The 139,886-nt window shown below is 49.6% G+C and overlaps 5 protein-coding genes across 15 annotated transcripts in view; all 5 read left to right on the plus strand.

The window, feature by feature from the left end:
* The first annotated feature begins 3,341 nt into the window (after positions 1–3,341).
* Positions 3,342–46,934, plus strand: LOC133766793 (kinesin-like protein KIF9). Of its 2 annotated transcripts, XM_062200532.1 has the most exons (21): positions 4,101–4,137; positions 9,907–10,004; positions 11,642–11,807; positions 13,515–13,621; positions 16,120–16,344; positions 26,635–26,718; positions 26,816–26,908; positions 28,024–28,171; positions 29,107–29,171; positions 30,957–31,034; positions 33,767–33,835; positions 34,259–34,363; positions 35,327–35,382; positions 36,012–36,102; positions 36,524–36,657; positions 37,164–37,346; positions 40,085–40,299; positions 43,201–43,377; positions 43,605–43,720; positions 44,002–44,106; positions 46,875–46,934. In XM_062200532.1, the coding sequence occupies exons 1-21, from the start codon at positions 4,101–4,103 to the stop codon at positions 46,923–46,925; spliced, it is 2,403 nt and encodes an 800-aa protein (XP_062056516.1). In that variant the 3' UTR covers positions 46,926–46,934. The 2 variants fall into 2 exon arrangements, with proteins under 2 accessions (XP_062056517.1, XP_062056516.1); XM_062200533.1 differs by lacking the exons at positions 4,101–4,137; positions 13,515–13,621; positions 16,120–16,344; ... (14 more) ...; positions 44,002–44,106; positions 46,875–46,934 and adding an exon at positions 3,342–3,425 and having other exon boundaries at positions 11,642–11,878.
* A 5,891-nt stretch (positions 46,935–52,825) lies between these two features.
* ZNF660 (zinc finger protein 660) lies at positions 52,826–67,068 on the plus strand. Of its 4 annotated transcripts, none has more exons than XM_062200537.1 (4): positions 52,826–52,883; positions 53,846–53,933; positions 54,852–54,965; positions 61,725–67,068. In XM_062200537.1, exon 4 carries the CDS (start codon positions 61,902–61,904, stop codon positions 62,895–62,897), a length of 996 nt encoding a protein of 331 aa, XP_062056521.1. In that variant the 5' UTR covers positions 52,826–52,883; positions 53,846–53,933; positions 54,852–54,965; positions 61,725–61,901; the 3' UTR covers positions 62,898–67,068. The 4 variants fall into 4 exon arrangements, with proteins under 4 accessions (XP_062056521.1, XP_062056520.1, XP_062056519.1 ...); XM_062200536.1 differs by having other exon boundaries at positions 52,872–52,955; XM_062200535.1 differs by lacking the exon at positions 52,826–52,883 and adding an exon at positions 53,105–53,539.
* A 13,426-nt stretch (positions 67,069–80,494) lies between these two features.
* Positions 80,495–100,826, plus strand: ZNF197 (zinc finger protein 197). Of its 6 annotated transcripts, none has more exons than XM_062200541.1 (6): positions 80,495–80,602; positions 83,176–83,648; positions 84,780–84,939; positions 85,243–85,334; positions 85,599–85,725; positions 95,676–100,826. In XM_062200541.1, exons 2-6 carry the CDS (start codon positions 83,259–83,261, stop codon positions 97,991–97,993), a joined length of 3,087 nt encoding a protein of 1,028 aa, XP_062056525.1. In that variant the 5' UTR covers positions 80,495–80,602; positions 83,176–83,258; the 3' UTR covers positions 97,994–100,826. The 6 variants fall into 6 exon arrangements, with proteins under 6 accessions (XP_062056525.1, XP_062056526.1, XP_062056523.1 ...); XM_062200542.1 differs by having other exon boundaries at positions 83,185–83,648; XM_062200539.1 differs by having other exon boundaries at positions 80,495–80,593.
* A 2,617-nt stretch (positions 100,827–103,443) lies between these two features.
* On the plus strand, positions 103,444–113,775 carry ZNF35 (zinc finger protein 35). Of its 2 annotated transcripts, none has more exons than XM_062200545.1 (4): positions 103,444–103,531; positions 105,369–105,674; positions 106,534–106,678; positions 110,563–113,775. In XM_062200545.1, exons 2-4 carry the CDS (start codon positions 105,486–105,488, stop codon positions 111,807–111,809), a joined length of 1,581 nt encoding a protein of 526 aa, XP_062056529.1. In that variant the 5' UTR covers positions 103,444–103,531; positions 105,369–105,485; the 3' UTR covers positions 111,810–113,775. The 2 variants fall into 2 exon arrangements, with proteins under 2 accessions (XP_062056529.1, XP_062056530.1); XM_062200546.1 differs by lacking the exon at positions 103,444–103,531 and adding an exon at positions 104,809–104,827.
* Positions 113,776–134,591: 20,816 nt separating this feature from the next.
* LOC133766798 (complex I assembly factor ACAD9, mitochondrial) overlaps positions 134,592–139,886 on the plus strand; it is a 33,095-nt gene continuing 27,800 nt past the window's right edge. The window contains exons 1-2 of the mRNA XM_062200547.1: positions 134,592–134,761; positions 138,081–138,174. Coding sequence (XP_062056531.1) covers positions 134,612–134,761; positions 138,081–138,174 — 244 coding nt within the window. The 5' untranslated portion in view covers positions 134,592–134,611. The remainder of the gene's footprint in view (positions 134,762–138,080; positions 138,175–139,886) is intronic.

A 139,886-nucleotide genomic window follows, 5' to 3' on the forward strand; every position in this document is an offset into this window, starting at 1 on the left:
GGGCTGCACCCATTGCCATTACACCCACTGATTTCTTTTTTGATATTTCTGCAGGTGATAACGCCTTATCACCCCCTTGTACAATCCTGAAAAACAATTCCTGAGACCATGATTTTAATTGGACCAACTGCTGCAGGAACAAGCCTCTCCGAGGGGTCACAGTGACCACCAGTGGCAGGGGAACTTTAGGTCTTAGTCCCTGGAGCACTGTTTTCTAGAAGCAGGAGGAGCACCTGACTGTGAAGCAGGAGTCAGGGAGCCAGACTCAGGAGCAGGGTTGCAGTCTCCAGAAGAACCACCCTCCTGTCTGTGAAATTTTCTGGCTGCACTTCAGACAGTTACGTTACCACGAGATGTCTGGGCCACAGGAGGCGCTGAACTGGCCCCGGAAGCTCTGCCACTGGTGGCTGATGCCAGAGGTACATCCCAAGGAACAGATCCTGGAGCTGCTGTTGTTGGAGCAGTTCCTGAGCATCCTTCCTGGGGAGCTGCAGACCTGGGTGCAGCTGTATAGCCCCGAGAGTGGTGAGGCTGTGGCTGTCGTTGAAGATTTCCAGATCCATTTCAGTGGACCAAGAGAGGTGAGAAGTTAAGTCTAGAACACTATCTGGAACTATTTTCTGGTGTTTGGATTAGCCTGGAAACAGGCATTTTCCATTCCCCAGATTCTAGGACAGTCTGTAGGATTTCTTAACCTGCTTTATGGATGGAGGGGAAATAGTTTTGTGCTCCAGGGCATTAGAAAAAAAAGACAACTCAGCTAAGCTCTGTGAATCATCACTCTGTGAAATACTATGTGTGAACCTACCTGTAGCCTACAGATCCACAAAGCATTCCAGGTAGGCAGGACATCTGCATGGTAGTTAGAATGGAAGGGAGGGAGAGGAGAGTCTTGGGGCCTGCTCATAACACGGGTGCTCATTTAGGAAGCTCTCATGACTCCTTCTGTGGATTCTCTCCCTTCCTGCCTCTTAGGTTCCTTTTGAGAGGTGACATTTTTGGGCCTTGTATGCATCTATTTCTTTTGCTAGCTCTCCAAGTCCAACTTCTGTCTCTCTAATTTCAATTTCCCTATTTCCTGGGTTAATTTCACTAGGCCAATCCTCTGCCTGTGGCGCCAGCACCCTGGGTTCTAGTCCTGGTTGGGGCACCGGATTCTGTCCTGGTTGCTCCTCTTCCAGGCCAGCTCTCTGCTGTGGCCCGGGAAGGCAGTGGAGGATGGCCCAAGTGCTTGGGCCCTGCACCCGCATGGGAGACCAGGAGAAGCACCTGGCTCCTGGCTTCGGATCAGCGTGATGAGCCAGCCGCAGCGGCCATTGGAGGGTGAACCAATGGCAAAAAGGAAGACCTTTCTCTCTGTCTCTCTCTCTCACTATCCACTCTGCCTGTCAAAAAAAGAAAAAAGAAAAAGAAAACAAATGGGATTAAGATCCTGAAGAGTTTCTTCCAAAAAACGTAGCAGGAGATGAAACATGGCCTTACCACTAGGATCCTGAAGACAAAGCATAATCAAAGGTATAGGTTCCCAAGACGTGGAAGACGTCCAGTGAGAGCAAAAGTGCACTGGTTAAGAGTAGAGGTCACGGCAGCGGCGTTGGGGACGTTCAAGGCATTCTGTCTGTTGACTTCTGGAGGGCCAAAGAACATCATCTGCTCATTAGAGTGTTTTGATAAAGTTAGCCAAAGCTTTATGAAACCATGACGGAACTCCCTCCTGCTCACTCCCCTTACCAAACAAGGGCAGTTTCCTGAGAGTTTCTATGGGAAATCATTAGACATCCATCTTACTGTCCTGACTTGGCTCCTTTGGCTTGTTTTTATTTCCTAATCTGGAAAAAAAAAAAAAATCCAAGTTCTTTCATTATCATCACTTAGGAAAGCGTCGTGAACTGGATGGAGCTTATGTTGAGAAGTAAGATTTATAGTCTTTAAACTCCATTTTTCACTAGCTTGTTGACATCCCCTCGTATATGGAAGAAAAGTTTCCTTAACCATGTGGAAAATAAGGAAGACAGGAACATGCCTGCATAATTGTTTATTTTGAACCGTTTCATCCACAGATCCTGAGAGCCTTCCAAGCCGAAGCCCAACAAGCAGCGAGCTCGGAGCAGCCTGGCCTCACTGTAGGCCCCCAGCACGGCGCCATGCTTCGTGCTGGTGAGAAGCAGGTGGGTAAGAGTTCCATCTCCCTGCAGCCTGTGTGAGCCGCTTTGAGGTGGTGGAGGCCGTGTGCCTCCCATTCCCAGATCTTAGGAGGTGGCCGGGTAGCGGTCAAGGGCAGGCGCTGACTCCTAACGTGAACTTTCCACCTCTACACCAGCACAGGCAACTTGGAGGCGCACGGACGAATGTCTCCAGTGCTTCGGGAAAGCGCTTCCGTGGCGCGGACTGTGAGAAGTCAGTACCTTTTCTCCACTGAGGGACCGCAAGTCCATTTTCCGGTATCTGTGATGGGAGGGAGGCGAGCGCCCTGCCCTCTGTGTCCGAAGCCCTCAGCAGCGCGCCTCAGCCTTTCCTTCCAAGGCCTGAAGGGCTGCGCTCTTCTCCGTCCGGCAACTTCGTCCCGACTGCTTGGCCCCTCGCCCCTCACCCGCAGCGCCCAGCCCGGGGACCTAGAGCTTCACGTCGCACCGCTCGTCAGGACGCCGCAGGCGCGACCCCGCAGGTGCGCGGACACCGGACACCGACAGGTGCGCGGGGTCCTCCGGCTTCTCGGCGCCGACCGCCACCTCCCCGCCCTGACCGTGGCGCGGCGGCGTAGGGCTAGGAGCTGGGAGCGAGCCGGCTGGCGCGGCCACCGTAGCTGCAAACTAGCGAAAGCCCCGCTTCCTGGCTTGCCTGCCGCCTTCAGCCCGGGTAGACTGGTTTCGGATGCCCTGCTGCGCCGCCCTGAGCCGCGTCCTCGGCGCGCAGGCTCACCGCCACGCCTCCCCGGAGCTCCCGGACGCGGCTCGTTGCCGTGGCGACCGTGTACACAGCTGGGCTGCCGCACCTGCTGACTGCGGGTCGCGTGCGGAGTTAGGTGCCTGCGGTGGCGGCCGCGCGCCAGAGGGAGGAGTGGAAGGGACTAGGCTGGACGATGTCGCCCGGGCGGTGCCAACGGCCGGAGCTCGAAAACCGCTGCCTCCGGGGGTCCCCGACTTGGGTCGCTCGTTTGCAAAGCCCGGCGCGGAAGCGCACAGCACCGCGGGGCCTGTTTCAGTCTTGACTGCAGCTAGGGGTCCTCGGAGCTAGTAGTATCCCCGGGTCCCACGGAGCTGCCGAGGCGTGAGGCGGCGACCAGGAGTCTCGGGATTCTTCTGTACCCGTGGGCTTTCTCACTGGGTCACAGGGCCAGGCCCTTCGCCCTCCGGGTGAGAAAACCCTTACAGAAAGAAGACAGCACTGGGCACAGGGACCCTTGCCACCCGGGCTCCCTACGAAGGGTAAGAAAAAAGACAAACGCTGGTTTTGTGTGGATCGCAGTTTTGTGCTCAGCCGAGGGCTGGGTGCGGTTGGGCCCTGAGTTTTGGGTCCAGGTGCTTGGGGGGTACTGTGGCTATGAGGGTTCCCCATGAGAACCCCCGTCTGGGCAGGAGCGCTGAAGGACAGGAACCTGCCTGGTGCCTTTTCTCCCATCAGTCAGGGATGCTGAGTGGCAAATCTGTTCGTTCTCAAATGAGGAAGCCACGAGCCTCTCAACTCGGGGGTGTCCTGGCTCACTTTGCTGCACCAGAACCCCCCGAAGGTGGTGTCCAGAAGAGAGGGGTATTTCCCAGGAGGACCACCAAAAGGGAAAATTTGATGAGGGGCTTCTGGCACCCGGAAACCCAAGTCTCCTGCAGGGCTGTGGGCTCAGAACTGGAGACGGTATGGGAGGGAGTGACATCCTATGTCCCTGGGGCTCTCAGTAGTGACCGAAGATGGACACACATAGGGAGATTCAGCTGTCTTCTGACTTCCAGCCACGCCCTTCGTCACCACCAGCCACCATTTCTTATGCACCTGCTGTGTGCTGGGCACTGTTCTGGGCCTGGTGGGGGGATTCAAAAGAGAGAAAAGGCCTAGTCCTTGCCTTCAAGCACCTTGTAGTTTAATCTGGAAGCTTGAAGCTCGCTCAAATGAAGCGGCGTAAGAACAATAACCAGCAGTATTTCAGTAAGTGCAGGTGTCAGTGTTGAGCAGCTGCCGGGTAGCAGGCTCCTGGGAGGGTGTGGTTCATGCAGAAGGGTTTCTGCAGGTGGGTGTGGCTCCCGGCATGCTTGGAGCTGGGGCATGAGCATACCGGGGCTGTGGGCAGCGGAAAGGTGACTGCATGTGCATGTTGGCCAGTTGTCCGCAGGGCAGGGTCAGGCCTGGGGGCAGGGCTGTGCTCCACTCCTGCTGTGGTCGTTTGAGGCCTGGGCACCTGCTCTCAGAGCGCCCCTGCTTCTTCATGGACCCTTTCAAAGGATACCATGGATGACATCTGAACTTCCCAGGGCAGGAGGATGGGCCCCGGGAGTGACAGCAGAAGTGTTTTTCAGAACTTTAAAAATAGAGGCCGGGGCCGCAGCTCAACCGGCTAATCCTCCACCTAGCGGCGCCAGCACAGCGGGTTCTAGTCCCTGTCGGGGTGCCGGATTCTGTCCCAGTTGTCCCTCTTCCAGGCCAGTTCTCTGCTATGGCCCGGGAGTGCAGTGGAGGATGGCCCAAATGCTTGGGCCCTGCACCCCATGAGAGACCAGGAGAAGCACCTGGCTCCTGCCTTCGGATTAGCGCCATGTGCCGGCCGTGGCAGCCATTGGAGGGTGAACCAGCGGCAAAGGAAGACCTTTCTCTCTGTCTCTCTCTCTCACTGTCCACTCTGCCTGTCAAAAAAAAAAAAAAATAGAGCTTAAGTGTTTGCGTCAAAACTCACTCTCTCCTAACTCCCCAACAGCAAAGATCAAAGGGAACCTACAGGTGAGATGTTCTCCCTTTGGAATTTATGAGGGGACTATCTGTGGCTTTTTATCTCTGGAGTTCAAATTTGCAGACAAAAATATGGGGACTTAAAGTGGACAAGCCATTATCTTTGTTCACCCTAGATATCTTTCAGAATCATTGTTTTAAAGATTTATTTATTTTATTTGAAATTCAGAGTTACAGAGAGAGAAGAAGAGGCAGAGAGAGAGAGAGGTCTTCCATCCACTGGTTCGCTGCCCAATGGCCACAATGGCCAGGGCTGGGCCAGGCCCAAGCCAGGAGACAGGAGTTTCATACAGGTCTCCCACATGGGTGTAGGGACTCAAGGACTTGGGCCATCCTCTGCTGCTTTCCCAGGCACATTAGCAGGGAGCTGGAATGGAAGTGGAGCACCCAAATGGGATGCCAGCACTGCAGGTGGCGGCTTTACCTGCTATGCCACAGCACCAGCCCCAAGATTCTAAAATATAAAATACATTCTAAAAATACAAAACTGTTGGCTCCTGGCTTCAGATTGGTGCAGCTCCAGCCATTGTGGCCAGTTGGGGAGTGAACCAGCAGATGGAAGACCTCTCTCTCTCTCTCTGCCTCTCCTTCTCTCTCTGTAACTCTGACTTTCAAATAAATAATAAATAAATCTTTTTTAAAAATAAAATAAAACACAAAGGTCTAATTAGTCACAGAGTGGCTAGGGGAAGACTTCCTAATAACATGAGAAATATAGGAAATACATGCATGCTCTAGGGAGATATAATTGGAAGAGGAAATCAAGTGTAATAAATTATGTCTGGACATGTTGAAAGACATATTTTTAATATCTGAAGTAATTTTTGTGAGGTAACAATAACCCCTTCTAGATAATTAACATGTAAAGTGTTATCATTTTTTAATGTATTTTTCTTAAGATTTATTTATTTTATTTGAAAGAGAGAAAATCTGTCATCTGCTGGTTCACTCCCCAAATGGCCACAATGGTCGGGATTGGGCTGACCTGAAGCCAAGAGCCAGGAGCTTCCTCCAGGTCTCCCACTTGGGTGCAGGGGCCTTCCTCTGCTTTCCCAGGAGCATTAGCAGAGAGCCGGAATAGAAGTGGAGTAGCCAGGACTCAGACTGATGCCCATATAGGATGCCGGCACTGCAGGCAGTGGCTTTACCTTCTACACTACAGCATCAGCCTCTAATGTATTTTTTTAAAAGCACAATACTAACTACACAAAGGAAGAAATATCTGTAATATGTGATTATCTCTTCATTTATTTACACTAACGGTGTTAAAATTACTTTAGAGTATATTAAGTAACTTTTCAGTTTATTTGCCAGAGTCCCCGGCAGTGGTGTCAGCAAGCAATTTTTTTCCAATTTGAAGCTGGAAATTGACAGCTCCTGATGCCTCGTTTCCCTAACCTTACACAAATGCTACAGCAAATGCCTTTGTTGATTGTCATTTTCAAAAGTGTTTCCAGAAGTTTTCTTTAGCCTTACCTCTATCCTTTCTCTTTATTTTAGGGGCAAATGCATCATTTGTTGTTGAACTGATCTGACGCTGATGGAAGGTCAAAAGAGAAGTGTATAACATAGCAACCATTGTGCCTGCACATCCCTTCTCCATCCACAATATGGAGCAGTAGTTCCTAGTGGATTTTTAATATTTATATTTATAGTACCATGAATATAAATATTTTTTAAAAAGTTTGACAGCCTAATTTTAGGACTGCTATGTGATGATATTCTTCAAATTATTAAGAAAAAGGAAAAAATATGAAACTTGTATTATTTCAGATAAAATAATACAAAGTTTATAAGTAAAATTAGAAATGTTCCATCTTGACCGGTGCCGCGGCTTACTAGGCTAATCCTCCACCTGCGGCACCAGCACCCTGGGTTCTAGTCCTGGTTGGGGCGCTGGATTCTGTCCCAGTTGCCCCTCTTCCAGTCCAGCTCTCTGCTGTGGCCTGGGAAGGCAGTGGAGGATGGCCCAAGTGCTTGGGCCCTGCACCCGCATGGGAGACCAGGAGGAAGCACCTGGCTCCTGGCTTCGGAACGGCGAGGCGCGCCGGCAGCAACACGCCGGCCATAGCGGCCACTTGGGGGGTGAACCAATGGAATGAAGACCTTTCTCTCTCTCTCTCTCTCTCTCTCTCTCTCTCTTTCTCTCGTTGTCTAACTCTGCCTGTCCAAAAAAAAAAAAAAAAAAGTTTCATCTTAGGACAATTTAAAATTATTCTATTGATTTTTCCAGTCATTTTGAGTAATAAAGTTAGAGATTTTTATCTTATTTTTAGTATTATTTAACCATATTTAATACAATGATGATTACAGATGGTTTTCACTTAGCTTTCCTTGGAAATCTTGCAAGTTTCTCTTGATATATAATCCTTTGTCATCAGTGTGTATAATGAAAAGTTGATTAAGTTTTAAGTCTCCCTTAAAGCAGTAAAAGTTAGTGTCATTATCACCTCTGTTTATTTTTTAGGATATTTATGTACTTGAGAGTTGTAGTAATAGAAAGAGAGAGAGACAGAGAGAAAGGTCTTCCATCTGCTGGTTCACTCCCCAAATCCCTGCGACAGCCTGAGCTAGGCTGATCCAAAGCCAGGAGCCAGGAGCTTCTTCTGACTCTCCCACATGGGTGCAGGAGCCCAGGCCAAGTACTTGGGCCATCTTGTATTGATTTCCCAGGCCATTAATTGGGAGCTGGACTGGAAGAGGAGCAGCCAGGATCCAAACTGGTGCCCATATGAGATGCTGGCACTGCAGGCAGAGGCTTAGCCCAATATGCTGCAGTACCATACCCTATCACCTCTGTTTAATAACCCTGTTTGTTTCTTCACATATATCAGTGTTAGAAACAAAACTGACCATCTGATTAATATTGAATATTTTTACACAAGCATTCCTAAGAGGGGGTTCAGTGTAATTTGGCCAGTGATACTAATATCCTAGAAAATATGATATTAATTATTTAGAGGGTTGTGCAATTCGATTTTTAAATCTTTATAAGTTATTTTTATTGGACAGGGTCTCAGGAATCAGTCCTCCATTCAGTGCAGCAGTCACCTTTGTAGCATCCCTGTTGACCTAACTGTTGACAGTGTTTGTCAACGCGCTACCTTGAGAAGGTCTTTTCCATCCTAACATCTAGAAAAGTCATTTACCCAAATCTGCCTCCCTCTCACTTGTATTCCGTCATAGTCCAGGAAATAACACTAGAAACTGATTTTAATTTTAACATTTTACTGAGCTTGCACATGGTATTCATGATAGCACAGATGAGGGAAGACACATGTATTTGTGGCTACCTGAAAGGAAATGATGAGGCTATACTTAGGTTTTAGGAGAAGAGGGTAAGATAGGGGACTTTTTGATTTTTCTTTCAATGGAGTGAGAAGAGAAAGAATAGTTGATTCTAGACTATACTAAATATACCGTCAGGGTATGTTTCCGATTCAGTTGATCTAAGTAGAAGAGGAGATCTTGTATCTAAAGCAAGCCATGTTAAAGAAGAAAAAATGAGTATTAATGTATTTTTTTAAGATTTTTAAATTTATTGGCCGGTGCCACGGCTCAATAGGCTAATCCTCCGCCTTGCGGCGCCGGCACACCGGGTTCTAGTCCCGGTCAGGGCACCGGTCCTGTCCCGGTTGCCCCTCTTCCAGGCCAGCTCTCTGCTGTGGCCAAGGAGTGCAGTGGAGGATGGCCCAAGTACTTGGGCCCTGCACCCCATGGGAGACCAGGAGAAGCACCTGGCTCCTGCCATCAGATCAGCGCGTTGCGCCGGCCGCAGCGCGCCTACCGCGGCGGCCATTGGAGGGTGAACCAACGGCAAAAAGGAAGACCTTTCTTTCTGTCTCTCTCTCTCACTGTCCACTCTGCCTGTAAAAAATAAAAAAATAAAAATTTAAAAAAAAAAGATTTTTTAATTTATTTTGAAAGAGTTAGAGAGAGAGGGAGAGGCAGAAAGAGAGGTCTTTGATCCTCTGGTTCATTCCCCCAAATGGCTGCAATGGCTGGGGCTGGGCTAGGCTAAAGCCAAAAAGCAGGAGCTTCTCTGGGTCTCCCATGTGGGTGCAGGGGCCCAAAGACTTGGGCCATCTTCCACTGCTTTCCCAGGCCATAGCAGAGAGGAGCAGCCTGGACACAAACCAGCACCTGTATGGGATGCCGGCACTGCAGGTAGCAGCTTAACCCGCTGCACCACAGCGCCAGCCCCAAAATGAATGTCGTCTATAGTGTTTTTGAAGAAGATAGAACCAGTGAGGCAAAACATAAGTGGACCCATCTTAGATGCAGAACATTTCTAGAAACAATATCTAAGATGAGGCAAATAAAGGAAGTGCTATGGCTTGGTTATTTGTTCCCCTCAAACAAGAGTTTAGTCTGCAGAGTCTTACATTAATGATTCTAAGGGTAATAATTCAATCCAACGAAGTCTAGAAGTGGGGCATTCGATAGAGGTTAGGTTAGATTGTTAGGTGAGGCCCTGTGATTGAATCCTGGTGGCTTGACGAGAGATCACGTTGTGTAGACAGACACACACGCTCCTTGCCTCTTGCCAGGTGATGCCCTGGGCTACCTCGGGAGTCTACCAACAAGAAAATCACCAGAGGCTGAACCAATGGGCAGATCTCCAGAACCACAAACCAAAACAAACCTTCCCTCTCCATAAAGTTAAGCTGCCTCAGGTATTTCCTTATAGTAATGCAAAGCTGACTAAGATAGGGAGCCTCCAAAAAGAGTTTTGGTCTTACAGAGTCTCTGGTAACAAATGGTGAGGCAGGGAGTACACATGCTTGCTGAACAGTGTCTTAGGCAGAGCACTGCCCTGCTGAGGGGCCAAGAGGAAGCCTGGCCCTCCGAGGGGCAGGAGGAAATGGTGCTCTTTCTGATCTCTTAATGAATTCCTGATCTTCTGATCTTCATGAATAACTCGTCGTTATTTTACAATGGCTGCTGAAAATCTTGTCTTTCTCTTCTCCTTAGCTAGAATGGATACTAGGAAAAAAGTTCATGCGTTTGTGCGTGTCAAACCCACTGATGACTTTGCTCATGAAATGATCACCTATGGAGATGACAACAAAGTAAGTGCCCTGTGTTTGCCTTCCCCTGCCTGGGCCTCTCCCTGTCCTACCTCAGTAGTGTGACCCTCTATCTGAGCAGCTGCCTCAGGACCAAGACAGAACTGGTCAGAGTTCCAGTGGATTCTAGAGTCTGTCAAGTCCAAACCACTCCCTCACAACACTGTTATTTGGGAAGTTTTTGGGCCTCCCATCTTTGTCTTTTAATAGTTTAATCTTTAGTAAGTTAATAGGTTTACCTTTACCCTGTATCAGACACAAGAAAATGGACATTTTCCCACACTCAACACTTTCTGGTGATTAGGTCTGGCATTATGTAATCTTTGAGGGAATATAGTAAAAATGTCTTTTTTAAAAAAGACTTATTTGTTTATTTGAAAGGGAGGGAGGAGAGAGAGACAGAGAAACAGAGAGAGAGAGAGAGAGAGAGAGAGAGAGAGAGAGAGAATCTTCTGTCTTTTGATTCAAATGCTCACAACAGGCAGGCCTGGAGCAGCCCAAAGCCAGGAGCCTAGACCTGTGAGTGGCAGGGACCCAAATACTTGGACCATCATCCGCTGCTTTTGCTGGCACATTAGCCAGAAGCTGGATCAGAAGTGGAGGAGCTGGGTCTTGAACCAGCACTCTGATGTGGTGTACGGGCATCCCAAGTGTCAGCTTATCCCAGGGCACCATAGCCTCTGCGCCTAAGAATGTCTTGAGTTTATTACTGCTAAATTTATCAAGGCAGTGTGAGAAGCCAATCACAAGAACTGGAACGATTTATCTGGCCTGTGTCCTGAGAACCCTTCTGAAGCCTGTGCAGGTTTAGGTCAGCAGCCGAGTGTTGATTGTTTTCGTTCAGCAAACGTCTGTGGGCCTACTGCAGCCCGTGTTCTTGGTGTTAGTGTCGTTCTGCGTGGCCATGTCTTGGCTCCCAGCCAGTGCAAGATTTCATCAAGAGTCTGTTCACATCAGAAGTCTGCATCAAGAAGGTGGGGATCCTATGGGAATTGACCTTACCCGATGGTGCCCTTGAACCAGCTGCAGCCACAGCTGCCCAGCTGCCAAGGAGCGTGCACCTAAATATCTGCTGACCACAGCAAGCTGGACTCCCCCACTTCACTATGATCCCTGCGAGTGAGCGTATCCGGGAAGGCCAGGGTGTTTTCTGTGGCTGTTCTTTCCTAGTTACACTGGCCCACACCAGGTGTAGAGGTAGTAGCTCACCACAATGCAGAGCTGAGGGAGGCCTCACAGCAGGGAGCAGCGAAGCAGGGAGGTGGGGCTGGCACCCAGGCTTGTCACCAAGCTCAGTACCTAATTCAGTACCTCCACGTACTTGCTGAATCTCACCTTGCTTAATCAGAACGTTTGCCCGACCCTGTGACATAGATGGGGGAAGCACGACAGACAGCACCTTCTAAACTGTGCTGAAACTGGGGGGTGCTCCAGGCTCTAGACCCTTCCACTACTGATGTCTTGTGGCCTCTGTGCATGAGCTTCCCTCTCCCATCCAAAAGCATTCGTGCCTATTATCAGTGCATATGAGGGAGTTCCTATGGATTCTCAAGTTCACTGCTATTTTCTCAAGGTCAATGATTTTTTTTTTTGCACCAGTTTCCTGACAAATAACCTTCTCTACCTATTTTTTTTCCCAGAGCATTGATATCCACTTTAAAAAGGACACAAGGAGAGGAATTGTCAATAACCAGCAGACAGATTGGTCATTCAAGCTGGATGGAGTCCTCCATGACGCATCCCAGGACTTGGTTTATGAGACAGTGGCACAAGATGTGGTTTCTCAGGCCCTTGATGGCTACAATGGTAATTTAATTAACTATTGTCTTACCAGGAGCCCCTCCTGAAGCAAGAGGTGTGACGGTTCTGTAGTGAATGAAATAAAAGGCTCACATATTTCCTAGCATTTGTATGCTTATTTTTCTGTCTGCATGTTCTTGTGGTGATAAACTTACTGTTTGCTTGGTGACACTGTCGCCATGGTTTGATCCCATGTTCTGGGATCCTACCCTCCTAGGAAGATTAAAAGCCCCTGGCTTTTTTACATGTCATAGAGGTCCAACTATTATCTGTCTCAGATCCCTCAAATATTAGTTTTGAAGATACGCTTTTATGATGAATTTGACAGGGTTCAAACATTTTTCTCTTGCTGCCTGCTAGGAGCTATTTCTGTTCTATAATATTATCAATGTACTGTTCATATTCTGTTATAGGATTAATTACATTCCACCAAAAACTTGATTAGAATTTGATCTTCTTAAAAGCAGCTTTATTAGGGAATTTTACAACCTTGTTCAGTTTAAGATTGCTTTAAAATATTAAAAGGATTAAAATCCTTGAAAAGAATACATCATAGATTTTTGCAATGTTGATTTTTGCCATGTGGTGGTTGCTAACTAGAATGTTCCGGTTTTGCATATTTTAGGTTTTCTATGTAAGTCTGTTGAGTATGGATGCTCAAATATTGCAGTTTTTCATGCATGCTATCCATATGGTCCCACTGACCAAGGAAACTCTCATTGGTTTTCATGATGCCCTGAGAGAATGTGGCCCTGAGGAGGTGGAGACAGGAAGGAAGGCCCAGGGAGGTTGAGTGTCTTGGGCACTGGGTGCTGTAGAAGCACAAATGGGCTGTGAGTCAACTGATGTGACTCCTTCCTGCTCAGTTTGTTGGGATAATAGACCCTGTTTCTGACTCTAATTCAAATGCTGAATTAGGGCCCCTCTTTTCAAACCTGCCACCAATCCCTGGAACTAGAGCAAAAGTAATTTCCACAGCCCACTGTGGCCCCAGCTGGTCTGCTATGTGAACGCCCAGAGGCAGCCTCTGGGATGGGGTCTAGCTCAGACTGGCCAAGCCAGGAAGAAGAGCAGGTAGACCCCAGGGTGACTGCCTGGTGGGGGTAGAGACCTAAAGGACATGACAGGTGCACGTGAAATTCTGCCCAGGAAGGCCAGTGGGACCAGATCTTGGCCTGCTCGTAGTGGCCCATTTCTGGACCAGGGGCCTTGTTTGATGTTTTGGGAATTTGCAGTCAGCAGAGAATTCTCAGCATTGGCAGGAAATGCCCACCCTACTGTGTCTCTTCATGGAGATTTTTAAAGGTTTCGTCTCTGTAGCTAAGTTGATGTCTCCTGTGGATAGACTTCATAAACATGGGCTGAAGCTCCTGTCTTCTTCCTCGTCTTTTTGGGAAGCATTCCAGTTCCTCTGTTCCCTGCACTTCCATGTTCTGGGAAGCCTCAAGACCAGAACATCTCTTGGTGAAAGGGGCAGAGGAATACTGTGTGACCCCAGATTCAGGGCAGATGTCTGTGTCTTGGTTGTTAATGTCACAGTTCCCCTGTCTATCCACCACCTCCATGGGGGGATTCCTGGCGTGTTTGACTGATCCCATTGCCCACCTTCATCCCAAGGTCCTTGCTGACCTGAGACTTGCCAGGGGAGTGGGAGAATTGTCTTTGGAGTTATTTTCCTGAATGTCACCAAGACATGTTTTGAAATGTTTGCAGGCACCATCATTTGTTATGGGCAGACAGGAGCTGGCAAGACATACACCATGACGGGGGCAACTGAGAATTACAAGCACCGGGGGATCCTCCCTCGTGCCCTGCAGCAGGTAGAGATTGGGCCCTTGGGAGGGGTGCCACACGGGTCCCCTCTTTCTGCCACAGACACTGCCCAGCCCCGGCCAGCTACTGAAGTCATGGGATCCAGCCCTCAGAGGAATTGGAGCCAATGCTGGTATCAGATGGGATACACATGGCCAGAGGTGGGGTTTGATGTATCTGGAAACCAGGTTTCAGACTCTGCTCCATACCCGCCCTGAGCTGAGCCCTCATTTATGAAGAGCTCTGATGGCCCATGATCCTGTAATTAAGAATTCAAAGGTCCTAAGGATTCAAAGTTCCTAATCATGCTCCTGGGTTGTTTAAAAAAAAAAAAAAAACAGTTTTTAAAGTTTTATTTACTTTTATTAAGAGAGACAGAGAGGAGAGAGAGAAACAGAGAGAAAATGAATATGAATGAATGATCTTCTGTTAGTTGGTTCACTCCCCCAAATGCTCGCAACAGCTGGTAGTGGGTCAGGCCAAAGCCAGGAGCCTATAACTCCATGCACATCTCTCACATGTTGGCAAGGACCCAAGTACTTTATCCGTTGTCTGCTGCCTCCCAGGCTGCACAGTAATAGGAATTTGGATTGGAAGTGGAGCCAGAACTTGACCCCAAGCAGTTCAATATGGGATGTAAGTATCCCAAGGGATGGCTTCACAGCTATGCCAAATACCCCCCTCCCCAATGTTCCTGGCCTTAATGAGGGGAAGCTGAACCCCTGCAGAGCTTTCCTGATGGCCTGCTCTGGTCTCTTTCACCACTACATCCCCTGAAAGAGCCAAGACAAGAGGCAGGATGGGACTTGACCTTGCAGGGCTGGAGTTCTGGAAGTATGACTAAAGACAGGCAGAGGGCCGGCGCTGTGGCTCAACAGGCTAATCCTCCGCCTGGTGGCACCGGCACACCGGGTTCTAGTCCAGGTTGGGGCGCCGGATTCTGTCCCGGTTGCCACTCTTCCAGGCCAGCTCTCTACTGTGGCCCAGGAGTGCAGTGGAGGATGGCCCAAGTGGTTGGGTCCTGAACCCCATGGGAGACCAGGATAAGCACCTGGCTCCTGCCTTCGGAACAGCGCAGTGCACTGGCCGCAGCGTGCCAACCGCGGCGGCCATTGGAGGGTGAACCAATGGCAAAAGGAAGACCTTTCTCTCTGCCTCTCTCTCTCACTAGCCACTCTGCCTGTCAAAAAGTAAAAAAAAAAAAAAAAGACAGGCAGAGGGGCCCTCCTTTGGGGCCCACTAGCTTACAGGGTTCTTGGAGGACCCTCTGGTTGGAGGTAGGAGATGAAAGATCTTTCTCCAAGGACATGTTTGATTTTACGGTCCTGCCCTATAAGAAGTGTACACACTCCTCCAGTCTGTATGCTGTCCATGCTCTTGTTTTTGAAGCAATGCCCTTCATACCCCACTGCCAAAGTTTCATTCAGTAGCTCAGCAGCTTAGATTTTAGTAGTATGCCTCAGTGTCGTCCAACAGAAATATGATGCAAGTCAGGTATGCAATTTTGAGTTTTCCAGGACCCATAGAAAAGTAAAATTGGTGAAAATTTTAACAATGTGTTTCATTTAACTCAACAAACCCCAAGTATCATTTCCACATATAACCAATATAAAAGTTATCTAGATATTTTAAATTCTTTTTCTCATACTAAGTTTTTTAAATTCAATGTGTGTTTTACACCTAAAGCGCATTTCAGTTTAGGCAGTGTTAGTCAGAAATATTGGGTCTGTATTTAGATTTCACAGAAGTTAGCATTGAGGAAAGATTTATGTACCCAAGTTGCTCCAAATATACTTAGGAAGCTTACCAATAACTGAATTACTAGTTTGTAATTAAAGTTTAACTGAAGTTAAATGAAATTTAAGCTTCAGTTCATTGCCACTGGCAACTGCTCGGCAGTCATCTGTGGCTGGTGTCTACCATTTTAGACAGCACAGGTCTGTACTGTCAAGAGAAAGTGGGACCTCAGGGATTGTACTGGCTGGCTCCCCATTTGACAGATAAGAAAATTAAGGCCCCAGTGAGGGGGAAAGACCAGTTTAAAGTCACTTATATGATTAATACTGGGGATGGGATAAGGAGTTGAGAAACACAGACTCTGGGTTTGCTTCTACCCCTACCAGCAGGGGGACCCTAGATGAATGGTCTATCAAGCCTGCAAGTGGATATTGCCCTGCCCTGCTTCAGAGGGGATTAAACAGCAGACATGAAAGAGGCACGTATATGATGACATTCCACAAATTAAGAGATCTTTACATTCATCATGTCTCTACTACTTGGGACTTTACACGTGTTAGGCAGATTGTAAATCAAGCCTCCAAAGGCTATAAGATGAAAACAAATGTCACCTGCTGGCTAATAATAACCGCTGCTGTTGGCTGATCACCTAGTCTGCAAATGCCATTAGGGCAAGAATTATCTCACACTTCCCAGTGCTCGCTCCTGAGGTAAGAGTTCCCCCAGCACCGGCCAGCTCGGAGTGACTGCTGCGCAACCTTTCATCCAGGTTTTTAGGATGATCAAAGAACGCCCCACACATGCCATCACGGTGCGTGTTTCCTACCTGGAAATCTACAACGAGAACCTGTTTGATCTCCTGTCCACTCTGCCCTACGTTGGACCTTCCGTCACACCAATGACCATCGTGGAAAACCTGCAAGGAGTCTTTGTTAAGGGCTTGTCGGTCCACCTCACCAGTCAGGAGGAGGACGCCTTCGTCCTTCTTTTTGAGGTGAGATGACCAAGTCTGTGGGACCCTTTCCTTCCTCTCCCTCCCTCCTGCCTTCTCAGCTTCCTACTTCCTTCGATGGTCCAGGTGAAAATGCCAACAGACGCTCATTTAGCACGCTTAGATGGTACTGAAAAAAGCTATAGGACCAAAAATTAATTCATTCAATCTCTTATTTTTTTTTTACATAAGGCCACAATAATGTATATTTTAGCTTATTTCCTTCCAGTCTTCTTTCCTATGCAATTTTTTCTGTATATGGTTGGAATTATTCTTTTGCTCCCACTATCAGTTAACATTAAATCATGAGAACTTGTTGTAAAGAAAAAATAAGGATGAACAGCCTTGGAGCATAAAAGCTCTTACAAATCAATCAAGTGTGTTTTGTACTTTTAAAAATCATACAGGCTGAAACTCAGATGTTACTGGTTGGAATGTAAAATGGTGTAGCCACTTGGGCAGTTTCCTAAAACATTAAGAATAATTTTGTGGTAGGACCTAGGCGTTCTCCTCTTAGGTTGCCCAAGAAACGTGAAGACATATTTGCATACAAAGACTTGTATGCCGGTGTTCAGAACAGCGTCATTCAGAATAGCCAAAGACTGGAAATGCCCCAAATACCTGTCAGCTGATAAATGGATAGACAAAATGTGATCCATCCATACAATGAAAAACTCTACCAATAAAAGGGGGAAGGTAGATAGCTTGAGAACATGCCAAGGGAAAGAATTCAGCCCTAGAAGAGCACATAGCATATGAGTCCATTCAAGTAGATTCTGAAAGTAGATCATGGGCCAGGGATACTTTTGGAGCTGATGCAGTTCTAAAGCACGGACATGCTAATGGCTACACAGCTCTGCAAATCTATTAAAAATCATTGAACTATATATATATATTTTTTTAAAAAAGATTTACTTATTTTGCAGAGTTACACAGAGAGAGAAGGAGATGGAGAGAGAGAGAGAGAGAGAGAGAGAGAGGTCTTCCATCTGCTGGTTCACTCCCCAACTGGCCACAACGGCCGGAGCTGTGCCAGTCCGAAGCCAGGAGCCAGAAGCTTCTTCTGGGTCTCCCATGTGGGTGCAGGGGCCAAAGAACTTGGGCCATCTTCTACTGCTTCCCAGGCTAGAGCAGAGAGCTGGATCAGAAGTGGAGCAGCCAGGACTTGAACTGGCATCCATATAGATGCCAGCACTGCAGGGGGTGGCTTTATCCACTATGTCACAGTGCCGGCCCCTGAACTGTATATTTAAAACAGGGGTTTTACGGTGTTTGAATTATGCATCAATGAAACTGTATATTTTAAAGTTGAATATGAAAGGACAGAAGAGCATGGAAAATGGAATTATAGTTTATTTTGGTGTAAAAAAATCTTGAAAACCATTATAGCTTTTTCGTAACATATGTATTCCATGAACTTTTTTGAAGACCCCACATGGGTCCTCAGGGTAATTTGTGCCTGATCCTTGTGTCTACAGGGAAGAAAGAGCTCCCCTCCCCCAACCTGTTGGCCACAGTGGAACCTTCTTGTCTTGTTACTCCTAACAGTTCATCATGAAGAATGATGTTTGCTGTAGGTTTTCTATAACCTAAATGGTTAAAGAAGGCCCAAGTTTGTGATGTGCTTTTATTATAAATACTTTATTTATCCTGTTAGAATCAGCTACTGTCCTGACTTGTATGGTAATAATTTCTTTGGCTTTTACAGGTTTATCACATATGCTTCCCAAAACAGTTAAACTATTTAAATAAGCATCTTTTGGTTCCATTTTCCATGAACTTTTTAAAAAAAATAGATTTATTTATTTCCATTTACTTGAGAAGCAGAGTTATAGAGAGAGGGAGAGACAGAGAGAGAAGCCTTCCATCTGCTGGTCCACTCCCCAGATGGTCTCAATGGCCAGAGCTGGGCCTAGCCAAAGCCAGCAGCCAGTAGTCAGGAGCTTCCTCCAGATCTCCCACATGAGTGTGGGGTCTCAAGCGATTGGGTCATCTTCTACTGTTTTCCCAGGCCACAGCAGGGAGCTGGGTCAGAAGCGGATGAGCCGGGCCTCAGATTGGCACCCATATGGAATGGCAGCACCACAGATAGATACTTAACCTGTTATGCCACAGTGCCAGCTCCACGGTTTAATTCTTAAAAATGTTATTTAAAAGGAATCATGAAGGATGAATTCTATTGTCATTTTTTGCCTACTTTTTATGTGAATTTCATCCATGTTCATTCTATAGTTTTTGTTTTTTTTTTTTTTCATTTTCATCATTGTGTTCCATTGTGTGATTATGTCACAATGTGGGTTTCTGTTTTATTTCTGGTGACATTTGGGTTTTCCCAGTTTGGGGATACTGCAGACCTTGCCACTAGGAACCTTCTTGTATGTGTACATTGGTGGACATAAGCATGAATTTACCCAGGCTGCAGTTGCTGGATCATAGACTATGTGTCTGAAGCTTTTTAAGATAGCATCAACTGGGGGCCTGTGCTGTGGCACAGCAGGTAAAGCCTCCACCTGCAGTGCCAGCATCCTATATGGGTGCCAGTTCAAGTCCTGGCTACTCCACTTCTGATCCAGCTCTCTTCTATGGCCTGGGAAAGCAGTGGAAGATGGGCCAAGTCCTTCGACCCCTGCACCCATGTGGGAGACCTGAAAGAAACTCCTGGCTTCTGGCTTCAGATCGGCGTAGCTCCAGCAATTGTGGCCAACTGGGGAGCAAACCAGCAGATGGAAGACCTCTCTCTCTCTCTCTCTCTCTCTCTCTGCCTCTCCTTCTCTCTCTGTGTCACTCTGATTTTCAAACAAATAAGTAAATCTTTAAAAATAAAAAGGCAAAGACATAGAAGGAGACAGAGAGAGAAAGAGGTCTTTGATCCACAGGTTCACTCTACAAATGGCTGCAATGGCCTGACCGAAACCTAGGAGCCAAGAACTCATCTGGGTCTCCCATGTGGGTGACAGGGTTCCAAACACTTGGACCATCATCCACTGCCTTTCCAGGCGCATTAGCAGGGAGCTGGATCAGAAGTGGGTCAGCACTCTTACGAGATGCTGGTGCAGGCAGTGGCTTAACCCAATGTACAACAATACCATCCCCTTAGTTCTTTTTCAAAAGTGCTATATTTTGTGATTTTCTGTTAAATGAAGATAATTTCAAGCTTCTTATTTATTTTTAAAGACATGTTAAGTATAGTTATATAATCTTCGGTACTTCTAGTGACCGAAGTGTCTGGGAGTTTCAGTCCATTTACTTTCACAATTCCTTACTGGCTTCTGCGCCTATTTATATTTGACTGTGTGCTGGTCATTGCCATTGAAAATGGAGGGGATTCCTGAAGGCCTATGAAGAATGTGCTTTTACTCTAACCAGAACATTTGGGAAGATATCGATCAGGTACCACCTTAAAGCAAAACCGCAGCTTTCCAGGCTGTGCCACAGCTTCTCTGGGGATGGTTTTGCTTTGTTTTGCTTTGCTTTGCTTTCCTGTTTCTGTCCTGTCCAGTGCTGAAGCAGCCTTCTCTACAATCCTCTAGGGTTGAGGTTGAGGGTTTAGTTTTGGTTTGTGCCACACCTGCTGGGTGCAGTCTTTGGGGTCTCAGCTTCATGTGTGTGTTTGGGTGGAGAGGAATCTCCTCTTCCATTGCTCACCTTGGGCCCTCCCGAAAGTTTGACTGCTGTCTCCCTTCTCCGTGAAGCTGTTGTTAAAACCCCAGTTTTCCAGGTTAAGAAGTACCCTCGGACGAGGCAGTCTTAGTGTGCTAGGCCTGTTGTTACTTCTCCGGGCGCAGGGCTCTGCCAGCATTGAGCTGGGAATTTTCTACCATCTTTCCCATTTTTCAGCATTATAAGGTGATCTTAAGGGTATTCTATGAAGTACTTTTATGTTTCTTTCAACAGGAGGATTTTTTCACATAATCCAGTCTATTTGAAAGACTCTGTCACTGGGCAAAGAATGAAACTTGAAGGTCATTTTTTCTCACGACGCCAAGGGCAGCATCTCACTGCATTCAGCTTCCATCATGGTCGTTGAGAAGGCAGCTCTCCATCTGCCTCCCCGATCGCCTTTCTCACTGGCCACATCTAGGTCTTTTCTGCACCTCTGGCACTGTGTGGTTTCTCTTTATGCATGTACCAAGCATATGGTTTAAAATTATCTTTCTTGTGATTTACTATATTTTGTGGATCTATGAGTTCATGTTTTGCATTTGAACTGGGACTAATCACAGCCATAATTTTTCTTTTTTTAATCTCAGTTATCTCCTTCTGGAATTCCGAACAAGTGTCCTTCTGTCTTCTCCCGCGCCCTCTACATCTCTCAACCCTCTTTTATGTTCCCCATCCTTTTACCTGCCTGTGTTCTGTGCTTGGTAATCTCATAGATGGACTTTCTAGTCTCCTAATCCTCTCTTCAACAGATTAGTATCTACTCTTCTCTTTAAACTCAAGCATTATATTTTTTTTTTCATTTTTAAAAGTTCTATTTTGGGCCGGCGCCGTGGCTTAACAGGCTAATCCTCCGCCTTGCGGCGCCAGCACACCGGGTTCTAGTCCAGATTCTATCCCAGTTGCCCCTCTTCCAGGCCAGCTCTCTGCTATGGCCCAGGAAGGCAGTGGAGGATGGCCCAAGTCCTTGGGCCCTGCACCCGCATGGGAGACCAGGAGAAGCACCTGGCTCCTGGCTTCGGATCAGCGTGATGAGCCAGCCGCAGCGGCCATTGGAGGGTGAACCAACGGCAAAAAGGAAGACCTTTCTCTCTGTCTCTCTCTCTCACTATCCACTCTGCCTATCAAAAAAAAAAAAAAAAGTTCTATTTTGTTCTTTAATCCTACTAGTTACTTTTGAAAGAACCTTATTATTAATTTCTCGTGTTTTCAGTTTCATTCTTTAAACACATCAGACATATTACTTGATATTCTTTTTTCCCCAGAAACCTTTTATTTAAGGAACACAAACTCCATGCATTTCATACATACAACTTTAGGAATATAGTGATTCTTCCCACTGGACCCACCCTCCCTCCTACGCTCTCACCCCTTGATATTCTTTCTCTAATAACCCCACCATCTTAGATTTTGCAGGTCAGCCCTGCAGGGACTCTTGCCGCGGACTCTTGTGTAGGGCACCTTGTTCCATGAGCCTTCCGTGATTTGATCGCATGCTGTACTTCCTTAGAGTTGTATCAGTTGCTGTCCTTTTTTTTTTTTTTTTAAGATTTATTTGAGAGGCAGAGTTACAGATAGACAAAGGGAGAGACAGAGAGACCTTCCATCCACTGGGTCACTCTTCAAATGCCCACAGTGGTGGGAGCTGGGCTGATCCAAAGCCAGGAGCCAGGAGCTTCTTCCAGGTCTCCTACACGGTACAGGGGCCCAAGGACTTGGGCCATCTTCCACTGCTTTCCCAGGCCATAGCAGAGAGCTGGACTAAAAGAGGAGCAGCTGGGACTTGAACTGGCACCCATAAGGGATGCTGGCGCCACAGGCAGAAGCTTAATCTATGCCACAATGTGGGCCCCGTCAGCAGATGTTCATTAAGCCTAGGGAACATTATTAGCTAACCCAGGGCCCCTTCAAATGAAATGTTTAATATTGTCAGAACTTATAAGTAGCACATACTTGTGCCCCAAACTCATGTTGGGTTGAGGTTGTGATTGTGAATTTTTGGACACATTTTTCATACCCCTCCCATCCAGACAGAAGGCCAGTGCGGAAATAGCTTTCTTGTGCTCCATTTTCTGCATCAGACTTTGTTCTTTTTTATTTATTTATTTATTTTTTATTTTTGACAGGCAGAGTGGACAGTGAGAGAGAGACAGAGAGAAAGTTCTTCCTTTTGCCGTTGGTTCACCCTCCAATGGCCGCCGCAGTAGCGCGCTGCCGCCAGCGCCCCGCGCTGATCCGATGGCAGGAGCCAGGTGCTTCTCCTGGTCTCCCATGGGGTGCAGGGCCCAAGGACTTGGGCCATCCTCCACTGCACTCCCTGGCCACAGCAGAGAGCTGGCCTGGAAGAGGGGCAACCGGGACAGGATCGGTGCCCCGACCGGGACTAGAACCCGGTGTGCCGGCGCCGCAAGGCGGAGGATTAGCCTAGTGAGCTGCAGCGCCGGCCCAGACTTTGTTCTTTTCCTCCTTTGCCAAAGGGGTTAGGGATAGCCTGCACATGTGGCTTATTAGACACCTCCCTTGGTAGAAACCAAGTTTTCTCTGCCTTTGCTTGCAGGTTGGATTACCGTACACACACACGGACATGTCTGAATCAGAACTAAGAACCTTCGCCCAGCCTCACAGCAGTAGTGGTTGCATCTGTACTGTAACGCTTGACCCCTATACCCAGTCCCCCATGGGGCAGCACAGGGAGGGTGGAGATCTGTGTTATTGGAGAGAAACTTCAAAGTTACGAATCTCAGAGTTTATGTAATAGCTGCCACATCTACCCCTCTTTCCCTCTGTGGGAGGAAAGAAAATTATTAAGGTGTTGGGGGAAAGAGAAGGAAGGAAAGAGAATGAGAGAAAGCAGGCTTTGATTTGGGAGGGTTTGCACATTCTCTGTGGGGAAATCAGAGGGCAGTCTCCACCCTGGAATGTAAACTTTCCAGGCTCTGAGGGAGAGAGAGATTTTATCACCCTTTAATTGGGAACAGATGGCTTGGGCAAGCAGGGAGTCTGCACCTGGACAGATCTGGGCTTGGAGACCAGTGGCTCCCAATTATCCCCCCCGTAGAATATGGAGAGCAAATGGCCTGAGGGGGCTTGGTGGAAGACATTCTATGGGGGATGACAGGGAGAGCCTTGGTTCTGGCTTACAGTCCCTGGATTCCTGCCTCCACTTTGCTTCTGGCCCCTGCATGCTTTTCTGTACTTTTTTCGCAGTCTCAGACATTCATTCAAAAGGAAGCTTTAAATATTCTGCCCATCAGCTGTAGGTGTTTTTGCAGTAGCAGGTATCAGGAGAGAAGAGACGGAGTATGAAGCGACAGCCAGACCAGGTTTCTTCAGAAGAATGAAGCCTGCGAGGGGCTCAGCCCAGGTGAATGCACAGCCAAGAGTTGCCAGCAAACACAGAGCAGAGAGCCCCCTTCCCATACAGACTAGCGGTTTATATGGTACAAAGTGGCAGAAAGGGGCTTGGGGTCTGAGCTAAAGCTGGGCTGCTCCGATAGAGGGAGGGCTAGGACTTGTTGTAAAGGTCCTGCGAGATTACAGTGTGAGCTGGGAGGCATTTGGGCGGAGGCTGAGGCTGGACTGGGACTGAGCTTCTGAGTTGGGGGAGAGAGCTTGGGAAGAGTGGGTGTAGGGGAAATAAGCCTGCAAGCAGAGACAAAGGAAGGAAAGCAGACTCTCCAGCAAAAGCGGCTGCTCCCAATTATCTGGTGAAGCCGCTATGCGTGGTTATCTTATCTAGGGAGGAAAGATGTCCTAAGCTCAGCTTTCTGTAGCTCTAGACATAAAATCTGCCCCAGGTATCTCCTTTACAAACATAGCAGACGCGCCGGCCTTTGGAAGTGTGGTCCCAAGTCACGCAGGCTGCAATTTAAACTCAGCAGTGCTGTGAACGGTTCAGGTATGATGCTGACGAACTTATCAGTATGGTAAGAAACCTAGGCTCGGGGCTCAGTTCTCAGGAAATGATTCCCACTGAGCCTGCTGGTGTTCATAAACTGCTTTATATCCTTTGCTGTCTGATGCTTATTTGAACAAAGGGAATTTTCCCATTCCAGGTTTCCGTAACATGGGGAGAGCTCAGGTTGCTGGTTGGACTCTTCAGATAGGTGTGTGTCCAGCAGTCCAGACTAGGCAGGGCTGGTCAAGGCAGGGCAGAGAAGTGGGGGCCTGGCTGTTATGTAGGTCAGAGGTCAACACGAAGCTAAGGCTTTCTGTCGATGCTCCATCAGCAGGGTTTCTGAATACTTAGTCCGTTGTACTGGTGTTGCTGAAAACGGAAGCCTGCTTCATGTTCTGGGCTGAGATGCAGTACAAAAGGTACAGCATTTGGAACCTGGGCTCTGGGGCTCAAGTCCAGGCTTCTTTAAATCTATGAAGCTTTAGTTTTGAGCAAATAATTTATCTTTCCTGGGGCCGGCGCTGTGGCGCAGCGGGTTAATGCCCTGGCCTGAAGTGCCAGCATCCCATATGGGTGCCGGTTCTAGTCTCGGCTGCTCTTCTTCCAATCCAGCTCTCTGCTATGGCCTGGGATAGCAGTGGAAAATGGCCCAAGTCCTTGGACCCTTGCACACACATGGGAGACCAGGAAGAAGCTCCTGGCTCCTGGCCCCAGATGGGCACAGCTCCGGCCATTGCGGCCATCTGGGGAGTGAACCAGCAGATGGGAGACCTCTCTCTCTCTCTCTGTCTCTACCTCTCTCTGTAACCCTGTCTTTCAAATAAACAAAATAAATATTTTTTAAAAATTAAAAAAATAATTTCTTTCCTAGTCCCAGTTTGGTCATCTGTAAAAGTGGAGACACTTATGGTCCGTATGCCAAAAGGTTGTTCTGGAAATGAGATAGGATCAGGCATTTTGAGCCCCTGAGCCTTGCACAGGGTATGTGCTCTGTGGATGCTGTTCAGAAGCATGACCAGTATTGCTTGAGGACTCATTGATGAGAACTGAACCAGGCACTTAGCAGCAATGATTCCTCCAACCTGAGGCATTCCTGTCCCGTGTCCTTGCTGAGCTCTGATGGTGAGAGGACTAACCTGAGGTCTAAGGAAGCCCTATGGAGGGCTGATGCTGTGGCACAGCAGGTTAAACCGCTCTTTGCATTGCCAGTGTCCCAAATGGGTGCTGGTTCGAGTCCCAGCAGCTCCACTTCTGACCCAGGTCCCTGCTAATGCACCTGGGAAAGTGGAAGATAGCCAGAGTACTTGGGCACCTGCCACCTACAGGTGAGACCTGGATGAAACTCCTGGCCGTTACACCCATTTGGGGAGTGAACCAGTGGATGGAAGATCTATCTGTCTGTCTCTATCGCTCTCTTTCCCTCTCTCTCTATAACTCTCCCTTTCAAATAAACAAATCCTAATAAATCAAGAATCTGCGATGATAGTGGCCCAGTGTGGCCATGGTCAGGGAGTGGCAGGCAACCCCTGGACGTGGGCCAGAGCACAGTCAACACAGGACTCTGCCCGAGGAAAGGGCACTTCCTGTGGCCTGCAGAGGTTGCTGGTAAGAGACAAAGGCAAAGGCAGAAGGTACTTCTGAAAGAGGAGACTGGGAAACACAGGAGCAGTAACCCCTGATGCGCTCAGTCAGTGGTGCTGGATTTGTGGAAGCCGTGGAGAGGGAGAAGCTGTCAAGATGGAACCATGGGGCCGACCAGCCTTGCTTCCCAGGCCCGGGCTCCACCCCTCAGCAGGTGTTCCCCCCTCCCCAGGAGCCGTGACGTTCTCAGCTTCTCTCAGGGGACTTCAAGGAAACAGATGTCCATCCTACCAGGACTTCTTCTCTAAGGACAGCCATTTCCACCATATTCCCTTTTAAGTGCATGCTGCTTGGAGGGCAGGGTCTTATTGTCCCTTTAAAAATACAAATTTCTTACTTTTTCCTCATTTTTTTAAAGTAATACATACAATTGCACTTCAAAAGTTTGTAGGAAAATGGAATTAAAAGATGAGTTCATTTTGGTGCACAAAAATTTTAATCCATGCATTTTTTCATCATACACATTTTCATCAACTTTTTGAAGACCCCTTGTATGCAAGAATTTAAAATTTTTGTACCAGAATAAATGTATCTTTTAATTCTACTTTCTATTAATTTTGTGAAGCATCTCATATTCACTGTAAAAAAAAAAAGTCTAAAAAAACCAAACAGTATGAAAAAGAAACACTAGCACATACCCACTAATCCAGAAATGACTGTCATTGATATCCATGTAGCAATATTCTGCTGTATCCTGTATGGTTGCTTTTACCTTCCTAAAATCACAGTACAAAGTGATTCTGGACTCTGCCTTTCTCTGTCATTTAGAACTATCTGTCAGTATTCTCCTGGCTGCCTGATATTCCATTGCACACATGGATCATTCTCTGATTTTGGTGTGCAGGTTGATTCCCACGCACGATTCCTGAACGGTTCTAGGGCTCTAGAGCCTTATTGGCACCTTGCTTTTCCAGAAGCTGTGCCAGTTCACACCTCTTCTCCAGCAGGTGGAAGCAGCGATCCAGACTCTGATGCATCTCCCTTTCCAGGGTTTGTAACGGAGGAGAGCCTCGAAGGCCCAGCTGCTGGCAGCGATATGAGATTCCCTTGTCATTTTGATTTTTCCAACTGTTGTCCGCGTTTCCCTTCTTCAGGGAGAGACCAACAGGATCGTAGCCTCACACACGATGAACAAAAACTCGTCCAGGTCACACTGCATCTTCACCATCTACGTGGAGGTAGGCACGCGCCCTCTGATGAGACTGGAGGAGGCAGTCGACTCCCACAGAGCCCGGGCCATCAGAAAGCCTAACATCTGCTTGGGGTGTTTCATAGGCTCACTCTCGGACCTTATCAGACGAAAAGTATATCACTTCAAAAATTAACCTGGTGGATCTGGCAGGCTCCGAGAGGCTGGGCAGGTCTGGGGTAAGTGAGGGGCGCCAGAGATCCCTTCTCAGCGAGCCCTGAGACGGTTTCCCACCTAGTGACCATAGAGCCTGGGCACAGGGGCCATCCCTCTTTGGGTGTCTGTGGGCAAGGTGAAGTGGAGCCCATAGAGTAGCTGGAGGGCCAGAATTAGCAGAAGCAGGCCCTGCCTCTCTGGGTTTTTATAGGCAGTGAGAGAGATGATGCCCCCTAAATTCTCAGCGAGGTGCCTGGCTAGTGTGTGAGCATGAGCAGTGCATTTCAAAGAGCAATTTGCATGCAAGCACGGGCAGTCTCAGGAGTGTTCAGATGAGCCCTGGTGCCAGGAAAGAAGAGGCAGAGTATGAAGCCACAGCCTGACCAGGCTTCTTCAGAAAAGTAAAACCTGGGAGGGCTTCGCTGCCGGGTGAACACACGGCAGAGAGCGAGCCCCCTCCCTTACTATTGGCTTGTGTAGCGCAACGTGGTGAGGAGGGGCTTGGGGGTCTGAGCTAAAGCTGGGCTGCCAAGATAGAGGGATAGCTTGGGCTGGTTTTTCGGTGTTTTGTTGTTGTTGTTAAGATTTATTTATCTACTTGAAAGACAGAGCTACAGAGAGGCAGAAGCAGAGAGATCTTCCATACTCTGGATCACTCCCCAGATATGGCCACAACAGCCGGAGCTGGGCCCATCCAAAACCAGGACCCAAGAACTTCTTCTGGGTCTCCCACATGGGTGCAGGGGCCAGAGCTGAGCTGATCCAAAGCCGGGAGCCTCTTCTGGGTCTCCTGCATGGGTGCTATCTTCTACTGCTTTCCCAGGCCGTAGCAGAGAGCTGGATCAGAAATGGAGCAGCCGGGTCTCAAATCAGCACCCATATGGGATGCCAGCACTGCAGGTGGCAGCTTTACCTGCTATGCCGTGGAACCAGCCCCAGGGCTTGGGCTCGTTCTACAGGTCTTGCAAGATCACAGTGCGAGCTGGGAGGGGTTTGGGCCGAGGCTGAAGCTGCGCTCTGGGGCTGAGCTGCTGAGATGGGAAGGAGAGAGCTTGGGAGGAGTGGGGAGAGCTCAGGCTGATGGCAGCCTGAGCATGAGGGCAGTTTGGAGTGAGCGAAGCTGGCCTTTGGTTTGCAGTCGGATGGCCGCGTTCTGAAGGAAGCCACCTACATCAACAAGTCCCTGTCGTTCCTGGAGCAGGCCATCATCGCCCTGGGCGACCAGAGGCGAGACCACATCCCCTTCCGGCAGTGCAAGCTCACCCACGCCCTGAAGGACTCTCTAGGTGAGAGTGTGGATGGAGCCGGGTAGGGACATCTCCCCTGGGGCCCACAGGACCGCCCCCTCCCAGCGCTGTGGACCCGCCTGCGGCCACTCCCGGAGAGACAGAAGCCAGCCCAGGGCCCTCTTCTCACACTTGGCACTGGTCACTCCTCCCAGCCTTCACTGCTGGAAACGCCGTCCCTTTCCCTCATCTGGAAATAGCAGGCAGAACTTGCATGGCCTTGAAGGCCCAGCAGGAGGGCGTCTCCCACGCTGCCCTCCCTTGCCCCACAGTCTCCCGCAGGAGCAACAAGGACTGTGCCTTGTCGTCCCCGTGTCCCAGGCCCCTGTGCTGGGCCTGCCCACACGGTCACTGGTGTCTGCTAGCAGAGTGCCAGCCAGGAAAGCCCTGGCTCAGCAGGTTCCCGACCCTGCCCCACGCACCTCTCCTCTGCTGTCCTCTCTGACTCCTCTTTTAGGAACCTCCATTGGCCTCGGCCCCTCCCCTCTGTCTCACCGGCCTCCGCATGCTTGCTGTGTTCTTGCCAACCCTGTCCTACTTAGCATGAGCCAACATCACAAACTACCGTCAACTGGCAGCTTCAACAGCAGATGTTTCACAGCATTCTGGAGGCTGGCAAGTGCAAGGGGAGGTGCCGGCAGGTGCTCTTTTCTTGCAGATGGCCTCCCTGGGAAGAGAGAGAGGCTCTGGTCTCTCTCTTCTCACAAGCACGTGGAGCCCCTCATTGGGACTGACCCTCAGGACCTCATCCAGACCTCCTTAGTTCCCAGAGCCCCCCACCCCCAAACACCATCCCCCCCTGGGAAGTAGGACTTCCATGTGCAGATTCCTATGGGGAGAAATGTTCAGACGGTAACAGACCCCAGCAGCCCCATGGGAGGCCCTTGGCAGAAAAGCCACGTGGCTCACGGCCCCTCCGTGTCCACTCCCTGCAGGAGGAAACTGTAACATGGTCCTGGTGACAAACATCCACGGTGAAGCCGCCCACTTGGAAGAAACGGTGAGGCCATTGCAGAAGGCTGGCAGGGATCCCTCCAGGGGCCCCGGGGCTGGCCTAGGCCGGCTGCAGGCTACAGGAGCTGCACAGCAGCCACAGGCACTGTCTGGATTGGAGGCATCCAGGGGATGGGTCTGAGCCAGAGTTGCTGGGGGACCTGGAGCCAGGAGGTGAACCCCAAACCTGGGCTGTGCAGAGGCAGTGAGCCAGGCAGGAGGCAGGTGCGGGAGGCGAGCTGGGAGTCAGCCTCGTGGGGGCAGAATCGCGCCTCCTAGGGGGCCATTCCCAGGACTCAGGATGGAGAGGTACTCATTCTTCTGCCCACACGTATTTAGACATCTCGAGAACACCACGGTGTACAGGGCATGGCTGTGGCCTGTAGGAGGAGACAGGTGTTAGGCACCCGCCAGGTGGCAGGTGGTAAGGGAGGGAGCACAGCTCAGGAGACCTGAGAAGCACATGGCCATGGGCCCCAGAGTCCCCAGCCCAGGAAGAGAGAGAAGCTGCGGCCCCAAGTGTGAGTCTCAGATGGAAGCCACCTTCAGAGGAGGCTGGAGGTGGTGGGCTTCCTGAAGCTGGGTGGGGAAGGGGACATTGGACCAGCTGGGGCGAGAGGACTGGTGGTGGGGCCAGCAGGGCTGTTCCTGTCAGAGGTAACGTGGGACAAGGTGTGACCCCGCTGGGAACATCTGGCTGCCTCTCAGAGGGCTTCAGAAAGGAGAGAAAGGAAGGAGATAGCAGGGCCTGGATGGGCCCTGGAGGCCTTGGCTGGCCTGCTGCAGGTGGCTGGGACCATTGCAGTGACTGAGGGAGGGAGAGCTGTGGCCAGAGGTGTAGCGGTGTGACTCCTGCAGACGAGCTTCGCCCCAGGGCAGGACACAGGCGGCCTGGGGAAGGAGGAACTCCTGAGAGCCAGAGGCAGGAGGAAGCCTCCGTTGCAGTAATGCATCCCACACGGGGCTCCCCTGCCATCGTGCGACATGGTGATGCAGCCCACATGGGAGCTCCCCTGCCATCGGGCGATGTGGTGGCGCACCCCACATGGGAGCTCCCCTCCCATCCTCGTGCACAAGAAAGGCATGAAAAGCGGCCATGAGACTGTCTGCTTCTTGTGTGCGGTTGTTGAAGGCACACGAGGCCTTCAGGGAACTGCGTCCTTTCCAGGGACAGTGCTGCAAGACGGCCTGCAGGGCCTCCCAGCTGTGTGCCCGAGGGACCGTGCCAGCCTCCAGGGCCCTGAAACTCAGGAGCGCTTGCCGCCACCCCAGAGGAGGCTTTTGGGAACTTCGAGCAAAGTAGGGCTGGACCCCAAGGAGCCATAAAAAACCAGCACCACCCCCCTTCTTGTTAAGAAGGATGCCCGCCCTCCCTTTGTTTCCACCCCCAAGAGGGATTTCTTGCAAGCATTGGAGAGACGGAGGAAGGCTGTCAGGATGCAGGGAGAGAAAGGGACCTCCTGGGTGAGGCAGCCCTGGAACAAAGGCCTAGAGGTGGGTGATGATCAGGTTCGGCTGGAGAACTGGACATCGTGTGTCCTCGTAGTGTCCAAGGCGGGGAGCGGGCTGCCGTGTGTGTGCTTGTCAGCTTCCTGCCTTTCTGCTCCACTCACCTGGGGGCTGCAGTGCCAAGAGCCCTTCTGAGCAGTGTCCCCGCAGGGAAGTGAACCCACCTGGCTTGGCAAGACCGTGTGAAGAGCACCGAGAGGGAGGCAGGAGTCTGAGAAGGTGGCCCCCCCAGGGTCTGCCCGCAGCAGGGCGCTGTGTGACAGTGGCCTGGTCTGTGTTTCAGCTGTCCTCGCTACGGTTTGCCAGCAGGATGAAGCTGGTCACCACGGAGCCCGCCGTCAACGAAAAGTATGACGCTGAGGTACTGAGGGGCTGTGGGCAGGTGCCTGGTGGTGGGGGTTTGCTCCTTGGGGCACACAAGCCTGGCTTTCCTTCCTGCCTCAACCCTGGATCAGTCTGCTTCCACCCTGGGACATGGCAGAGTCTTCAGGGCCCCTGGAGACCCTAAGAGGCTCCCACAGAGGTGAAAGGGGCTAGCGCAGGCCTCCATCATGGTCGCGTGTGGGGCACCAAGGCTTCTCCACAAGATATCCTTGGAGCTAAGTGTGCCAGAACTGAATCAGTGTGTGTATCTCTGGGCCACCTCACTGCTAAGTCTCCTTCCTTGCAGCCTGGGTGGGCCCGGTGGGCAGAGCTAGCCAATCAGAATGAATTCTCAGCATCACCATTAGCCAGGGAAATGCAAATTCTAACTTGAGTGGAATTGAGCTCCTGAATCCCAAGCATCAGAACTTGGTCCTAAACAGAGCACCAGACGTTAGAGAGTTTTAATGAGGAATGATGTGGAGAAACAGAAACTTACATTTCTAAGTGGCGCATAATTGACACACCCACCTTGGGGAGCCTTTTGGTAACACCTGCTGAACTTAAAGCACATTTGTGCTCATCTGGCTTTGCCTAAAGGTGCTTCTGGACCATGTAACTAGAGGCGGGAGCGTGTGCATTCCCTGAGCTCACGGAGTTCCAGTTAAACTTCCCAGATTCTAAATCCTGAAGGAGAATGACAGGATTTGGCTCTGTGGCACTAACACATTGTGGGTTGGGGCAGGAAGATAGCTTGGGGCATCAGAGTCACCGGCTGGCTTGCTGATCCACAGGTCACTGGGCCCGCTCCCATGATATCTCTTCCAGAGTTGAGGAGAAGGGAGAGGGATGGTTGAGGCTGGCCATCCGGCTGCTCCCCTTGACCCCATAGGAAGACCACACCTAAAGGAGACCTTCTTTGGACACCCAGAGAAGTAGAGCCAGGATTTGGACCCTAGTCAGGTGCCTTGGGTTCCAGTCTTTGTACCTGAATTGTCACAGAGCCACTAAAATGCTAGCAAGCTGTCACCCCCTGATAGGTGAGGACCAGGTGGCAGGTGAGCCTCCATTTCCATGGACCTGGCTGGAGGAGGGCTACAGTGAAGCAGGCCTTTGTCCTGGGAAAGGGAAGGTGGGGACGGGGCTGTGGACTGGTTGCAGCTTTGGTCATTAGTCCTGAGATCTAGGATCTGTTTTTGGTTATGTTTTTCATTTTATTTATTAGAAGGAGTGATGTCGAGGGTGGGAGGACAGAAAAAGACAAAGATCTTCCATCTGTTGGTTCATTCTCCAAATGCCCACAACAGCTTGGACTGGACCAAGCCAAAACCAAGAGCCAGCAATTCAGAACTCCATCTGGGTCTCCCACATGGGCGGTAGGAGCCCAAGTACTTGGGCTGTTGTCTGCTGCCTCTCAAGTGCGTTAACAGGAGGCTGAACCAGAAGCCAAGTAGCTGGGACTTGAACTGGCATTCCCATACAGAGTGTAAGTGTCCCAAAGGGCAGCTTAACCAGCTGCACCAGTGACAACACAGGAAGCCCTGTTGTTCACAGCATGAAGTCCTCTGTGCTGTTTTATGGGAGACAGACAGTCTCTACTAAAGACGAAGTGACTTAGCAGGCTGCCTCCAGAACTGTTATCCTTTATGCCTCCTGGAGTTAGATCTGAGCAGTGCTGACCCTGTGCAGGGCACATATTGAAGCACTTGGGAGTCCTGGCTCTGTGAACAGAAATACACATCTCTGAGCTTCCAACTCCCTGGGGCAGGGAAGAGCAATGATAGCAAACACAATGGCTGGGCAAGTCCAGTACAGGGACCACTCCTCACACGTGGCTACTTAATCCACTCAAATTACAGCCCACTTCCTCAGTCACATTAGCCATATCACAAGGGTTCAGTAGCTCTAAGCTGAACCTCTGTGTCCATGGTTCCAAATGCATGGATTCAGCTAACTGTAGATAGGAAACACAAGGGCATTTCAACAAGTTCATGGAAAATGAAATAAAAAGTGAAGTTTATTTTGGTGCAAAAATGTTTCGAAATCCACACATAGAAGGTTTTGAACAAAGATTTTAGGAAGTTTGGGCATGAGCTGTGAGAGTGCCTGGGAGAAGAGCACTGGGGCACAGGACCGGCAGGAAGAGGCAGGGATGTGCCAACCTTGTGGGATTCATGTAACCTGATTCGGGGGGGCGGGGTGGAGAGAGCAGTAGGAGAGAGGTGGCGGGGCAGATCCAGCGACGTTCTTCTACAAAGCCTGTGAGGGTGCCATGACCCATGTGCATGGCTGTGCTTGCTGCGCTGTGGGACTCCAAGGGATGTGAGCTGTCCACACTGTGGTTGTCCACAGGCAGCACCCTGGAGCCCACAGGCTGCGTGGAAGGGGCCACTGTCCTGGCAGAATGGGCTGAGCCTGGAGCCCTGGAGTCAGAGTTGGGGTGGCCAAGGGGCCAGTGTTCTCCCCATTCCCAGTCTCCCTGCTGGAAGAGACTAAGGCCGAGAGACTGCTAAGGCCCCCTCAGAGCCTGCATTCACTGCAGTTGGGGAAGGGTCACCAGCGGGAGGGGAGGGGATGGACCGGAAGCTGAGGACACAGCCCGTGAGGCCCCAGGAACAGCCAGACGTCAGGGCACAGACAAGAAGTCCGGTGCTTGATGTGGCAGAGGCAGGTGGCTTCTCTGACGATGCTTCCCATCACCCCTGCCCTGTCTCCACTCTTTCCTGCTAGCGAATGGTCAAGAACCTGGAGAAGGAGGTGGCACTGCTGAAGCAAGAGCTGGCCATCCACGACAGCCTGGTGAGATGCTCGCGGCAGAGGGAGGGTGGAGGGTCTGGGGCCAGGGCACTGGGACAGGCTGGGTAGGCTGGGAGGGGGCAGCAGCAGGGGGCCGTGAGGGCAGAGGTGGGAGAGAGTCCCCTGGTGGCCCACCTGGGCTGATGGTCAGAGTTCCAGGACCTCAAGACAGAGGCAGCACTGCCCCCCCCACATACACACCCAGCATCACCCTGCAGTCTGCTGAGACAGGACCAGTGGGCTTCCTCTTCAGCTGGCCCCATGTCCAGTGGCTTCCTCCTCTTGCCTACTGTCCCCTCTGACCCAGGCCCTTTCTTGCACAATGAGGACAGTGAAGGACAGAGCCTCGTAGGCCTGTGCCAGCCTCCTCACTGCGGCTCCCAGAAGGGCCCCTGCTGATCCATATGTTCTTCATCCTCCTTCAAGGCCAACCGCACCCTCGTGACCTACGACCCCATGGATGAAATCCAGATTGCCGAGATCAACTCCCAGGTGCGGAGGTACCTGGAAGGGACGCTGGACGAGATTGATGTAAGGAACCCTCTGCAGGACTGCTGTGTTCAGCTGGCTTGGGCTTCCCTGTCCTGGGCACACTTCCTGTATGTACATACAGTGTCTGTGGGGGGCGGGGTAACACTGGACCCCTGGGGATCGGGTTCCTTTAGCCCACCATGGCCTCAGCTTCCCTGGTTAGGGTTACAAGGTCATGGGGCTGCACAGAGTGGCCAGTGGCCTTGAACACATGCAATACAGGAGTGGACCCAGTGGGGGTACAAACATGGGCCCTGGAGCCAGGCTGCCTGAATTCAGTTCCTCCCCAGCTGCCTGCTCGCAGAGTGACCTGGGCAGTGTGCCCACCTCAGCTGTGCACAGGGAGAGACAGCGAGCAGGGGTTACTGAGCTGCTGCCCTCCAGGGGCTTGACTGTGTCCCGATGAAGCCACATAAGCACGGTGGGGTGCTGGTTGTCTAGCGGGCAGTTCTCGGGAGTGGGCCAAGGAGGGAGAGACACCCCTTGTTCTTGCAGTGCAGGCCACGTGGGCTGCCACTGTGAGCAGCCGCAGAGGTGGGCCTGGGATTCCTGGAGGAATCAAGGCTGAGGTCCAGGGCTTAGGACCTTAGGGCCGTTGACGCTCCAGCCACAGACATGTGTGTGTCCGGGTCCACTCAGACGTCTTCAAAAGTGGGCTCTGTGTGAAGACGGCCGGCTGGAGGTCCGGGAAGCAGGGGAGAGCCAAGGAGCTGGATTTTATTTAAAACTCTTTTCTTGGGATGTGTTTTCAAGAATTAGAGCCGTTTCCCTTGTGTGAGATCTTCCCTGTCACAGTGCAGAAAACACCGAGTCGTAAAGCTGTTAAAGAACCCGTGGACTGCCCTCTGCTGAGAGGCCGGCCCCAGATGCCCCCTTCCTGAGATGGCGCCCCAGGGGTCAGCAGGGGGCCTGGTTTCTCCCCCCGGTGCCCGGGGTCTCACCGCCACCCTGCTCCCTCCCCAGATCATCAACCTGAGGCAGATCCAGGAGGTCTTCAACCAGTTCCGGGTGGTCCTGAGGTGAGGGCCCTGAACCCCCACACACACCCCCACCCCACCATGCTGCCATTCTCCTTGCTGGTGGTCACCCTTGCATGCCAGAGCACCCCTGTCTCAGAGAGAAAGCAGAGCCCTCAGGGCATACCCGGCCCCTGGTGGGGTTCACTGAGTTCCTAAATTGGACAGAAGGTGTTTATGGAGCTCCAGCCCTGAGCATGCATCATGAGTGATCCTTGCCCCCTTGGTCTCGGGGCAACTGTGGTTTGTGTGGGTGCAGAGCTCATGCTGGGTGAGGTCACAGAGGGGGTCATGTGACTCTGAGGGGCCTGTGGGAGATAACACCACGCAGGGAGCACATGGTTCCAAGTCAGGCTTACAATCCCTGTTGAATGTCATCTTGGAGCAGGCGCACCTGGCACGAAACAGTGACCCCTGCAGGTTTGGGGCCTGGGCAGTGGGTTGTGTGAGTTGGGGTGGGTGAACTCCTTCCTTGGTTTCCCCTAGTCTGGTTCATGAGAAGGGTGCGGCTCCATCACAAACAGCCTCAGGCAAACAACTTCTAACCCCCAGGACACAGTTCTTGACTCAGTGGTTCAGTTTGGCCCCTGCTATGAGCCATCCTCTGTCTCTCTCTCTCTCTCTCTCCCAAGTCAACAGGAACAGGAAGTAGAGGCCGCCCTGCGCAGGAAGTTCACCCTCACAGACAAGAACGACTTTTCAGCCATTTCTGCCGTCCAGAAGGTGGGTGGGCTCAGTCGCTTCTTGCTCCTCCCAGACCTGCAGAGGGAGCAGTGTCTCGAATTCAAAAAGAGCAAGGATTATGCAGAGAAAGGTGACAGCCAGAAGGGCACAGCTGAATTGAAAATGCCTTTCACAAAGTAGAGATGTAGCTAATAATCAATAAGGCCAATTCCTCAAGTTAGGTTGGCACCAAGCCTTAATTAACATTCTCAGGGTGCGGAAGGGGCCGCCAGGACTGATGAGGGAGTTGATGTGGAAGGTGGACATTTGGCAGGGTGGATCTGGGACAGCTCTGCTGGGGACAGTCTGAAGCAGCAACCAGCTGGTGTATAGGGCGAGCATGCCCACTTGAAGCCTTGGGCCACTTGTCCCCCGAGGGACCCAAGCCCTTAACCCATGACCCTCCGGCTGGCCTCCCCAGGCAGGCCTCGTGGATGTTGATGGCAGCCAAGCAAGTGAGCCTGATGAACAAGCCTTTGGAATTGGTGTTGCCCCTTCCTCTAGCAAACCTGGGAAGAAATCCAAGGGCAAGAAGACATTCAAAGTGCCACCCAGGTGAGAGACCTTGCCACTCTGCCTGCTTGGCGCCGGACTCTCCTTTGTGAGTGAGAAGGAAGTCAGGAACCGCACCCCACCTGCCCGCCCTTGTGTCTTAGCTACCGAGTCATCACAACAGACATCACTGCTGCCAGCCTGAGCCCAGGCCAGGGCCGCGTTAGAACCAGCCATGGCACAGGGTCGCCTCTTGTCCACACAGCCTGAGGCTTAGAGAGGGGGAAGCCGTCCCCTAAAGTCACACCACAAATGAGCAGTAGTGAGTGCAGCTTTCACACGCTGTAGGGACTGTACCTGTTCCTCCCATGTGTCCTGCTGTGACTGCTCAGGCCTCCTTGTTCTGATTAAAGGAAGTGTGTGCGGCTCATGGTCACAGTCCTTGACCTAGGTAGATGAGCAAGATGGAGGAGCTGAGTGGGGTGGGTTCCCGTGTAGTGATGCCTGAGAAAAGTCACCCACAACCACTGCCCATGACTGAGCCCTGGGACCTCGCTGCCTCCTCCCAGATCCGCAGCAAAAAAGAAAGGAGCCAGCAGCCCTGTGAGTGGCAGAGACCTGGATTTGCCTTCCTCCTCCAAGACCCAGCTGGTCACAGGAGATGTCAAAGACTTGCTTTTGCAAGACCACGAGACCTCCAGCACAGAGCGCCTCCCCTCAGACTCCCCCAAGGAGGAATCACGCCCACCCAGGTAACCACCCAACATCAGATCCTACACCGATCACCTGGAAGCAGAGTGAGTCTCAGCATGTCAAGAGTGGCTGTGAGTGGGAGAGAAATAAAATGAGGGTGGCTGACACTGTGGCTCACTTGGTTAATTCTCCACTTGCAGCACCAGCATCCCATATGGGCGCCAGGTTCTAGTCCCGGTTGCTCCTCCTCCAGTCCAGCTCTCTGCTGTTGCCCAGGAGGGCAGTGGAGGATGGCCCAAGTGCTTGGGCCTCTGCACCCGCATGGGAGACCAGGAGGAAGCACCTGGCTCCTGGCTTTGGATCGGCGTAGCTCCAGCCATGGTGGCCATTTGAGGGGTGAACCAATGGAAGGAAGACCTTTCTCTCTGTCTCTCTCTCACACTAACTCTATCTGTCAAATAAAAAAAGAAAGAAAGAAAATAGGGGGTGATGGGCAGTGACGAGGAGCACAGTTTGACAGGCAAAAACAGGAGGACACATACACATGCTAATCACTGTCACTTCAGCAGCCACCTAAGACTCACCATTAAACGGGGGATCATTCTAGAACCTCCAGACGTCAGTTATTTAAATAAGGAAGTATCTGTCTTTGGCGTAAGTGACGTGTTTGTGAAGGCACGAGAGCGCTCGAGGTCTGCAAGAGTGTGACTCTCCCCTCCTCCCACCACTCAGTCCCCCCCCCCCCAGGAGGCAGTGAGTGGACAAGACTTATGCGAAACAGCAGTCGTTGAATCATTATTTTAAAAAGCAGGAAATGGGTTTTTTTTTTAAATTTGTTTTGTTGTGTTTTGTTTTGAAAACACCTGCAAGGCCAACCTAAGAGCAAGGGCACTAAGTGAACTACTTCTCTGCCCTGGGTTCGTGCAAAGATACGTGTGCAGAATTCCCCGCACCGCAGCCCACAGATAGTTGCAGACATGCAGAGGGCGTGAACGGCTGGCGCAGTGAGCACGCCTGCCCTGAGCACCCTCTCTGTTCGATATGTCCTTTGTTACTGTTCCTGCTGCATCCTGTGTCTATCCCGCCGCCTTCTTGCTGTGGTGCATTTCAGTGTAAGTTGCAGCATCAGTCCACTTCCCCCTCGCCAACGCTTCGCCCAATGGCTCATTAACTGGCATTCTCAGAGTTTTTACTAGCATGAGAGAATGCCTCTGTGGGAAAAAATAAGACAGAAAACCTTACATTTATGTGCGTGTGTGATGTACGTGTGTGTGTGTGTATATATATATATATATATATATATATACACACACATGTATTTAGTTATTTACTTGAAAGAGTTACAGAGAGCAGATGTGGGGAGAGAGAGAGGGAGAGAGAAAGATTTTTGATCTGCCTGTTCACTCCCCAAACGGTCGCAACAGCTGAGGCTGGGCCAGGACAAAGCGAGGAGCCCAGAGCTTCTTCCAGGTCTCCCACATGGGTGCAGGGACCCAAGCACTTGGGCCATCTTCTTCTGCTTTCCCAAGCCATTAGCAGGGAGCTGGATCAGAATTGAAGCAGCCAGGTCTCGAACCAGCACCCTTATGGGATGCCGGCATTGCAGGCAGACTTAACTGGCTATACTACAACACTGGCCCCATAAAACCTTATATACTGCTCGGTCTCAAGCATTTAAAAAATACATCAGGGGGCCGGCGCCACGGCTCAATAGGCTAATCTTCCGCCTGCGGTGCCGGCACACCAAGTTCTAGTCCCATTCAGGGAGCCGGATTCTGTTCCAGTTGCTCCTCTTCCAGTCCAGCTCTCTGCTATGGCCCGGGAAGGCAGTGGAGGATGGCCCAAGTCCTTGGGCCCTGCACCTGCATGGGAGACCAGGAGAAGCACCTGGCTCCTGGCTTCGGATCAGCGCGGTGCCGCCGGCCGCAGCACACCGGCCACAGTGGCCATTGGAGGGTGAATCAACGGCAAAAGGAAGACCTTTCTCTCTGTCTCTCTCTCTCTCTCACTGTCCACTCTACTGTCAAAAAAAAAAAAATCAGGGGCCGGCACTGTGGCGCAGCAGGTTAGGGTCCTGGCCTGAAGTGCCAGCATCCCATATGAGTGCCGGTTCTAGTCTCTCTCTCTGTCTCTACCTCTCTCTGTATCTCTGTCTTTCAAATAAATAAAATTTTTTTTTAATTTTTAAAAATTAAAAATACATCAAGACATTCTAGAAGGAGCTGCACCAAAGTTGGGTGCTGTTAGGGAGTGAGTGATTTTTGTCTTACTTCCTTCTTCTCATCCCTGCTTCCTTTCTTTTTTTAAGATTTATTTTATTTATTTGAAAGAGTTAGAGAGAGGTAGAGCCAGAGAGAGAGAAAGGTCTTCCATCTGCTGGTTCACTCCCCAAATGACCACAACAACCAGAGCTGAGCTGATCAAAGAAGCCAGGAGCCAGGAGCTTCTTCTGGGTGTCCTACGCAGGTGCAAGGCCATCTTCTATTGCCTTCCCAGGCCATAGCAAAGAGATAGATCAGAAGTGGAGCAGCCAGGACTTGAACCAGCGATCATGTGGGATGCTGGCCCTGCAGGCTGGGCCTTTAACCCACCATGCCACAGTGCCAGCCCCTCATCCTTGCTTTCATCATTTCCTGCCCTGGGCACATGCCCTTGTGTACCAAGTAACACAGGGATGAAGGAATGAGCCCTACGCAGCTCAGCTCCTGATGGGGGTATATGGTGGTGAGGGGAAGAAAGATGGAGGGTCTGGCCGCTCCAGTTCTCTCTCCCCCTTGGCCTCCCCCTGTGTCTCCAGACCCAGCACCCCACCTTCCAAGGCCGTGGCCTTTGAGGAGTTTAAGAAAGAGCAAGGGAGTGTGATCAACCGCATCTTCAAAGAAAACAAATCGATCCTGAACGAGCGGAGCAGGAGAGCCAGCGAGATCACACAGCGCATCAATGCCATCAAGCGGGAGATTGACGAGACCAAGGAGGCCCTCGATTTCCAGAAGTCGCTAGGGGAGAAGCAAGGTAAATGGGCGTGAAGACGGCCGGAAGCTGTGGGGTCTCGGGTCTTTGGGCTCCACGTGGGGCAGCCTTGGGCCCCAGAGCACTGAGATGGCAAGGGTCTGCAGGGGGCCTAGGATGTGGCCTTCTCCCCTGGTGTCCTTTCATGGGGCCCAAGAGTCTCACACTGTCAGTCAGCCCCTGCCTTGTCTCAGACCTGTGCTGCTGTCCATGGAGAACCAGGGCCTTGGCCCTGCAGTGGTGTCCCCAGGAGACAGGTAGCTGGTGACCCATACAAGCTCCCTGAGTCCTGCTGTGGTCTCCTCACTGCCCAGGGTCATCATATTGGGGTGGCGGGGTGCCAGGAGGGACCGTGGGAAATGAGCATGTGGATACCAGAAGGCCAAGGGACTCACTGTCGATCAGACCATGTCCCAAGCCAAGCCCCTGACACCTATGCAGGCCTGGCAGGCTCATCTCCCAGGTCAGATGGGTAGAGGGGCCCTGAACTTGAAGAGCTGGGGCCCCTGTGGGAAAAGGATGCTCATCTGGTTACCCTGGCCTGCTGCCCTATGTCGGTGGCACACACTGCCCACACCTGCCCTGTGGGCCAGTCATCGTCAGGCTCTGTGTGCAGAGGACTCGTCTGGGAGGGCTGCTCAGCTGTAGACGCAAGGCCCCTGGCAGTGGTTCTGTTCAGGAGATAGGAGTAGGGCCCAGGGCTGGCACTTCAGTGAGCAGCCATCCCAACCCAGAGGCAGGAGAGTCAGAGCCCACTCTGTTCCTCCTGTCCCTGGTGCCATCTCATTGTCTTCTCCCTGATGGGACCCCTGCAGACTGCCAGGCTGCCCCCATGAACACCTGCCCTGTTGCCGGCCAGAGGAGGCGGAGTCCCATGGTCTATTCCTGCAGGCAGGATGGCTCATTTCACTCACAGGGCGATTTCCTCTTTACTTCTCAGAGGACAACTTTAGTTCAGATTCTTGGGACCCTCCTGCTCATACATGACAGTCTGTGGCCTTCTGCTCACACATGACAGCCTATGACATTCTGCTCACACATGACAGTCTGTGGCCTTCTGCTCACATGTGATACTGTGACATGTGGCTGTGACACTCCCTTCCAAGACACAGCCATCCAAGGTCCTGGGAAATGAGAGAGGGCAGTGATGTGGCTCCAGACATCACCCACTGTGACCCAGAACCTGCGGGGTCGGGGGTGGACATGGTGACCCACAAGCTCGTCTTTGTCCCCCCTGCCCACACCTTCTTTGAACGTATGGTCCTTCATTACATATTCTTTTTATATTTCATGTATTTGTTTGAGAGCAAGAGTTACAGACAGAGGGAAAGACCTTCCATTGGTTCACTCCCCAAATGGCCACCAATGGCCAGAGCCAAAGTCAGGAGCCAGGAGCTTCTAACAGGTCTCCCACGTGGGTACAGGGGCCCAAGCACCTAGGCCATCCTCCACAGCTTTCCCAGACCATAGCAGAGAGCTGAATCAGAAGAGGAGCAGCCAGGACATGAACCAGTGCCCATATGGGATGCTCGTGCCACAGGAGAAGGCTTAGCCTACTTTGCCACAGTGCTGGCCCCTCTTTATTACATATTTAAAGTCAAATACACTCACTGGATGCTGACAAATCACTTACTCCTAAATATACCTGAAAATGGACGTTTTCAAAGGATGAGATGAAGAAGAAATAAACAATGGCTTTCAACATTTAAAATTTTATGTGTCTCCCCCAAAACTCCATTTTTGCTCTTTCTCCCTCAAAGTAGTGCTTTTCCATTGCTTATTATAATACCAAGTAAAATGTCTTTATTTTGAGGGAATAGATCAAGTCAATTCATTTGTTTTCAAATACCTGCCAGATACCTTATGATTGACAGCAACTTGTCAACCCAGAAAGGTCAGCATACTTAGAACATTTTGTAAAGAAAAATGCAAAAACCATTTGTAGGTTCAGCCTTTTTCTTTTTCTCTTGCATGTCCTCAGCGAGCCCTTGGATGGTAGCAAAGGAGCCACAGCTGCTGCCCTGTGCTCTGGGAGGGGTCTGTGCTCACTCCACGTTGAAGCTGAGGGACCTGGTGAGGGGGACCCTGGAGCCCCCACCCCAGAGCCAGAGCCAATAATGGAGCCAGTGACATTTAACACATCTTAGGTTTCCCTGTGAGCATCAGTGGAAGCGCCGGTGCTTCCCACCAGCACCTGGGGACTGCCTCGTGTGCCTGCTCACTCCTCAGGCCACAGGCAGAACGTGCTGGCCCCGCACCTGGGGAGGGGCTGACGTGACACCTTTTATAAGCTTTCAGGTGCTGTGGACACCGTACAGCCAGGTGAATGTCTCAGAGACCGCATTGTTCTGTTGTAACCCAACGGCTCTTACCCGACTGAGACCCTAAGAGGTCTCTGATGGCCACCTGACCCGACACAGACGTCCACTTGTCTCTAGCAAGGAAGGAACTGGGGACACTGAAATCAGCAGAGACCATTTGAATGGTGGACTTGCATCCACTGTTATTACGAAGGAGCCTTGCCCAAGGGCCTGCAGGGCCAGCCGGGGATGGCAGCTCGTGTAGATAATTGACAAGAGAAACCGGGGTGCTGGCTAAATACCTTTGGCTGATGAGACTGAAGATCAAAATAAGCATGGCTTATGGGACCTCTTTACACTCTCCTCCGCCCACCCCTCCTGTTTGTCCCAAAGTGCCAGTGTGGCCCCGCTGCCCTGAGCTGCCCCTCGCTGCCCTGGTGCCCTGGCTGGCCTGCGCCTTGCCCAGCTCCTTGCCACACCACAGCCTGCCTCCAGCTGCCTGTCCTCCTGACTGCCCTGCACTGGGCCTTCTTTCTGGAGAACTTTCCTTCTCCGACCCCTGGGGGACGCCACTTGCTCTCCTGACCCCTCCGTCTCCCCGCAGGCGAGTACGAGGCCAAAGGCTTGTTGGTGGTGGACGAGGAGGAGTTCCAGCTGATCCTGAAGCTCAAAGACCTCAAGAAGCAGTACCGCGGCGAGTACAAGGACCTGCTTGACCTGCGGGCTGAGATCCAGTACTGCCGGCGCCTGGTGGACCAGTGTCGCCACCGCCTACTCATGGGTGCGCCCGCTGGGGAGGGCGAGGCACAGCCCCTGTGTTCTGGAATCGCCCTCAGAACTTCTCTGTGGCAGAGGCTGGGGCTGGGCAAGGGCTCCAGATGCATGGTTTGCAGAACTGTGAGTGCCAGGGTCAGGGCCAGGGTGAGAAGTAAGCAGGGTTACCAGACAGATGGGCATACTCCACCTTCACCTGCGTCCTCACGGCGCTGTCTCCCTGGCTCCTTGCAGAATTTGACATCTGGTACAATGAGTCCTTTGTCATCCCTGAAGACGTGCAGATGGCGCTGAAGCCGGGCGGCAGCATCCGGCCGGGCATGGTGCCCTCCAGCAGGATCGCGTCTCTGGTGAGCGCCATGGGCAGTGGTATTGCCCCCAGTCCTCTGTTGTATCCAGGACCAGAGCCTCATGTGGGGTGCTCCCAGCATCTCCCACAGCTGCCCAGACAGGTCAAGGGAGGGGGACACAGAGAAGAGCCACACATGTGGCAGCTCCAGGATCTCCATGAGAATGCTGAGAGACAAGGGCCTGGAGAGTGTGAGATGTCCCAGCAAGGGACTGCCCTGTTGGCCACCATGGGTCCTGCCAGGGTGGTTCCTGACTCGGTGCTGCGTGGGTCCTCTCCCAGGGAGAAGATGACCTGGACAAGTTCAGCCAGCTGCAGCAGACGGTGCTGCCCGAGGGCCCCGATTCCGTCTCCTTCTACAACGCCAAAGTCAAGACAGAACAGAAGGTAACTCAGGAGTGTGGAGCCTTGAGGCCTCATCAGCAAGGACACCCAGGGTCATGCTCCTTGCTTTGGAGCCAAAGCCAGCCCAGGCAGATCCACAGTCACCCGCTGTGACTGGAGGGGTCTCAGACCATGGTCAAGCCTAGCATGGCTGATGAGTGACCCATGTGTGGGTCACAGCCCAAGATTTAGGGAGCCCCAGAGTCCTCTGCCTGTAAAGGGGTGGGGGACTCTTTAACAGGACCACCCTTCACAGGTGGCCAGGGACGGAGGACCACAGGCAGCTAAGGCAGAGCTGGCACTGTCCTCCCTGCGCAGGCTGGGCTGGAGCAAAGGATCTGCACTCTGCCAAGACCCAGCCTGCAGTCAGAAGGCATCCCCGGACCCAAGGGCTGTTCTTAGACAGCAGAAGGCAGATGAATACGGGATAACCACTTACTCAGTGAGCTCATTCTTTCAAAAATATGTTTGTAATTATGTATTTAACATTTTTGGATAGGTGATGCAAGTAGGCTGACTTAAATGTTAAGCCTGACATGAGGTTGATGTTTAGCCTAGTGGTTAAGATGCTGGGTAAGATGCTCTTGTCCCATATATGAGTGCGTAGATTCAGCACCTGGCTCTGGCTCCTGGCTCCAGTCATTTTTCTGTTACTTGTAGCGATTTTTTTTAATGAAATCAAGTGTCTTAGTCCATTCAGGCTGCCATAACAAAATATCTTACACTGAATAATTTACAAATTTATTGTTCACAGTTCTGCAGGTGGAAATGACACCTCTGGCTGTGTCCTTATCTGGAAGAAGGGTAAATGACCCTTAGTAAAAGGCCACAAACCCCATCCCTTGAGGGATCTGCCCTCTCAACCTAATCACCATCACTATGGGGGTTAGATTTCAATGTGTGAATTTTGGCGAGATCCTAATATTCAAACCTTAGCAGGAATTCATCAGACTTTTCTTTCTTAGCTTCTAGGTTCTTTGTGATGCTATAAAACCCTTTTCCCAACTGAGTGTGTTGTTTACATTCAGCTGATGTCTTGACAAGTGTGTATTTCAGTCATGAGCTCATATTTGGTTGAACTTAAGCTCTAAGAGTCCTGAGCGCATAAGTTAAATTGCTTACCTCCTGAAAGGGTTAGCACTTGCTTTTTACAAGTAGCCCTGGGACATTACCAACCCAGGACCAAGAGTTTTAGCTAGTGTGGAGCTTCAGGCTCATTCCCCTGCTTGTGAAGAATCTAGGATTCAACTCCGTATTCCAGGTTTTAGCCTTTGCATGCTCACTGCCCACTCTATTTCAGATCACATTCACCACTTGCTTTCTAAGAACATAGCCATGCATTGAAGGTGTGCATTCACAGGATGTGTGAACATTTCATTGACTGAAGTTGTAGAAGGAGGGTCTCAGTCCTCTGGAGAGAGAGCCCTCTTCTCTTCTTCTTGAACCTGTTTCCTGTCAATAACTTTTTTTAAAGATTTATTTTATTTTATTTGAAAGACAGAGTTACAGTGAGAGGTAGAGACAGAGAGAGAGGTCTTCCATCCGCTGGTTCACTCCCCACATGGCTGCAACGACCAGAGCTGCGCCGATCCAAAGCCAGGAGCCAAGAGCTTCTTCTGGGTCTCCCATGTGGGTGCAGTGGCCCAAGGAGTTGGGACATCTTCTACTGCCCTCCCAGGCCATAGCAGAGAGCTGGATCAGAAGAGGAGCAGCCGGGACTAGAACCGGCGCCCATATGGGATGCCGGCACTTCAGGCCAGGGCTTTAACCCGCTGTGCCACAGTGCTGGCCCCATCCTGTCAATAACTTTTAACATGCATGCCTCCTGTAAAACATGACTGCCAAACCATTTTAAAACGATGACACATACTTTTTTTAGGATGAAATAATGAAAAGGTGTGAATAGCATGTTATTTCTCAGAGAATTGGGCCTATTCAAAGCAAATGCTGGTACAGAAACTGTTATTTGCAGGAAGCATGATGGGCTGAGTGTCAGTGGCTTCTCTGTGTGTTGGAAAAACCAAACCCTCTTTGTTCTGCTCTCACACTGCCACAATCTGTGACCTCAGAAGATGTGGGGTCTTATCCCCGTCAGTGAGCAAACAGTTCTGTGGCCAAGCTCACCAGTTGGGCATCCCCTAATTCAACTCAACTCACCAGGCACTAGATAGTACTGACCAGGTGCTATTTACCTGGAGAGTGTCAGACCTTACAGGTTGGGGGCTCAGTCCCCAAGACTGTCCCACCCACCAACTTGAGCTGCCAGTCACAAGCTCCAGGTAGCCTTACCTGTGCTTCCCATGACCCCCTCATTAGGGTCTTCAAATTTGCTCAAGCAGCTCACAGAACTCAGAGAAACATGCTCACTGATTTGTTATAAAGGCTGTAACAAAGATACAATGAGGAGATGCTGGGGGTGAGGTATACCCTTTCTGGGGTGCCACACTCCAGGACCCTCCGCATGTTTCGCCATCCCACAGCCATCTAAGCCCTGCCCTTCTGGGTTTTTTGGGAGACCTCACTGTGTACACATGGCTGTTAGTACACTGGATGGAGAAGCCAAGCAAGGCCTTTCTATTCAGATTCTTCAGCACTCTTTCCTCAAAGGCCTGGATCTTGTGCCCCACTATCTGAGTTTCTGTGGCCTGCTTTGGTGAGGGAGTGATGAGCCAGGAGCTATGGACAACAAAAACCAAAATATCTCACAGTCGGCCAGCTTCCGAGTCCCTGTAAAGTCCTAATTCCTGTTTTCTTCCCTTTTCTGTGTCCAGCACAATAATTTGAAAACCATGATAGGCCTCCAGCGTGCACACAGGAAATAGTCTCATCAGGAGGACCTGGAAAGACAAGACCACAACTGCCACATGCTCTCGGTCCAGCCTGTGTTGCTGCCAGACCACCTGCACAGAGCTCCAGCCATTCCTCTCCAAGGCTGGACCCAGCCCAAAGGACACACAGTGGCCAGGCCTCTCTGGAGAGGAGCTCCAAAGGACACCGTCGCTCATCTCCCCAGAACATTCCTGGCTTTGATTTTCTGCCTTTTGTGCCAGACAGGATCAAAAAACGTTCCAGCTTGGACATTTAGTGCTCATCCAAGAACTTTGGTTTCCTGTTTGAGAGGACGTCTTCCCTATGTAGAGGTGGGGTGAAAACGGAGTCTTAAGTAGGAAGAGAAAAATAGTAGCTGAGCCAGGCTCTCTGGCAGCCTTATCCCACTGGTCAGCCTCTTCCTTTCCAGGGTGGACATCCTGGGGTGGGGTGGGAGCTGTGTCTGAATAGCCCTGCTTCTCACAGCTCACTCAGACCAGAAGTTCTCCTGAGCTGCCCCCTCCATGTTTCTGAGCCAGTGAGGGCAGGAGGAAGTAACCAACACACGATCTGGTCCAGCTAACCCCAGACAGGGGTGAGGCCGAGCTGGGTCCATATGCCAGGGAAGGAGTGAGCAGCATCTAGGGGACCCCAGAGCCCTCCCTACCCAGCACGGATGCGGGCGTGGGGTTCACCTCCTCTCTCTCTTACTGTCCCTCCTCCCTTTGTCTTCCCTAATGGAGCAGATGAGCACGTGGAACTGACCAGGTTGCCTTGGATAGGAGCAGGGAAGAGAGGAAATAACTCTCTAATCAGGTTCTCAGTGTGCGTGGCACCAAGGGGAAAGAGTCCACTACTTTGCTTAGAGAGCAAACTCAGGCCCTCTGGGGGCTTCCAGACTCATCCATGTGCCCCTGTGGTGGGAAAACCAGCCTCCACCACGTGAAAGTTTCACAGCTTCCTGGACATCTCCCCTCACCCCCACTGGAGCTCTTGTGGGTTGGGCGTTGGCCTTGTCCTCAGTGAGCACTCCCTCATCTGACGTCCTCAGCAAGCCCTTGATGTTGCTGTGTTTTGGGGTCAACGGTGCGAGAGGTGGTCTGGGCCACCTGGCAGCCCCATCATGGGAAGCTGTAAGAGACAGAAGTCCAGATCACTTCTGGTAGGTGATGTCCACCTTTGGAGCCATTTTATAGGAGGACAGATGGGAGGAACCAGGTCTTCTCAGCTGAAGAGGAAGGAAATGTGACAGGGGCCCAGGCGGAGCTGCTAGGTAAAAGGGAAGCAGGGTGATTTGATCTGCACAGCCCCCAAAGTGGGCTGGATGAGTAGGAGCCAATGTTTTCCCAAAAAGTAGAAATGGCTGAGAGGCAGACTGGCATCCCAATATAAGAAGAGACTTGGGGCCGGTGCTGTGGCACAGCAGGTTAAAGCCCTGGCCTAAAGTGCCGGCATCCCATGTGAGCGCTGGTTCTAGTCCGGCTGCTCCACTTCCGATCCAGCTCTCTGCTATGGCCTGGGAAAGCAGTAGAAGATGGCCCAAGTCCTTGGGCCCCTGCACCCATGTGGGAGACCTGGAAGAAGCTCCTGGCTTCAAATCGGCACAGCTCCGGCCGTTGCAGCCAATTGGGGAGTGAGCCAGTGAGTGGACGACCTCTCTCTCTCTCTCTGCCTCTCCTCTCTCTGCGTAACTCTGACTTTCAGATAAATAAATACATCTTTTAAGAATATAGAAAGTCTTTCCTTGAAGTCTGTGCCCTCTCCCCTGTCCAGCCCTTTTCTCTTTCTCTGACTGGAAGACAATGGCCCTGAAACTCTCTGGGAATCCTAGTGGAGGCCTTAGGTGGAGAGTTCCAAGTCCTTCCCTTCTTGGCTGCTGCTACCCTTTGAGAAAGCTTGTTTGAGGTTTTTAGGTCTTTGGGGCTTCCTATAGGGCATAGCAAACAGGAGGTACATCTATCTATTGGGGCCACAGGAAGCAGCTATTTGTGGTATCCCAAATCCCTCTCCCCTTCAGTTCCCATCACTGGCTGGAATGGCACGGCCCTGCTGGACATCCTGACCACAGGCACTCTTAGCCAGCCAGTCTGGGACAAGCTGGCCCCTTTAATGGCAGTTGGTCATGGGTGTTGTCACACTTGTCTCAGGTTCAGGCCTCTTTGGTCAATTTGGGCACAAAATGAAACAAGTGATCAGCAGGGTGGGCAAAGCCAAAGGAGTAAAGAAGGCTGGAACTCAATGATTCACCTTCCACATAAGCTCCTCGCAGGAGCAAATGCAGGCGCGAAGGGGCCTCATGCCCTCTCAAGTGGGCCTGTCATCCCGGCAAACAGTCCTGCCGAATTCACCTGACCATCCAAATCTCCCTGAAAGGACTTCCACTTCCGTCGGTGTGACAGGTGAGATCATGTGAAACCATTCCTTCTAGAAGCAAGAGATGCCGCCCAAGTCTAACATCCTCTCAAATGCAAAGTTCAATTTACAGTAAATAGAAGAAACTGCCAGGAACTGGAGACAAAGGAGGAAGTGAAAACCAGAGTTGACAGCATGTAAAATGGCGTGACTTCCAGGGACCGCAAGATGGTGTGGGATTAGATTGTTCTCTTGAGTGTTGATAACACAAGCATGAGAACGACGACAGGCCCAGGCCAGAGAGGAAGCTGGAAATGGGACTGTCATAAAGATGGCACCCTGAGGGGCCAGCATTGTGGTATAAAGGGTTAAGCCACCACCTGCACCACCGGCATACCATATGGGTGCCAGTTCCAGGCCTGGCTGCTCCACCTCTAATCTAGCACCCTGCTAGTGCACCTGGGAAAGCAGCAAAAGATGGCCCAAGTGCTTAGGCCCCTGCACCCATGTGTGAAATCCAGATTAGGCTCCTGGCTCTTGGTTTTGGCCTGGCCCAGCCTTGGCCATTATGGCCATTTAGGGAGTGAACCAGTTGATAAAAGATCTCTGTCTCTTCTTCTCTCTCTGTAACTCTGCCTTTCAAATAAAGAACTCTTTTTTTTTTTTAAGTGGCACCCTGAAATCTTCATCTTTGGTGAAGAGGTAAGCTTAAAAAAAAAAAAACTCCATTTTCAACGAGAAATAATAAGGAAACTTTCCCAGGGCTGAGGGGGGAACAGGGCCCATGAGAATTTACAGCTTTGTGCAAGTTTGGGGTTCAAATTTGCACTGTGTAACCCAGGAACCAGCAAGCTGAAGAATTAGCATAAAATTTAGCCCCAAGCTGGTGGTGATCCAGAAACACTCAGTAGAATCTAACTTAAAAATCTATAGGAGGGGGCTGACGCCATAGTGTAGCAGGTAAAGCTACCGCCTGCAGTTCTGGCATCCCTTGTGAGTGCTGGTTCAAGTCCCAGCTGCTCCACTTCAGATCCAGCTCTCTGCTATGGCCTGGGAAAGCAGTAGAAGATGGCCCAAGTGCTTGAGGCTCTGCACCTGCGTGGGAGACCCAGAAGAAGCTCCTGGCTCCTGGCTTCGGATAGGCCCAGCTCCAGCTGTTGCAGCCGTCTGGGGAGTGAACCATCAGATAGAAGACCTCTCTCTCTCACTGCCTCTGCCTCTCTGTAACTCTGCCTTTCAAATAGATCTTTTTAAAAAAAAATCTACTAAACATGCCCTTTATCCAGCCATACAGTATGCCCACAAATCCCCACTATGCATAAGTTCCAGAGATTACACACACACACACACACACACAAAATGTACCATAGTGGAGGCAAAATGACAGACTCATACAAGAACTTCAGATGTTGTTAAAGATTATATAATACTGCTATGTATGTATGTGTGCTATGTATATATATATATATATATGTTCATATATATACATATGTGTGTATATAAAAATGTTTTAAATAGACAAAGAATCGAAACTGCTATAATCCAAAAGTTGTACTTTTGAAATTTATATTTATTAAATAAAAGTTTTATAAAAATAAATAAATGACAAAGAATCAAAAAATGAAAAAGACTATCAAAGTGTCAAAGGCTAAACTTGAAATTGCACAAGAAAATATGATAGTCTTTTTTTTACCTTGAAAGAATTTAAATGACTTCAAAAAGTATTAACCATAAGAGGAAAGACTTCAAAATTTGACTAAGAACTTCTACCCATCAAGACACCATGAAATCAAAAGGTATAAGTGAGCAAAGATATTTGCAATTATTAGTGAATGGTTAAGTGGACTGTGGCACATCCAGAGTCTACAATATTTTTCAGCCTTGGAAAGAGCTAACAAGCCATGAAAAGACAGGGAGGAGCCTTAAATGGGTATCAGTAAGCAAAAGAACTTAACACACATGTGGAGAGTAATTTATTTTACTCAAAGTCATTCTGGACTGAATGGATTTTTGTGGGAAGAAAACTATGCTTGTGGGTAAGAGCAACAAGGTGGATGGGGTGCAGGCTGGAATTTAACATGCATCCAAACTGGTTCTTACTGCTAAAATCTGAGAATGACTGGACCACAATATTAATGAGTAACTATTTCCTCCTGGAAACAGATGTGGGGCAAGTAGCTTGAATCAGAATAAATGATCCCTTTCAAATAAGAGTAGGTGAAAAACAAGACCAAGTTGAAGAGTATAATTGCCCGGAACTATAGGGCATATTCTTCTTAAATGTTTCCTAGTGTGTTGGCAATAGTCTGTTCTCCTCTGCAGAAGTGAGTTCTACTTCCAGCATCAACTGGTGGTGTGTATGCGTGGCATCTTATCTCCTTTCTGTTTCTCAATCTCTATGAAATGTGGCAGAGTTGTACCACCTATATGAGTAGACAGTTAAGAAAGCTCCTGGTATACCTGAAGTATTCGGTCCATATTTGCTGACCGATCAAGTGTTCTAAGAGCTCAATTCTCAGATGACTTCCGTTTCTTCAGTCACTCCCTACATGATCTCATCCTGTCCTGGACAGTGACAGCTTCCAAGTGTATATCATCAGATGAGATTATTTTCCTCCCTTTACTCCAGACTCCTATTGCTGTTTGAGGTTCCTCTTGGAAACTATTGATTCCCTCTCCCTAGAGCTGTTCCTCCTTGAGGCCACTCCATTCCCAATAAACAATCTTAAGTTACTTGCTCGGAACAATAACCACGGGGCCATCCTCAGCCAACATTCAGTCCGTTAGTAAAGCATGTTGGCCACGCCTTCGAAACAAACGCAGAACCATTTCTCACCGCCCCCATCACTTCTCACCTGGGATGCTGCAACAGCCCCTTAACCTCCCTGCGTCCACCCTTGCCCATCTGCAGGTGGGAAACCAGTGCAACCTTAACCATGCAGGTCATGAGCTGAAACTGCCTCACAAGGTTTACGTTAGACCAAGGTCCTGTGCAAGGAATGCACGGGAGCGTCGTGGCTCCCTCTGTGTCATAACTAGTAAATCTCTGCACCTGAGGCACAGGTCGCTGGGCGGGAAGTTGGAGCCCGTGTCGTCAGAGCAGCCCGCCGCCCTCACCACAGCCTCCGGCGTCCTAAACCTTCGCTGTCACCCGCCAAGGTCTCCTCAGCACAGCCTCCCTCCCTCCCCTCGCTCGCGGCTACGTTCTGTATTCACTTAGGCCCTTCGGGGCAGGGAGGCCATTTTCTGCACCGACGGCTGACCCTGGCTTCGAGCGGGAAAGGGCGAGTCTGTGGAAGGAACGGCGCCGGCGACGACCGCTCCGCTCGGCAGTGCCGGCCGGGGATGTGCTCTCTGAGGGTGGCGATCGGCGGCGCGCTCCTCGGTCTCTCACCCACGGCTAACCGAGCCCCTGCCCCAGGCTCCACCCATCCTCTCATTGGCTGACGTTCCCCAGCCCGCCTGTCCTCCCAGCCAATTGTAGGGCACAGTCTGGGTGGGAGGCGGGACCAGGAGCGCGGGCGGACCCCGCAGGGATTCCGAGGCGGCGGGAGGACTCCGGCCCGGGGGGCACAGAGATGAGGAAACCTCCCGCTGCCTAGAAGGGCCGGAGGGTCTGGGTGTGGAGTAGGGGGTGTCGCTGACGCAGTTCCTTGTCCGCTTGGTGCGGAGAGAGGGGGCTGGCGCTCTGGGTGCGAGGGGTGCGCCGCTTTCTGGAGCCGGGGCTCGGGCTAGGTCCGGGGAGCGGGGCCGGGGCCCGGGCCGGGGACCGCGGCCTCCCACGCGGACGCCGGCTGCTGAGGGGGCGCGGCAGCTCAGGGGCTTTTGTTCTCGTTCCGCGCCACCTCTTTGTCCTGGCCGTGGGCGCCGGGCTCCTCAGCCGCCCGCTCGGACCGGGCTGTGTCCTCAGTGCCTCTCGGCTGGGGGTCCGCCGGCCGGACTCCGGCCTCCTGAAGCGTGGCCCGGCGGCCGGAGAGAAGCGCAGACGCTCGGGCCCGGGGCTTCCTCGTCCGTTCCTTTTTGCATTCGGTCAGGGATGCGCGAGGCAGAAGCGCGCCCCGGCGGGGAGGAAGCAGCGAGCCCGAGGCCTGAGTTCCTGGAGGGGGAAGACACAACACACGTTTGCAGGGAGGCCCGGCAATGCTGAGAGGGTCGCCGGAATAAAACATGCTTCCAGCGGCCCCTACACGCCTTCGGTCTTTCTAAAGGCCCTCGACGCTGCCGAGTTCCAAGCTGGACCCCCGTGTGCGGCCTTACACAGAACTTCCCAGGAAGTGTGCGTTTTGCACATTTTGAGGGGAGTGGAGGCTCTCGGATGTCAGCCGAATAGGGTGGAAGGGAGTGATCGTGGCGCCGGGAACTGAGGCCTGCCTCCCTACAGGAAGCTGGTCACTCACTCGCCCAGGGGCATTGGGCCCGTTAGTCCATCGCTGGGAGCCTCACGTCCTTGTCTTTAAAATGAGCATGGTCATCCTTACTGCTCTCAGTTCCGTTTTGAAGATTTCCCCAGGATGGGACACTGCCCTGAGTGTCCACTGGGGTTGAGGTCTTAGAAGACGCTGTCATCTCCATCTGTTTACAGTGATTGGAGACCCCATTAGGAGGAGACCAGGCAAAAAATCTGTGCTGGGCAGATCCTTGGGAGTGAAGCTGCTGTGCACAGAGTGAGGGTGAGTCCCTTCCTTCTCCCCTGGGCAGGTGGTACCCAGACTGTGACACAGGAATCCTGCCCGCTAAGGGATGTGGGGACCAGGGTTGAGAGGGAGCATTTCTTGATGGTTAATGGGGAGGAAAAAAGTGTGGAAGTGATAGGAAGGCCTCTGGATTTGTGGGGTGGAAGGAGAGGTGATGTAGCAATAACTCACATTTGATGGTCATGGGACTTGGATTGGTTGCCAGCTCTCCTGTAAGTTCTGTGCATTTGAGACTTAGGTGGTCTGAGAGGTCCCTTCCAGCTGTGATGTTCAAAGAGCCTCTGAATAGTGGGCCTGGGTCAGTCTCTTAGGAAACTTAGGCCCTTGGATGTCCCCACTTATCAGAATCGCCAGGAATGTGTGTCCACTGTTGTGGTATTTGTCAGATAATACGAAACACAAAGAGGATGACCAAAGAGGATGACCGGGCAGAGGAGTGGTGGGGGTGGTGATGTGCAGAAGATTCACCATCCCCAACGGGGAGCACTCTGGATGTTAGATACAATCTTGAACTTGTTTGGTACATTTCAAGTCACCTAACATTTGCTGTCCCCTCTCTGTGCCACAGTGCGGTATGCACAGGTCAGTATCATGGGCCCTGCTTCCTGGGAGCTTAGAGCTTAACGTGTACATGTGAGAAGGGACACAGCAATCCTAGTGCAAGGCCAACTCCACAGATTTGCTGTGTGATTTTTGATGGGTAAAGAGGCTGTTGTATTTATAGTCAGTTACAATCAGCTTTTCCCATTATGGCATCTCCCTTGTTTTATTCTTAAGGCCTAGGCCTTTCTCTCTCTCAAAGTAGGCAGTCCCTTGCTATTTTCTTGGTTGTTTTTTTTTTTTCTCCCTTCACTTCCCACATTTCGCTCATTTGTCTCTCCAATTTATTTTCAGGTATTTCCTGTTTATCCTCACTCCACTGCAGTAACCAAGAACCATGTGGCCATTACTCAGAGGGACCTGAACAATCCGGTGATATCGGCAGAGGAAAGGAACATGGCCTCTGGGGTAAAGCCGCTCTCTCTCTTTATCGCTCTCTACTGGCTCTGGTGCAGGCGCTGTTCTCTCCACCCCCACCCCTACTACCACTCTTTCTGGGAAAGCGCTCTGCCCTTTGTGTCTCACAGCCTGAAGTGGACAGGCCTGGGATCCGAAGAGCCTGGGGGATTTGTGGGTTGGTGATCTGCAGGGCCTCTTCGTCCTCATTCATTCACTGACCATCTGAGCCTGCCCCTTTGTGCACGGTTGCCTAGAAACCACGAGTGTCTGGCTTCACGTTTTTCTCTGCTTCTCTAGCCGAGACCCCAACCTCCCTAGTGCCTGGCCATTCTTGGGGATTTTGGAGGGAATTTTCCATTCGGTCAAGCAGAGAACAGCGAATGGTTGAGTTTCCTTTCCGTGAATCTCTCCTCAGCCTGGCCTCCCCAGTCCCCTTTCAGGCCTGCTTCCTCCTCGCGGCTTCCGACACAGCACACGTCCTGTGCCTTTCTCCTTCTCCCTGCTTCTCACTCTAACCCAGTCTCACTCTAACCCAGCTCATGCATTTTGTGACCCCTTTGTCATCTGTCAGACTGTCCTCATATTTGCATTCCTGACATTCCTTCCCATGTCTAAAGTATCTCCCATGCCCCACCTCGCTAAGTTACACAATCATTCTTCATACCCATTTGTGGATCTGATGACCTTGCATTGTTTCTGTCAGTCATATATCCATTCTGAGTGTGTGGGTACTTTCTTGGACATAGCTGAATTTCACTGTTGGGTCTTGCTATCTCAATCATTGTTTACTGATTCAACAAACACTTAGCAGGTTTCTATAAAATGCTAAGCTGAATAATGTTCACCCATACTGCATTCCTAAAGTTGTATGCCAACTCATTCCCCTTCCTCCAGTCCCCCTCCAACTCCATCCCTCCCCAAACCAAACCATCAGCCTGATCTTAATGCACTCCCCTAATTTCACTTTAGGATAGACTGATAAAAAATTCTTGTACAAACTGGGATACTTTTCTAAGTTAAGGGGGACATTATTAATTTTGATACTGGGACAGCAGGTATAAGCCAGCACTATTCTGGAAAACCAGAACATATGATTATACTACCCCTGGGTGGCACCTCTTAGACTTTTTTCATTTTCCTTAGTTTATTCCCCATGGAATACACCAACTGCCTCTCTCTTCTGTTTTCTACTTCCTGAAGCTAAGAGACAAATAAATGTTCGCAGAGATGACTGAGGGTGGGGTATATGGGAATTAGGGGAAATGAATAGCAATGTTTGAAAAACTATATTGAGGGGGTGGCATTGTGTTTCAGCTGGTTGAATTGTTGCTTGCAATGCCAGCTTGCATATCCGAGTGCCAGTCCTCACTGTTCCACTTATGATCCAGCTTCCTGCTAATGCACTTGGGAAAGCAGCAGAAGGTGGTCCAAGTCCTTGGGCCCCTGCCACCTGTGTGGAAGACTGGGATTGGAGTTCTTGACTCCTGGCTTTGGTCTGGTTAGACCTGGCTGTTGCAGTAATTTTGGAGAGTGAACCGGCAGCTGGAATATCTTTCTCTCTGTGTATCTCCCCTTCTCTCTCTGTCACTGTGGCTGCCAAATAAATAAATCTTAAAAAAGAAAAACTATATTGACAAGTGAGAAAGAGAAGAAAACTAACAGGAGAGAAAATATCAAGGTAGAAAAAAGAACATAGAGTGGAGAAAGTTAAGGGCAGATGTCACTCTGGTGTTTAGAGCTTGTCTCCTGTGTACCGTCAAGTTCTATACCTCTTTGTTTTGCCTTGTAATTTCAGTGTTCTGGCTGGACTCGCTTCAGGTAACTTGATTCTTTCATTCATTCAATGATGAGAAAAATCTGAGTGCTTACTACGTGCCTGGAACTGTTCTAGGTGCTGAGAATCAGTGGTGAACAGAATCTGCCAGCGTGGAACTTTTTTATTTTGTTTTTAAAGATTTATGTTCGAAATTTAAAGATTTATTTTATATTTGAAAGACAGAGTTACAGAGAGGGGTAGAGCCAGAGAGAGAAAAAAGAGAGAGAGAGCTTCCATCCACTGGCTCACTCCTCAGTTGGCCGCAACAGCTGGAGCTGAGCTGATCTGAAGTCAGGAGCCAGAAGCTTCTTCCAGGTCTCCCACATGAATGCAGGGTCCCAAGGACTTGGGCCATCTTCTACTGCCTTCCCAGGCCATTGCAGAAAGCTGGATCTAAAGTGGAGCAGCCGGGACTTAAACCTGCACCCATATGGAATGCCTGCACTACAAGCTGGGGCTTTAACCTGCTGTACCACTGTGCCACAGTACCAGCCCCCCCCCCCCTCGCCCCTCGGCATGGAGCTTAGACTATATTGTAAACTCCCACTTTTTTAAAGACAACTTCCTTTTTTATTTTTAATTTAATTTCATCTTACTTGAAAGGCAGAGAAATGAGAGGGTAGGAAAGAGAGAGATGAAGAGAGATCGTCCATCTGCAGGTTCATTCCCCAAATACCCACAACATCCAGGGTTAGGCTGAGCCTGAGTCTCCCAGAGGGTGGCAGGGACCCAAGTACTTGGGCCATCACCTGCTGCCTCCCAAAGTTTGCATTAGCAGGAAGCTAGATCAGAAGTAGAGTAGAGGGGCCGGCGCCACGGCTCAATAGGCTAATCCTCCGCCTTGCAGCACCGGCACGCCGGATTCTATCCCGGTTGCCCCTCTTCCAGGCCAGCTCTCTGCTATGGCCCGGGAAGGCAGTGGAGGATGGCCCAAGTCCTTGGGCCCTGCACCCGCATGGGAGACCAGGAGAAGCACCTGGCTCCTGGCTTCGGATCAGCGTGATGCGCCGGCTGCGGCGGCCATTGGAGGGTGAACCAGCGGCAAAAAGGAAGACCTTTCTCTCTGTCTGTCTCTCTCTCTCACTATCCACTCTGCCTGTCAAAAAATTTTTTAAAAAATAATAAAAAATAAATAAATAAACAGAAGTAGAGTAGAGGGCCGGCACTGTGGCGTAGTAGGTTAAGCCTCTGCCTGTGGCACCAGCATCCCATATGGGCACCAGTTCAATTCCTGATTGCTCCATTTCTGATCCATCTCCCTGCCTGGGAAAGCAGTAGAAGATGGCTTGGGTGCTTGGGCCCCTGCACCCATGTGAAAGAGACCCGGAAGGCAGTCCAGGCTCCTGGCTTCAGATCAGCCCAGCTCCGGCTGTTGCCACCATTTGGGGAGTGAACCAGCAGATGGAAGACCTGTATCTATCTCTCTCTCTCTGTAACTCTGCCTATGAATGAATGAATGAATAAATAAATAAATAAATAAATAAGAAGAAGTGGAGTAGCCAGGGCTCGAACTGAGAACTCTGAGAGGGATGTGAGCATCTCAAGTGGCAACCTAACAGGTTCATTAGACACCCAGGCTTCCCACTTGTTTTTAAGTACACCAGCACTATGCCACCTTCCTTTTGAGAAAACAGTCACTGCTCATTTTCTGCAGCTTAGCCTAAATTCTGAGTTTTCCCCAGCATCCCAAGCCCCTGTAATTAATTGCTCCTCCCTTCCCTAGCCGCTCTCTACTTCATCTCCTGCTTGGGCGATTTGTGAATTTGTAACTTCTTCTCTTTATTATTTTGTCATACTACTCCATTGTATGTTCCTTAAAAGTAGGTATGATATTTCATGCTTGTGTTAGTCTGCTTAGGCTGTCATAACAAAATACCATAGACCAGATGCCTTAGATGACAGAAATGTATTTTCTCACAGTTCCAGAAGCTATGAGATTGGGGTGATCAGCCAATTCTGTTTCTGTTGAGGGCTCTCACCTTGGCGTGAGGATGCCCACCTTCTTGCTGTGTGTTCCCGTTACCTTTGCCTGCGTACATACAGGGAGAGTGAGAGCTGTCTCATGCCTCCTCATGTTGGACCAGTGCCCGTCCTTATTACCTGTAAGGAGATAATCAGGGCTGTCCCCAAATACAAGCACATTGGACGTTAGGACTTCAACATAAGAATTTTAAAGAGACACAACATTCAGTTTGTAGCTGTGCTTTTTTAAATATTCCCTGTTGGGCCCAAGACAGGGTACGTACAGAACAGGGTACCAGATAATTTTTTAAGGAATACACAAAGAAAAGAGAAGTTTCAGACAAGATTAGAAATGGAAAAGGATATCCGAGAGAGCCATCCATCTTCTCAGAAAAGTCTGGAAGTGAGTTCACTTGCTGTTCCATCTGCCCTGCAGCCCCTGGCTTCTCATCGAGTTTCCTTCACCTGCTTCATCTTCCATGATGAGAAGTAGCAGCAGCTGAAAGAGTGAGCTCAAGGCCGGCGCTGTGGCTTAACAGGCTAATCCTCCACCTTGCGGCACCGGCACACCGGGTTCTAGTCCCGGTTGGGGCACCGGGTTCTGTCCCGGTTGCCCCTCTTCCAGGCCAGCTCTCCGCTATGGCCCGGGAAGGCAGTGGAGGATGGCCCAAGTCCTTGGGCCCTGCACCCGCATGGGAGACCAGGAGAAGCACCTGGCTCCTGGCTTCGGATCAGCGAGATGCGCCGGCCGCAGCGGCCATTGGAGGGTGAACCAATGGCAAAAAGGAAGACCTTTCTCTCTGTCTCTCTCTCTCTCTCTCTCTCTCTCTCACTCACTATCCGCTCTGCCTGTCAAAAACAAAACAAAAAAAAGAGTGAGCTCAGACCTTGTCAGGAATCCAGCTCCCCCTCCATCCTTTCTGCTGACCCTCCGTCTCTTGGGCGTCAGTCTGTGCATGGTGTGCAACCAGTGGCACCTGTCCTCCTGAGCCGTGAATTGCAACCTTTGCAGTTCCCTTCTTGTGGGTCTTGAACTCTCATTGGAAATATCCCTCCTCCAGAGAGCATGGCTCAGTTTGTCAGAAAGCTGTGAGACAAAGGAAAATAGTGGTTAAACCTCAAGGAACAACGGAAATGTCTACTACTAGCAAAATGGCAGATAACATAGGAATTTAACTAGTGATGTGTTTGTAGCCATAAAAGGATCCAATGAAGATTAAAGAGCAACATGGAAAAATACTTAAAAAATTAAATGGGAGAGGGACTGGGGAGATGTTGGTCAAAGGATAGAAAATTTCAGGACAGCAAAGTTTAGAAAATTTCAGGACAGCAAAGTTTAGGAAATCTGTTGTACAACATGGTAATTATAGTTAAGCACAGTGTATTATATACTTGAAAGTTGCTGAGAGTAGATTTTAAATGTTCTCACTCCCCAAAAAAGTAGGTATGTGAGGCAATAGGTATGCTAATTATTTTGATTTAACCATTCCATGGTGTGTACATATATCAAAACATCATGCTGTATACTATGAAAATATACACAATGTTTGTTTAATTACCTAAAAATATGCATATGGAAAATTCTGGAAAGGAACATAATAAATGGAAAGTTAGTCATGTCTTAATATCTTAGAGTCATGTTTGGGTTTTTGGGTTTTGGGGGGTTTTTTTAGATTTTTTTTTTTAAGATTTATTTATTTAAGAGATAGAGCTACAGACAAAGAGAGGGAGAGACGGAGAGAAAGGTCTTCTATCCACTGGTTCACTCCCCAAATGGCCACAATGGGCAGAGCTGAGCTGATCAGGAGCTTCCTCCAGATCTCCCATGTGGGCCCAGGGGCCCAAGCACTTTGGATATCTTCTTCTACTTTCCCAGGCCATAAACAGGGAGCTGGATCAGAAGAGGAGCAGCCAAGACAGCAATTGGTGCTCATGTGGGATGCTGGCACCACAGGCAGAGGTTTAGCCTACCATGCCACAGTGCTGGCCTGTTTTTTGGGTCTTTTACAACCCAATGCCCTCCAGATTTGAGATCTGCAGGGTTATCTGTATGTCCAGAGTTTCATGTCAGACCAGTTGGGAAATTCCTGCTCATGTGGTTCTAGGTATCAGCCATTCTTGGTTGTGTTCTCTCCTACTCTCACCCTTTTGCTCTCCTTAAGATACTTTCCTATTATGCCAGGCAGGGTCCTATCAGAGCTTCTCTCTGCCATGCTTTAACCTTCTTCCCTCATTTAGGTTCTCAGATTCACTCAGTAGCCCCGGTCTATCAGTAATAGCATGGTGAAAGCAGACAGATGAAACTATCACATAAAGCTGTGTGCTGCTACAGGCAGGCCTCTGTGAAGTGGCTGTGAGGCAGCCAGTCTCTGGCACTGGAAGACTTGTGTCACCACTTATCAAGGAAGGGCTTACAAACAAGGGTGTCATCTGGGGCTTACTACCGGGACTTAGAACAAAAAATAGGATCCTAGTTGTACCCAAAGACAGAACACCTGTTGCTGTTCTGTAGCACAGTTTTTGAATACCCATTATGTGCCAGCTCTTGTATCATTACAACTAGAGGATAAGTCAGCAAGAGCTAAAAGCCAGGCCAATCTGAAGATTATTCATCTGAGCTACTGAACTGAGGATCTTGTGGTTCACATTTTCTAGGACCCAGATTATAGTTTAGCCTGCCATTTGGAATTAAATGCATCCAATTCTGGGATTAGAAGATGAGGCAGGAAGAAACCAGGGCAAATTTTATACTATTCATTGCTAATTCTGCTGCTGGACCTCTTGGGCTCCTTGCCACCTCTGGCTTTCCATAAGCTTCCACCCTGGCCTCTCTGGGTCACTTCTCTTTCCTCGTTTGTTTTCATCAGTTCCCTTGCCCTTGAGCCTGTGCCTGTGGTCTACCTATTATGTCCTGAGATATGTCCTGAGGTAATTCTTCTTGTTCCAGTACAGAGTACAGGTGACAAGTGCAATTTCTGTTTCTCTGTCAGATGGTGATAAGTGGGACTGAGGAGATGTTGATTCCAAAGCAACATTCCTGAAAAATCAGAATCATGCTGTCAATAGAATTCCGTGGAGCTGTTGCCAAAGAGATAAACATGTAGAAGTTTCCTTAAAAGGAAAAGAGAAGACTTTAGAAGCCATTGGAATGCTTCACGTAGGAGAAAATGAGGAGAAAGACGAGAAACTTCAAACATAAGATGGTTAAAGACAATAAAACCCTCACAGACCTGAGTGACCAAGAATCTGAGAAAGATGGTAGTCAGAACTGTGACCCCGCAACAAATGAGAGCGTTCAGGCTGAGAAGAGACAGTATGTTTGTGCCGAGTGTGGAAAAGCCTTTAGCCAGAGTGCAAACCTCACAGTACACGAGCGAATCCACACAGGAGAGAAACCATACAAATGTAAGGAGTGTGGGAAAGCCTTCAGTCATAGCTCCAACCTTGTTGTTCACCGGAGAATCCACACTGGACTGAAGCCCTATACTTGCAGTGAATGCGGGAAATGTTTCAGTGGTAAGTCGCACCTCATTCGGCACCAGGGAATCCACAGTGGGGAGAAAACTTACGAATGTAAGGAGTGCGGGAAAGCCTTTAGCCGGAGTTCAGGACTGATTTCCCATCACAGAGTTCACACTGGGGAGAAGCCTTATACTTGTATCGAGTGTGGGAAAGCCTTTAGCCGGAGTTCAAACCTTACTCAGCATCAGAGAATGCACAAAGGAAAGAAAGTTTACAAATGTAAGGAGTGTGGGAAAACATGTGGTTCTAATACAAAGATTATGGACCACCAGAGAATTCACACTGGGGAGAAGCCTTATGAATGTGATGAGTGCGGCAAAGCTTTCATCTTAAAGAAGACCCTCAGTGAACACCAGAGACTTCATCGTAGAGAGAAACCTTACAAATGTAATGAGTGTGGGAAAGCTTTCACTTCCAATCGAAACCTTATTGATCATCAGAGGGTTCACACTGGAGAGAAGCCTTACAAATGTAACGAATGTGGGAAAACCTTCAGGCAGACATCTCAAGTTATTCTACATTTGAGAACCCACACTAAGGAGAAACCATACAAATGTAGTGAGTGTGGGAAAGCCTATCGCTATAGCTCACAACTTATTCAACATCAGAGAAAACATAATGAAGAGAGAGAAGCCTCATAAATACAGTCATGCGTCACTGAAGGACCGGGATACGTTCTGAGGAATAACATTGTGGGATAATCTTGCCATGTAAACACTGAGTGTACTTAACCAAAACGAAGCTACAGTGTCGCCAGGTGGTATAATCATTTGAGACCACTGCCTTATTTGCAGTTTATCACTGTTAGAAAGTTTGTTGTGCAGTATGTGATCCTAACAAATACTCTTGGTCATAGGGCTAATTACCCCTTTCTGAAAAACAGTTTTTAAGTATCCTCATGAATTTCTAGGATTTCATATAGGGAAAAGTATACTTAGATTGAAAAAAGGGATACTCATGCCAGCATCACACATAACTGGAAAAAAGAAAACTAGTTTTTTTAGTGGTACTGGATTTAAATGAACAGCAGTCCATCTGTGTGATTTTTGGATAGCCATTATAAGCAGTTTTAAAGAATATTTAATGCCACAGAGAAATGATTTGGATAAAATGGAACAAAGAAGGGAAAACAATGACATATAATCCAAATTTTTTTAAATGTGTATGTGTAGGTAACAAAGGGAAGGTAGTAAACCAAAACTAAAAATGTTAACAGTGATTATCTCTGGGTAATAGGATTATAGATGGTTTCTATTTTTGTGTGTATACTTTTCTATGCTTTCTAGATTTTCTACAATGAGAATGCGCTACTTTTATATTCAGGAAAAAAGTACAGTATTTTTTTCAGTGCAGTTAGTACATACCCATGTTCATTCAACAGTGTTAGGAAAGGCATATGTATACAGAGGCAAGTTCCAGGATTGCAAACCAATGCAAGAGGGTACTTCAAAAAATTCATGGAAAATTAAAAGATGTTTATTTTGGTACAAAACTATTCCATACATAGTTTTTTCATAATATGCACTTTCCATAAACTTTTTGAACACTCTTTGCATGGATTTCAAAATGTTTTTTGCACCAACATATTTTTTAACTTCATCTTCCTTGAACTTTTCAAAGTATCCTCACTGGTCCTGGCACTTTGCAGCAGAGGACCCATAAGCAAGTCACTTCCAATGGAGCCTGTTTCCTGCTCAGTGGAATCACAGACACCAACCCTTTGTCTTTTAAGATAAGCTGACTTGACAGTTGTCAACAAAATGTGTGATCACTGTTAGGTTAAAAGAACACTGCATCCTATGGTTATGGGAGGATCCACAGATGATAGAGAACTACTTAGGCTCCATTTTTTTCTGTATGTATCTAAACAACTAGAAGAAAAATGGCTTTGTGAAATTGAAAGAATTGTAGGCTCAAACACTTTAAAGAGTTACCATTAATATAAAACTAGTGGAAGTCTGCTGTCATATGTTCTGTAGAGCTTAGTAGCTAAATGTGCTTTAGGGTGGGTGAGATCTGTGTTCTAGTTCCAGATCTACCACACACTAGTGTGTTGATTTCAGATAAGTCACTTTACTGCTGTGAGCCTCAGACTTTCCTGTAAAAGAGGAATAGTTCATAGGATTGTTGTAAAGATGAAATTAAATAATGCACATAATGTACAACAAGCCTGGTACTTGGTAAACAGTAATAGCTTAGGTGTAGGGCATTGGCATGGTATTTCTAAACACTTCACCGAGGGTGACTGAGGAGGAGTTTTGCCAAAGGTAGTATTTTCAGGTGTAATGAACAGTACCAAATGGTAGTATAGACTTAAGAACACTGATGATTTACTTAAGGGGGAGAATAGAGGTAAGCAGTTTGAAATTTTGCTTGGTGACTTAGCGGTTCATCAAACATCCACGTTAACACCACAGTTGTCAGCATATTGCCGTTGTTCATATTGCATATTGCATTGTTCATAACCCTGTGGTTGCAAGGCAGTTTCCCCAGCTGCAAGTTTTTCTTCACACAGCTCCTTCAAAGTCTGTAAATAAGAAGTAGAGACTCTCTTTGGTTCCTTTCATCATTGAGAAAAAAAAAAAAAAAAACCTTTCCCAAAAGAAGGGAAGGGTGGTACTGAGTAGTCAACACTACATTTGTTCAGTGGCTTCCTCTGCCTTTCCTTATGCCAGCCTCCAAGAAAGCCTTAGCCCATCTTCAAATAGTATTTGAAACTTGTAAGTTCTTAGTCCAGAATCCATCTGAGAACACTTAAAAGCTCCCCATTCCCTAAGGCCAGTGCCATTTATCTTATGCACAGAGTACTTCATTGTTTCAGGAACCGTGGAGAATATGTTATCTCAATCTTCCCATAATTTGCACAAGAAAACAGTCTTGGTGAGGTTAGATGACTGGCTAATTAAGTCAGAATTTGAGCTCAGATCTGACTTTGCAGTTCATTTTCCCTTCTTTATACGAAAGTGCCTCTGCCCAGGATGGTTTCTGTGTGAATGTGAAACCAGATGATTGCATCTGGACAGTTATTTGAGCATGGTTTCGTAAGGAAGTTGCTGTCAATCTTCTCTGAGATTTATGACCTGTATTTGAACCTCATAATTTTTTCTGCGTCCCCAAGTCTTTAAAAGTGTGTTATTTGAAAGGCAGAATGAGACTGAAAGAGAGGTCTTGCACTGGTTCACTTCTTAAATGCCTGTGGCAGCTGGGGCTGGGCCAACCCAAAGCCAGGAGCCTGGGTTTACACCTGGGTCTCCCACATGGGTGGCAAGGACTCAGTACTTGAACCATCATCAGCTGCTTCCTGGCCATGTTGGCAGGAGGCTGAGCAGAGTCTGAGGTGGAACTGGATCCCATGCACTTGGGTATGGGATGTCCGTGTCTGAAGCAGAGGCTTAACCACCTTGTTCCACAATGCCCTCTGCTGTAGCTCATAATTTAGATTGAAGGGTTATATATTCCTTCCTTGTTACTGGAAAAAAAAAAAAGAAGTGACGGGTGTGAAAATTAAGTATTTATATGAAAAAAAAAAAAAAGCTCCTGTTTGATACGATAGTGCTTTGCACATGATTTTGTGATGCAGTATTCCCTGTTGGCATATTTATTTGAAGCAGGGCTTGGAAGGCCTGGAACAGATTTGCTTCATTCAGGAGATAGGGCTGTGACATCGTCACTGACTGTTGATGCTCCCTGAATTGCTGAGCAGATATTTTCTGAGCAAAACATGTTCCCATCACTGTGTCATGGGTCTGTAATTCTTTGCTTTAATGGGCTTTTTCATCTTAAAAGACTTTATGATCTATGAAAGTATCTTCTAGGAAGGACATAATATCTCGCATCCAGACATCGGAATACAGAATAGCCTCCGATTTCTTGCCCCAGGCAAGCTAGGATTAGGGTCCCATGAGGAAGCCCTCATTCATCTTCTAGGCTGATGCCTGCATACGTTGCAGGAGTCAGCAGTGACGACAGGTCCCTGAATTCTTTCAGGTCAGTATAATTTGAACGGGTCACCCACCTTCCTGCTCGAGTCTACAGGAGTACCAGCCGTTGGTCAAAGTTGAAGCACGCAGCCCTTGGCATCCTATCAAGCCCTTTCATAACAACCTCTGGTGTTCTACACTTTCTTGTCCTGATGCAAACCTGGCTGCTTCCTAAGGGCAGTGTTCGCTCGGCGGTCCCTCAGTTGCTAGTTTCTGTCTCCATCAGAACCCTAGGCGTTTTGAAGTGAAATAGACTATGCTGTGTTACCCCATCCCTGTGCTTGTCATCTGCCAGCCACTAACACTTATTCACTTATTTATTTATTTATTTTTAGTACCCCAAATTTTCCTAGCCACAAGTATTCTGATATTATAGAAGTACTTCTGTGTGGAATAAAAATATGTATGCTCCTTTTTAGTTGAGAAGGAAGTGGGAAATAAAACTTCATATAGCTTGATTCAAGGGAAGTACGTAAGGCAGAAAGAATTCTTAGAGAGGGAAGTGTCTGCCTGGACCTAGAGATCTTTTTTGTAGATAGTATGTCCTGTTTTAGGTCTCACTTGGAAGAAAATTAAAACCAAAAAGAGCTTTAAGTAGCTGAGTAATGATGTTGACTCTAAATCCTGTACTAGATTTCATTGCAGTCCTGTGTCCTTGTTGACAGATGATGTCTTTTTAAAAGTTATTTCCTATCATTTAAATGAGGGATGCTCATTTTTTAGATTTTAGTCAATAAACTGTCTTCAATTACCTCTTATAAAACTACAGTCTTAAAATTGTTTTTTTCAGGAAATAGTGGTATTCCTCCAATAAACATCTGCTATTCTTATACATACCCTTGATGATTTTATTTCTTTTTGCTTCCTTTGTTCAGAGTGGGAAGAAAATATTTCAAGCTTTTCTTTAAGCAGCTGTTTTTAGAATGAAGAAGTGACTCTGGCTTGTTTTTTATGTAAATGCTACATGAAGCTTGTTTTCATTCTTAAAATATGTATTTGAGAGCTCTCTGTTAGTAATTTCTTTCCTGTTACTTTCTTAAAGGATGGATCCAGACAGTTTTTGGCTCACCCCCTCTTGCCTTATTTGTGTTTCAAACCCCCACTATTATGTAGCCCTCAGTTGACTATATAAACAGCAGCCATGTTCTCTGAAGCCCATCTCTGTTCCCAAAGGTAGATTTTAGGGGTAAAAAGAGAGCAGACTCCTTTCTGGAGCCTATGGCTAACTAGTTAGAACCTGACTAGTCTCCACTTCTCCCACGGATTATTTCAAGTCCACATGGCAGGGTTGGACCATATGGATTCTAGATTTGCAGGTACAGCCAGTCTCTGAAATGAAGGCCAGCGAGCTACAAACTTGGGGATCATCAGGAATTGTTTGATGCCTACAAATAGATTTCCCAGTCCCTACATACTCAGCTTGGAGGGAGGACTATGAATTGATATACAATAAAACTTTGGCAGTGGGAATCAGACAGATCCTTTAAGGGCCTTGACTCTACATAACTACTTTTATTATAATTATCCACTTTCCCTTGGAAGATCTTATAAATCACAAAATTATTGGCACATGTACCAAAGTTTATATGATCATATGATAAGTTAGTAAACAGTACTGAATCTGACTGCTGCCACATTTTCAGTGTTGGTTTAACCACAGGATTTATGAGAGAGCTCTCTAGAAAAATAGAATATAGCAAATTAGAGTATCAAGACACCTAGAAATGCTGGATAAAATGGAAATGTCCTTTTAAAGGACTTTCAATAAAATAAATCCTCAAAGCCAAAAATGAAGAATAAGTGGAAGCCAGAAAGGTAAGTGGATTTATGGTGCCTTTGGGTGTCATGAGGCAGTTTAGCAATCACACAGCGCAGGATTTGAGTCTTTGGGCTTGCAAGAGGTGGAAAATTAGAAATGAGATCTAAACAAGAAGGCCAGACCCAGGACTGTGCCCTGAGTAACAGCAAGGATTAGAAAAAGGGAGCAAAGGAAAGCATCAAAGAGGCTTACAGGACATTTCCTGGTACTTAAGTGGAAAATAAGTCTCTAGTAATTGATGTGAGCCAATCGTCATGATAGTTTGGAGTTCAAATGTGAGCAACACCCAACCAAGAAAGTAATATAAAATATACACTTCCAAATATACCTGCAGCAGTTATTTACAATTTAACAGTTTTAAAACCTGAGTTATTTTAAGCTCAGCATTTTAGCAAGTGCTATGGTTTCAATGGGCTATGGCTCCTGAATCCATATAGTTGGTTAACTTCCAGAGTCCTAAGTTGATGGTACTGAGAGGGGAGAAATTAATCCAGTTATGGTGTTGAGAAAGTGAGGCCTACTGGGAAGTCCTTAGAACATGGAGAGTGTGCCCTTGGAAGTTCTGAGAGGGTTGGTTATAAAAGGCTGAGTTGGGCCAACTCTCTCTCTACCTCCTGGCTTGCTCTGTGTTCCTTCTGCACACGCTCCACTACTGCCAGCCTCTAACCTCACCAGATGGCTGAACCAATGGGGCCTACCCTAGTGGGACAGTGAACCTCAAAACCGTGAACCAAAATAAACTTTCTTCCTCCACACATAGCTTATCTTGGGCATTTTGTTATGGTGAGGAAAATATGACTAGTCCAGCAAGTAAACTCTGAGACAGGATATAAAGCAGAAAACTTATCAGAGAGCATTACTGGGACTAACGTCATTAGAGAGGAAGGAAGCAGTATTAGCAGTGGGAGTAGTTAGCTGTGTTTGAGTCACAGCAAAGACTTCAGAGGCAGTCAGACTTGGGTGGCCTTTCAAAATTGCCCAAACTTGAAGTGAGAAGCCTGGGCTTTCCACCCCCTGCAAAAGCCAAGCACACTAAGGGAAACATGGCCCTCGGTGACATAGCTCACCCAGGCACCGAGGGAGAGGGGGGCCCTGGCAAAGTTTTTGAATTGAAGAGACAGAGCTCAGAATCCAAAGGGACTAAGGCAGAACAGCTCACAACATGGAATCCTGGAAGGGTGAAACCTTCACAGAGAATTCTGTGTGTCTGTGATGGGTCCCCCTAGGATATTCAGCTGAGTACCAGTTGGCATATGTACATGAGGAAATGCACCCAAGGTCAGAGAGAGAGCAGATGGGAGATTCTTTCTCTCACTCCACCCCTCTCTCTGTGTAACTCTGACTTGCAAATAAATAAATTAAAAAACACTCAGTAACTGCAGAACATGCATGGAATTAAAATAGAATTTATAACAGATATTTGCAAATCCTCATGTATTTGAGGATTAAATAAACAGTGAGTCAATGGTGAAATTCAAAACCCTTCCTTTATAAGCCGATGCCTTCCCTTCTCCTCCTTCCCCTCCCCCCTACTTTTTCTTTACTTACCCGCACTCTCAAGACCCTCCAAGTCCAGCGTTCTGTAGAAGTGTGAAAGCAGGCATCTTCCTTATCTTCATGATCTCAGGGGCACATAGTCCTCCACTATTAAATATCACGCTAGCTAGAAAATCTTTATAGTTTTTGGCCGGCGCCGTGGCTTAACAGGCTAATCCTCCGCCTTCCGGCGCCGGCACACCGGGTTCTAGTCCCGGTTGGGGCACCGGATTCTGTCCCGGTTGCCCCTCTTCCAGGCCAGCTCTCTGCTATGGCCCGGGAAGGCAGTGGAGGATGGCCCAAGTCCTTGGGCCCTGCACCTGCATGGGAGACCGAGAGAAGCACCTGGCTCCTGGCTTCGGATCAGTGAGATGCGCTGGCCACAGCGGCCATGGGAGGGTGAACCAGCGGCAAAAAGGAAGACCTTTCTCTCTGTCTCTCTCTCTCACTATCCACTCTGCCTGTCAAAAAAAAAAAAAAAAAAAAATCTTTATAGTTTTTTTTTATCAGATGGAGGATCTCTTATTCCAAATTCACTGTGTTTCTAAATTCCTAAATCAGGGGAGAATGTTGAGGTTTTTTAAAAAGATGTAATTAATTCTTTTTTTAAAGATTTATTTTATTTATTTGAAAGACAGAGTTACAGAGAGAGGTAGAGATAGAGAAGTCTTCCATCTGCTACTTCACTCCCCAGATGGCCGCAATGACCGGAGCTGTGCCAATCGAAGCCAGGAGCCAGGAGCCTCCTCCAGGTCTCCCACGCAGGCACAGGGGCCCAAGGACTTGGACCATCTTCTACTGCTATCCCAGGCCATAGCAGAGACTGGATCAGAAGAGGAGCAGCCAGGACTAGAACCAACACCCATATGGGATGCCGGTGCTTCAGGCCACCCACTGCGCCATAGCCCCTATTTAATTCTTTGAAAGACAGAATTACAGAAAGGCAGAGGAAGGGAGAAAAAGATTTTCCATCTGCTGGTTCACTTCCCAGATGGCTGCAGTGCCTGGAGCTGGTGGGCCGATCAGAAGCCAGAAGCTTCTTCCAGGTCTCCCATGTGGGTGCAAGGGCCCAAGAACTTGGGCCATCTCCCACTGCTTCCCCAGGTGCATTAGCTGGGAGCTGGATTTGAAGTGGACTAGCTAGGACACTAACTGGCGCCCTTAGGAATGCTGGCACTGCAGGAGTGGTTTTACCTGCTACGCCACAGTGCCTGCCCCGAGAATGTTGAATTTTATCAAAACCTTATTCTAGGCGCCAGCATTGTGGTGTAATGGGTTAAGTTGCCACTTATAACACCATCATCTTTTGATCCAGTTCCCTATTAATGAGCCTGGGAAAGCTGCAGGAGATGGCTCAAGTGCTGGGACCCCTGCATCCATGTGGGAGACCTATTTGAAGCTCCTGGCTCCTGGTTTCTGCCTGGCCCAGCCCTGGCTGCTGTGGCCAGGTGAGGCGTGACCAGCAGGTGGAAGATCTCTTGTCTCTCTCGATAACTCTGTCTTTTAAATAAAATAAAACACATCTAAAAACAAGCTTATTCTACATCTATTGCAATGGTTATGAGTTTTTGCTTCTAGTTTGCTAATATGGTGAATAATGCAGTTCAATTTTCAAGTACAAACCCAAACCTGCATCCCCTGAAGAAACCCCATTTGGTCATGATGTGTTCTCTTTTTAAATATATTTTTGGACTTTATTTGCTGCAATCTCAGGATTTTTACATCTACGTTTATGAGGGCTACTGATCTGTACTTTATTGTAATGTCTGGGTTGGGGTTCGGGGTGTTGCCAGTCTCATAGAACAAGTTGGGAATAATGTCCTCGCGTCCAATTTTCTGTGAGAGTTCATCTGTAGAGTTAGAATTATTTCTTCCTTAACTATTTGGCAGAATTTGCCAGTGAAGCCAAGTGGGCTCAGAGTTTTCTTTATGGGAGGTGTTTAAACTACAAGCTTATTTTACAGGATTATTCAGGTTATTTATTTCCTCTAAAGTGAACTTTGATAGTCTGTCTTTCAGGGAACTGGCCGTTTTCTCTGTCAGTTATTGGTACAATGTTGTTTATAAGACTACCCTATTTCCCCCTTCTTTGGCATAGATACACAGTGAAGCCACCTCTTTTTATCCTGTAAAAATGTGTTTTCTCCTTTTTTTCAATGCTCAGTCTTGCTAGAGGCTTATCAATTTTACTGATTTTTCTAAAATACATTTTTGGCTTCTTTGATTCTACTTTTCTGTTTTGCATTTTAGAGATTCTATTCTGATCTTCATTAATCCACTTTTTACTGATTTTGATTTTGTTAATTTCTTTTTTGAACTTTTATTTAATAAATATAAATTTCCAAAGTACAGCTTTTGGATTACAGTGGCCTTTTCCCTTCCATAACTTCCCTGCCACCTGCAACCCTCCCATCTCTTGCTCCCTCTCCCATTCCATTCACATCAAGAATTATTTTCAATTATCTTTCCATACAGAAGATCAATTTAGTATATATTAAGTAAAGATTTCAACAGTTTGCACTCTCACAGAAACACAAAGTGTAAAGTACTGTTTGATTACTAGTTATACCATTGATTCACATAGTACAACACATTAAGGACAGAGATCCTACATGGGGAGGAAGTACACAGTGACTCCTGTTGTTGATTTGGTTTTGTTAATTTCTTAAACTTTCCTCTTTTCTTTCTTTTTTTTTCCTCTCTCTTTTTTTAAAGATTTATTTATTTATTTGAAAGGCATAGTTACAGAGAGAGAGGAGAGAAAGACAGAGATTTTCCATCTGCTAGTTCACTCCCTGAATGGCTGCAACATGCAAGGCTGGGCCAGGCTAAAGCCAGGATGCAGGAGCTTCTTGCAGTTCTGCCATGTGGGTCCAGGGGCCCAAAGACTTGGGCCATCCTCCGCTGCTTTCCCAGGCCATAGCAGAGAGCTGGATTGGAAGTGGAGCAGTGGAGACTTGAATTGGTGCCCACATGGGATGCTGGCTCTGCAAGCCATAGCTTAACCGTCTGTGCCAAAGTGGTGGCCCCAAACTTTCCTCTTTTCTAACATAGGCATTTAGTGCTGTAATTTCCAACTATTGTTTTAACAGCTTTCCATAATTTTCCATGTTTTCATTTTGAGCCAGTTCAAAACACTATTAGGCGTTTTTTGATTGTTTGTTTTTTGTAAAGATTCATTTATTTATTTGAAAGTCAGAGTTACACAAAGAGAGAAGGAGAGACAGGTCTTCTATCTGCTGGTTCAGTCTCCAGATGGCTGCAACAGCCAGAGCTGCACCAATCCAAAGCCAGGAGCCAGGAGCCAGGAGCTTCTTCTGGGTCTTCCATGCGGGTAAAGGGGCCGGAGGACTTGGACCATCTTCTACTGCTTTTCCAGGCCAGAGCAGAGAGCTGGACTGGAAGTAGAGCAGCTGGGACTCGAACTGGAGCCCATATGGAATGCCAGCACTGCAGGTGGCAGCTTTACCCGGTACAGCGCCGGCCCATGTTAAACTTCTTAAGAAACAAACTGTTTTCCATAATGATTGTGCTATTTGCATTGCTGTCAATAATGTTTGAGAGTTCTAGTTCCACTACATATTTGCTAGCATGTAGTATGGAATATTAATTTTCATTATTTTATAGGGATGTAAGAGTATTTCATTGTGGTTTTAATTTGTATTACCCTAATCAATGTTATTGAACATTACTTTTCAAGTGCTCATTTACCATCTGAATATCTTCTTTGATGAAGTGTCCTTTCGATCTTTATCTATTATTTTATTGAGTTGTTTGCTTCCTTAGTCTTGAGTCTTCATGCTTTTGGATATAAATCCTTTATCAGGTACATTCTTTCTATTTCCCAGTTTGTGGCTTGTTTTCTAATTTTGCTAATAGCACTTTCAAAAGGCAGATGTTTTCATTTCGTTGGGACTCATTTTTCTCAATCTGGTCTTTTACAGATCATACTTCTGGTAACAAAGTTATGAAATCTTTGTCTAACTCAAAATCACAAAAATTTCTCTTATTTCAGAACTTTTATAGTTTTAGGCTTTGCACTCAGGTTTACTATTTGTTATGGACTAATTTATATATACTGTGAGATACAGGGCAAAGATACATTTTTTGGCCTAGGGACATTCAATTATTTGAATAAAATTTATTGGAAAAACTGTCATTTATACACTGAGTACCTTTGAACATTTGTCAAAAATCAATTCTTCATATATGTTTCTGGATCTATTTCTGGATTCTCTATTCCCTTCCACTGATCTATTTTTTTCCCTATCATTTTACCCAAAACACACAGTCTTGTTACTCTAGTTTTATGTAAGTCCTAGAGTCTTGGTTCTTTAATTTGTTTTTGATATTCAAAGTTCTTCACATTTTCATATGGATGATAGAAACAAATTTTCAATTTCTACAAGACACACAGAGACAAATGTTGGGACTTTTATTGACATGAGTTGAATCTATAGCTCAATTTGTGGAGCATCAGCAAATTAATCGTCTAGCTTACTCTAACCCATAAGCAAGATAGATTTCCATTTATTTAGTTATTTTTTAATTTCATTCATCACTATTTTGTAGTTTTCAATATGCAGGAATTTTTAATTTTTATCATATTAATTCCTAAGTATGTCTTAGTCAGTGCTATTATAAATGATACAATTATTTAAATTTTCATTTTGGATTGTTTATTATTATAAAAAGAAAAAACCTTGATTTTCTTATAGAAAAAAAACCTGATTCTTTTTCATTTTTAAAAGATTTATTTATTTATTTGAAGGGCAGAGTTACAGAGAGGCAGAGGCAGAGAGAGAGGTCTTCCATCCACTGGTTCACTCCCCAGTTGGCCAAGGGCCATCTTCTACTGCCTTCCCAGACCATCAGCAAAGAGCCAGATCAGAAGCGGAACAGCTGGGATTTGAACTAGCGCCTGTACGGGATGTCGGCACCACAGGCCACAGTGCCAGCCCCCCAGAGTGTATTCTTAGCACCTTTCTTGAAGACCAGCTGACTGCGGTAGCCTGGGTTTACTTCCAGGCTCCCTATTAAGCGACTTTTCCATCTTCTGCTGTTTTCTTGGTGCTTGTTAGTGTCTCTTTCAGTTTGAAGAACTCCCTTTTGCAGGTCCTGGGGGAGAGCTTTTGTTTGGGAATGTCTTTATCTCTCTTGCATATATAAACTACAGCCTTGCTGGGTACAGTATTCTTGGTTGACAGGTTTTATCCCTTCAGTGCTGGGAAAGTCTCGTCCCGGTCCCTCCTGACCTGCAAGCTTCCTGCTGGGAAGTCTGAGACCTGCAAACAGACACCTTTATGTTTCACCTGTTTCTTTTCTCTTGCAGCTTGGAGAATCTCCTCTTAAACGTTAGAAAGCTTGACTATATTGTCTTTGGGTAGAATTGGTTGCGTTGAAACCTAACTGGTGGGGGGCTGGTGCTGTGGCGCAGTGGGTTAGTCCTCCACCTGCAGTGCTGGCATCCCATACGGGCACCGGTTCATATCCCGGCTGCTCCTCTTCCAATCCAGCTCTCTGCTATGGCCTAAGAAAGCAGAAGATGACCCAAGTCCTTGGGCCCCTGCACTCGCGTGGGAGACCCGGAGGCAGATCCTGGCTCCTGGCTTTGGATTGGGTCAGCTCTGGCCGTTGCGGCCATTTGGGGAGTGAACCAGTGGATGGAAGACCTTTCTTTCTATGTCTCCCTCTCACTGTCTGTAGCTCTACCTCTCAAACAAATAAATAAAATCTTAAAAAAAAAAAAAAGAAAAGAAAAGAAATCTAGCTGATGACCTCTGACCTTCTCATACCTGGCTGTTTGCATCTGTCTCTCAGTTTGGGAGGTTTTCTGTTTTCCCCTGAATATTCTTTCTACCCCTTTGGCCTTCTCAAGTCCCTCTTTGTTATGGGTTGAATAGGATTTGTCTCCCCAAAACTCAAGCAAAATGTTTAAAAAACTCTGATGTCTCGATGTTAACTGTTGATGGATTAAAGGTGCAACTTGAACCGGCGCTGTGGCATAGCAGGTAAAGCCGCCGCCTGCAGCACTGGCATCCCACATGGGTGCCGGTTTGGGTCAAGTCCTGGCTGCTCCACTTCTGATTGAGTTTCCTGAGAAAGCAGCAGAAGATGGCCCAAGTGCTTGAACCCCTGCACCCATGTGGGAGACCCAGAAGAAGCTCCTGGCTTCAACCTAGCCCAGTCCTGACCATTGTACCCACCTGGGGAGTGAACCAGCAGATGAAAGATCTTTCTCTCTCTCTGTCTCTCTCCCCCTCCCCACCACCTCTACCTTTCCTTCTCTGTAACGCTTTCAAATAAATAATTTAAAAAAAAAAATGGTAGAGACTTGATCTAATAGTACTGGGTAGGACCTGGGGCTGGTGGGAGTGTTTAGGTCATTGAGGGCATGGTTCCCACAAACGTGATCATTATGTGAATCTGAGTTTTGCCTAACTTCTCCCTCTGTCTCTGTCTCTGTCTCTGTCTCTCTCTCTCTCTCTCTCTCTCTCTTTTTCTCCTTCCTACTTCATCATGTGATCGTACCTCTGCACCTGTCATGACCAGCCTCCACAGATGTCAGACCATGGGCCACCTGATCCTGAACTGAAAGAAGAAATAAACCTTTTCTTTCCCAAGCAGCTCCTCTCGTGTGTTAGTTACAGTAGTGAAAAACCGAATAATGCACTCCTGAACCCAAACAGCTTAGATCTTTCCTCTTTTAGTGTTGCATTGAGATTCTTGTAAATCTTCTTCATTTCTCCTCATTCTTTTTTTTCTTTCCTTTCCCTCTGCCTGAGCATTTTCAAATTGCCTGTCTTGGAGCTCGCTAATTCTCCCCTTTGACCTATTCTTCTGTTGATGCCTTTTATCACATTTTAATCTTTCCATAAAGTGCTTAAAATTGTTTATTTATTTGAAAGGCAGAGCCACAGAGAGAGAGGAAGAGGCAGAGGGGGAAAAAACAGAGGGAGAGATCTTCCATCCTCTGGTTCACTCCCCAGACGGCTGCAACAGCTAGCTCTGGGCCAGGAGAAAGCCGGGAGTCAAGCTGGTCTCCCACATAGGTGGCAGGGGCGTAAGTGCTAGGCCATCTTCTGCTGCCTTCTTGGATGCAGAACATTATGGGATGCCAGTGTCACAAGCAGTGGCTTAACCCACTGTGCCACAACACCAGCCACTGCTTAATGTGCTTTTCAACTCAAGGATTCTTTTCTGATTTTTTAAAAACATTATTTCCATTTATCTGTTTTGTTTCTCTGTTAGAGTAATGGAGAGTTCCTCTGGGTTTTCCTGAACCTCACTGAATTTCCATAAAACACAATTTTAAATTCTGCACCCAAGAATTTGCACATGTCAGTTGCTGTCTAATTGTTCCTCACAGCTTATTTTGTTTGTCAGGTGAACTCATGGTCCCCCAAAAGTTCCTGATGCTTGTTGGTGCACGGGATCATGTGTGTACTGAAGGATGAGGAGGTTTTTTTTCTTCCATTTTTTAATGTGGTTTCATTTTCACCTGCCTTCCAGAGAGTCCAAGTAGTCTACTTATTTTCTTTGAGACTCTATACTATTTTCGTATTGCCTTAAGTGAAGGTTGGCCTTAAAAGCAACTGTTAGTGTGTTGTTGCCATTTCACCACTAGAGGGCGCCCGGACCCCACATTTGTCCCAGGTCCAAGGGCTGAGGAAAGAGGACTTTGTACTTCACCCGGGGCTGAGTTCCACTATGGCAGGCCAGGCACTAAGCTCAAAGGAAAAATCCGAGTTGAATTTACCACCCTATTTCCCAGTGGCTGGTGTCTTGCTTCACCGTCTGCCAGAGGGTGGGGGTGGAGCCCCTTGGCCACTTGGCTAGTACCCCAGAGGTACTGGCTGGGGGCAGGGGTGGGAGGCCCTGATGGTGCTGAACTTCACGGTGGCATACCCAGTCCTGGGATTCAGATCTAAAGTCTTAGATCTGGGTTTAGATCTAAGTTTGTTTTTTGTTGTTTTTTTTTTTAAATATTTGTTTATTTGAAGGGCAGAGTTACAGAGAGGCCGATGCATAAAAAGAGAGAGAGGGAGAGAGGGAGAGAGAGAGAGATGGGTCTTCCATCTGCTGATTCACTCCCCAAATGGCCACAACAGCCGGAGCTGAGCTGATCCAAAGCCAGGAGCCAAGAGCTTCTTCCGGGTCTCCCTCGAAGGTGCAGGGGCCCAAGAACACGGGCCATCTTCTACTGCTTTCCCAGCCCAGGGCAGAAAGCTGGATCAGAAGTGGAGCAGCTGGGACTCAAACTGGTGCCCTTATGGGATGCTGGCTAAGATCTTAAGTCCTTCTCGGTTTCTCAGGTCGGTGGCATGGAGCTGTACTGTTAGGAGCTGGGTGCTATGGCAACTGTTTGCTTCCTGCCATTTCAAACTGCCTTTTCTTAGTAAGACATTTGGCACGGCGGTCTCTCACCTGGCTTCCTCAGCTCTTGTGAGGGTGGCTTGTGCGTGGATACCTGCTCAACTGACGTCTCTGGGGAAGACAATCACTGGAGTGTCTCATCCACCATCTTGCCCCCTACTCAGTCATAGTTTAATTGAGTTACAAAAAAACTGGTAGAGTGGGGTTTTGAATATTTTTTTTTTTGAGAGGCAAAGAGACAGAGAGCAGGAGGGAGGAAGAAGGAAGGGAGGAAGAGACAGCACGCCTGTGCACTAATTCGCTCCTCAGATGCCAGCAACAGGGTCCACCATGGCCTGAGTTCTGCAGTGAGGAGCTAGAGAGTCAATGCATGTCTCCCATGCCAGCGGCAGGGACTCCACTGTTTGAGCCAGCAGCATTGCAGGATTTGCATTAGCAGGAGCTACAGCTAAGGGGTGGGACACAGGGCTCCTGCCTGGCATCTTAGCCACTGATAACTTCTAGAGTGGGGTTGATATCTATAGAAACATAACCTTTCCATTGAGAATGACATTTCAGGCTTTTGTAAGGCAAATCTTTTTTTTTAAGATTTTTTTTTTTTTACAGGCAGAGTGGATAGTGAGAGAGAGAGAGAGAGAGAGAGAGAAAGGTCTTCCTTTTTGCCGCTGGTTCACCCTCCAATGGCTGCTGCGGCCGGCGCATCGTGCTGATCCGAAGCCAGGAGCCAGGTGCTTCTCCTGGTCTCCCATGCGGGTGCAGGGCCCAAGCACTCGGGCCATCCTTCACTGCCTTCCCGGGCCATAGCAGAGAGCTGGCCTGGAAGAGGGGCAACCGGGATAGAATCCGGCGCCCCAACCGGGACTAGAACCCGGTGTGCCGGCACCGCAAGGCGGAGGATTAGCCTGTTAAGCCACGGCGCCGGCCCAAGATTTTTTAATTTTTGATATTTACTTATTTATGTATTTGAAAGGCAAAATTACAGAGAGACAAGGAGAGACAGAGAGATTTTCCATCCACTCGTTCACCCCCCAAATGACCACAACAGCTGGGGCTGAGCCAGGTAGGAGCCAGGAGCTTCTTCTGGGTCTCCCACATGGGTGGCAGGGGCTCAGGCACTTGGGCCATCTTCTGCTGCTTTCCCAGGCCATTAGCAGGGCCATTCTTATATTTCAGAATCTACCCATGAGTGCTCTGAGACCCAGAAGGTACTGTTTCCTGGTTCTCCTGCCACGTGGGTCGGTGGTGCTTCTCAATCTCCTTTCTTGGGTCCTCCTCTCCCTCTTTCTTCTCAGCACTTACATTCCTGGTGCACTTCTGTATTTGTTTTCTCTCTATTGCATTAGAGGCAAGCTCCCTGAGAACAAGGGCTTTGCCTCTTCACCGAGGTCCCTGGAGCCTAGAGCCACGCGGCTGGCACACAGCAGGTACTCAGCTAACAGCCGCTGAGTGGAGGGTGAACAGAGGCCGGGATTGGTGAAAGCCAGGAGCACACACAGAAATCAACGGGCTCGTGCGCAGCAGACAGTCAGCCACCACCTGGCGGGAGTGTGAATCCAGCTTTGTTCTGGGTTCTGGGTCTACATAAGGGCCATTCACACGTGACCTATGCCCTCTTGGAGCCTGGTTCCGGCTTTAGCGCTGTACAGAGGTGTCCACTGCGGAAGTCCAAACCCAAGAGATTGAGGGACCCACTGAAGACCAGCCTTCCGTTTTCTCTGACATACACCTGTCTACCCAGGGTGATGGACAAGTGCAGTAACCACCTCCTCAGGGAGAGCAGGGCCCCCTTTCCCCCACTTCCCCATGACCTTGCAGCTTCCACTTGATCGCTGTGTCATACCAGCAGTTCATCTCTGGGGCAAGAGATAACAACCACAGTAGGCAGACTCACAAGGGAGTGATGGATAAGCCACGTTCTTACTGAGAACTGCTCTAGGCTGAGATGCGGACTTGCCAGCCTGCGAGACTACCCCCTGTGAAAATCAACCGAAACGCGCGGGAGAGCCAAGGTCGGGGAGGAGCTTCTACCTGCAGCTCCAGCATCCTATGGGGTCTGTGGAGCAGCGGGTGCTCCACTTCCGACCCAGCGCCCTGCTCAGTGTCTGAGAAAGCAGCATGCTTTGGCCCAAGGACTCGGGCCCCCGCACCCGCGTGGGAGCCGCAGAGGAAGCTCCTGGCTTCTGGCTTCAGCCTGGTCCAGCCCTGGTGGTTGCTGCCATTTGGGGGAGTGAACCAGTAGATGGAAGATCAGTCTCTCTGTCTAACTCTGCCTTTCAAACAAAACAATAAATCTCGAAACAGGAACCCAGAGAGGAAGCAACAAGCTTGCCGAGGCCCTGGGCCCGGTCCCTGGGGCGCGCACCCTCCCCACCGGCCGCCCAGCACGAGGACCACCCGGGACCTGCGCGCTCGCCCGCGTCCCCGCGCAAAGCCGGAGACCATAGAGCTGCGGCTCCTAGAGAGCCGGGGTGCGGGTGGGGGGCGCGGCGAGGCGCCGCCGGAAGTCGCCGCATCTGCGGCCCGGCCATTCTTTGGGGCCTGGGCGCGTCCGGCCCCGGGGTCATCTCCCAGTGGCCTGGCGCCGAGGCGGCGGTACCCAAGGGCGGAGCCGCGGCTGGAGCCCCCGGTGAGCGGGGTGGGCCCGGGGGCGGGTGGGCTGCGCCGAGGGCGGCCGGGGGCGCGGGCACAGCCGGCCGCCGGGGACAGCCGGGCACAGCCGGGCACAGCCGGGCACAGCCAACAGCCGGGGACAGCCGACAGCCGGGCACAGCCGGGGACAGCCGGGGACAGCCGGGGGCAGCTGGGCACAGCCGGGGACAGCCGGGCACAGCCGGGGACAGCCAGCCGCCGGGCACAGTCGGGGACAGCCGGGCACAGCCAGCCGCCGGGCACAGTCGGGGACAGCCGGGCGCAGCCGGGGGCAGCCGGGCACAGCCGGGGACAGCCGGGCACAGCCGGGCACAGCCGGGGACAACCGGGCACAGCCAGCCACCGGGCACAGTCGGGGACAGCCGGGCACAGCCAGCCGCCGGGCACAGTCGGGGACAGCCGGGCACAGCCGGGGGCAGCCGGGCACAGCCGGGGGCAGCTGGGCACAGCCGGGGACAGCTGGGGACAGCCGGCCGCCGGGGACAACCGGGCACAGCTGGGGACAGCCGGGGGCAGCCGGGCACAGCCGGCCGCCGGGGACAGCCGGGCACAGCCGGGGACAGCCGGCCACCGGGGACAGCCAGGCACAGCCGGGCACAGCTGGGCACAGCCGACAGCCGGGGACAGCCGGGCACAGCCGGGCACAGCCGGCCGCTGGGGACAGCCGGGCACAACCAGGGACAGCCGGGGACAGCCAGCCACCGGGCACAGCCGGGGACAGCCGGGCACAGCCGACAGCCGGGGACAGCCGGGCACAGCCGGGGACAGCCGGCCGCCGGGGACAACCGGGCACAGCCGGGGACAGCCAGGGGCAGCCGGGGACAGCCGGGGGCAGCCGGGCACAGCTGGCCGCCGGGGACAACCGGGCACAGCCGGGGGCAGCCGGGGACAGCTGGGGACAGCCGGGCACAGCCGGGCACAGCCGACAGCCGGGCACAGCCGGGGACAGCCGGCCGCCGGGGACAGCCGGGGACAGCCGGGGGCAGCCGGGCACAGCCGGGGGCAGCCGGGGACAGCCGGCCGCCGGGCACAGCCGGGCACAGCCGGCCACCGTGGCCCGCGCTGGGGAGGCCAGGGCACAGCTCCCTGCGTGCGTGGGGGACTAGGCAGTGTCCGTGGCCTCGCCGCCGGGACTTGCCGGGAGCAGCGGCCCTCCGAGCGCGGGGCCGGACTGGCTGTTGTCTTTTAATTTTGTAATACGACAGCCTTCAGCTAGCGAAGCCACCACACCCCCGAACACTAAGTGCTAAAACATCAACTCAGAGTGAGTGCGGTCCTTTGCAAAATAATTAATAACGATGGTGCCATTGCCAGCCCGTCGCTGTACAGTTACTAGCCTTCACGCTTTGCAGCTTGCCAGATTAAAGCTGTGTCGTGGACCAGCCCTAGAACCGCCGCTCTTTGGGTGTTTCTGCTCCTCCTTGGAGTTATTTTGGACCCTGGGAAGTGGAGTCCTGGCGCTCCAAATTCGCTTCCCAGCCTAAGTAGCTGGGAGGCCCGGAGTGGATCCTGGAGCTCGTTTGACCCTATTCTCCGTAACTTCTGCCTCACAGACGTTTTCTGAGAATCGAGCAGAATGTGTGTTCAAGGGTCTATTGTTTTTAGCTGCCAAGTGTAGAGTTCTGACCAGTGACTGCAGAAAAATACTTAAAACCCCCCCCCCAAAAAAAAAGATGACTTATTTATCTGAAAGGCAGGGTGATAGGATTTTCATCCACGGGTTCACTTTCCAAATGAAGCAACAGCCAGGGCTGGGCTGTGCCAAAGCTGGGAGCCTGGAACGTGGCTGGGGTCTCCCGCGTGGGTGGCAGGGCCCAGGTCTCCGAGGGCCCTCTGCTGCTCACAGGTGCACTGGTAGTGAGCCGGAGCAGAAGCAGAGTAGCCATGATCCTAACTCAGGCACTTGGATTGGGATGCAGGTGTCGTGAGCGTTGGCTTAACCCATTCCGCACAATACCTACCCCTTAAAATCCTCTTTAAAAATTCCTCGCCATCATCTCCAGATTCGTTACCGAGAACTGCCAGATTCTCTCATTTGTCTTACCCTGCTACTACTTCATTTAGCACTTACTTTGCTTTAGAATGTTGCAAAAACCTGACTGGCTTCCCAGAACCAAGTCCTCCTCCCTCCCTTAGAGAGTCCTGACCCCACGGAAGACTGTTGACACCACACTCACAGTGGGAAAGAAGCCATAAAGTAAAAGATGGGTGGCAGATACGACTGAGAGCACAGTTTCTTCACAGAACACATTTCAGTTCATTTTCCTGCAAATCAGCACCCCATCTGAGCATCTGGGTATCGAACCAGCGCCCATATGGGATGCGGGCACTGCAGGCGACGGCTTTACCCGCTATGCCACAGTGCCGGCCCATTTCATGCTCTTGATTGCAGCAATAGCTGTGTCCCCAGGGCCTCCGCCGGGGGGCCTCTGTCAGAAGAAGCTCTCCAGAGCCTAGACGAGCCTTGCCTTCTCGGGGTTCTCTTGCTTGCCGGGAGCTGACTGGGGTCTGGAAAGCTTGCTGGTCTCTCTGGGTTAACTTTAGCTCTGATTTCTTGAGGTCTCGTAGATGATGAGCTCCAGGCGCTGAGGAAGAAGTCAAGCAAGGACTCAGGGGACCCGAAGGTTTCTTAAAAGTCGACCATGACAAGAGAAAGCTGGACCCACAGCGTTCTGAGACAAGAGGGGCTTGTGAAGGGGAAGGATGACACTTGGAAGTGGGGAACCAGCTTCCAAGGGAGCAGCTCCTCCGTGTGGGAGACCTCCCACCTGCACTTCAGACAGTTGCGATACCATGAGACGTCTGGACCCCAGGAGGCGCTGAGCCGGCTCCGGGAGCTCTGTCGCCGGTGGCTGAGGCCAGAAGCGCGCACCAAGGCCCAGATCCTGGAGCTGCTGGTGCTGGAGCAGTTCCTGAGCATCCTGCCCGGGGAGATCCGGACCTGGGTGCAGCTGCATCGCCCTGGGAGTGGTGAGGAGGCTGTGGCCCTGGTAGAGGAGCTGCAGAGGGACCTCGATGGACCAGCGCTGAAAGTGAGAAAGGCGGGGGGGAGGTGGAGGGGAGAAAAGAATGGAGGCTGGGCTGGAGGGTGACCCAGTGACTGTCATTAATCGTCAGCACACTAGCCAGCCAGTGCTAATTACAGCAAGTCCGTAAGCGGTCCAGGCAGGCCGTGGAGTGTCTTTGCAGAGAAATGGATTTATGAGTGAGGTGTCAGCATGAGGCAGACTGTGCTTTGTCCGCCTGGGTGATGCGTGCCCGTGATGACTTTGGTCCAAGACCCTGAAGAACACTGATTTGTATGTGTCCCCCTTAGCAGCCACATGTGCACTGCATACGTTGTTCCTGTGGGTCTGGAGTGGTGATGTCAGCCTGGGGTACAGAAGGCAGAGGCGTAGAAGTGAAGCTCTCCAGATCTAGCAGCACCTCCCCTGGTGTGCTCCTCCTGGGGCCTCTGCGAGACGAGGGGTTGGAATGAGATACTTGCGTCTGAAAAGGCTTTGCTGACCTCGATCCTCAGGTTGGGACGTCATACAGTCTCTTGTGTGTGAGACTCTGTAAATGCCTGCAATGTTCCTGAGTCTGAACCAGGACTCAGATGTGGGAGTGACATCAAGGACAGGCCTGTTTTAATCATAAAAATGGAGCCTTTTAGAGCTACATATTTCACTAGGAATTTCTGATCTATCCTCGATGGAGAGATTAGGACACTGAGACAGAAGAAAGTTCAGTGGATTGCCAAGGTTAGACACCTGGCCAGCAGCCAAGCCACGAGTGACGTGTGTTGGAGCAGGGTGCAGGCAGAGGGGTCAGGGAGAAGAGCGTTACTGAACCCAAGTCTGATCTAAAGCTAAAATCCATGCTCTCGAGTACTGCTTGTGACTTCCCATTCCCTCCTAATCCATACCCAGGTCTGGCTTCTGTTCCCACCGTTCTGTACGGTCTCCTGTGGGAGAGGTCACCAGTGCCCTGAGTGGGGCTAGAGGGCAGCTCCACTGTTCTCATGCAAAGCTTTACTGCTGTTTTGATGCTCCATGTTTGAGGTGGGTCTCTCTGTTCTCACAGTTCTAGATTGTGGGCAGAAAGAGGTCCATGGTGGTTAGGTGAGTCCATCTGCTGGAAGTACGAGAGGAACCAGCTCACTTTGTCCTGCTTGTCCCCAGGTTCCAGTCCTTGTCCAGGACCAGGACGCCCTCCAAGACGGGATGCGCACTGCAGGAACAGCCCTTCCCGCTGAACCCGCTGGTGGCCGCGTAGCCACTGGCATTCGCCCACATCCTCTTCCCAGCTCAGTGCTGTTCGGCCTCCAGGATCCGCCACGTGGTACTTACTCTGTGGCTCGGTCCTCTGCTCGCAGGGAGTTGCTTTCTCTCCCGGCCTTTCAGTGCCCTGCTCTTCCTGCTGCTCCTCCCCCGCTTGCCCTGACCTGGGTCCCTCTGACTGCATGTGCGTGCTCGCTGCTACTTGGTGTGTTATTCCAGCCCTGCACCTGGGAGTCACTTTACAGCCATGGTTTCCTGGGCCTGGGAGCTCTGGGTCTTTGTGGATTCCCACTCTGTAGGAGCTGTTGGACTCGGGGTAGGCAAGAAGAGCAGTCATCTCAGGCAGCTGTTTGCCCTTCCTCAGGTGCTCCTGCCCCTGAAGCTTCTGCCCTTTCCCAAGAAGAGAACCCAAGGAATCAGTTAATGGCGCTTATGCTGCTAACAGCCCAGCCCCAGGTAAGGTTTGCATCCCCTCTCCTTCCTGTTTGCATTACTGAGTGGTGGCTGAACTCCCCTCTGACGGCCCTGTGCTCGGTGGCCAGTGAGTTCCCGCCTACTTCAAGGCGCACGCTCCTGGCCGACTGCCCTTACCTGGGGTCTCGTCGTGTATCTGGTGTCGTGGCCTGCCTCATGGCTCACAGCTCCCCCTTCCCCAGAGGGAGGGAGCGCCAGAGGGGAGCTGTTGAGCAGGGCAGGTCTCACACGCACCTGTGATTGCAGGAGCTGGTGATGTTTGAGGAGGTGTCCGTGTGCTTCACTGCGGAGGAGTGGGCGTGTCTGGGCCCCATTCAGAGGGCCTTGTACTGGGATGTGATGCTGGAGAACTACGGAACTGTGACCTCCCTGGGTGAGGCCCCTCCAGAGCTGTCGGCGTTTTGATGCTACCTCGCTTGTCCTCGTGTTGGAGGTCCCTTCACACGTGTGCACGTGTGTGTGTGTCTGTGTGTGTAGCTTACAGCTGGATTTCCTTCACACGTGGACACATGTGTGCAAGTATGTGTGTGTCTGTGTGTAGTTTTACAGCTCCCTCTCCTTCACATGTGTGCACACGTGTGTGTGTGTGTAGTTTACAGCTGGCTCTCCTTCACACGTGTGCACAAGTATGTGTGTATGTCTGTGTGTACAGTGTTACAGCAGCTCTGCTTCACACGTGTGCACAAATGAGTGTGTGTCTGTGTGTACAGTGTTATAGCTCCCTCTCCTTCACATGTGTCCACACATGTGTGTACAGCATTACAGCAGCTCTTCACACGTGTGCACAAATGAGTGTGTGTCTGTGTGTACAGTGTTATAGCTCCCTCTCCTTCACACGTGTCCACACGTGTGTGTATCTGTGTAATTTACAGCTCCCTCTCCTCCACATGTGTGCACACACATGTGTGTGGGGGTACAGTTTTATAGCTCCCTCTCCTTGCATTCTGCTTGCTGTCATGTTACAAACTTACTCTGTTAGTCTATATTGGCTGCATAGATTGTACCATTATTCAGATAGCCATTTCCTTATTTGGCCTAGTTGTCACAACAGTCATCAACCCTGCGTCTGTGGCCTTTCTGTACTTCTCACTGTGTTTTTGAAGTACAGGTACTGAGCCCGAGTGTTGAGTTGTTGAGGCTTCTTCAACCACTCCTGTCTTCTCTGCTTATCTCACCGGTGCAGCGTGAGAACACTCCCTTTGCTCCACACTCATTTACTAATATAATTTTGTAAAGTTCCAATGTCTGTTTATTCTAAAGTAGATTTTTTTAAGATTTATTTATTTGAGAGGCAGAGTTATAGACAGAGATAGAGACATAGAGGTCTTCCATCTGTTGGCTCACCTCCAAATGGCTGCGATGGCAAGAGCTGGGCCAATCTGAATCCATGAGCCAGGAGCTTCTTCTGGGTCACACACGGGTGCAGGGGCCCAAGGACTTGGGCCACCTTCCACTGCTTTCCCAGGCCACATCAGAGAGCTGGATCAGAAGTGGAGCAGCCAGGACTCAAACTGGCACCCATATGGGATGCCAGTACCACAGGCAGAGGCTTAACCTACTACACCACAGTGCCAGCCCCAGTAGATGTGTTTGATTAGTAATAAAATGAGGAAAATAAGGATGTTTAAAATTTCATGGCCGGCGCCGCGGCTCAATAGGCTAATCCTCCACCTGCCGCGCCAGCACACCAGGTTCTAGTCCCGGTCGGGGCACTGGATTCTGACCCGGTCGCTGCTCTTCCTGTCCAGCTCTCTGCTGTGGCCCTGGAGTGCAGTGGAGGATGGCCCAAGTCCTTGGGCCCTGCACCCCATGGGAGACCAGGAGTAGCACCTGGCTCCTGGCTTCGGATCAGCGCGGTGCACCCGCCGCGGCGGCCATTAGAGGGTGAACCAACGGCAAAGGAAGACCTTTCTCTCTGTCTCTCTCTCTCACTGTCCACTCTGCCTGTCCAAAAAAAAAAAAAAAAAAAATCTTACTAACTGTTGTGCTTCCAGCAAACATTGCTGTGAAAATGACGTGTTTCTGCCCTTTGGGGTGTGGGAAGTGAGGGTGGAAAGAATGAACAACTATAAGGCAGAGTGAAACAGCTAGCACAGGAGTGGCTTAAACCTTGTGTGATGGGAATGCAGGGCGCAAAGCAACCAGTTCCACTCCTGGGGGTTAGGAAAGGCCGTAAAGGAGGTAGCTTCTGTGCTAGAACTTGATCACAGGAGTAGGGTTCTGCTTGGAGAAACATGTTAAAAACTGACGAATCAGGCTGTTGCGGGTATTTGAGGAGCAAACCAGTGCATGGGAGCTCTTCTCTTTCCTCTCAAATTAAAAAAAAAAAAAAAAAAAAAAAAAAAAACCTGAGAAGGCAGCCACATGAGCTAATTCTGACTGAGATACACACTTGTATGATCAGCTTAAATGACTGCGTAGTGTTCCGTCCTCACGCTCCTTGCTCCACACTGACAGCTTCGTGACTCTGATGTTGCCGTTCAGTAGCATGTGTCCTGCTGCAATTCTGCTCTGTGCCGCCTTTGTGTGACTCAGACATCTTTCAGAGTCATATTCATCCAGAGGGGTTTTTATGTTCTCTAATTGACCACTGGGTACATACATGAAAATGGTGACTTTTTGATCATTAATTTTGTACCCAGCAGCCTCATTATTTATTGGCTAGTAATTTATAGTTAGGAGGATATATCCTTTAGTATTTCAGCAGTGGTAATAGCGGGTCAGACTTTCTGTTGAGTTTATGCATTGATATATATTACCAAGCTGCTTCCTACCCATGAGTGCCAACTGAGCTCCCACAAAAAGAGAACAGAGGGCCCATTTCCCCTATATGTGTATATAATTTGGTCAGTGCAATGTTTCAATTAAATCTTTGCTAGATAGACGAGTACCAATTTTTTGTACACTGTTTTTTCATTATTAGTGTGGTTGCAGTCTCTTCATATTTTGTTGGTTATTTTATTCCTGTTCATGTCTTTCCTATGTATGGGCACTTCTTTATATATTAGAACCACTAGCACTTGATCAGGTGTTACATATGATTTTCCCGTTTGTCTGCCTTTCAGTGTTATTTATGAATTTTTTAAGCCTTAGAAAATATTTTATGTAATCAAACTTAATATTTTCCTTTATAATATTTATAGTCTTTTCTTCCTAGAAAATTATTTTTTAAAAATCCATCTGCGTATTCCTCAGTTACATCTGTTGTTTTATTTTGATGTTTGAACTAATCTATCTTGATCTCAATCACCTTATCTTTTTTTTTAAGATTTATTTTATTTATTTGAAAGAGTTACACAGACAGGTAGAAAGAGAGAAAGGTCTTCCATCTATTGGTTCACTCCCCAGATGGCCACAACTGCCGGAGCTGTGCCAGTCTGAAGCCAGGAGCCAGGAGCTTCTTCCTGGTCTCCCACATGGATGCAGAGGCCCAAGGACTTAGGCCATCCTCCGCTGCTTTCACAAGAGCATTAGCAAGGAGCTGGATCAGAAGAGGAGCAGCCAGGACTCGAACCAGTGCCCATATGGGATGCTGGCACTGCAGGCTGGGGCTTTAACCCACTGTGTCACAGCACCGGCCCTATCAGTTTATCTTGATATATAAAATGAGAATGGAGTCTTTTTTTGACCCAAGTGGCTTTCAGTATTCCCATTGCTGTTTGCTAAATAAGCCGTTTTTCTAAAAATTTTAAAATATGTTTTATGGCTAATTTTATGAAAAACATTCACCATGGTTCCTGCTGTATGGCAAAATAAATTCTAGGGTACAGCACTGTGGTGTAGGAGGTAAAGCTGCCACCTGCAGTGCCGGCATCCCTGTGGGTGCCGGTTCGAGTCCCGGTTGTTCCACTTCTGGTCCAGCTCTCTGCTATGGCCTGGGAAAGCAGTGGAGGATGGCCCAAGTTCTTGGGCCCCTGCACCCATGTGGGAGACCCGGAAAAAAAGATCCTGGCTCTGGCTTTGGATTGGTCCAGCTCTGGCCGTTGCAGCCATTTGGGGATGGAGAGAGGATGAAAGACCTCTCTCTCTCTGCCTCTGCCTTTGCCTCTCTATTACACTACCTTTCAAATAAATAAATAAATCTTTAAAAGAAAAATAAATTCTGAATGGGCCCAGCAGTTAAACTTTAAAAAAATAACAAGAAAATGGAGTTGCTTGTTAATTCCAGCTCTGTGAGGAAGGGAAAGTTTGAGCCAACTTTCACCAATTAAATATCCTCCAGCTTCAATGTTGTTGGAGTCTGACCAAGCAATTCTGATTTAAAGAAGGTGCCTTAAGGAAATGGTTCAGAAAGAGGGGGAGTACCTTGCGGCGCCGGCACACCAGGTTCTAGTCCCGGTCGGGGCGCCGGATTCTGTCCCTGTTGCCCCTCTTCCAGGCCAGATCTCTGCTGTGGCCCGGGAGTGCAGTGGAGGATGGCCCAAGTCCTTGGGCCCTGCACCCCATGGGAGACCAGGATAAGCACCTGGCTCCTGCCTTCGGATCAGTGCGGTGCGCCGGCCGCAGCATGACGGCCGCGGCGGCCATTGGAGGGTGAACAACGACAAAAGGAAGACCTTTCTCTCTCTCTCTCTCTCTCTCACTGTCCACTCTGCCTGTCAAAAAAAAAAAAAAAAAGAAGAAAAGAAAGAAAGAAAGAGAGAGGGGGAGTAAGTAAAATGTGTGGAGATAGACCCAGGTAACTGTTTGCATTGGTTAAAACTTGGGCATAACCAGATTCCCCCAGATGAATTCCCCAAGTACGAAGCAGGCCTAACACTATCAAATAGGACAGTTTTTTTGCACTCAGTTTCCATACATTGATAAGTTGGTAGGAAAGTAGACTTCTAGATAGCTTGTACACACTGCTCCAAAATATAAAAGATTCATGTTTGTTTTCATGTTTGTTACATGTGTACGTATATGTTTGTTATAATTTGTGTCTGTTTGAGATTGGACTAGAATTTCAAGGGAAATAGGAAATACTGAGTAATTCTCCTATCAGGCTTAGCCCCTCTTGAGAACTTGGAAGTACAAATTAGAGAGAGAGACATGTACGCTTGACAGTTACAAGACAGCGTACCAGATGGTACATAGCTCAAGTGCACACGAGGTGATGTGGGAGCCTGTGAGAACCTGGCGTGGCAGAAGACTGAGAGAGGAGAAGGAGGCAGATGATTCAGAGAGAGATTTGTGGCAGTTTTACTTGAGTCGGAATTTCAGAGCATGAGTTTCGGACTACTTTTGTTAAATATATTCCTAGTCTTTTATTCCTTTTGATGCTGTTTATAATTTTTTTAACATCTCTTTGAGTCGTTCAGTTCTAGTGTGTAGCAATGCTACTGATTCTTGTGTATTGATCTTGGTGTCCGGCAACCTGGCTGACGTTATTATTAGCTCTGATAGTTTTCAGTAGATTCCTCAGGATTTTCTGCTTACAAGATCTTTATCTTCTACAAGTAAATGATAGCACAGGTGGATGATGGTTTTACTTCTTCCTTTCCATCTGATGCCTTTTCTTTCTTTGTCTTGCCTAATTGCTCGGCCTGAAACTTCCAGTGCATGTGGAATAGAAATAGCAGACAGCCTTTTCTTACTCCTGTTTTTAAAGGGAACACACTTAATCCTCCACCACTAAATACGATGCCAGCTTTGGATTTGTGGTACAAGTCCTTTACTAGGTTGAGGAAATTCCCTCCTGTTCCTACTTTGTTGAGTGGATTTTTTTCAATATTTATTTATTTGAGAAGCAGAGTTAGAGAGAGAGAGAGAGAGAGGTCTTCTTTCCACTGGTTCACTCCCCTAAATGGCCACAGTGGCCGAAGCTGGGCTCCGGGTCTCCCACGTGGGTGCAGGGGCCCAAGCACTTGGGCTGTCTGCCACTCCTCGTTAGCAGGGAGCCGATGGGAAGTGGAGCAGCCAGGATGCAAAGTGGAGCAGCCAGGACCTGAACTGGCGTCCATAAGTGATGCTGGCGCTGCAGGCAGAGGCTTAGCTTACTAGGACGCCACAGTGCCAGCCCCTGTTGACTGGATTTTACTAAATATTTTTCAGTGTCTGTTGAAGTAATTATGTGGTTTTTGTCTTTCATTCTGTTGCTATGGTATATTATATTTATTGATTTTCTGATGTTAAACATTGCTTTGCTCTGATAAATCTCACTTGGCCATGGTGTACTGCAAAAAGTTCATGGAAAAATATAAAATTAAAAGATAAGTTGATTTTAGTAAAAAAATTTTGAAATTCACTTTTTCTGTAGTATACATTTTCCATGAGCTTTTTGGAGACCCCTTATATAATTTTTTTATGTGTTGCTAGGTGTATTTTGTTAAAGTTTTTTATATGTGTCTTTATAATCCTCATAATATATATTTGTAGTTTTCTTTTTTCTTTCTAGTTTTGCTATCAGGATTAATATTTGCCTCAGAATGAGTTAGGAAATGTTCTCACCTCTTCTGTTTATTGGAAGATTTGGGAAGAAGTGGGATGTATTCCTTTACTGTTTGATAGAATTCACCAGTAAAGCAATCTGGGCTTGGGTATTTTTTTGTGGGTAATTTTTTAAAATAAATAAGTCAATTTTTTTTCCTTTCAAAATTTTTTTATTCTCACTTTATTTAAAAAGCGGAGAGACACCGCCTTGCGGCGCCGGCACACCGGGTTCTAGTCCCGGTCGGGGCACCGATCCTGTCCCGGTTGCCCCTCTTCCAGGCCAGCTCTCTGCTGTGGCCAGGGAGTGCAGTGGAGGATGGCCCAAGTGTTTGGGCTCTGCACCCCATGGGAGACCAGGATAAGCACCTGGCTCCTGCCATCGGAACAGCGCGGTGCGCCGGCCGCAGCGCGCTACCGCGGCGGCCATTAGAGGGTGAACCAACGGCAAAGGAAGACCTTTCTCTCTGTCTCTCTCTCTCACTGTCCACTCTGCCTGTCAAAAAAAAAAAAAAAAAAAAGCGGAGAGACAGACCTTCCATCCACTGGTTCATTCCCCAGATGCCTACAGCATGCAGCGCTGGCCAGCCTGAAGCCTGGAGCTGCATCTGGGTCTACTATGTGGGTTGCTGGGACCCAAATACATGAGCCATCATCTGCTACCTCCCAGAGTGCACCTTATCAGGAAGCTGGATTGGAGGTAGAGCAGCCAGGAATAAACCAGGCACTCCCAATATGGGAAACCTGCCCTTCAATTTGCTTACTTGCTGTAAATCTATAGCTATAGGTCTGTCCTTTTTTTTAAAAAAAAAAAAAAAAGTATTTATTTATTTAAAAGAGTTACACAGAGAGAGAAAGAGAGGCAGAGAGAGAGAGAGAATCTTCCATCTGCTGGTTCACTTCCCAGATGGCCGCAACGGCCAGAGCTACACCAATCCAAAGCCAGGAGCCAGGAGCTTCCTCAGCGTCTCCCACATAGGTGCAGGAGCCCAAGCACTTGGGCCATTCTCCACTGCTTTCCCAGGCCATAGCAGAGAGCTGGATCGGAAGTGGAGCAGCCAGGACCCAAACCAGCACCCATATGGATGCTGGCACTGCAGGCAGCGGCTTTACTCACCACACCACAGTGCCGGTCCCAGGTCTGTTTCTTCTTAAGTCAGTTTTAGTAGTTTGTGGCTTCCTGGGAATTTTTCACTTCAGTCTGTTTGTCACCAAATAATTCATGCTATTTGCTTATAATCCTTTTTATATATAGATCAAAGATAATGCCCAGAGGGGGTCACTTTGCAGCTTAGCTTTTAAGTACATGGTTACAGGGCACATAGCAAGTGGGGAAGAGGGAGAACTCCGGAGGAGAAAAGGACATGGGCACTGAGAGGCAAGAAGAAACAAGATGTGTTTGGCCAGCTAGAGTCCAGGAGCACAGGAGAAACTGACAGCCTCAGTTTAACCACTCGTAACACTTCTCACTTGTCAAAGCTTTCTTCATTATATAACCATTTATTTATTTATTTGAAAGGCAGAGTTACAGAGAGAGAGGGAAAGGCAGAAAAAGAGATCTTCATCTACTGGTTAACTCCCAAATGCTGCAACGCCCAGTGCTGGGCCCAACTGAAACCAGGATCCTGGAACTCCATCAGCATTTCCCATATGGGTGTTAGGAGCCAAGGTACTTGGGCCATCTTCCACTGTTCTCCCAGGAGCATTAGCAGGGAGCTAGATTAGAAGTGGAGCAGCCAAGACCTGATCTGGCATCTCGGGGTGGCTTAACCCTGTAGGCCACAGCACAGCCTGGTTGCTTCATTATATAAAGAGAGCCCTCCTCTTCACAAGTGTCCTGCTTGACCTGTGAAACTGTGCCTTGATCCAGTCACTGTGGACAAGAAAACTGAAAAGCACTGGAACATGGCCCAAATGTTTGGGGCACTGCCACCCACATGGGGGACATGGAAGAAGCTGCTGGCTCCTGGCTTCGGCCTGGCCCAGACCCAGCCAATGTGGCCATCTGGGGAATGAACCAGTGTATTGAAGATCTTCCCCTTTCTCTCTCTCTCTCTCTCTCTTTTCCTCCCTCTCTCTTCCTGACTTTCAAATAAATAATTTTTTTTTGGGGGGGGGGGGACAGGCAGAGTGGATAGTGAGAGAGAGAGAGAGACAGAGAGAAAGGTCTTCCTTTTTGCCGTTGGTTCACCCTCCAATGGCTGCCGCGGCCAGCGCATCGTGCTGATCCGAAGCCAGGAGCCAGGTGCTTCTCCTGGTCTCCCATGCGGGTGCAGGGCCCAAGGACTTGGGCCATCCTCCACTGCCTTCCCGGGCCATAGCAGAGAGCTGGCCTGGAAGAGGGGCAACTGGGATAGAATCCGGCGCCCTCACCGGGACTAGAACCCGGTGTGCCGGTGCCGCAAGGCGGAGGATTAGCCTGTTAAGCCATGGCGCCGGCCAAATAAATAAATCTTAAAAAAAAAAAAAAATACAAGTTAAAAAACAAACTGAAGTACTAATATTGGGTAGAACTAAAACACATACCTATCCCTGCAGCCAGTGGTTGGTAGTGTAGCTGGCAGCCCTGCCCGAGTCCCAGAGAGAAGGGCACTTGAGATAACATTTGAGGCTGGCGCCATGGCTCACTAGGCTAATCCTCCACCTGTGATGCCGGCACACCGGGTTCTAGTCCCGGTCGGGGCACCGGATTCTGTCCCGGTTGCTCCTCTTCCAGTCCAGCTGTCTGCTGTGGCCCGGGAGTGCAGTGGAGGATGGCCCAAGTCCTTGGGTCCTGCACCCACATGGGAGACCAGGAAAAGCACCTGGCTCCTGGCTCCTGGCTTCGGATCAGCGCGGTGTGCCAGCCGCAGCGCTCCAGCCTCGGTGGCCATTGGGGAGTGAACCAACAGAAAAGGAGGACCTTTCTCTCTGTCTCTCTCTCTCACTGTCCACTCTGCCTGTCAAAAAAAAAAAAAGTTATTGACTGTTTCCAATCCTTACCCTCTCATGAATGAACTTGACATTAATGATGAAATAAAAATGGTTATATTCCTTTTCTCTGTCTTTTTGTCTCTAGGTAGAGGAAATTTATTATATTCAAAGAATAGATATTGTTGTATTATTCACATTAATTATTAGACAATTTGGGGAGCTGGTTCATCATTTTCCTCATACTTTAATAGCTCAGTGTAGTCTTCCAAAACATTTTCATAAAAATAATATTATGTTTTGAAACATTTGCAAGTGTTCAAGTAGAAAGGGACCTTGGAGATAGCTAGTTAAGCCTCATCATTTTACCCATGTTTTCATGTTTTTTATTCCTTCTCTGTTTTCTCCTTTTTATTCTGTACTTCTCTTATGTCTAATTAAGACAAGTCTAACACAGACCTATTGTTTGTGAAATGAATTTCAAATTTTCTATTTCTGAAGGAGTAGTAGTTTTATATAGAGTCTAAGAACTAAGTTGCTTTTTTTAAGGGATTTTTTTTCTGTAGGTTAATTCAAAAATTAAAAATTGCCTTTCAGAGTCCTTAAGTATTTCCTCTCCTTTGAAGTTCTCATCTTCCTGACAAAACAGAGAATTCTTTCTGAGCCAAATGGTTCTTTGTGTTCTATCCAACTTCCTAGGCCTGAGCCACCTAGTTAAAATCCCATGTTCTCTCAGGTTCTTTCTTGCATTTGAATTTTTGGCTTTGTATTTTTCCTTCTGCTTCTTGATTGTACAGTGCCTAGAAGTGTGATTTGTGTGTTAATCTATTTACAACATCCTGTCGGTATAGTATTCTCCTTTGTACCTTCATTCAATCAGAAGTTTCTCCTTTTTGTATGTGCATAAAAATGTATCCATTTAGCATGTTTTGAATTCGTTTGAAGATCCTGTTTTCACAGACGTAGGAACATGGTAACATTTTCATTTTGAATTCCTTTTACCAGAGTGGGAGAGCATGATGGAAGATGTGGAGGTGACTTCCAAGCCCAGTGTTTCCCAGAGAGCAGACTCTCAGAAAGGCACTGCAAAAAGACTCCATGCAGGTGCTCCCCAGGCCCTGGAGCCTGAGGCAGCGTGCGAATGGCAAGCCTTGGCAAGGCAGTGGGAAAACGAAGCGGAGCAAAGGGTGGACACAGAGAAGAAAGTTCCCCTCTGTGCCCGAGACAAGAGGAAAAGGACTCTATCGGAACAACGCCAGAGGTGGAAGGAATTTGGAGAAAGCTCGACTTTGGGGTCAGCTGTTCCTGAAAGTTTAGTGGATACTGAGGGAAAAAAGCTTTATAAATGTGATATGTGTTGTAAACATTTCAATAAAATCTCCCATCTTATAAACCACCGGCGAATCCACACGGGGGAGAAGCCACATAAATGTAAGGAGTGTGGGAAAGGCTTTATCCAGCGCTCCAGCCTTCTGATGCATTTACGGAACCATTCTGGGGAGAAACCTTACAAATGCAATGAATGCGGCAAAGCGTTCTCTCAGAGCGCCTACCTTCTGAACCATCAGAGAATCCACACGGGGGAGAAACCGTACAAGTGTAAGGAGTGCGGGAAGGGTTTCTATCGGCACTCTGGCCTTATTATACATCTACGACGCCATTCAGGGGAGAGACCTTACAAGTGTAATGAATGTGGCAAAGTTTTCTCTCAGAATGCTTACCTCGTGGACCACCAGAGGCTTCACAAAGGGGAGGAGCCCTATAAGTGTAACAAGTGTCAGAAGGCTTTCATTCTGAAGAAGAGCCTCATTCTGCACCAGAGAATCCACTCTGGGGAGAAACCCTATAAGTGTGACGAATGTGGGAAAACCTTTGCTCAGACCACTTACCTTGTTGACCACCAGCGACTGCACAGTGCGGAGAACCCTTACAAATGCAAGGAATGTGGGAAGGTCTTCATCAGGAGTAAAAGTCTCCTCTTACACCAGAGAGTCCACACAGAGAAGAAAACCTTCGGTTGCAAAAAGTGTGGGAAGATTTTCACTTCGAAGTCCAGCCTCATCGAGCACAAGAGGATGCACAGCAGAGAGAAGCCTTACAGGTGCACCGAGTGTGGGAAAGCCTTCACTCAGAGCGCTTACCTCTTCGACCACCAGAGACTCCACAACGGGGAGAAGCCCTACGAGTGTAACGAGTGCGGCAAGGTGTTTATCCTGAAGAAGAGCCTCATTTTACATCAGAGGTTCCACACCGGAGAGAACCTCTATGAATGCAAAGACTGTGGCAAGGTTTTTGGTTCTAACAGAAACCTCATTGACCACGAGAGGCTGCACAATGGAGAGAAGCCCTATGAATGTCGAGAGTGCGGGAAAACCTTTATCATGAGCAAAAGTTTCATGGTCCATCAGAAGCTGCACACACAGGAGAAGGCCTACAAATGTGAGGACTGTGGGAAGGCCTTCAGTTACAACTCCAGCCTGCTTGTGCATCGGAGGATCCACACCGGCGAGAAGCCCTTTGAGTGCACCGAGTGTGGAAGAGCTTTCAGTTCCAACCGGAACCTTGTCGAGCATAAGAGAATCCACAGCGGTGAGAAACCCTATGAGTGTAACGAGTGTGGCAAATGCTTCATTCTCAAGAAGAGCCTCATTGGGCATCAGAGGATTCACACGAGGGAGAAATCTTACAAATGCAGTGACTGTGGCAAAGTCTTCAGCTACCGCTCAAACCTTATAGCCCATCAGAGAATCCACACTGGTGAGAAACCCTACGCGTGTAATGAGTGTGGGAAAGGCTTTACTTACAACAGAAACCTTATTGAACATCAAAGAATCCATAGCGGGGAAAAGACCTATGAATGTCATATATGCAGAAAAGTCCTTACCTCTAGTAGAAATCTTATGGTGCATCAAAGAATCCACACTGGAGAGAAACCTTATAAATGCAATGAGTGTGGGAAAGACTTTAGTCAGAATAAAAACCTCGTTGTACATCAGAGAATGCACACTGGGGAAAAGCCCTATGAGTGTGAGAAGTGTAGGAAATCCTTTACTTCTAAGAGGAATTTAGTTGGCCACCAGAGAATCCACACAGGGGAGAAACCCTATGGGTGTAATGATTGCAGTAAAGTTTTTAGACAAAGAAAAAACCTTACTGTACATCAGAAAATTCATACAGATGGAAAGCCCTGTGAGTGTGGTAAGTCAGAAAAAGAATTCTGTCCGACTGCAAATCTACATCCTCAACAAAAAATCCACACTGTGGAAGAATTCTCTTGGCTACAGAATACCAGTGAATCCAAGATAAAGATTCAGAAAATCTAGTGTCGTAAGTAAAATGGAATATAGTCCCTGCCTACTGAAGGAACTGTGAAAGGAATAGCTTATAGGGAAAAACACTCATGACTGCCCCTTTTTTATGTGCAAGTGAGTTGCATGTAGAAGAAAGTTAATCTAGACTTTCAGGTCTTCAGATCTACAGAAACAATACAATTTCTGGTTAAAGGCTACTCTGTTCCTGACCATCTGTTATGAACTTAGAGAGAGACCTTGGAGCAACTAAGGACTCCAAAGAAACTGACCTGTGTCTTACAAGATGTCATGATGTCATTACTAACAAGTGGATGTTGTTTCTGAAATATGTGTAGTGTATGTTTTAAATATAGCATCACTGCTACAGAAAGTCTGTTTAGACAATATGATCCAGACATGTCCTGTGGAGTTGGGTGGTCAAAAGCCTATTTTTGGAGGTTAGCCCCAGATCACTGGTTTCAGAGTCAGGAGACCTAGGTTTGGTTCTGGCTGTGTCCCCAGCTAGCTGTACAACGTTACTAAGTAGCCTCTAAGACTCAGTTTGAGTCAGTCACATGATGACATATGCCTACCTCACAGGGTTGTTGTGAGGGCTAAGTGAAAGAATCTTTGTGAAAGTGCTTTATGAAATAGTCAGTTGTCAATAAAGTTGGATAAGAGGTATTGTCAAAAGCTAAAACATGGCATAATGTTAGCTTATGCACTGAGTCAGTATTAGAATGAGGGGGATTCCATGAAACTCAAAGTTGTTCATTTTATAAGAGAAAGAATGGTGGATAAGTAACTTTATAATTTAATAATTTGAGACAGGTTTAAAAATACAGCTTTAAAATGTCTAAAGGTGTTAGTAGATTATATACCTAGTTTGTTTTTAAGGAAAAATTTGATTAGCCATTGATATTGGTCCAGGAATCCAATTTATTTTCAATCTTTGAATTCAAAACATAGATGGAGAGTGTCAAAATGAAAGGACAGTCATTTGTTGCTTTCATTGTTCATAGGGGAAAATTCTTAACCCTAGCAGCTGAGCTGGGGTTGTACCACAGTCATTCTCGGTTCACTTCATTATTGCTGTCAAGTGATGACTTCTTACTCATAAAACAGCATTCTGTCCCAGCACTTAGTTGACTGTAAGTTTTCTCACATAGAATCAGGCCCTTCAGGTTTTGCTGAGGCCGGAGTAGAATCCACCTAGGGTCAGCAAGAGCCCATTACCCGCTCTGAATCATTCAGTCAACCTGTACCTTTCTGTACATCTGTAAGTTTAATTCAGCCTACGTTCTTGAGTTCATAATTTTACTCTGTAATTCCCAGAACTCCAGTTCTGGAATACACAAATAACAGAATGATGTTTTTCAAAGTGGAGTGTTGAGAGCTTGGTTCCTGATGAGAATAAAAAGTATCCCGGAGAGAAGACCGAGGGACCAAGCCTTAAAACCTGGGAATGTGTCAGGTTCTGCCACTTGTTTTGCACAAATTCCCTCACTTCTTGGAACCTTGAATTCCTCTGCTAAACAGGAGGAAGAATATCTACCTCACAGGGTTGGTAAGAGGGCGTGAATATGGGGCTGGCGTTGTAGCACAGCAGGTTAAGCAGCCACCTGTGACACTGACATCCTGTGTTAGAGCATTGGTTTGAGTCCCAGCTGCTCTGTTCTGCTTCTAGTCCAGTTCCCTGCTCATGTGCCTGGGAAGACAGTGGAAGATGGTCCAAGTACTTGGGCCCCTTCCCACCCATGTGGAAGATCTGAATGGTGCCCTGGCTCCTGACTTTTCACCTGGGCCAGGCATGACAGTTGAGGCTGTTTGGAAAATCTCTTTCTCTCTCTCTCTCTCTGTCTCTCTCTCTCTCTCTCTCTCTCTCCCTCTCCCTTTCAAATAAATAAGCAAATGAATGAATAAATCCTTTTTAAAGAGAGGTAATGACTATAAAAATGCTTCATATCCATGCTGCAGAAGAATCATGCAATAGCTTATAATAATTACAAAGCAACATACATGCTTTAACAATGTTGCCCGTGACAGAATGTTACATTGATAAAACAGCCCACAGACTATGTCTCATTGTGTGATGTAATAAGCCAAAAAATGTTTAAGCTATATTTAATCAACTTTAGACCTAGACCTACTTGCCAGTTTACAGGAAATACTGAAGGCAGAGGAACAAGATAAAAGATTCTGTGAGAAACAGACAAATCCAGGTCATGGTATAAAGAAAGCCTCCTGGATTCTTCAGACAGTCATGGTAAGAAAGAAGGATGTGTCCTTTGCTGAGGCTGGACAAGTGAGTGGGGAGTTCACTGTACTGTTGGCTACTTTTATGTATGTATGAAATTTTCCATAATAAAAGGTATAAAAACTGGATGAGGGGGTTGATCTTATGAGTTACAAAAGAATCATAGGATACTAAGCACCAGAAATAGACAAACGAATGCCCCCATTAATTTCCAGTCAGTGCAAAAGCAATGCCGTATTGCCTTTTCAACAAATGCTGCTGGAGCAAATGTATATCCATAGAGAAAAACGAAAACAATTACACAACCTAGGGTTAAGCAGAGAACTCTTTGGTGACATCAAAAACATACTCCATAGAAGAAAAAATAAATAGAGCACCATCAAAATTAAGATAAATTGCTCTGCCGGCGCCGCGGCTCAATAGGCTAATCCTCCGCCTAGCGGCGCCGGCACACCGGGTTCTAGTCCCGGTCGGGGCACTGGATTCTGTCCCGGTTGCCCCTCTTCCAGGCCAGCTCTCTGCTGTGGCCAGGGAGTGCAGTGGAGGATGGCCCAAGTGCTTGGGCCCTGCACCCCATGGGAGACCAGGAGAAGCACCTGGCTCCTGCCATCGGAGCAGCACGGTGCGCCGGCCGCAGCGCGCCAGCCGCGGCGGCCATTGGAGGGTGAACCAACGGCAAAGGAAGACCTTTCTCTCTGTCTCTCTCTCTCACTGTCCACTCTGGCTGTCAAAAAAAAAAAAAAAAAAAAGATAAATTGCTCTGCAAAAGATCCTCCTAGGGGCCAGCGCCACGGCACCAGCATCCCATGTGGGCACTGGTTCTAGTCCCAGCTGCTCCTCTTCCAATCCAGCTCTCTGCGATGGCCCAGGTGCTTGGGCCCCTGCACCCATGTGGGAGACCCGTGTTTGGATCGGCACAGCTCTGGGTGTTGTGGCCATTTGGGGAGTGAACCAACATAAGGAAGGCCTTTCTCTCTGTCTCTACCTCTCAAGTAAATAAAATCTTAAAAAAAAAAAATCCTCCTAAAGATAAAAAGACAATACAGACTGGGAGAAAGTATTTGTAAATTATATATCCAACAAAGGATTTATATCTAGACCACATAAAGAACTGTCAAAACCTAACAGTTAAAAACTCCAATTTGACAACAGTGGGCAAAAGACATGAACAGACATTTCACCAAAGTATAGATGGCAAAGTAGCAAATGACAAGATGTTTGATATCATTTGTCATTAGGAATTTGTGAATTAATATGATATAACCACTATAAACCTTTCAGAATAGCTTAAAAAAAAACAGTGATAACAGCAATGTTGGCAAGAATACAGAGAAACTGGATCTTGTATATTGCTGGGGATGTAAGATGGTGCAGCACTCGGGGAAATAGGTTATTAGTTTCTCATGAAACCAGTCATGCACTTTACAGTACCCACACAAAAACCTGTGCATGAATGTTCATAGCAGCTTTTATTGTAAGTTAAAACCTGTAGTCAACCCAGCTAACCTTCATCAGGTGGTCATAACAAACTACTGTCTGTCTACACCATGGAATACTTACTACTTTGCAATAAAATGATACGACCTGTTGACAGCTGCATGACTTAAATGAATTTTAAGGGAATTAAAGCTGGGCCGGCACCGTGGCTTAACAGGCTAATCCTCCGCCTTGCGGCACCGGCACACCGGGTTCTAGTCCCGGTTGGGGCGCCGGATTCTATCCCGGTTGCCCCTCTTCCAGGCCAGCTCTCTGCTGTGGCCCGGGAAGGCAGTGGAGGATGGCCCAAGTCCTTGGGCCCTGCACCCATATGGGAGACCAGGAGAAGCACCTGGCTCCTGGCTTCGGATCAGCGCGATGCGCCGGCCGCAGCGGCCATTGGAGGGTGAACCAATGGCAAAAGGAAGACCTTTCTCTCTGTTTCTCTCTCTCACTATCCACTCTGCCTGTCAAAAAAAAAAAAGGGGGGGGGGGTGAGTAAAAATGCCAATCCCAAAAAGTCCTACGGTTCCATTCATAAAACATTCTCAAGCTGTTGAAACTGAAGAGAGGAGAGGCAAATTAGCGGTTGCCAGAGGTCAAGGATGGTGGGACGATGAGACAGTTGGGCATCTGGCGGTGATTACACACATCTACCCACGTCATCAGGTGACACGGAGGTGTCCACACACAAAATCAATGTCTCCTTCCTGATTGCCATGTTATAATTCTACACGACGTAACCCTTAGGGCAGTTGGGGCGAAAGGTATTCTTTGCAGCTTCCTGTGAGTCTATCATTACAAAATAAAAAGTAAACAAGACTGGGCCGGAGCTGTGACGTAGCCTCTGAGTGTGGTGTCAGCATCCCACGTGGGCACCGGTTCGAGTCGTGGCTGCTCCACTTCAATCCAGCTCCCTGCTAGTGCACTTGGGAAAACAGCAGATGACGGCACAAGTGCTTGGGCTCCTGCACCCATGTGGGACACCCGGAAGAAGCTCCTGGCTCCTGGCTTCTGTCTGGGCCATCCCCAACCGTCGTGGTCATTTGGGGAGTGAACTAGCGGATGGAAGAAACTCATCTCTCTCTCTCTCTCTCTGCCCCTATACCTCTGCCTTTCAAATAAACAGATCTTTAGATGACTAAGGAACAATAGCCACATACAGTGCTGTCAAGCTGATGTGGGGGGTAGTTATCCAACCTGTAGTTGGGTTGGGGAAATCTGAACGTGTCTGGACGCTGGGTGGTCTTGCTATTTCCTTACCTGCGATGGTGATGGTGTTAGTTTGGAGAATATTATTAAGGGATGCGTGTCCAGCTATTCGGAGTGAAATACTCTGGGGTTTACAAGTTTCCACTACATGTGTCCGCGTTCGTACAGACAGGGCAAACGTGGAAAAGCCGGCCCTGCCGAGTTCCCGGTGGAGGACGTGGGTGTTCATTGTTCCCTGCTTTCACCTCTTCTGTACCGTTTGGTCTTTTCAAAATAAAACGTTCGGGGGAACCTATCAGGACTTTTCTACAGATGGATGTGGTGCAGCCCGAGGACCCCGGCGAGCGCGCTCTGGGCGTCCCCTGCCCGGCCTGGGCACGGCCCCCTCGCTGCTCCCGTCGCTCCGCCCCCATCCCGGGTCCGGAGCATCATTGGACTCCCATCGAGAAGAAAGCACCTCCGAGATTCCTAGAGAGGCCGGCCTGGCGACTCGGGGAGCCGGAAGCCCACCCCAAGGCACTTCCTGTCCGGTCATTGTTCTCGCGCCGGTGGGAGCCGGGGTCCCGGGCGGTCAGCGCCCCGGTCCAGCGCGGGCGCGCTCCGCCGGGTCCTCTCCGTGGCCCAGGGTGAGTGGGCGCGGGCGCGGGCGCGGCGGCCGAGGCAGAGGCCGTCCCGGGCGGCCCGCTGCGCCCTTCCCTGCGGGACACGGGCTGTGCCCCGGCATCCCGGTGCGGCCGGCGCGGGCCTGGCCCGGGGGAGCGGGGGGATTGCGGCGTTTGGAGACGGGGAGAGGACTTGGGCGAGGGGAGCCCCTGGTGGGGAGCGCCCCCCGGGGCTGGGGTCCTCGCGACTGTGACGGGAGCCCCGGTGACAGCGCTCCCCTGGCCAGTCTGGCCGTGGCCTTGCAGCCCGGTGGACTCGGAAGGACAGTGTTCCAGAATGGAGTCGTCGGGGGAACAAACGCAGCGCGTTACTCGGAGAATTCTTTGTGCACAGCAAGTCCGCAGTGAGCGGTCGTAGGGAAAATAACAGGAGGGCCTGGGTAACCGCGAGAGCGGATTTAGCCGACAGAACGTCCGGAGAGGAGGGGAAGGGAGATTTGCCATCTCTGCTTCATCAGCCAAAGCCGTAGGGCTGTGTTACAGCCGCGACAGGGAGGCGACTGGTCGGTAGTGGTGGTGTGACTTGGTGTGCTGTTTTTGGAAAGCTGTTTAACAGCACACATCAACCATAGAAGCATCGACCCAATTACCACCACCCCTATTTTAAGGGAGTAATGTAGCAATAGAAATTTGCACAGGGGAAAAAAAACTTTTTAAACAATTTTTATCAGGAAAATAAACTAGAAAGTCAAATCTCCTTTAGCTAGAGGAATGGTTCATCAATAGGAAATGCTGCAGTACATGGTAATGGGCCATGGTTTAGAACACTGTGCCACAGGGAGGTAGCCCCACGTGTGCAGGTTGTGAATGCTGTACAAGTGTGGTTGAAGGTTGTTTTTTTTTTTTTTTTTTTTTTTTTGGACAGGCAGAGTTAGAGAGAGACAGAGAGAAGAGTCTTCCTTCCGTTGGTTCACCCCCCAAATGGCCGCTACGACCGGCGCACTGCGCTGATCCAAAGCCAGGAGCCAGGTGCTTCCTCCTTGTATCCCAAGCGGGTGCAGGGCCCAAGCACTTGGGCCATCCTCCACTGCACTCCCGGGCCACAGCAAAGAGCTGGACTGGAAGAGGGACAACCAGGACAGAATCCGGCGCCCCGACCTGGACTAGAACCCAGGGTGCCGGCACCGCAGGCGGAGGATTAGCCTAGTGAGCTGCGGTGCCGGCCTGAAGTATGTTTTTGAAAAATAATGTGTGTGGGGCTGGCGCCAGCATCTCCAGATTACCCCATCTGGAGGTTAACCACCCATTCCTGTTATGTTGGTATGGACTTCTGATCTTTTTCTTTGGAGTCTTTTGTTCACCCTATTTTGTGTCCGTGGCAATAGTCTTTGTATTCTAATATCCTTTTAAAAAGCAACTACTATGATGACAGTTATGAAAGTATGTATTCCTGTGGTCAAAAACAAAATGTAAAATCACAGTGATGGTTTGTGAGTTTTTCCCTTGAAAGAAATATCCTAAATTCTACATATTATACACTGGTTATCTCTTTAGAGGAAGAACAGAACAGAAATGAATTTTTCTTCATTGTTTTCTGTATTTTTCCAAGTGCTTACATTAAAAAATGTTACCTTTGAAGCAGATCAGTAGACATTACCTATGGGTGTTGGCAGTGCGGTTGTTGTGTACACAGATGACGGCTGTACAGCCCGAGGCCTTCCATCCTGTGAGCGGGGATGAGAGTGTTCCCTGCGCTCCAGAGGCCGCTGACCAGGCCCCGGGACGTTGACCTCCGGGCTCAGGGGCATCCTGGAAGCCTCTGCTCCTCGCTGACAGTGCTTTCTGCTTTCTCTGTGCACAGTGTTCATCGTGGCCCTGGGAAGAAGCTCAGCCGGAGGCTTCCGAAAGTTCCAGATTCCATGGGGTTTGACCTGTGCTGGGCAGCCCCCAGCGCTGGCAGTTCCCCTGCTGTACGGAGATGACTGCGGAATTGAGAGAGGCCATGGCCCTCACCCCTTGGGGCCTCGTGAAGGTGAAGGAGGAGCAGGAGGAGGAGGGGACCTACGGGAGTCTGGCATGCAGTGAGCAGGGGCGCTCTGAGCACGGCCCAGTCTGCGCCCCGGAGGGGCCTCTCCCGGGCCCTGCTGTGTCGGAAGAGGAGGACAAGGTAAGTGGAGCCTGAGAGGGCGGGGGAGGAGCCTGCAGACCCGAGCAGTTTCACAGGAGGCTCTGGCCCTGCTGTGCTCTCCTGCAGTGCTGTTCCTGGCTGGAGCGCCGGGCCTTGGAGTGTGATTTTGTGAAGATTTATTTATTTGAAAGACAGTGCCAGAGAGAGAAAGGGAGACAGACAGACAGACGGAGAGATCTTCCATCTGTTGGTTTGCTCCCCAAATGGCTACAGTGGCCAGGGCTGGGCCAGATCAAACAAGGAGCCCAGAATTCCATCTGGTCTCCCACACAGGTGGCAGGGGCCCACTCCTTAGGTCATGTCTTCTACTTTCTCAGGCACTTAGTAGGGAGCCGGACTGGAGCATCTGGGACTCGGGCAAGTGTTCCAGTCGGGGACGCGGGTGGCCCCTGTGGACGGCACTTGGAGATGTGAGGCTCTCCTCTATGCTGTGTCCTTAATGTTTCAGACACACTCCTTACCTTTACTGGCCTGCTGAGGACACGTTCCCCAGAGCCTTCCGCAGCATGGAGGCTTCGCTTCTTGAGTCTTTAAGTGCTGGAAAAATCAACTCTGAAAAACCTCGCTGGGTGCTCTCTTGTCAGGTGCTCACTGACACGGTGGTTTGGATGCTGGAGTGAGCAGTAGGCAGAATCAAAGGGATGGGGAAAGGGTGACAAGCTGGCTCCTCTGCCCTGCTCACCCTGTGGATTCGGGAAGACTCTGGTGTCCCTTTGCATTATTTAACTTGTCTTATGGCTTCCAGGAATAGGAACCTTTGTCCTCCTCACCAGGTTGTGCTTACATCACCTCCCAGCACCAGTACCCTCGTCAGTCACCTTTGCCTACTTGTCTGCAGGGTCAGAACATGTTCTGGGACATGGCGGTAGTCCTGAAAGCAACGCGAGATCCACCTGCTGCTTCCCCCCTCGGTGGTTGCTCCTTGCCTGGGACTCTGTGCAAGAGTGAGGTGCTGGAGACGCAGGGCAACACGAACTCCCTGGGTAAGGTTGCTGCCGGAGTCAGAATGTATCCGTTGGGTTTCTCAGCACTGTCTTGGAAACCGTGGGTGGGCGTCTGTCTCCTGGCTTGAGCAATGGAGAGGATTAAGGTGTGGAAAAGGGTCAGGGAGAGCTGGGTAAGGGGATGCTGAGAGACGCTCGTGCCTTTGTCCTAGGAGATGCCTTACTTTGCATGCGGGCTCAAGGCACCAGACGAACACTGGTGAACCCCAGGTGTGTTTGCTTGGCGAGATTCACATGGATGCACACGTGCAGACCTGTGTCCTGTGTGCGTGCTTTCTGGTTGTCACAGGTTAGTGAGCCTGCTGGGCACGCTAGCGCTAAGGTAGAAGTCGCCAGCTGAGGAAATGCCTGAAGATGCTCTGTTTGTGTGGATTTTTGTGCAAATTGCCGAGAATTTTGAGCAGCACTGTCAAGCAAAATGGTGTTCAAAGCCAGGTCTTGATGAGAGTACTGATGGCGTCTCGTCAGCCGTTCTCGACGCTGAGACCCTGGGGTAGCATGTTCTGAGCAGCGAGTGAGAGTGCACATGTACCTGTGCATCAGGAAGGCCATAGTCCTGTGTGTGGAAACAGCCACCCGGATGACCGCCACAGCGCCACCTTCTGGCGCATCTGGGGACCAGTACTGTTGGGGAGGTTAGGGTCTTGTGAGTAATTATTCCCTGGAGTGTCAGCCCCTGCCGTTCTGCTGTTCAGCTTTCTGTTCTGTTGGTCTGGTGCACTCCTCTGCGTGCTGCTTCCTTGCTGGCACTCACGTTGGCAGCAGCTGTCCCTTTAACTCCAAGGGCTGCCCCCGTTCAGCAGGGATGGCCTGCGGCCTTCTGAACGGTTTACGCTTTCTTAATTTGTTTATTTCAACAACAGGAGAGACTGAGCTCTCCTGTCTGCTGGTTCACTCCCCAAAGACCCACGCCAGGCAGAACTGGGCCACCTTGGAGCCAGGTCTTCTACATAGGCAGAAGTAGCCAGGCACTGGAACCATCCCTGGATCTGAGTAGCAGGAAGCTGGAATTGGGAGCGGGGCTGGGACTCAAACCCAGACACTGTGTTAGGAAGATGGGCAGCCCACCAAGCCAAACACCTGTCCCCAAACTTATCTTTAAATTCATTTTCCAGACTTTGAAGTATGCTCATGTAAAACATAATTGTGAATTCAATGTTTCATTTTAAAAAACATTTCAGACACCGAATTAGACAGACTTGCAGATCCTGTCAGCACAGTCTGTGAGCATGTGGCTTTTGCAGACTAATGAGTTGCCCCTCCCATTTTGGATTACAGTATGCAGCTGTGATGGCAGGCTTGGGTAGTAGTTCAGATCCCTTAAAAAAAAAAAGGATGCGGCCAGCGCTCTGGCTTAGACTAAGCTTCTGCCTGCATCATTGGCATCCCATGTAGGTGCCAGTTTGTTTCTCAGCTGCTCCTCTTCTGACCTAGCTCTTTGCTTATGGCCTGGGAAAGCAGTGCTTGGGGCCCTGCTCGCATGTGGGAGACTTGGAAGAAGCTGCTGGCCCCTGCCTTCGGATTTGCTCAGCTGCAGCCATTGTTGCCATCTGGGGAGTGAACCAGCAGATGGAAGACCTTTCTGTCTGTCTCTGCTTCTCTCTGTCTGTAACTCTACTTCTCAGATAAAAAAAAGAAGTATTGATTTCAAACCTTAATGATATGCCTATGTTCTGGTTAATCACAGATTAGTTTTTAGTTTATTTCTTCATTATTTCTGTGCATATATTTTTTCAAAGTTATAGTAATTGTACATGGTCCAAAAAGGAAAAACTCCATTTCAAAAAAACTACGATTTCAGATCCTGAGTTACTGACTGAGTAGTCTTTTCCTCCAAGGAGAGTTGAACTTGAGCACACAGAATGAGCCATAATTCTCTTTTTCTCTGATTACGTAACCACTTGCATTTAAACCTAGGCTACACTTGCACCAGTTCTGTGACAATCATGACTAAGACGTTATTCACATACAAGGAACTGTGTCTGTTATTGGCTGCAGTCACTTCAGTAGTTCCTGTTGGACTCCAGCTTTCATGTCTTCCTAACAATAAGAAGACTAGGAGTGCGGGTCCGTGGAGTGCAGCTGTGAACGGAAGTGTCCACGGCTCTGTTTCTGTGGGAGGGATGCCTGGCAGGGCCTGGGAGGCCACAGGGGCAGCCAGGCGGGGAGTTGCAGGGGAGGGAAAGGCGGTAAAAGGAAGCAGGGAGAGAGCTGTTAGAAGGGAGGAAACTAAGGGCAGATGTAGGGATCGTAGAGAATGCGAAAAGAGGAGAAAGCAGTGCATGAAAGAGAGTGAAACAGTGCATTCAGAACCTGAAATATTCCATGCAAAATAGTTTTCCGGAGCTTGGTTTAATTTGCAAATGCTTAGGGGTTCCCCGTGCCAGCACAGCTGCACAGGGCACCTTCCAGGCTGGAGGGTGCTGGACGATGGGAGGAGACAGACGCGGGGAGCCGTGAGCTACTGACAGCAGGACTCCTGTGCCGCCCGTTAGTTCTGAGGCAGTGGAGAGGGCCCAGAGACCGATGAGGCTATTCGAACTTCAAGATGTGTTGCTGGTCTCTTGGTATTTTCTGCCATTGTGGATCAGGCTGTGCCGTATTTCAAAGGGTCAGCTTTCCTTGACATAATGCTAAGCCGTTGCCTTGACATGAGGGTAAGAGTGCACTATTCTTTGAAGTCCCCAGGCGGAGCTAGCTAGCACCATGGCAGCTGCCGCCCCGTTGGGGTTCATCACTGCCCCCCGGGGCCCCCACCACACCGTCAGCCAGACAGAAAGTGCCTGCAGACATTCAGAGTGCTCACCGTGCCCCATGCTCTCTGTTCTGTGTCCTTGGCGTAGAATAACTCTTAACCCACTCACAGTCCTGCCGGGCGGACACAGGTAATATCCCTGTCTAGAGACTCGGAAACTAAGGCATACAGTATTAAGTGGCCTAACGACGTGCAGCTGGGTTGGTGGCAGAGCAGGGACTTGAAGCCGCACGGTGTGGCTGCAGCACCCCTGTTCTTAACCTTGGCACAGCCTCTCAGTGCGGTGCATTGGGCCCCATGGCCGTCTGGGCGTCTGGTGGAGCCTTGCTGTGTGCGCCCGCCCTTTGTCCAGTGTCCAGCCTCCTTAGATACGGAGGTCTGAACTACCAGATCTTGCTTACAGGTAGGGGATCTCCCTCATTCACTGGGGGGTTACGAGCAGATCCATGCTAGGTACTGGTAAGAGGACAAGGCTGGGCAGAGGCCGGTGGCCTTCGTGACTGGTCTCAATTGTGGGGTCAGCCATCAGACCTCCATCTGAGGAGCACCATCTGTGAGACTGGGCCTCTGTGGCATGTGGCAGTGGGCCCACGTCCAGAGCAGCAAGTGGAAGTGCTGGCTAGACCGTGGGTCAGTGGATTCCAGTCTGAGTGACAGGGAGGGCACAGACCCAGCAGACGTCCCAGAGAAGTGGTGATGTGTGATTAGGTTTTTTCTTTACTTGAAAGGCAGCGTGAGAGAGAGGAAGAGACAGAAATCTTCCATCCACTGCTTCACTCCCCAAATGGCCCCAAAGCCAGGGCTGGGCCAGGCCAAATCCAAGAGCCTGGAACTCTGTACAGGTCTACCATGTGGATGGCGGGAGCCCAAGCCCTTGGGTCATCTTTGGCTGCTTTCCCAGGCACATTAGCGCTCCAGTGGGGATCACCTGCATCCCAGGCAGTGGCTTCACCCACTGCACCACTGCGCCAGCCCCTGGAGTGCTGCCTTAAATGAAGCCCTTGGCAGAGACTGACGTCACAGACCCCCTGCCCTTTATGGCGTGATGATCCTGTTCTTTTTCTAGCCAGAGAAAGCTAACCTTTGCATTTGCCCTGTCTTGGTTCAGGTGCTGAAACGAAGCACCTGCAGTTACTGGTTCCAAAAACTGAGATCTGTGAGGAAGCTGTGGATCCCCTCATCGGAACAGGAAGACTCCAGAGAGCCGACTCGCCAGGACCTGAGTTAGGAGAAGCCTGTGAACAGGGCGCCGTGTTAAAGAGGCAGAGAATAAAGAGGGAAAAGCAGGATTTCGGACAGGTGACAGTGAAGGACTGTCACATACTGGAAAGCTTCAAGGAAGAGGAAGACCAGAAGCTTAAGAAACCCGGGGGGAAGTACAGCCTCAGCTCTGGCCCTGCCAGAAATCAGAAGATGCAGCCCGGGCAGAAGCCTTTCACGTGCAGTGTGTGCGGGAAGGGCTTCAGTCAGAGCGCGAACCTGGTCGTGCACCAGCGGATCCACACCGGGGAGAAGCCCTTTGAGTGTCACGAGTGCGGGAAGGCCTTCATCCAGAGCGCAAACCTCGTTGTGCACCAGCGGATCCACACCGGACAGAAGCCTTACGTTTGCTCCAAGTGCGGGAAAGCCTTCACTCAGAGCTCCAATCTGACCGTGCATCAGAGAATCCACTCTTTAGAAAAAAACTTCAAGTGCACTGAGTGTGAGAAAGCCTTCAGTTACAGCTCGCAGCTGGCCCGGCACCAGAAGGTGCACATAACGGAAAAGTGTTACGAGTGCAACGAGTGTGGGAAAACGTTTACGCGGAGCTCCAACCTCATCGTGCACCAGCGCATCCACACCGGGGAGAAGCCCTTTGCCTGTAACGACTGCGGCAAAGCTTTCACGCAGAGTGCAAACCTCATTGTCCATCAGCGGAGCCACACTGGTGAGAAGCCATATGAGTGTAAGGAGTGCGGGAAAGCCTTCAGCTGTTTCTCCCACCTCATTGTGCACCAGAGAATCCACACGGCCGAGAAACCGTATGACTGCAGCGAATGTGGGAAGGCCTTCAGCCAGCTCTCTTGCCTTATCGTCCATCAGAGGATTCACAGCGGGGATCTTCCGTACGTGTGTAACGAATGCGGCAAGGCCTTCACGTGTAGCTCATACCTGCTCATTCATCAGAGGATCCATAATGGGGAGAAGCCGTACGCGTGTAGCGAGTGTGGCAAGGCCTTCCGGCAGAGGTCGAGCCTCACCGTGCACCAGAGAATCCACACTGGGGAAAAGCCCTATGAATGTGAGAAGTGTGGCGCCGCCTTCATTTCCAACTCACACCTCATGCGACATCACAGAACCCACCTGGTCCAGTAACGAGCAGGGGATGAAGCAGACCTGTCGCCCTTGGTGATGACCTCCTGGCTCCCAAAGAGACACCTGCTTGCTGTTCTTCCTGGGTCCTGATGAGCACCATTTTCAGGAGTGCAGCACCAGAGATGAGCATTTCAGAGGCTGCTTTAAATAAGACGGTGAGAAGCACCTGCTGGCAGGGACTGTGAGCGCCACCCTGAGCAGCCATATTTTCTGAAACTGAGTGTGGCTTTCTTAGGAATGGGCCGTGCAGAGCCAGCTGATAAAGATCCTATTTGAAGAAAGGTCTGTTTGCATAATTTTGTTTTGAAACTCTGGTGATTGCTTGAGCAACAGCAGATTGCCTGGCGAATCTGGAGCCTTGAACCTTGTGTTCTATCCAGTGTTTCAGGTGAAGCAGTTTCTAGTTAAGGAAACCACTTGGGGTAGCAATTCGACAACTCACCTATAAACACTGATAAGCTGTCCATTCCCTAGGTAAGTTTTAAGATAACCAATCAAAACCTATTAAGCATCCATTTTTGAAATGGACAGATGTAGGACACAGTCTTTTCCCTTATTGTGTGTACCTACTAAACCCTGGGATCGTAAAGCCATGGCGAGTCTGTTCTGACTGTGTCTCAGTCCACCTGGCCAGCACTCGAGGACTCATGGGGATACACACTAGCTACAGTCATTCACTGAGTGACAGCTGCACACAACTCAAGTCCCCAGTTCCCACCACCTGGGTACAGGAGTCAGAATAAAGCTTGCCTAGAGACATGCCCAGGTGGTCTCTGCTCATTCTGCCCAAGCCCAGCCAGGGGTCTTAGTGTGGGCTTCAGTCTCAACTTCCGGATGATGTTTAGAAGAAACCATGGTGCTCTTCCAATTCTGAGAAGACCGAGGGAGAGGGAGGAGGCAGAGTATGATTCCTAAGACCTTAGCTTTGGGGGAAGCTTGTGGGTTTTGGAATATGATAACTGACAAGGATGAAGAGACTGGCTAAGGTAAGAGGACTTTGTTGCTATTGTGCATGGACTCCTGGAAACTATGCAATGGGTAGTGTTAACGTGATAACACTGCCTTGTATTTATACAGAACGTTTACCCTTTATTGTGGACCTTCACGAACAGAACCATGAAACCTGGTGGTTACCTCGTGCTTTCACATAGATCATTACCTTAACTCGTATACCACAGACAGATTTTGCCCAGTTACTTGAGAGTGGTCGTTTAACACAAGGCCAGGTAACAAGTGACAGAACCCATACCCAAATCCAGCACCTAAATCCAGGTTCCCTTTGTTCTGCCATGCTGCTTGCCTAACTACCCATAATCCCTGCTCAGGCCTGCAGGGGAGGCTGAGGGGTATGTATTCTCATTTTCAGTTGGGGAAGTGCATTTGGGGTATACTGTTGTCACTGTGACCAGAAAGCCAAAACCTTAACATTGGAATTGAGGACTCTGTGTCTGTTTCTACCCCCATTGCAGCGCCTCTGAGCATGCAAGAGCGTGTGTCCTAAATAAGCCGTCTGGTGGCACTCGGCAGTCCCACACACTTGCTGTGTCAGTTCTGCAAGGCTGAGTGATACTAACCACGTAGTGTTTCTAGTTTATACACACACAGGCAATTCCATACACCTTCTCACCTCTTGTTCTTGGGCAGATCTTGTCAGAACGTAGCCAGTTTTCTCAGTTTCAGCCTAAATCGTGGAGACACAAATGAAAGGATTCCAAAGTAGGAATGCCCTCTCCGGCCACTGCCCTCTGGCGGGAGGTCAGGAGACCCCAGGGTGAAACCACCTGTCTCTGCTGATATTAGCAACAAGGTAGCTGTTTTTCCTCCTGGAAGCTTAGGACATCAGGAGAGCAAGTCCAAAGGTTTGGATAACTCCATGGCCTGACCCACCCACCAAGAGACCAGAAGAGTACTTTCCTCAGAGCTGGGATTGATGACCATTAAAAACAGTTGAGCTGTTTTAACTTCACATCGTGTCTTCCCTGTCTTAATTAAACTCTGCCATGGGTGATTTTAGTATACTGGCTGCAGGTTTCTGTTTGTCAGCTGGGGAGAAGAACTATACGGGTGGTTGTGGTGCAGAGCTGGGTTTGAGTGTCACTGACTCACCTTCGAGTACAGCAGTGGTGTTCAGCCTTGGCTGCATGTCAGAATCACATGCGCTTTCAACGATTTCCGCTCCGAAGCCTCAGTATTTTTTAAAACGCTGGAGATTACGATGTGCAGCCAAGGTTATGAGCCGCCGCAGCAGTCAGGAAAGCCGGCAGGCCACCAATGTGCACCGAGACGGAGAGGGGGAGCTCCCGCCTAGGAAATTGTAGGCGCAGTGCTATGTTAACCCACAGCAGGACACACTAGGCGGCACCAGGTGTCCTGCAGCCCCCTGCCAATCCCCAGGTGTTAGGATTCTGAGATGCAGCCTTCTGTATTTAAGTACACGTGCCGGACATTTTATCTGAACAAGCCAGGTCCTACATGACGTGCTTATAAGTGTCCCTGACGGCTTTGTGCGTTTGCGATTGTGTTTCATCTTGAGATCTGTATTTTCACGAAGCTAAACCTGAGTTCAGGACCTTGAATCTGGCACAAATCGTGAGATGCAAATACATTACTAGTCAACTAATCACACCTCCTCCCAATTCAATTCCAGCCCTCAAATAGATTGCGACCTGCTCTTTCCTTTCCAGCTTCTATTTGGGGAACAGTAACCACCCCTGGTCACAGGTGGCCTGGGTTTTCCTGCTCTTGAGTCATCTACCTTCTTGGCTGCCTTGGCTGGAAGTGGCTGTGTCCTCTGAAGCCCCGTTCTCCTAAGCTGCCGAGCGCTCGCACACTGAGCTGTCAGACGAGGGGCTCTGTGCTGGGCCTCCTGAATGGCATCAGAGTGGCGTCCGGAACTCTGACCCCAGGTGGTACTTAGCTGTCGTGTGTTCAGTGGAGCAGAGATGGGAAGCTGGTGATGAAGGCGTGTACAGGGGCTTTGGGAGCACAGGGGCTTGTCTTCCCCCACAAGCACAATCAGCCACAAATACCTCCAGGCCCAGGAAGAGGTGTCTTTGGGCACCGCTGCTGCGGATCCCCTCTGCCCAGGCGGTTGTCATCTCTCACATCTGCACTGCTCCTCCCTCCACTGTGCCTAACCCTTGTGGGGCTGCATAATGGCTGAGAATCTGGTGGGAACTGTGGATGCTGTCCCCAAGAAATGCACATTGCACATTTGATTTTGTGCCCATTTGTGGAATCATACAGGCTCCATGAAGCCAAGCCATGGTTCAAGTCTCACTTGGGGATATATACATAGTCACCAGTAACAAGAAAAAACAAAGACTGTGCACTCCTAAGAATGTGGCCTAGGGGCCGGCGCTGAGGCTCAGCAGGTTAACCCCCTGGCCTGAAGTGCCGGCATCTCATATGGGCGCCAATTCTAGTCCTGGCTGCTCCACTTCTTTTTTTTTTTTTTTTTTCTTTTTTTCTTTTTTACAGGCAGAGTGGACAGTGAGAGAGAGAGACAGAGAGAAAGGTCTTCCTTTGCCGTTGGTTCACCCTCCAATGGCCACAGCGTGCCGGCGCGCTGCGGCTGGCACACCACGCTGATCCGAAGCCAGGAGCCAGGTGCTTCTCCTGGTCTCCCATGGGTGTAGGGCCCAAGGACTTGGGCCATCCTCCACTGCACTCCCGGGCCACAGCACAGAGCTGACCTGGAAGAGGGGCAACCAGGACAGAATCTGGTGTCCCGACCAGGACTAGAACCCAGAGTGCCAGCACTGCTAGGTGGAGGATTAGCCTATTGAGCCGCGGCGCCAGCCTGCTGCTCCACTTCTGATCCAGCTCTCTGCTATGGCCTGGGAAGGCAGTAGAAAATGGCCCAACTCCTTGGGCCCCTGTACCCACGTGAAGAAGCTCCTGGCTCCTGGCTTCAGATTGGTGCAGCTCTGGCTGTTACGGCCAATTAGGGAGTGAACCATCAGCTGGAAGACCTCTCTGTGTGTGTGTATCTTCTCTCTGTGTAACTCTTTCAAATAAATAAATCTTTAAAAAAATAAATAAAATATGACCTAGACAGGTAACCTTTAAACCTTCTGGATTTCCTCTCTGGCCAGATGGTGGTGGTCTCCCTACCACTTGAGGCGTTCTGTTTGGATACTCAGAAGCCGTTTCTGGCTGCCTGTATCATTCTTTAATTATGAAAATGTGTGCTTTTTTTCCTGTAGAAAAACAAGAAAAACAAACCACTTCTTGCATCTCATGGGAAACATGGCTTCCTGAGCTCTGTCATCTCTCTGCTTCCCTTGCATGTCTTGCTGCAGCCTAGAAGCACAGGTGTGTTCTCCGTGCCTGGGCTCACAGCTTCCTCAGTGCCTGTATTACCTCACACCACTTCCTGCTCAACCCTCTTCTACTTACCTGACCTCAGATTTCTTTTTTTTAATTTAATTTATTTGAGAAGTAGAGTTACAGAGAGACAGACTGAAAGGTCTTCCATGTCCTGGTTCACTCCCCAAATGGCTGCAACGGCTAGAGCTGGGCCAGTCCAAAGTCAGGAGCTTTTTCCAGGACTCCCACATGGATGCAGGGGCCCAAGAACTTGGGCCATCTACTGCTTTCCCAGGCCATTGCAGAGAGGAGCAGCCCGGACTTGAACCGCCAGCCATATGGGATGCCGGCACTGAAGGTGGAGGCTTTACCTGCCACACCACAGTGCCAGCCCCCTATAAAACTTGGTTCAATTTCATTTCTGAGAAGCTTCTAACCACCCTCAGGCCAAAGGCATAATGAATGATATTTAGAAGTATTAAAAAAATCATAGAATATGAATCCAGAGTTTTACTTTATTGCTGTAAAGTGGGAAAATATCTGAGTTCAAATTATGTAAAGCATATAAATTACTTGAAGGAAATATAAGAAAATGTTATGAGCGATTCCAATGACTTGTTCATAGCCATAGTGATGGTAAATTTAGAGCAAACCCAGGTCTTCTAAGTGGTAAGATTATGGTTGATGAAAGGAGATTTGGGGGAGCAGTTTCCATTTTTCTATAAGAAAACAAGAATTTTTTAATTGTGCAAAAATAAATTAGTATACTGACATTTAGTTTCACTATATTAACTAACAGTATCTTGATACCCCATTTTGTAAGGTGATAGATATACGCCCTCCCTTTCCTTGTCTTTCCTTCACTTCTCTGCTTCTGACATGAAGTCTAATTGTAAATTCACTTCTGTAACCATAGTTGTACTTTGATTCTTTATTGATCTGTCTGGAAGTTGGGAATAAACTGTACGAATGTTGTGAGGATCATGTGAATCTTGTTCACTGCAGATCGTACTGTGTTCGTATTTCCTTTTCAGAACAGCTCTTGGCCGGCGCCGTGGCTCAACAGGCTAATCCTCTGCCTTGCGGCGCCAGCACACTGGGTTCTAGTCCCGGTTGGGGCGCCGCATTCTATCCCGGTTGCCCCTCTTCCAGGCCAGCTCTCTGCTGTGGCCCGGGAAGGCAGTGGAGGATGGCCCAAGTGCTTGGGCCCTGCACCCGCATGGGAGACCAGGAGAAGCACCTGGCTCCTGGCTTCGGATCAGCGCGATGCGCCGGCTGCAGCGGCCACTGGAGGGTGAACCAACGGCAAAAAGGAAGACCTTTCTCTCTGTCTCTCTCTCACTAACCACTCTGCCTGTCAAAAAAAAAAAAGAACAGCTCTTTGTTTTTACTGAAGTTCTCAGTTCTCTTTCCTTTCACCTTGTGCTGATTGATTGTAATTCTCAGTGACTTCCCTATTCTTCATCCTCTACTCTGTCCCCTTTCTGCCCATTTTTTTCTGTGTAGCCCCCTTCCAGAGGTCTCAGCCTTATGCTCTAGTCTTTGAAGACCTTTCTGCCTGTTGTCCTGTTGTTACTCTGGGCTCCATTGTTTCCTGGATTCCACATCTATTTTTCGCCTACCTCCCTCATTTCACTTCATCTGGTCTTCAGATCGCTTGCCACAGAAGAATACATGGAAGGCAAAATTACTGAGCTTTTAGCTCTGAGCTTGCAGTTGATTGGTAGTTTGACTGAATCTGGAATTCTAGGTTGAAAGTTTTCCCAGAAGTTGATAGACCACTTTGCTGCCAGTGTTGTTAATGAGTTCTCTGATTCCAGCCGGATTCTTGTTTCTTGGACAGTCAGTAACATTTACATTACAGAGGTCCTTTGCCTCACTTCCATTCCTGGAAACTTTGAAAGGGGGCAGGCGTTTGACACAGCAGTTAAGACACTACTTGGGGCCGGCGCCACGGCTCACTAGGCTAATCCTCCACCTGCGGCGCTGGCACTCCAGGTTCTAGTCCCAGTCGGAGTGCCGGATTCTATCCCGGTTGCTCCTCTTCCAGGCCAGCTCTCTGCTGTGGCCCGGGAAGGGAGTGGAGGATGGCCCAAGTCCTTGGGCCCTACACCCGCATGGGAGACTAGGAGGAAGCACCTAGCTCCTGGCTTCAGATTGGTGCAGTGCACTGGCCATGGCGGCCATTTGGGGAGTGAACCAATGAAAGGAAGACCTCTCACTGTCTAACTCTATGTGTTCAAAAAAAAAAAAAAAAAGACACTACTTGGGACGCCCACATCCTATATCGGAGTGCCTGGTTTGAGTTCTAGCTCCTCCACTTTGAATTGAGTTTCCTGCTAATGAGACAGCAGATGATAATTCCAGTACTTGGGTCCCTGACACCCATGTGTGAAACCTGGATTGAGTTCCAGGTTCTTGGCTTGGGCCTGGCAGGGTCTGGGTTGTTGTAGGCATTTGGGAAATGAGCCAGTGGATGGAAAATCTGTTTCTTTGCCTTTTAAATAAGGAAAAATGTTTTAAAAATTAAGTCTCCTTTTTATTATTGGTGTATTTAATTCTCTGTTGCACTCAGTGGGATTTTTCAGGATAGCAACTCGGGTACATCTACTCTTGGAAACTGTTGTTTGTGTGAGTTACCCCTATACAGAGTAGGTTCCTATATTTGCTTTCCGGATCCGCACCGCTTGCTCTGTTGCCGTTACCTTGTCTTGTTGACACTTGTGAGGACCTTATTTCCCAGCCTTTCCAATCAGTTTTTAGTTCTCATAGTAATTAGTTTAATATCTAAGAGCCTTGCTTCCTCTTTATTCCTGTCTTGTAGCATAATCTTGAGTATTCTGATGAGAAGAATTTTTCTTGAAAATCTCTTCTGTCACGTGAAATCTACCCTCTCACTCCATCTACCCCTGTGTGGGTCCTTTTTCCTCTGTTTTGCCTGCTCACTGGAGAACTTCCTCAAATATGGCATGTCTGACTGATAACACATATGTGTGTGCTTTAAAAACCCAACTGACACTCTGTGTGGGTGTGGGATTTGCTCACTAACAGGCTTCCATCTGGAGTGATTGGTAAGGATCGGGGTATTTTCCTGAGGACCTCTAAATGCCAGAACCTTTTGTCTGGGTCTCTTATTTCTTAAGAAAAATTTGTATTTTTATGTGGAATTTGGATACTATTAAGTGCTTCTCTAGAAGAGAACGTTGGGTGTTAAGCAGTCCAGATGCCACGTGGGGCACCCTCATCCCATATCAGAGTGCCTGGGGTCAAGTCCCTGCTCTGCACCCAGTTTCACTTCCCACTAGTATGGGCCTTGATGGCCGGATAGTTGAGTCCCTGCCACCCGCATGAGAGATCTGAATGGATTTCCAGCTTCCAGCTTTGGCCTGGCTCAGTCCCAGCTGCTATGGCATTTGGGGATTTAACCAGCAGATGGGAGATCTTTGCCTCTGCCTCTAAAATATTTTTAAAAGAGGGGAAAGAGAAAATAGTTGTGTTACTACAAATTTTCAGTTTGTCTCCTTATTTTAAGCCCTCGCGCTTCCTTGTACCTGGGTTTCCCAATCACAGTCTCTCTGAGGTTCAGGAGGGTATTTTAGCAACCTCTTTCCATTGCACTGCCCTCGGAAAGTGTTCTAAGCCATCACTCCCACTATCTAACTTTCTCAGTTACCCCCTCATCCATTTTCCATCTTCTAGAAGCTTCTTCCCTTCATCCCACTGCTACAGATTCTTGACCATTTTAATACATTGGTATAATTTTAGGGGAGGTTGAAATATTTTTGTTTGGAAACTGAGTTACAAAAGGGAGTGAGAGAGAGCTTCCATCTGCTGGTTCACTCCCTAGATGTCCACAGGGGCCAAGGCTAGGCCAGGCTGAAGCCAAGAGCCAGGAGCCTCTTCCAAGTCTCCTACATGGATAGCAGGAGCCCAAGCACTTGGGCCATCTTCCACTGCTTTTCCCAGACCATTAGCAGAGAGCTGGATCGGAAGCAGAGTAGCCAGGACACAAACCAGCACCAACACAGGATGCCAGCATCACAGGCAACAGCTCCACTTGCCGCGCCACAATGCTGGCCCAAAAGCTCTTTTTTCAAAATAGTATTGATATTATAATAGCACCTTGTTTAGGAAGCTATATTGAAAATATTTGGACAGTGACTTGTGAATATGTCAATATTACTTTTTATTAAAATGGGAGTAATTAAATTATGGGCTATTTCTAAAAATCATAATTTAAAGATTTGTGGCATGATAAGATGCTCACAGTAAATGACTAGTACACAATAAGACAGTGTTTAGAGCCAGTTTTCTAACATGCATACAGGAAGAAAAGACTGAAAGGAAGCAAATAGATAGGGGTGGTAACAGTGGTTAAAGTGTCCTGCACTGTCTACATTATCTGCCATGCGCTTGAGTTACTTTTCTGAGCAGGAGGGGAAAAACTAGTGAAAGAGAAGTGTCAGCTTGTTCAGAGGGGGAGACTGTTGGTGAGGGGAGCAACAAAATAAGGGCCTAGAGCAGGGAAATAAGATCCACAGCTACTGAGGACTGAATGTGAGGTGAGGGGTGCGTTGAGGAATGCAAGGGAAAGAAAACCACAGCCTTTTCATCAAGATGGCGCCCAAGGCAAGGAAGGAAGCTCCTGCCTCTCCCAAAGCCAAAGCAAAGGCTTTGAAAGCCACCAAGGCAGTGTTGAGAGGTATCCACAGCCACAATAGAGCCACATGTCACCCACACTCCAGTAGTCCTATACACTCTGCCCCCTTGCAGCAGCCCAGGCATGCTCAGAGCACCCCCAGGAGACACAGCTTGACCTTGACCACCATGCCATTGTCAAGTTCCCCCTGGCCACTGAGTCTGCCATGAAGGTGATAGAAGGCAACCACACACACTCGTGTTGATTGTAGATGTCAGCCTCCAGCAAGCACCACATCAGACAGGCTGTGACACTGATGTGGCCACAGTCACCACCCTGGGTCAGGCCCAATGGACAGCAGGTGGCATGTGTTTGCTTCAGAGGTTGCCAACAAAATTGGGATCATCTAAACTCGGTCCAGCTGGCTAATTCTGAGTATATGTTTTTTTCACCATAAAATAAAAAATTCATGTAAAATGGAATTAAATGATAAAAAATACAAACTTTATTTCTCAACACAAAGCTCCACCAAGGTCAAAATTACTTGTGTAAGTCATGAGACCAGTCATGTAGTCCATCGGTAAAACATCTTGGGAATTTAGCCATGTCAATGCAATGTTTTTGACAGGATTAACTAAAACAGGGTTGCTGTTTGAAGATTTTTTATAGTTAGGCAACAAAGACATCAGGAGTCAATAAGGATTGTATGTTGAATGCCCAGAGATTTCTCTTCAGACCTCTCGCAAAATTGCCCGATGTCTTCTTAGTGCCTCAAATTAGAGCCTCTTCAGATACGTTAGAACAAGTTAGTGTGCGTTTACTTTGGTGCAGAACGTTTTGAAATCCGTGCACAGCTTTTTTGTGTTTAGGGTTTTTTTGTAATGCACCTTTTCCATGTGTTTTAAAATTTTTTTTCATTTATTTTTACTTATTTGAAAAGCAAAGAGCAAAGGAGAGAGGTCCATCTTCCATCTGCTAGTTCACTCACTCCCCAAATGCCTGCAACAGCCAGAGTGAGCCCTGGCCAGTGCCAGGAGCATGGAGCTCAATCCAAGTCTCCCACTTGGATGGGGGGTCCCTAACTACTTGAGCCATTGTCTGCTGCCTCCCCGTGTGCACATTAGCAGGAAGCTGGAATTGAGACCTGAACCTAGGGATGTGGGCATTCTAGCTGGCATCTTACCTGCTGTGCAAACACCCACCTCACCAAGAGCTGTTCTGAAGGTCTCAGATTTGTTTGTGATGTCATTCTGGGGAGAGTTTGGAGACTGGGCTTGTAAGGGGAGAAAGAAATCCTGGAGATCACACAGGCAGCCTTTTGCAGAGTGCAAGAGAGACCATGGCATTCCAAGCCAGCCACTGACGGGGCCAGAGAGGGACAGATGTGTTACTTGGAAAATAGAATGGGCAGACCCCAAGATCGAGCAGCAAATTCCCCACCCAGAAGTCTGGGCCTCAGCCCGGTGAGACCCGTGACATGGTAAGTGGGAGCCACCAAGCTGTGTTGGTAGCCACTGATGCCTTTCTGGTGTTGGGAAGGGTTGGGGGTAACCCAAGACCTCACAGCCTCAGGCCCCTTGATGTCCACCTGACCCATGCATTATTCTCTGCAATGTCTCATGGGTATTTTCCTGCTTAGGACTTGATTCCCTCTTGGCAAGTTCCCTGCTGGGCCAATGCCAAGGTTGTAATTATCATCATCTTCAGTGGAGGGCTTCCTGTGAGCCCAGCACCTTGCTAAATGCCAGATGTGCCCTATCTCATTTAATCCTCACCTGAGGAAGCTGACCACTGGTCATCACCATCAGAACAATCCTGCATCCTCTTCTCCCAACCTCCAGAGTCCCCTAACCCATCTAATAGTTCTTTGTTTATTCTAAAGAGGAATGCCTGTCTGCGGTAAACAGTTCATTGGGTAAAAAAGCATTTAAAGAAAAGGTGCCTTCTCAGTCCAGACAGCCAGGCTGCCACCCCAGAGGCAAACACTGGTAAATTTCTTGAGGATCTGCCCAGCCATAGTTCCTTCACGCATTTACAATCCTATGCAACCCCGCTTTAAACACACACACACACACACACACACGAGATCTTGGGGATGCCACTGTCTACACCTGCTTTTCTCACTCTGTGTGTCTAGGAGATGGTTCTATCAGCCATAAGATCTACCTCGTTCTTGTTCACTGCGGTGCGATAGTACCGTGGTTCTGTAGTGAGTGCCCGGTTGCTGGGGGTGTGGGTTCTCTTCTGTGCTGTAAGCAGGGCTGCGCTGGATGGCCCTGCAGTGCCCTTGGTTCTTGTGAGACTGTATATGACGGATACACTGGTAACAATAAAGGCAGCTGCATCCGATGTTTTGATAGAACTGGAAACGTGGTTCCCAGCGTGTGTGAGAGAATGCACTTTTCCCCGAAATCCTCTGTGAAACTATTGCTTGGTCTTTTCTGATCTCAGCAATGAAAAACGCGCTCTCGTGTTTTTATTCGCATTCACTTGTGAGTGAAGTTGGGTCTCCTACCCCATGTCTAAAAGCCGTGTTTCTGTGAATCACCTACTCATGTTCTTGAACAGCCAACAGTTTCTTGTTGAGCCTTTTAAAAATTGATTTGTGAACATTCTCTATAAAGAAGTTGTCCTTATCTCCCGAATGTGTTGCAAATACTTCCCCCAGGTTGTCCTTTTACATTAATTTTGGCTGTTCAGATGTTTAACATTTAACGGCGAAGACACGTCCCCCTCGCCGCCCCACCCCACGATTCGGGCAACCTCCGAGGGAGGTCGGTGTGAGGTTCACGAGGAAAAGGGCTGAGTCCCGTCCGGCCCCCGCCCCTTTGCCTCCGGGAAGAATCTGCGAGATGGAGACACCGCCCGGCTTCCAAAAACTGCCGGGCCAGGAGCCCGAGGCGGGTTCCCCTGCCCCGGCCGGGCTCCCAGAGCTGCGGCCCGAGAGTCGGGGTCTCGCACCTGCTCGGCGGCTCCGCCACTCGCCCAGGTGTGCCTGGGCGGGCAGCGCGCAGGGTGGGCGGGGTCGCAGCGCGGAGTGGGCGGGGAGAGACCTGTAGTGGGCAGGGCCTGGGGAAAGGGCGGAGCTGCGAAGGGCCGGTACCAGCCTGCAGAACGGCGGGCTGGCCAGAGGCGGATGGGGCCGCCGGCAGGAGGAGGAACGTGGGCCAGGGAAAGGGCCGGGGCGGGGGAGGGCGGCGTCCTCCGGGAGCCTGGGAGCCTGGGGGCCAGGTCCTGCCCAGCTTCAGGCTTTGGCTTTGGGCGGGCGCGAGCCAGGATACGCCTGCAAGGTTGTTTCTCAGACTTCGTGGGGCCCAAGCATCCAGGCCATCTTCTGCTGTCTTCGCAGGCACATTGGCAGAGAGGGAGCTGGATTGGAAGTGGAGCAGCTGGGTCTTGAACCAGCATCCACATGGGATGCGGGCATCATAGGTGGTGGATTTACCTGCTACACCACGCCACGGGCTCCTTTACTTTGTCCTTCCACGGCCACCTGCTGCCTGGGGTCTGTCTCAAGCCCTGACAGCCACTGCCGGGGGAGCACTGCTGGGGCTGAACCAAGAGGTCTCGGCCGCGGTGGGGAGGGCTGCCCTACACTCAAGGCTGCCAGTTGGAGTTTCCGTGTCTCAGGAAAGGCGTCTTCCTCCTGACCAGCTAGGAGATAACTCCATGAATTACACCAAGGTGCTGAACTGTCTGTGGAAGCTGTCCGTCCCACCACCCTGTGAGCAGATCCAGCTGCAGAGGCTGGGCCAGGCTGGACGCCACCAGACACCCCCAATCGTGGCAGGCTGGTTTCACACTGATTAGACAGAGACCTCGCCTAGGTTGCATTCCTGGGCCTTCATCCCAAATCCTTTATAATAACTCCCCAGGGGACAGCACTGTGGCATAGCAGGGTAAAGCTGTATCTGTTATGCCAGAATCCCATATGGATGCTGATTCGAGATCCGGCTGCTCCATTCTGATCCAGCTCCCTGCTACTGTGTCTGGGAAATCAGCAGAAGATGGCCCAGGTGCTTGGGTCCCTGTACCCATGTGGGAGACCTGGAGGATGCTCCTGGCTCCTGGCTTCAGCCTGACCCAGCCCTAGTTGTTGTGGCCATTTGGGGAGTGAACCACTGCATAGAAGATCCTCCCCCCACCCCGTCTCTGTAACCCTGCCTTTCAAATAAATTAATGTAAAAAAATAATAACTCTCCAAAAAACAAACCCAACAGGTTCTCACTCCTTGGTTGTCTATGGCTGTCCTGCAGGCATAGTGGACCTCAGAATGACCTCTACTCTGAACTGGTCATTCAGAGGCTCCCCAGCATCTCGCCAGATGAGCGCCAGTGGGTACTGAGACCTCTGGGGCCCAGGGGAAGCAGGACAAGAACACATTTCACCTCTTGGTAAATCCAAAAACCAGAGCTGTGCCAGTCAGCTTTGTGCTCTCCCAGGGACTGACATGAGTGGGTCAAGTTGAGGATGCTACAGGGCACGAGGGGACTTCACTGGTTGGTACCCTAGAGAAACAACCTAACAAGTGAGGTCACTTCCAAAGAAGTGGGGATGGGTGGCAGAGGTCAAGCAGGCTGGGAACTCAGCTCACTCAGGGAGAAACAAGCTCGGCCACACCTGATTGATTGTGCGTGGATGGATGTTTTGGGTTGTATTCTGTAACAAGTATCCCCGACTAGGCACCTAGAAGGAAAAGAGGTTTCCTTGGCCAACAGTTTTGGAGGTGCAGGAGCATGGCACCGGCATCTGCTGACTCCCCCGAGGACCTGGCTACATCTCAACATGATGGGTTGTCCTGCCACAGGAAGAGATCCCAGGGTGAGACAGGAAGCAGAGAGCTGGGAGGGCTTGGTCATCCTCTTTTTGTTAACATCCACCTCTCAGGAGAACTAATCTACTCCACAACCCGAGCCCAGGGACCTCCGCCTTCTACTGGGCTCCACGTTAAAGGTTAAAGGTTGCATCACTTTTTTTTTTTTTAGGTTGTATTTATTTATTTATTTGAAAGGCACAGTGTCACAGAAAGAGAGGGAGAGACACAGAGAGAGAATTTCCATCTCGCTCACTCTCCACATGCCCGCAACAACCAGGTCTGGGCCAGGCTGAAGCCAGAAGCCCACGACTCCATGTGTGTCTCCCATGTGCATGGCAGGGACCCAAGCTGCAATCACCTGCAGCCTCCCAGGATGCTCGCTGGGAAGCCGGATGAGAAGTGGTGACACCATGATGCAAGCCAGCACTGGGATATGGCACTTGATGGGGAGTGCAGGTATTCCAGGCAGCGGCGTAATGTGCTGCTCTGCGATGCCGGCCCCGCTCTGGGTGATGGCAAGTCCTCTGGAGAGTGCAGTGGTCGAGGGGAGGGGGACACATGGCTTCGATTTCCATCCCGGCTCTGCCACTGGTTCACTCCCTAAATGCTGGTCTCCCGTGTAGGTGGCAGGACCCCACTTGAGTCATCACCACTGCCTCCCAAGGTCTGCATCACCAAGAAGCTGGAGTCAGGAGCAGGAGCAAAGGTATCATCTAATCCATAGGGGCCCACGCTGAGGCATGGCAGGCTAAGCCATCTCATATGGGCACTAGTTCGAGTCCTGGCTGTTCCACTTCTGATCCAACTCTCTGCTACATGCTTGGGCCCCTGCTACCCTGTGGGAGACTCAGAAAAAGCTGCTGGCTGCAGCCTGGCTTAGTCCCAGCCATTGTGGCCATTTGGGGGAGTGAACCAGCAGATAAAAGATTTTCTCTCTCTCTCTCTCTCTCTCTCAACTCTGCCTTTCAAATAAAAAATTAAAAACTCCAATATAGGATGTTGGCATCTCAACTACTAGGTCAAATGCCAGTACTTGTGTTGATAGACACCTTGCAACACGGTGTAGAAGACTTGGCTTGTTTCCCAGGAGAAAGCTCTTCAATCCACTGCCATAAGGTGGGACAGGACTGTGACACTGCCATAGTCAAACAGAAACACAAATCCAGCCTTACACAGCATCTCATGGGAAGCAGCTGAGGCCAGTGATGCAGGTGGTGAATGAATCCATCAGAGTGGTCAGATAGAGCGAGCAGAATTTTAACAGAGAGAAGTGTGGTCCTCACCCCCAATGCAACGGGTACTGGACGTGTGCAAACAAGGCCTTCAGATTCCACCAAGGAGTTGCCCTGCCTGGGAATCATAAGCTGCCCGTGCATGCACTGTATGGGCCAAGAAAATGTCACAGGAAGCAACTTGAAGCCTGCATAGCAGATGGTGAAAGAATTCCCCATGGCAGTCGGATGGGGTGAGCAGGGTTAGATGTGTTGAACATCCTGCTAGAGAACGGTAGGCAGGAAGCCCAATTGCCGATTGCTGCAGCAACGTGGACTGCAATCTGCAATGTGCACTTGTAACTGCAGCATCTTCTTAGTTAGGGTGACTTTTCCCATGGTCCAACAGGTTTTCCCAGTCATGTAATTTGCATTTCTGGGTATAGTTGGGGAGCCTGCACCACAATCCATCAAGTGCCATGGGGCAACCCTCCGTGGGAGAGCTTATCAAGAGGACAATTGCAACTGGGGAAAAGGTACTGTTGCCATAGTGCTATTGTGGTAGAGAGAATGCTCAGCCCATGGGAGCTGCAGACATGTGAAAGGTCAGGCAGAAAGGCATTTCCTTTTACAGGTGGGAATAAACGTGGTTGGTGTGGACTGGTATGAGGGCATGGGTGAGCACGTATCCTGATGGGACCTCTGAACAGGGAATGTCATTCCTTAAGATCAACCGATTGTCAGGAGGTGTCTCCCTATGCGGGTGCAGGGCCCAAGCACTTGGGCCATCCTCCACTGTCTTCCTGGGCCACAGCAGAGAGCTGGACTGGAAGAGGAGCAACCAGGACAGAATCCGGCGCCCCAACCTGGACTAGAACCCGGTGTGCTGGCACTGCAGGTAGAAGATTAGCCTAGTGAGCCACGGTGCCGGCGCCACATGATAATGTCTACAGCAGTTGGCTCCAACGTATAGGATCTGATTAGTAACTTACAGCACTATTTTTTTTTTTTAAGATTTCTCTATTTTTTTTAAGATTTCTCTATTTTGTTGAAAGGCAGAGTTACAGAGAGGGCGAGACACACACACAGAGATTTTCTGTCCACTGGTTCACTCCCCAAATGGCTGCAGCGGGCAGGGTTGGCCCAGTTCAAAGCCAGGAGCCTGGAACTCTGTCTAGCTCTCCCACATGGGTTCCAGGGGCGCAATTCTTGAGGCATCTTTTGCTGCCTTCCCAGGCACATTAGCAGGGGACTGGATCGGAAGTGGAGCAGCCAGGACTCAAATGGGAGTCCTCTCAAATTGTCCTCTTGGTGTCACAGGCAGTAGCTTAACCCACTGTGCCACAGTGCAAGCCTCTGTGCCACAGAAAAGCTCCTACAAGGCAGGGAGCCCGGGTTTGGCAGAGTGGTGGTGTTAGGTGGGAAGTTAGAAATTAGCCTATGTGAGTGCAAGAGGGGCCTGAGGAAACCAAACCAGAGCATCTACACTTCAGAGCCCTGCCCAGACCCTGATAACCTTCCAGGTGTGCCAGCCCTTCGTCCAAGGAAAGCTCCCGGAAGAATTCTCTCTCCCCAGGACTAAATGGGCTACCTGGCCTGATAAACATTCTTCCCCCAGGGCAGGCACCCTAGGCGGGTGCCAGGGTGGCCTCTTCCAGTCTGATGACGCTCAGCAGTAAACTTGGGGAGGGGTTTTTCTCGTTGACACTCAGCAAAGCCTTTCTCCTAGAGGAGAAGGAGGAAGAGGTAAAGAGAAACAGCAGGAACGAACTATACTCTTCCGTTATGAGCCCCGGGTCTAAACAAAGACTGCGCGCTCAGCTCTGTGCTCTCTGCTCTTCGCTGAGCCGCCCGCCTGGCCTGCCAGGTGTACTCTCTCCATCCAACCACATAACTTCACTCTCCCCCAGTCCAAGTCCCTTCCATTCTGACGGATGCCCTGTCCCCAATAGAACCTTGCTACCTTGCTCTGCCTGAATTCTTTCTTGCAAGACAAGAACCCCACAATTTATCGCCGGTGATAGTCGCTCTGCTCCACCAAGCCCTCAGAGAAGCAGGCTTCTTCAGTCTCACCACTCTGCCAAGCCCAGGATAGGACACCTTTCCTCATTGTTCCAAATGATGTGCGCACCCCTGCTATGGCTTAGAGATGGCTTCCGTGTCCTCCAAAGGCCCAGGTGATGGAGGATAGGTTGCCCGAGTGGTGGTGCTAGAAGGTGGTAGAACCTTTAAGAGGTGGGCCTGATGGGAGGATTCTTAGGTCTGCTGGGGGCACTGCCCTGTGTGACAGCAAGCTAGTAATGCCGTCTTGAGTCTTACCAGTCCATTTTGACCTCTCCCCCTACCTTAGGACATTGACAGCCTGCTAGTCCAGCTGACACTGCTCTCTGGGCGTAAAGCCTCTTAAGTCCTATTCCAAGTCTTCCTGATACAGGCAGGAAGACGTCGACGTCAGAGAGGCTGGCTCTGAGAGCATAGTGAAGGAATGTTGGAGCACAAGCTTCTACTTTGTCCCCGCTGTCAGATTTGTAAATGTGTAAGAGTCGTCCCCCTCTGCTGTCCTGCATGGAGGGAGCTGCTGCACCTCCGCCACAGTCACCCGTTCACCTGCTGTAGGATCCCGTAGTTGTCCTCGCAAACTTCAGTCCCCTCTGCAGCTCCATTCTTTGGTCTGCAGACTTTTCATTTTGAGGCCATTACACTCATTTGTAACATTTAGACAACAGATGAACCACGCCGGAGACCAAAGGTGGAAAAGGTGAGGGCAAAAGGAACGTGATGGGGACGGGCTTCATGGCTCAATGGATTAACCTGCTGCCTGTAATCCCCATATGAGCTCTGGTTCGAGTCCCGGATGCTCCACTTTCAATCCAGCCCTCTGCTATGTCCTGGGAAAGCAATGGAAGATGGCCCGAGTCCTTGGGCCCCTACACCTGTGTGGGAGACCCAGAAGAAGCTCCTGGCTCCTGGCTTCGGATCGGCGCAGCTCCAGCCATTGTGGCCATCTGGGGAGTGAACCAGTGGATGAAAGACCTCTCTCTCTCTCTCTCTCCCTCCCTCCCTCTTCTTCTTTCTCTGTGTAACTCTGACTTTCAAATAAATAAATATTTTAACAATATTAGTTTGAAGAGTTTTCCACTGAGTCCTTATCTGAAGCTTTTTTTTTTTTTTTTTTTTTTTTTGACAGGCAGAGTGGATAGTGAGAGAGAGAGAGAGAGAGAGAGAGAGAAAGGTCTTCTTCCAGTGGCCGCTGCAGCCGGCGCATCGCGCTGATCCAAAGCCAGGAGCCAGGTGTTTCTCCTGGTCTCCCATGCGGGTGCAGGGCCCAAGCACTTGGGCCATCCTCCACTGCCTTCCTGGGCCATAGCAGAGAGCTGGCCTGGAAGAGGGGCAACCGGGATAGAATCCGGAGCCCCAACCAGGACTAGAACCCGGTGTGTCAGCGCCGCAAGGTGGAGGATTAGCCTGTTAAGCCACGACGCCGGCCTCAAATAAATAAATATTTTAAAAAAGAACTTTTAGGTGTCCCAACTGAAGCTCCAGGGAAGAAAAAACGGGTGAAGAAAGTGAAACCACCATCAGTGTGGTGGTCTGGCCTCTGCCATGTGCCCTAAGGTGCAGTGCAGACAGAGTGCGCCAAGCTAAGGCAGAGCCAGAGGAGGTGCAAGAGGCGCTGGCATTGGAGTGCAGCGTGAGGTTGGCAGCCTCTACCAATTCCGACCCGTTCATGTGAAAGCTTAGAGGCCGTGATGTGGAAGATTGTGGGGGTTCAGGAAACGTTCCTTCCCCTCCCCGGGCTCTGGGCTGCAGGAGCTAGAGAAGACTGGCACCCCAGTGGTGGGCTTCGCGGGCTGTTGACTCCTCTGATGAAAAGGTGAAAAGCGACAGCCTGAGAAATCATCTGGTGGAGCTCCTCAACCAGTTATTCCAGCCACGAACACAAGCTGCCCGAGAGCCTCGTGACAACGATGCAGACTCCAGCCAGGTCCAAGTCTACCCTCAGAGAATGTACTTGGGCGACGGAGCAGATCTGAGTGCTTGCTTTAAACAAAATGCCAGGGAAGGCAGCCCTGGCTGTGGGGGACAGGAGGTGATGGGCTTATGCTATATGACATCAATGTCAAAAATGGCATCGGCCACTGTTCACCTCAGAAACACCCAGGCCATTTCAGACACAGGATATGGGAAACTAGGTTTAAAGCAAACTGTTGGAAATGGCTGGTCTTCTCAGAGGCTAATACTCAAGGGTTAACATGTCCTATGACAGGAACACTATTCAGCATTAGTTGATGGATTTTTTAAAAGATTTATTTATTCATTTGAAAGTCAGAGTTACATAGAGAGAGGAGAGACAGAGAGAGAGAGGTCTTCTGTCTGATGGCTCACTCCCCAGATGGCCACAATGGCCAGAGCCGTGCCGATCTGAAGCCAGGATCCAGGAGCTTCCTCTGGGTCTCCCACGTGGGTGCAGAGGCCCAAGGACTTGGGCCATCTTCCATTGCTTTCCCAGGCCATAGCAGAGAGCTGGATTTGAAGAAGAGCAGCCAGGACTAGAACCAGCGCCCATATGGGATGCTGGCGCTTCAAGCCAGGGCATTAATCCGCTGTGCTATAGCACTGGCCCCAGTTGATGGATTCTTTCACTTAATTCTCACAAGCGTCCTGTGAGATGAATCGCATTATACTCATTTTTATAAACGAGGAAAGTGAACTTAGAAAATGGCAAAATACCGGTAAAGCAGCCAAGTATGGCCCAAGTACATGGGCCCCTGCCACCCACATGGAAGACCTGGCCCAGCCCCAGCTGCATGGATGTTCTCTCTCTCTCTCTAACTCTGCCTTTCAAATAAATAAACCCTTTTTAAAAATGGCAAAATAACAGAACTCTTTAGTCACTCCAGTATTAAGTTACTTAGAAATGATGACTTACAATTTGCCTAAATTTTTTTTTTTTTTTTGACAGGCAGAGTTAAAGAGAGACAGAGAGAAAGGTCTTCCAAATGGCTGCTATGGCCGGCGCGCTGCACCAATCCAAAACCAGGAGCCAGGTGCTTCCTCCTGGTATCCCATGCAGGTGCAGGGCCCAAGCACTTGGGCCATCCTCCACTGCCTTCCCAGGCCACAGCAGAGAGCTGGACTGGAAGAGGAGCAACCAGGACAGAACCTGGCACCCCAACCGGGACTAGAACCTGGAGTGCCAGGCAGAGGATTAGCCTAGTGAGCCGCGGCACTGGCCAATTTGCCTAATTTTTGTTTGGAAAGTTTGTGCCACTGGGTTTCTCACTTCTTTAATTGAAGGAGACCTCTGTGAACTAAGCAGGATCTGACACATTTCTGTGTCACTTGCTTGTTTGAGTTAGATTTGTTTGGGGAAAAATGCATAGCAGTTTGAACTGGACACATTCCTTAATATCATTTATTTGTTTCTTGGTTCCCTCTGTAGCTTCTCTTCCTGTGCCTGCCTCTTCCTCTGGCCTTTCCCAGGAAGAGTAGAGACTCAGAGTTTCACCACCCCTCCCTGGTAGCTTTGGGATCCACAAGGAGGAAGGCCTATACTTCCGGGAATGGAGAAGTCCCTACCTGTACTTGCGGGAAAGAAAAGTCCTTGTCAAGGTCCCTGCGGGTGCCTAAAGGTCAACCAATGAGGATCAGACCCGCCTCAACCTTTAACCCCCAAGCCCTGAATCTATAAAAGGAGCCCTCCGGATCTCTGATGCGTGACTTCCCCGGACCCCGCTCTGTTGGGACCGGGGAACCTCGCCCGGGAGCGGAACCCCAAGAAAAGCCTGTGAATTAATTGATTCGTCTGCCTGGGAAGATTTGTTATGTGCTGGACACCTTGCACTCCTCTTCCCCACCTTTGGCAAGACACGTCTTCCCTTTTTCCTCACCCTCACCCCCCAAGGAAAATACATTTGTTGTAGAACCCCAAAACCTGGACCAACTCACTGACATTGGGGTGGTAGAACAAAGTATTTATTATCAAAGCACTGAGCAGGGACCAGGCAGCTATTACTTAATTACGCTGAGGAATTAGAGCCAGGGGTCTTGGGACTGGCGCTGTGGTATAGAAGGTAAAGCTGCCACCTGCGGCACTGGCATCCTATATGGACGCCAGTTGCAGCCCTGGCTGCTCCACTTCCGGTCCATCTCCTTGCTAATGCTTCTGGGAAAGCAGCAGAAGATGGCCCAAGTGCTTGAGCTGCTGCACCCATCTGGGAGAGCTGGAGGAAGCTCCTAGCTCCTGGCTGGTAGCTTTGGGATCTGCAGGAGAGAAGGCCCACACTTCCAGGAATGAAAAGTCCTTGCCAAGGTCCCTGCAGGTGCCTAAAGGTCAACCAATGAGGATCAGGCCCGCCTCAACCTTTAACCCCCACACCCTGTACCTATGTAAGGAGCCCTCCCAACCTCTGACACATGACTTCCCTGGCCCCCACCCTGTTGGGCCGGGGAACCTCGCCCAGGAGTGGAATCCCAATGAGAGCTTGTAAATTGAGTCATCTGGCTGGGAAGATTTGCTAAGCACTGGACACCTTGCACTGGCTTTAGGTTAGCCCAGTCCTGGCCATTGTGGATGGAACCAGCAGATGGAAGATATTTGTCTCTTTCTCTCTGCTTGTTTCTCCTTCTCTGTTAACTCTTTCAAATAAATAAAGCTTATTTTTAAAAAAATATGGTCAGAGATCTTATAGATGGTTTTGGGATTGAGAAGTGTCTTTCACTCCTGTGCCGATCTTTGCCCTTCTTTGATTGACCAGCAATATCAGGTTCTTTTGGGAATTTTGATGATGGCAAAATACGCTCCAGTTAGGGGGGCTTGTAGCAGACGGGCCGGTATTTTTTACTCAGGGCTTGGGGCTCCCAAAAAAACCCTGAAGACCAAGATCCAGCAAGATGTCAGCTGGAAAAGAGGTCAATGAACTCACACGTCTTGTGATGTGGGACCCTGTGGGGCAGCGAGACTCAATGTCTCATTCCCTCAATTAAGTGAATTTAAGAAGCGGTTGATTTGCAATCACATTGAGGCCAGGGAAGTGAGTTCTAATTTTTATTCCAGGCCCCGGAGAAGCAGTCTAACTACAGGCACATATGCAGCGCACAAAGTGGCAAAGCTTTACTTAAAAGGGAGAACGCAAACACGCACGCGCGTGGGCAGGGTGAGCAGAAGGGTCCTTGAGGAGAAAAGGGTGGGAGAGGGGAAGTAGAGAGGGGCGGCTTCAGACCCTGCTCCCGGCCCGCTCTGCACGGAGAGACGGCCCGGTTCCGGAGTCCTGGGCTGACTGTCCCGGGTCAGCAGAACAAGTAACCCTAAGGGCTATGGGAGAAGTCGGAGTGTGGGAGACTAAAGCCTGGTAGCAGGCAGCACCGACAGCCAGGCACGGCCGAGGGGCCCAGCGTCACACCCCTGTACGCTACAAAGGAAGACAAAAGGGTCCCCGCGATTCCTCCCTCCACTTAAAAGCAAGAAGCATGCCCCACGCTGTGAGCTCCCTGCAGAGGCAACCAACACCGTGCATTGCTTTGCATTGCCTCATTGACGGGAGCAAATGGGAGCACTTAGATTCCCGTTCGCCTGGGAAGCATAGTCCTAGGGCCTGCATTTTTGCAAACGACCGGCAGCCGCCGTAAGCCAGAGCCTGAACCCAACAAAATTGCACGGACCCCGCCCGGCCACCCTCGCTCTCCTGGGAAGGCTGGCGGCGCAAGCGCAGTGGGTGCGGCGGCGCCGGCCAATGGCGTCATCAGGAGGCGCGGCCCGGGTGCCCTTGACTGAGGCGCGGCGCTCGAGCCTGCAAGTTCAGCGCGCGGAGCGGACGGCGGCAGCATGAGCGGCTGTGGGCTAATCCTGCGCACGGCGGCGGCCGCGCGAGTCTGTCGGGCTCTGGTGGCCTTCACGGAGAGCCGGCGCCCGCTGCGCACCAGCCCGCGGAGCGCGACTTTCGCCAAGGAGCTCTTCCTGGGCAAGATCGAGAAGGTAAGGCGAGCCCCGGGCCGACCGCTGCTCGCCGGTCCCGGCAGGGCCGGAGCCCGCAAACGTGCCCGGCCAGATGTTCCCGAGGGGCGGTCCGTGCCGCAGCCCGCCGGAGCCTTCCCAGGGGCCGGGGTCCCCGGGCGGAGTGGCTTTGACAAGTCCCCGCGGATTCTTTCAGGGAGACGTGGGAGAGCCCTGGGGAGAGGTCGCCGAGCCACGCTCACCCGGGCTTTGCCGGCCCCCAGGTGTGCGGGATTTGCTTGTGCTCCCGGAATCCCGCTCTGACCAGGGCGCTCCTCTGACCTGCGGGCCCCCCGGGGTTTCCCTCCGCGGCTGAGCCCTAGCCCCTCGCCCTGCCATTCGAGTTCCTCCTGAGTCTGGCTCCCAGGTGCCCTGCCCACCACTCCCTTCCGAGGACTGCACCACGCCCACAGCAACAATGTGGCTGCTGAACCCCGGCCTCTTTTAAGACAGATTTGATCTTATCTCTGTGACTTTGAGCCTTGTCTCGGCCTGAAAATGGAGCTGGTGGGTGTGTGTACCTCACGGAAGTGTTGTAGAGCCCCAGTAGGGTAGATAGTGCATGGAAATGCTTCAGCTACAAGGGGCTCATTCATTCATTCATTCATTCTTGCGTCTGCTGGTTCACTCCCCAAAATGCCTATAATGGCCAGAGCTCATTCTCGGTCTCCCACATGGGTGGCAGGAACCCAGCTGTTGGAGTTGTCACTGCTGCTTCCCTGATGAGAATCTGACCACCTTTAGGCTCACGCACAGCTCCTCCTCTGGGTCAGGCCAACATCACCTCCCTCAGCATTTCTGGGTCTTTAGTAGGAACAGGGCAGCGACCCTTAGACTTTTAGAATAGAAAGAGAACCGCAGGTTATTGAGGTTGGTGAGCATCATTCTGCCCTTAGTTGGGGCAGAATTATAGGAGGCAGTGCCCCAGGGGCTCCTGCAGGGTTGAAAGGGAGGTTGAGTCAGTGAGATTTGAGCCTCTCTTCCCATGAGCAGCCTCAATCAAGTTGCCTGTCTTTGATCTGTCTTACGTGACTTCTGCCCTAGATTTATGGGAATAACAGGTCTCCCTGCTTTACGAGGTTTTTTTTTTTTTTTTTTTTTTTGACAGGCAGAGTGGACAGTGAGAGAGAGAGAGAGAAACAGAGAGAAAGGTCTTCCTTTGCCATTGGTTCACCCTCCAATGGCCGCCGCGGCCGGTGCGCTGTGACCGGCGCACCGCGCTGATCCGATGGCAGGAGCCAGGTGCTTCTCCTGGTCTCCCATGGGGTGCAGGGCCCAAGCACTTGGGCCATCCTCCTCTGCATTCCCGGGCCACAGCAGAGAGCTGGCCTGGAAGAGGGGCAGCGGGACAGAATCTGGCACCCCGACCGGGACTAGAACCCGGTGTGCCAGCGCCGCAAGGCGGAGGATTAGCCTAGTGAGCTGCGGTGCCAGCGCTTTACGAGTTTGAAAACTGTCCATTGCAACTGAGTTCCCTTCCCGTGAGGCACACCTGTCAGTTTTTGACCATTGTTGTCCAAGAACTCTTTCTCCCTGGCACCTGGGACATCTCCCTGTAGCAGTTACCCCTTGGTTGTGGTCCAAGGCCACCAAGTTGCCAGGCTGTCTCTATTCTGTCACGTGGCCTGCCCACTGATGTCAGTGATCATCCCCCTATCCCCTCCCATAGCCATTTTCCAGCTGACCAACAAGGCTAGGGAGGGGAGTGTGAGGGGGCAGTCACCTCTGTTGGGCAGAGACAGCTTTGTCCCCAGAGGCTTGAGAGTGGTGTCAGGTTCACCTGCTTTTCCTTCCAGACCCCCTTAGTACAGGGTTGAGACAGAGAGGCAGGGACACCTCTAAGTCTGCTGTCGCTTTTGGATAGGGCAGCCCCTATAAGCCTGCAGCCCTGGGGCCAGAGAGCCGAGGACAGATTGGGGAGCACGGTGTTGGAGTAGACAAGTCAGGTGGTCAATGAGATGTGCAGAGGCTGGGAACAAGGATGAGGACTTCTGTGACAACCTTCCTGAAGCCCCTGGTGCCATGAGGACAGGCAGGGCTCCTGGGGCCTGGCAGCTTGTAATAGGCACCCCCAGGTCCACTTCCTGGTGCCATGCTGGCTGCTGAAGGGGTAGTTGGAGTCCCAAGGCCAGAGGGGCTTTTGATACTGTGGAATGCTCTCCAGGGCCAGCAGGAGGGAATCCTGGGCTAGTCAGGGATTGGAAAGAGACTGGCAGCTAAGTCACCTTCCAGGTTACCAGGTGGGACAACAGCGGAGCCAGAACCTGAGAACACGTAGTTACTTTATGTCCTGGGGCACGTGGCCGCAGTCACCTTCTGAGATAAAGAGAATCATCTGTAGGAGAGAATCGGACGGAGAGGGATGATGCACGCTGCCCAGTCACCTGCGAGGAGTGGCTGTGCCTGGGTGAAGTTCAGGTCGATGTGGTTCCACAGCTGGGCTTTGCTCTCTGATCCCACACCCTAGTGTGCACAGCACAGGGAGTGGCTGCAGCCGACTGAGGGCCAGAGGCTCCGTGGTCAGATCTGGCAACCATGCCGTGCTCGTGTCAGCAGCGCCATTTTGAACTCAAAGTAACTGATGTAGGATTCTCTCCATTTTAGAAAAGACCTTTCTCATTCCGCCTCCAGGATTCTCACAAGGAACTTGAGTAAAACGGGAGCTTGGTGAGGTGAAGGAGGTGGCTGCGGCCACAGTCGGCAAGTGGCAAATCCCGGACCAGACTCAAGTCCCAGAGTTCCTGTTCTATGGGACAGTCCTCATCACCTGTTACTGATAAGGACAGTGGTGTGTGGGGAGGAAGATGGCCCCCGGATGGCCTGCATCTTAAGCGCTTGGTGTAGTTTTTCTAACTGCAGTGAGTTGTGTCTTGCTGGCCAGATGAGGAATCTCAGATGCCCTTTTCTTTCCCTTTCACCAATATTACTGCAGTAGAGGGTTGCTAGGTATTAAATTTTCAGAGACTGATGTGGCGCCACGGGTTAAGCTGCCATCTGTGACAGTGACATCCCATTTAGGCCCAGGCTAAATGGCTGCTCCATTTCCGATCCAGGTCCCTGTTGATGTGCCTGGGAAAGCACTGGAAGACGGTCCAAGTGCTTGGGCCCCTGCCACTCACGTAGGGGACCTGGATGGCCTGCCAGGCTCCTTGTTTCAGCCTGGTCCAGCTCCAGCTGTTGGGGCCGTTCGGAAAGTGAACCAGCAGATGGAATATCTGCTCTCTCCCTCCACCCCTTAACTCTGCCTTTGGCATAAATAAGTCTTTTAAAAACTATTTTTGTAAATGTTTATCATTTTTAGAAAGGAGTTTTCCCATTTCCGGAAGTTAGCCAAGATGAACTTAATGAAATCAATCAGTTGGTGGGACCCGTAGAAAAATTCTTCACGGAAGAGGGTACGTATGGTTTTCCTTCTCATTGCTGATCTCCATCAGCAGGGCCATGGTGCCGGTGTTTCTTTTAGAAGCAGCACACTATAGGGGAAGCACTTTCGAGAGTTGTGAATGAGGGAGAAGTCAGTTCTACTCAGAATATCTTACTTTGGGATCATCTCAGTTGCTGATCCATTACAAGAATTCCAGTTCACTGCTTCTAGATGTGTCCGTGGTAAAGGGCCACTTGTAAACATTTCCACATGTATTGCAGACCTACATAAATTATAATGAAAATATAAAATGTCAAAATAACTGTGGACCTGGGATGAAGAAAGCCACGGACACACACAGCCCATGCCAGTGGATTCTGTGCAGTGTGAGGTTGCTGTAGGCATTGCTGGAGGTCGAGCCTGGGTTTCTGTGTGACCTTGTTGGGAACCAGTCATGGTTGGAGGACCTGTAGCACCTGCAGCCCTAAGGTGAAGGAGCAGTGTTCTTGACTCTGGGGCCCCTCACTTGGAGTGGTTGGGGTCCTTCCCTGAGAGTAGGAGGCCACCCTTAATGGGAGCAGCTGCCCCTCCAGGAAGGCCCATGCAGAGTTCCCTGATGGTGGAATTTCCCCAACACTGAGGATTCCAGAGAGCTTTGGCTTACGTCAGTTTTCCCCGCCAATGTTTGACCTTTTTGGAATTAAAACTGAGAGGTTTAAAAAAATACCATGTTCATTTATGACTTCATTTAAAAATAATGATAAACCCATTATATGTTAACATAAACAAATTTTTTTAAAGATTTCTTTATTTATTTGAAAGAGCTACAGAGAGAGGGAGAGACAGAGAGAGAGAGAGGAGTCTTCCACCCACTGGTTCGCTCCCCAGATGACCAGAGCTGGGCCAGATGGAAGCCAGGAGCCCTATCCAGGTCTCTCGTGGGTGGCAGGGGCCCAAACACTGGGCCATCTTTTGATGCTTTTCCCCAGGCCCTTAGCAGGGAGCTGGATTGGAAGTGGAGCTGCCAGGACACGGACTGGCGCTTCATACCTGCCACAGTGCCTACCCCATAAACAATATTTTTAATAAAAAATTCTTTGAAAACTAGTGGAAAGAGTGACATTGTTTTACTAATCTTTTTAATGTTTGTCTTATGAGATCACAGCTAGATTCTCATATCTGTGTATTTTGCTTCTGTATGTCATGTAGCCTCTGGAAGAGTCTGGTATACATTTTTTGAGAGAGGTAAAATCAGAAATGCAAATAGTGTCTTGCTGTTACCATTAGGATACCTTTGACCCTGTGGAGACCATTAAGGCCACTCAGGAGCTACAGACACTTTGAGATCGCCTGCTGTATATGTTACTATGTTGCTAGTTTTAAAAGTTGCCTAGTTGAGTATCAGTATCTTTTGTTATTTGGAAACACTTGTTGCTGTTTTTTAGTGGCTATCTTCCTTCTTCTGTGTACCTTTTTTAAAGTTCCTTGTCTCTTTTTTCAGGTTATATTTTTAAAATTTATCAGCTATGATTGATTTTCAAAACATTGCACAACTGTCAGAAGAACCATTGACATAACCAAGATAATGCACTTGTCTATTATCTCTAAGTAGTTTCCTCCTCCTCCTTTTCATTCCATCCCTGTCCCCAGGCAACTGTTAATCTCCTTTCTGTCACATTTGTATTTTAGCTTTTATTTTTTTTTTTATTTGACAGATAGATAGTGAAAGAGAAAGACAGAGAG

The sequence above is a fragment of the Lepus europaeus genome, chromosome 9 (assembly GCF_033115175.1).
Source record: "Lepus europaeus isolate LE1 chromosome 9, mLepTim1.pri, whole genome shotgun sequence".
Lineage (NCBI taxonomy): Eukaryota > Metazoa > Chordata > Mammalia > Lagomorpha > Leporidae > Lepus > Lepus europaeus.

Excerpts from the sequence above, each read along its gene's own strand:
- LOC133766793 (XM_062200532.1), top strand. The coding sequence starts at position 4,101 with ATGAAGCGGCGTAAGAACAATAACCAGCAGTATTTCA. Across the intron at positions 10,005-11,641 it reads CCTATGGAGATGACAACAAA|AGCATTGATATCCACTTTAA; the intron begins GTAAGTGCCCTG and ends TTTTTTTCCCAG. Across the intron at positions 33,836-34,258 it reads TGGCCATCCACGACAGCCTG|GCCAACCGCACCCTCGTGAC; the intron begins GTGAGATGCTCG and ends TCCTCCTTCAAG.
- ZNF197 (XM_062200541.1), top strand. The coding sequence starts at position 83,259 with ATGACAAGAGAAAGCTGGACCCACAGCGTTCTGAGACAAGAGGGGCTT. Across the intron at positions 83,649-84,779 it reads TCGATGGACCAGCGCTGAAA|GTTCCAGTCCTTGTCCAGGA; the intron begins GTGAGAAAGGCG and ends GCTTGTCCCCAG. Across the intron at positions 84,940-85,242 it reads CCTCCAGGATCCGCCACGTG|GTGCTCCTGCCCCTGAAGCT; the intron begins GTACTTACTCTG and ends GCCCTTCCTCAG.
- ZNF660 (XM_062200537.1), top strand. The coding sequence starts at position 61,902 with ATGAGGAGAAAGACGAGAAACTTCAAACATAAGATGGTTAAAGACAAT.
- ZNF35 (XM_062200545.1), top strand. The coding sequence starts at position 105,486 with ATGACTGCGGAATTGAGAGAGGCCATGGCCCTCACCCCTTGGGGCCTC. Across the intron at positions 105,675-106,533 it reads TGTCGGAAGAGGAGGACAAG|GGTCAGAACATGTTCTGGGA; the intron begins GTAAGTGGAGCC and ends ACTTGTCTGCAG. Across the intron at positions 106,679-110,562 it reads GGGCAACACGAACTCCCTGG|GTGCTGAAACGAAGCACCTG; the intron begins GTAAGGTTGCTG and ends GTCTTGGTTCAG.